Here is a 144,179-nt window from a genome sequence, read left to right as displayed (position 1 = left end):
TACATTGGTATAGGTGTTTTGATGCTTATTCAACAGTAACATTAGGATGGAGCTCTATAGATCTGTAACTCGATGCTAGAACATGATTTATCCAGCTATTCAAGTATTATTAGTTAATTGATGAAATAATACAAATTAAATTAAAACTAAAATTAAATTAAAATTGAATTATTGAAAAAAAATTTGTTTTGAAAAGACTAATGACTTTTCTCTTCTTATAAGATCTATCTGAAAAGAATTAGGACAAAAAAAAAATTACGAAAACAATGAAAACTAAAACTCAGCTCACTTGCCTTAGTTATATTTGCTTTATTATTAAAATAAATATAAACAAAAAAATATGTATTAAAAATCAAATACAGTTCCTTATGATACAATCTTAGTTAAACACACAAGTGCAAAAATAAAGAGTATGAAAAATCTAATAAATTAAACAAAAACCTAAGCGGCTCGAGCAAACATATGTAGCAAAACTCTTTCCACTGCCAGACTCTGCTAAGACCTCTCACTGGATAACATCAAATGAACTGCTGCAAATGTATAAACTTCCTGGAGAAAAATACAGAGACAATCTCTATTATCAAACGATATCTAAATAGTTTGTATAAATTTGCACAAGACTACAAAAGAATGCGATACTAAAGGAGAATGAAGACAAGCTGATTTGTCTCCTGTGGCAGCAGGAGCAGCAGGAGCAGGAACAGCAGCTGCACTCGCAGCAAATAGTTTATTATTTTAATTTGGTTGAGCGGGTTTTTTTGGTCAAAGACGCTTCTTCAATGGAGGACAAGCTCTTTAGTTGGCTCTTGGCAGCTTCTTAATTTTCGTGTATTTTGTTAGCATTTGAAAGGCATTTCCTTTTCCTTCTCTGGGCGCAATAAAACTTTTCGGGCCAAGAACTGCAATAAAAGAAAACTTATCTGTGTATCTCTGGCTTGTGGTTTTCCTAGCAACTCCCCACCCCCAAAATGAAATGGCAAAAGTGCAGTGTCGGAAAAGAAAGAAAACTTTATGCCAGCTGATAAATTTGCAGCAGCTTCGTGCGCTGATAAAGAGGCCAAGAAAGCGAGCCAGGCAGGAACTCGGTTTAAGACATTCAATTCGAATAATTTTCACAAGTTGCTTTGAGCAGAGGCGACGCCAACGGACTCTCAATTTGTTTTTGTGTGGGTGGCTGGGTGGCTTGGTTGGTTGTACTGTTGTGGCTTCTGGTGGTGGTGCGGTTGTGACCACCGCATAAATTGCATATAATTGCTTTGGCTCTCGTTCGTCGGTTCTTCCTTGTGGCATTCACTTGGCATCGACTCGCAACGCATCGCATCTTAAGATTTATGCGCACATGCTACGCTTCTCCTTTTGCTTCTCGCTATTTATGCGCAATGATAAAATTTTTATTAAAACAAAAGCCGCATAAATTTTTCCGCAAACCTTTTGTCCAGCTGCCCTTCCCACAGCCATCACCGCCCGCTGTGAAGTTTTACTATTGAGATGCTCTACGTCTTCTTCTTCTTCTAGTATATGGATGGCATAATTAGATTTGATGCCCCGCCGTGGTCGTGGTCGTGGGCCTGGTGGTCAGCATTTGCTGTGTTTGCCGTTCACACTTGGTAATCCGCTTTCGTATTGGCCATTTTATGACTTAATACGTTTTATTTCAACGCATTCCTTTGGCAGACGGACATAAATCTTGGCAACGACCCCGTGCATCATCACCAATTCAAATGTCCTGCTCCTTACGCTTGACCAGCTCCGGATCTTTCGTGACATTTGTTGCTCCATTGTCTACTTGCCATTGGCAGTCGCCACTGCCACTGCCACGGCTGCGGCTGCTGCTGCTGCTCGCTTTATTATTGACCAGTTTGCTTGCATTATTATTACTCGCACACAATGCTGACAGTTGGCCATTGATTTATTAGCCTCTCTCTGTCTTCGCGCTTGTGGTCTGTCATTGCCTCCCCGAAGATTAAGGCATTGCCGGCGTGTCAAGGGTGATTGTTAAAGCGGTTAAGCTCTTACTGCAAGTTCATTGCATTTAATACTCTGTGAATTTCAATAGATATTCCCCATCGATTTCTTCGTTTAATATTCTGGTTAGCAAACAAACTGAATTTGACTGCGAATTGAGCTCGTAAAATATGTGTTGACCTATGAGCAGAGGTTTTTTTTTTGTGGTATCAGTTTCTAGTTGCTTCTTTATGCAAAACTCAACAAAAGTTTCGAATATGAAAGGGCGAACAATAGAGAAATGTGATAATAGTAATTGAGTTTCAGTCTCAATTGATTAGCAAAAAATACAAAAAATATTTTGAATAAAGATGTTATTATTATTATTAAAATTTGGTTTGCCTTTTTGATCTACTATTATTTTATTATTACTGTAAAATAGAGACTAATATTTTACTATTTAATATTTAATGAAAACGAAACCAGATTTTTTAGATTTGACTTAATGAAAATTTTGTGTTCTCTATTTTAAACGAATATTTTTAAAATTTTCGTTTAAATATTTATGAATGTAGATGAATATTTTATATTTATAATTTATATCAATGATATTTTATATGAAAGTTTAGTTTAGTTTAGTTCTGTATTATCTATTTTTAGAATTTTTAAATATATAAATTTTTAAAATATAAAAAAAAAATATTGGAGTAACTAAAATTTATACTTATATATATTATTATATTTTATTTTATTATATTATTTTTTTTTATATCCAGATTTCTTCTCTTGAAATTTTTGTACGAAAAACTATATACATTTTTTATTATCTAGTGCTATGTATTTTAAGAATTCTGTAATGTTTAAAAATTAAGAAAATAATAATTATGTCATGATCGGAATTAAATTAAAATTAAATTTAAAAACAATAATTGTTTTTTTTTTATTTTTTTTTAATTTAATTTTTTTTATTTATAAATACTTTTTTATATATATTCGCTATATTTTATTGTATAAAATTTAGCTAAGCAGCTCCAAAGCTTTAATCTAATATAAATGTACACTAAATTCTTTATAATGTACATAGATGCAATTATAAACTTGCATTAGAAACCAAACTAAGAAAAACCACAGCAAAGCATAGAAATAATGTTCAGCTGACGGCAGAACTTAAATAAAAACCATAAATAAGTTGGAATTCAAATTAAGAGAGGAAGCAACCAGGGCAGCTCTCGGCGCACAGATGCCGTGCAAAAACGCTCGACCTTTTTGGGCAAAAATTGAGAAAAGTTGCAACAGCCGTTGAGGAGAAACAGACTGAAATGGAGACAACAGGCAACAGAAGCAGACGCCAGCGCAGTTAAAAGCGACAATAAAAACCGTTTGCAATGTTTGAGATAAAAATTAAAAGACGACGTCATTTAGCAACCGAAACGCTACCCCAAGCAGCCAAAGCAACCAGATCCCAGCTCCCAGTGGAGCTCGATGTAGTCGCGTGTGTGTCGTCTGTAAATAGACATTAAAAGCTGTTTCAGCCCGGCCAAATGATGTTGTCCAGAACACGTTGACTCTGAATTCGAGGTGTGTGTGTATGTGTGTGTGTGTGTGTGTGTGGGTGGGATGATCCAGCTTCGACTCCTGCTAGCATTACCTCTGCCAAATGCTACTCCAACTCCGATTCCAGCTGAGCAACTGATTTCGTTTAATTTTATTTGCACGGCAAATGTAACTTTTATTGTTTTCGGTTTTGGACTTTGGTTTTATTTGGCCTTTTCTCTGGTTAAGTTCATTGCGGCAAATGCCTGCGAGGGTTTGCCTGCCCGTCTGTCCTGGTGTCATAAATTCGATTTGTGTAGCATAATTTAAGGAGCTTGGCATTGATGTTGGACTGATTAGATTGAAGCACGGCAGAGCCAGGAGCAGGAGCAGGAACAGGAGCGGTAGCAGGACGCGAACGTTTTAATTGTTCCCTCAACATCAGCGTCACCTCATCAGCGGCATTTACACGTAATGGCCACCGTTAAAGTGACTTTTGGGCAAATGGCATCGACTCGTCTCATCTCGTCTCTCGACTCGACTGGCCGACCATTAACTTGCATTTAATTGTGCACACTTTTATGACGAGTGCCAGCCAGCCAGCTAGCCTTGCCAACACACTAAGCCGGGCGCTCATGTGGCAGCGCCTTATCTTATGACATTTAGCTGCAAGGCGGGAGGAGGCAGTGGCAGAAGGCAGCAGGCAGGAGACGGGGCAACTTTATGTGCGGCTGCAGCTGAAGCTGTAAAACGAAACGTTACAGAACACCTCGAATGGACCGCTTGATGGTGCTGATTGAGATAAGAAACGGCAGTAGAGAGTTTAAGAGTTGGCAAATCCACATGAGAAATGGGGAGAGAGTCTAGCTAAAACAGTTAATATTTGAACGCTCAAAGGGCGCTTGGAATAGAAGAGTATAAATTTGAAGAAGTTATCATCGAAAAAGATATTCAATTAGAAGTTCTTCTATGATATGAATTATGAAATGAAGAAACATAAAGTTGAGCTGAGTTTGTGAGAACATGTAGAATATTGGAATATTTACTATAATTTAAGCTGAGTTGAGTTGAAGCAGTCAATATTTGCAAACAAGTCTAAGAAAAGAGCATAGATTCAACTAGATTTATAATGAAATATATATACAGTCGAGTCATGATAAGTCGAAATGGGATCATTTTATTTTTCAATTTACACAGAAACTCGAATTATCGAGAACTTATTTTTTTCTGACTGATAGAATTGCTTTCGATTTATCGCGATTTTAGGTTTAGGGGGTAATAATTATCGAGACTCGACTGTAATTGCAGCAAACCTTATTTTGAATAAATATTTATAATAATTATACATATATAATAAACACTTATCTTAAGGATTTATTCTATAAAATATATCACATTTACAAAATTAGTTTCAATTCAGTGAAATTTATAAATTTCTTCCATTTTGTTGCCTGCTTACTCTCTTTCGTAAATACGCATTATTCTTAATATGTATCATAAAACAGAGCTTCCATATAATATTTAAAATCTAGTTGAGCCTCTGGGCAATAACTTGATAAGAACTGCAGTTAAATTGTAAGTCAGCCCAGCCCAGCCCCAGCCCCAGACCCACTCAGTTCAGTTCAACTTGATGCCTGATGCCAGCAAACCTGCCCAATGCCAGAGACTGGCCTCACCGAGCAACGTGACCAGCAAAGCAATGCACAGATTTTGTATTTATTTCCATGCGCTTGCTAACAAAAGGAATCGCGCACTTTTATGACGGCGACATGCAACAAAATTGAATTTTATGAATACCTCCATCTCCCTCAACCCCCCCTCTCTCGTTATGCCGCTCTATCTCTTTCCCTGTGGATATTTATGAATTGTATTCTTCGCAAGTTATAATAGCGCGATGGTGAAAAAAAAGGAGAAGCTCTTGGGGTGCCCAAACAACTGATGACAAGTAAAATGAAATTGAACATGACAACTGTAATGAAACTTGTTTCGAAAGCTGTGGGAAATCAAACCAGGCACAGTGGTGCGCAGGTTATGAAATTATTTAGTATACGAAAATACCTAATTACTAAATTATGTTAAGAATAACTCAAATATTTGTTGTTATATTTATTATAATATTTCAATTAAATTTAGTTGAATTTATAATATTGTATTACATTATTTAAATCAAAAATGTATTAAAAATTTTTATGAATAAATAATAAATACTATAAATAAATAATAGAAAAAAAAACTGAAATCAATTAATATTAATAAATAAAATTAATATTAAAATAATAATATAAAATATGCAAATCAAAAATCAAATTATTTCATGTGCTGTTAAAAAAAAAAATACTTTGACATACATACTATCTATAAGTATTGTTCTCTTATGTATATAACAAATATAATATTGAATATACATATTTGATCTATAATAATATATTTAAATTCTTACACTTTCCTCCGCTATGCATAAAAAACATTCAAATATATCTTTTAATACTAACATTTTATTTAACTTCTCTCTCTCTTTCTCTCCCTCTCTCTCTTCCATGCACTTGCTAAAATTTTCTTACCTAAATTACCTTTAATATTTGAATCGAATTCTCCCTCTACTTAGCCCCACTGTGCGAACCCCCTTTCATTTGGCGGCTATTAAAAACGCCAAATGCGACATCGTTTCAATTCATTTGAAAAGCTTCGCGTAGAGCTCAGCTCCGCTTAGTAGCGCTGGCTCTACGTAATTTTTGGGGCATTTAACTGCAAGGCAAACAATCGTAAGAAATGCTTTTATGTCCAATGCATAGAATATATAATCCATATAAAAAATGTTTAAGACCTTTTCGCCTAGCGTTCGTTCGGAAATTAATTTCGCTAACAATCGACGGCAACGACGAGGCCTGGGCATTAAAATTAAAATGTTTTTGGCTTAAAGCCCTGCCCAGGCGGACCGCACACGCACCACACACACACACATAGACACACACATACATACACAGCCACAACGACACCACTCCAAAGCTCAATGAAGCGCTTAACCATTAAAATCAATCAAAGCAAATTTATTAGGCAACATTGTCGAAAATTTTATATCGAGCAGCGAAGTAGCCATAAAAAGAAAGAAGAGTAGAGAGGCAATGAAAGAAATCAAATCAGCCAAAAACGATCCAAAAAATTATGACCGACTGTCAAAAGATAAACCCCTTGAAAGGAAAGCAACAAAAAAAAAACAAAGGAAATCAAGAGAGAGAATATTGTAATCGGGCGTTATCGACTGAAGAATACAGAATGACAGAACTATTTTCCCTTTCGTCATGCCTACAATTGATATATATTTGACTTTTGTGAATTTTTATAAAGGATCTCAAGAGTGTGTTAGTTGATAGATAGATATATACGTCATATATTATTGACTTTAGGCTGCCAACCCGAGTATACATTCCAAATTTCATTTCTTTAACACTTCAACTGGCATAGTTTCTGAGATACCGATACGAAAAATATATTATAATACTATGGCAAATATTCCAAAGTCAAAACGTACATTGCACTCAAACCAATATACTCACTTTGCTTTCCTGCATGAGCATAAGAACTGTACAATCGTTCGCTATTATGAATATTACTATAGAGAGACTGAAAAATGAAACCCGACTGCAAAAGCCATTCGGAATCGGTTGGTCATCTCGGATTTTTATGAACTTGGCTTCAATTGTTTGGCATGAGATCAGATGCTTCTTCTTGTTTCATGCTTTACTGCTGGTAATTAAAATTCATTTGTCATACTTTGTAGCTGGGCAGACAATGAGCTCGCTTTGTTGAGCATTAAAATCAATTTAGCATAAATTTTGATCAACTTTGTTGCCAAGAAATTGTCAAAGTATATGTGCTCATAGCTAGTTTTCAAATACGCCAGGGTTCACTGTAACAGTGGCGCTTGCCTGTCATTGGCATTGATTTTGCATACACAAGTATATCCTGGTTGATAAATTTCACGGAACACGCCCCGTTTTTTTGTAACCCTCGCGGCAAGCATGATTTTAATAATTTTAATGGCTTTGGCAATTTACAATTTTTGATAAATTCCTTTTTTTAAACTCCGTCTCCTTCTCTTTCACTCACTCTCTCTCTCTTTGTCAGCTTAAGCGTTCAAAGAGTTAATTTGATTGCGAAAATGTTTGCAACTGCGAGGTGCGTCAGGGCACAGGACGAGGGGCAAGGGAAGAGGAACGCAGGACGCAGGACGAGCAGCGACAGTTGACGGCTGCGTGCAATCAATCATTTTATCAATGTGCTGGCAAAAATGGCAATGGCAACAATTCCTTCATGTCCTTGCTCGTCCTCTTCCTCTTCCACTTCCACTTCCACTTCCTCGCCAGCCGTAATCAGCAAATTGTCTGCCCAGATCGTGACTTTGCCAAAAACAAATTTGCATATTTTTCTGATTTTTCTCGCAGTTGTGCGCAGTTGGCGCTAATGAATAGAATTTATATATGTATATAAATTCTTATATATATATAGCGTGTCAGTTGACAAAAATGTCATATTTTATATATATGTACATATGTAGGTACGTATATTAATAGCACTGTTGTTATGTGCTCAAAGTGTTTGGCAACATTTGGCAGACGAGTTTATATACAAATACTTAACTCGTATATCAATATATAGAGTTTTTATAGAATTTTGTTAAGTCAATTTATCTGCATGTGATAAGCAGGCAGCAAGTATTATTAAAGGCATTTTATATTGCTTTAAAAATATATTTAGTGTTTATAAAAGAATGAGAGTCGCTTAAAGAAAGATTTGTATGCGTCTAATATAGATTTGATCAATATTAGATAATCTTGTAGGGGATGATATGTGCATATGCATAATATTAATTAATTTGTTTTTCTCAAGTTATATATAATTCGTATGTATATACCATATACATACGGCTGTGCTCAAAGCTTCTGTCTACAGACATTCCCTAGATTAACTTTATTAAACGTTTTTGATGTGTGATAGTCGAATCAATAATTAATATAGGAAAGTCCATATTTGTTATACTTTTTAGAAACCCGCAAAGTAATCATTATAGGCTACTAATTTTTACTCATTTTTTGTAAATCTCTTAGTTTTCACTAAGAATTGAACTGAGTTTAAATTTACTTAGCAGCTGCTAAGCTGTTTGCTAAGCTTTTCTCTCTCTGTTTCTCTCGCTTGCTAAGCCTTACTCTCTCCTTGCTGAGCCTTTCTATCTTCTTCTCACTTTTACTAAGCCTTTTTCTCTCTCTCTCTCTCTCTCTCTCTCTCTCTCTCTCTCTCTCTTTTGCTTGCAAAGCCTTTCTCTCTCTCTCTCTCTCTATCTCTCTCTCTCTTTCGCTCTCGCTAAATAAGCATTTCGCTCTCCCACTCCCTCGCATGTAAAGTCTTTCTCTCTCTCTCTTTCTCTCATTTAGAAAGGCTTACTCTATATATCTCTCTCTCGCTACGATAAGCGTTTCTTTCCCTTTGTCTCTCTATTTCGCCCACTTGCCATTCAACTGGTTAATAACATAACCTTAATATCAATCCTTGCCACATTTCTATCCTCAAACTAAACAAACTTTTGTCTTTCAACAAAAGAATTTCTGTCAAATACTTTTGCTAATTTGCTTGCTTAGTAAACTCTACTAGCAAATAAATTGCCTGCTAATATTTGTCTATGTTATATTTGTATTTCTGTTTTTTTTTTATTTATTTTTTTGTTCGGTCTAGCTTGGCATTAATAATAGCTGACTCAATGTTGTAGCTCTGCTGTGCTGGCCAAAATGCAATGATTAATGAGTGAATTATGCGCGAATAAACAGCCAAAACAAGTTCAAAAAGGCAACTGCCAGCCAAACAGCCGAAGCTCCCACACTCCACCCCCCTTTGACTACCTATACAAAATGCTCTTTGTCCTCACTGAGTGGGTGTGTGGGTGAATGAGTGTGTGTGTGTGTGTATTTTGGTTGGCTGGTAACATGCCGGCAGCGTATTACCCAGCAACAGACGGCGGCCGCGTACGCAGTTCAAATGATTATGCACAGAAATGTGAGCAATTTTTTATGCACTGAGCGAGAGAGAGAGAGAGAAGGAAGTGTGGGAGCGTGAGAGCGGGAAGTAGCTGTGTAGACATAGAAAGGAAATTTCGCTATAACTACGATAGCAACAACCTTTTGACGTGCAACACGCGGCGTATGCGCAACGTTCGCCATAAATCTTGAATTGAACAAAGCCTGGAATGAGCTGAAGCGCTACACGAACAGCTGCTGTCATACGCTGGAGGCGAAATACAACAACAGCAACAACAACAACAAAAAGTTCTCATCTTTTATTTATTTTAGATTTTTAATAATCATTTCCTTTAGCTTTTGCAGGCAGCTGTAATTTTTTTTTTTTGCTATTTATTTATTTTTTTTTTGCAACTGCTGCTTTGCATTTTGTTTCATGTTTCAGCTGCGTCTGTCTGCTTCTTGTTAACAATATTCACGTTATTTTTTTCTTTTACCGTGCGCATTTTAATGAATTTGTTGTTAATATGTGTGTGAATATAGAGGGTATATTTATGTATGTATAGCTATATATCTATGTATGTATTTATGTTTTTAGCAGGCTCCACTGGCCACATGGCGCCAGTTCTCCACGCTCATCTGCATTGGGCACGCGCGACTCTTTTGTTGCTGACATTTGCCGTTGCTTTTCGAAATTTGCGCTTCGCTGCTAATTAAAAATTTTGTTTCTATTTGCATATTTGTAGCGCATGAACCCAACGTCTCCCCCTCCCGCTCGCACTCTCTCTCTCTCTCTTTGTCTCTGTCTCTAGTCGAACGCCTGCATTTGAGTTCGGACAACGCCCGTTTGTTTGTTGTCTGTTGCAAGGTCCTTAAAAATGTTGGCCCACCCCCTCGAAATTTGCTGCGCTTGTCCTTTGCCTTTACCGTTGCCACTCATGTCCGAGGGTAACTGTTTTTCAATGTCTGATTGAGCCCACAAGAACGAAATTTAATTAGCTTCGACCTTAATGAGAGTGCGTAACTCGTATTGCGACTAATTTAGCCAACTAACTAACTCGTGAGCCAAAACAACTGACCCTTGAACTGCTGCTGCCGGCAGGTCTAATGACCTCTCTGATTGCGTCTAGGCAGGTCCTGCGAGACGTTGTCAACGCCTCGCTTAATAGTCCCGTTAGTTGCGCCTGTCAATACTGATGATAATAATAATGAACACAGCTGCCATGTACTGCCCACCTGTGCGACACGCCCACCTCTCCCCTCTCGCCCACTGCACCTGTGTGGTTTGTAAAAGTTTTTGGCCCTGGAAACTGTCAGTTTGACAATTTACGTTTAATTTACAGCTGCGGTCAGTTTGACTGCGTTCGCCTTGCCCAAAGTCAAGTGGCTGGGGTCAGTTTTAGATTAGTTTTTCATATCAAAACAACTATTCAGTATATGTGTATGGGTGTGTGTGTGTGTGTGTGTGTTTGTGTGTAATTAGCGTGTTTTATGACTGCGTTCGGTTTTCAACTCCTTGGGGCGCAATTAGCTCTCAGCTGGAAAGTTTTTTATTTCAATTTTACCACGGGGAGTTTCGATCGTGCTGAAACTGTTATAAATGCAATTTAAAGAGTTTTTAAAGCAGTGAAATTGCGAGGATTTTACCTAGATCAAGTGGCAACTTTTTGCCAATATTTTTCACCTTTTTGAAGTGATTTTGATATGCAAATACTTTCAATTTCACATATTATGTAGAAAGCCTTTTACCCTAATTTAACTTTACGTTTTATCTATTTCTCTGCTTTGTTTTCGACTAGTCAATCTTTTATACAATTTAAATAGAATTTTATTGTATTTAGATATAGATTTAATATGAAAAAAGTTGTGGAAAAATTTTACATTTTATGTTAAGTTCTAATTCAAGCACTAAAGTTAATTTTTTTTATTATTTTTATTGATTTTTTTTTATTTTATATAATCCGAAGTTCTATATATAAAAAAAAAAAATATACTTAAAAATTAAATTAAATATTTAAAAAATGTAAATAGTAAATATATAAATAATACAGTATTATAAAAAAATTTAAATAAATAAATAAGTTAGCATAAAAATAATAACAATAAACTTTTAAGTGAAATAAAAAATAAATAAACTTTTATAAGCAACATAAATCAAAGATTTATATAAATTACTCATTTGGATATAAAATAATAATTTTGATGGTAAAGTATACTATTTAGATTTATATTGCATATTTAGATTTTAGCTTCTATGAAACATATATTATTTGATGATTAAATCTAATTTCATTTCTAGCGAAACCTGCCTGGCAAACTGATCTTACTCAGAGGCGGTATGTTATATGTCCAATACGTTATGGTAGCTAAAAGCTGGACCCAGATAATCATTTTATTAACATGTGCAGCTAAGCGGCTTATAAATAAACCAATACCCCTGAAAGCGTGATATATTCAAAATTGGTAAAGCGACAGACACGTATATATATGTATATATTTCAGAGAGCCATGACGTCGCAATATTTAAACACCAACATATTCAAATCCGACTTTATGGCCAATGCAAATAAACCAAAGAGACAGAGAGAGAGAGAGAGAGAGAGGGAGGAACAGAGTGAGTGGGTATAGAGTCAAGTGGAATCTGGGCAAAGACTATGGAGAACACCCGTCGCCCTGGGACCCATAATAATAATTAAGCCGATAACACTCACAGATTTTGCACTTGCCAGCACTGAGCATGGAATGGGGTGTACGTACATGGTATATGGCTTATAGACCGGGTGCGGTGTTAATGATAGTGCGGCGGACTGCCTGGCTGGCATACCTATAAAAAATGTCTGCAGCGAGTAAAATGTTTAATTGTTACACATATGCAAACAATAAGCCAAAGAGGCCAACAACCCCCAGACAGCCCTTAAATAAAGTTGGAAAAAATGAGAGAAACACGAAGTGAAAACAAAACCTAATGCGCTTATTGCGGGCTAAAAAAATTGCACGTGCTGTGTACCCAAAAAAAAACGAAAAACGAAAAGAGAGAAAAGCAAAAGGCAAAAGGAAAACCTTCTGACTTGGCATTTTTAGTTAATTTTATGAAAATAGTCAACAACTGCCGGGACTAGTCGGGGTTAGTTTTAGGTCTTTAAGCCTCACGGAAATTTCGACACTTTGGGTGGGTTCTCATTTTTTTATGACTAGCCATGGTTAAATGTAACAGATGTTAACATGAGGGATGCTAATCATCAAGGGCTGTGCTCGGCCTCTGCGTGCCTAGCTTCGAGTACAAAATAATGTTGTATCATGGCAATAAATAGTGTGATTAGGTTTTTCCAAACAGATCAGCGAGCTGCATGTAGTGCGAGTCTATTGTGTGTCGGAGGTCATTAATAATAATATTTGGAATAATGCATATAAGCCTATTTACAGTTGTCTGAAGCGTGGAGTATGTTCCGAAAAGCTAAAGTAGTCAATGAATTTCTTTTGGCATTTAGAATTATAAATATACATAGGTACAATATTATATTGTATATATAGTATGTAAATAATTACAATGTATATATGTATTAATAATTAAATGTATATAAAACTATGTGTTTCTATTGTACGAAATACGTTGATTTTTTTAATAATAATTTTTATTTAAATTATAATAAAATTTATAATACAAAGTATGCATAATATATAAAAGAATTTTTTTTTGTTTTGCTATTGATTACTTCTTCTTTTTCTTTTAAAATTAAATTTATTTATTTATTTTTAATTTTTTTTATCATTTAAAATATTGAAAAAATGTAGTTTTATTTATTTATTTTATTTTATTTTTTTTTTTCCTAATTTTATTAATCATACAAAATATAGAAAACTTTAAGAAATATAGAATAATCCTGTCAAAAGTTCTTAAAAATAAATATTTGTTACAGTCTTGTAGCGTGTCAATATTTTATTCTTAGCAGGAAACGCCTTTATCAATTGTGGTTTGATAGAAGTGTACAAAATACGGCAAAATAAATTAATAATTAAAGTCTCTCTGTTCTATTATTAATATAAAGAATATTAGTTTTCTCATAAATTTCATTTGGTATCTGGCTCAGACCCAAACAATTTAAGTTCAGCTGTTAAAGTTAATTATAAAATTTTATGTTAGCAAAATGTGTTTATCTTTCAATACTTGGTTCAATTTTTAATAATATTAAACCAAATAATAAATCATTAAAAATTTAATAATAATAGTCTTGTTGAAAAAATAATTTTAACTAAATCAATTTTATTTTGAAAATAAATCTAAATTGCTAAAGAGTTTCATTTGCCAGCTGTGAGTTATAGGCTTGAATACTAGATCTAAAGAAATGTCCTAGTCAAGTATATACATGACTATCCATAGCTAAATCTGAATAGACAAAGTTTTATAGAATAGTGAGCTATATGAGCATAAATTAGCATTAAGAAATAAAACTCTTATACAATAAATAATATAAGTAATACAAATCTACACAAACCAAACATACTGCCAGCTGGTTTAAACTCTCACGGCGAAAGCTGTTCCATTGTCTTATCAATTGTCTGGCGATCAAATGTTAGGCGCCATTAGCACATACTTCTAGCCCCAGCGCCAGCCGAAAGCCGAGGCTACTAACAATAGGCGCTAATGTTGGTCAATTAATAAGCAGAGCGACGGAAAGAGCCTATGGAACCAGGAACGAGTAAATGAGCGCCGGCACTTTGCGCTAATATTTCCTGCCTAGCGGCGCGATAAGGATCAGGCTAAAGGATTGCTGCTGGGGTAGCGGAAGCGCACATTAGTTTGGCTCGTACGAAATACATCATTGTGTCAGGAATGAATCCTTTTTTCTCACTCACGCGTCGCTGCACCTGTCTCTGTCGCTCTCTTTAGCTATATCTTTGTGTGGGTGCCACGCCCACGCCAATTTGCGGGGCGTTTTTTGTGCATTGTGTTCGCCGTTGGTGGAAAAGTCGGCCCAAACAAACGCTGACATGACATTCCATTAGCACACAATTTATCAAAGAAACCAGCGGTTGGCCAGCGATTGGAGGGTCTGCCACTTGTTACCTTCGCTGGGTGATCTTATCGAGGCGCGCTTCCTTGCGGGAAATGCCTCACTCTCTCTTTCTTTGTCCCCCTCTCTCTCTCTCGGACACTGGCCTGCATAAGGCAAGGCAATTAGTCAAACTCGCTGACATTAATGTGCGCACTTTTGTGCATTTTGTAACAGCCAAAAAATGAACAAGTGAGAAAACTATATGGGGTGTAAATGACTGCATAATACCTGTTCATGACATACGCATGGCTATACTCAACAAGGTAGAGAGTTTATGCGTTAATATATAAAGCAGCTAAATATTGAATGTTGATATTTTTCAGATATAGAATATATATTGGCTAAACAGAATGAATATCACCTGAGACATATTTATAAATAATCATTATTATCGTAAATTATATCCATTTTTTTTTTATTTATTTTTTTATATTTTTTTACTTATTTTATTTTTTTTTTTATTTATTTTTTATTTTCTTTTTTTTTTAATTATATAAATAATAATATATATATAATAATAAATAATAAACAATTTATATATTTTATTATATTATAAATTATATATTATATCATATTTTATTTTTTATATATATTTTATTTATTTGTTTTATTTTAAAATTTTGTTTTTCTTTATTTATTTATTTTATTTTATTTTACTTTAATATTTTGAAGAAGTACCAAAAACCTTTTCTTTATTTATACAACTCGTTCATTAAATAGCTCCTAAGGCTAGTCTCATTTGTAACTACATATATTCCAATCACATCTAAACAAAACCAATGTACTCTCTTGACCCTAAAAGCAAGTATTCAACAGAAATAAACAACCGAAAACTTTTTTACTTCACTCACGTCAGCTCACCTCAGCTCAGCTCAAAGCATTTTGCAGCTCAACGCCTTCACATAAACCTTCGTCAGCATAAATACATCTAAATATTCTTGAAAATTTATGCAACTGATCGCTGATAATTTTTAATTTGCTTCGCACCCTGGCTCAAGTCAGGTGCCAGCCAGGCTAGGGCCCAGTTAGTATGCTAATTTGAATGGCTCCGTTTTTCTACTCCCTTTTTATGTTTTTTTGTTTTTTTTTTTTATGGTCAGCCATGTGTCGAGCTGCGTTCCGGGCGTAATTAAGTGTTTAGGCTGCATCATTGGCCGGAACTGAGAAGTTTCGGGCGCTTAAATAGGCGTAAACTCCGACACTCCGACAGCTCAATTTGCATTTTATACAACTTTCAATTTTTGTGTCGGAAAATGAAAGGTTCGCCAGTTGTAAAAATTTTAAAGGTTTACGATTTTTTAATAGTTGGCTCCTTGGCGCGATTTTTACGAGTTGTCGCATGGTGTGTCAAGGTGTAGAGATACAGGTGCATTTGGCCAAGAGGATTACGACAGACGACTGACTGTTGATTTAATTAGTTCATTTATATGCTGCTGCTGCTGCTTTGGCATAGGGATAGCTATAAAACAACCTATAGGTGTTCTAATTTATGACCAACATTTTATATAATTATTGTCAATTTGGTTGTAAAAAATAGAAAGTTTTACGAGCGGAAGTAATATGTGAACTGTTTTACTAGTCCGAAGTCTTGAGCTACAACTTACTATAATTTAAGTTTGTAAAAGTTCTGAAATTTCCAATTCATTTATAGACATTTGAGACTCATAAGGAAATACTTTATTAAATGCAAGTAATTACTCTTTGTTAAATTTATGCTTAAAGAACTCCGAACGCATCATCAAAAATGGAAAATAATTAAACTCAGGTATTTATATAGGCTTTATCATAATGTTATTTGCTATCATTTATTGCATAATATTTATTGTTGTTATTATTTTAAATATTACATTTTTATAAATAAGCCTTGATTCCCAGTTCAAGCTGAAACTTGACTAATTGGGATATACAAAAATGTAAGGACTTCTGTAGTTTAAGTTTTATTATTAAATGAAAGTGTTCAGCTTCAGAAAATAGGTACATATATATATAGTTAGTTAATTTTTTATATTATTTTTATTTATATTATTATATTATATATATACAATAATTATTAATAATATAATCATGTGCTTAATTTTTCATATATGTATGTATGTATATATTTTACTCATTTCTTTATATATACCATAGCTCCACATTAACCGTTGACCCTATCTCACTGTCGCATAAATATGAAAAAAAAAACATACTCAGAGAGCTACCGATTATATTCGTAAGGAAACTGTTTCTATTATTTTTGTTTTCCACTCAGGTTTTTCATCGAATGTTCGACTGAGTAAAATGAAGCAAATTGGTATTTGTGTATGTATCGGTAGCTCTGCGAGAGTTGTACTCCTAAAACGCACCAAGAGTGACCGTGAGTTGAGTGTGTGAATGCGTGGACTGAGTTTTTGAGTCAATCGTAGAAGTTATATACTCGTAGCATTAGCTAAAAGTCATTTCAGCCTGAGGATTCAAGTAACTCGTACATCTTTTTTTAAATAAATTTCTCTCTTATATTAAATAAATTAAATTAAATATTAATCTAGAAAATAAATCCGATTTGAGCCTGTCAATGCCAATCTCTCCAGAGTTAAACATTCTGCTATGATACTGTTTGAGTAGCATCAGAATATTCATAATCATGCTACCGTATATAAATAGGTATTCGATTCAGAGGTTTATTAGAGACTGACGCTTATAACAGAGTAATGTTCATTAACATATGGTACTTATCGATATATCGCATTGTAACAGAAAGATTTTCTTTAACACCCTTCCTCAATGCGATTATGATTTCAAATTCATTTTACATAATCGACTTCAAATTAACTTAACATTAACATAATTCATTTCAAACTTAACGCTTCAGTAAATTTAACATGCTTGTTCTTACAAAGATTCTTGGTCATGATATCTGCAATCATATCTTTTGCACAAGCATACTTTAAGTTAATTTGACCCTCGTCAACTACTTGACGAACAAAATGATATCTTATATCAATATGCTTAGTCCAGGAATCCCGCATCCAATGGAGTTGCTACTGGCCTACAATTGTCCATACCATGAGTCTGCAATAATTCCTTGATGTATTGCGAATGGCCTATGGTGATAGGCCCAAGCTCATCTTCACGCATCACCTCCATGCTCAGTTCAGGCACGCCTTTGTCGACACATTCAAACGCATTCGAAATCGCCGACTTGATGCTAACCAGGTCCTCTTTGGATTGACATGCTATAAGTAAATCATCAACATATACCAGGATTAAAGACAACTTATCCTTTCCTATATGCTGGTAAAGACAGGGCTCGTTTTCGCAGGCCACGAAACCCAAACCAATCAGAACATCATTTAGCTTTGTGTTCCATTCCCTTCCTGATTGCTTCAATCCATATATAGCCTTCTTCAGCATCAACACCTTAGCTGGTTGAGCCCGATCAATGTACCCTTCTGGTTGCTTCATGTACACTGTATCGCTCAGGTCACTGTTGAGGTATGCCGTGCATACATCCATTTGGTGTATATGCAGTTTCAATTTCACTGCCAGTGCAAAGATGAATCGCACGCTCTCCAGTCTGCATACCGGAGAAAAAGTTTCTGCATAGTTTATGCCATACTGCTGGGAGCAACCTTTTGCCACCAATCGTGCCTTAAATCGTTCTACTTGTCCATCTTTGTCACGCTTTAGGCTGTATACCCATTTACATCCAACAGCTCGCTGTCCTTTCGGCAAATCTGTCAATTGCCATGTCTGGTTGGCCATTAGTGCGTCATACTCCCGCTTCATCGCATCACACCAATCTGATGCATGAGCACTCTTCAACGCCTCCTCATGGGATAATGGCACCTTCACGTTGCTGGCAACCAGAGCCCCAAGTACGTTGTGCTGCTTTCGAGGTCGGCCTGGCTTGCCGGTTCGAATCAGCCTTGGTCTCCCAGGACCAATGCGAGGAGCATTAACAGTTGCGTCCACGCTTACTTTCTCTTTGCGATCTCCATCGCTGCTGCGCCCATGGCTGCTGTCCCGATCGCTGCTGCGTTCATCAGGGTCGTGACTTTCATCATTTTGCTCGCAATCAAGTTTTTCCCCTGGCTCAAGGATTGGCACATCTGACTCACGTGATGATCCTTGGTCGTGCTCCAATCCTTTCCTGAACTTGTGCTCTAAAAACACAACATCTCGGGATAACGCAACGCTTCTCTTGACAGGGTTGTACAGACGATAAGCTTTGGCGGTTTCAGAGTAACCTACCAGTATATGCTGCTTGCCTTTTGCTGAAAACTTGTTTTTATGGTTTTTATTTAATACAATGGCTTCCATACCAAATACTCTTAGATGAGAAACGCTCGGTTTTTTCCCATACCAATCCTCATATGGAGTTTTGCCAATCAAAGCTGCGGTTTCAGCCCTATTGCGTAGATACGCAGCCGTCATTATCGCCTCGCCCCATAAAGATTCACCAACTCCAGCATGCACCATCATACTTCGCGCCATCTCCACCAGTGTTCTGTTGGCGCGTTCCGCCACACCATTTTGTTGTGGAGTGTGGGGAACAGTTAGTTGTCTCTTTATACCATGGCTCGATAAGAATTTTTCAAATGTACCGCTCAGGTACTCACGCCCGTTGTCGCTTCTTATAGCCTTTATGCGTTTTCCAGTTTGATTTTCAGCTAATCTTTTAAAGTCCTTAAATTTCTCAAACACATCACTTTTATTTTTTAGCATGTACACCGACATATAACGCGATTTATCGTCAATAAATGTTGCAAAATAACGCGCTCCACCTTGTGATGTCGTACGCATAGGACCACAAATGTCTGTATGAACTAAAGCTAGTAATTCTGTCGAGCGATTTTCTGACACTTTGGGAAACTTCTTCACGCAAATTTTGCTTTTTGCACACGTTTCGCACACAAAGTCATTTGTATTACACACACTAGCTGTAAGTCCATTAACCATGCCCTTTTTAATCATTTTGTTTAGGCTATCAAAGTTTAAATGACCGAACCGATCATGCCATTTCACCAATTGATTCATATTTGCATTCACATTAGCTGAAACTACATTTTTCATACTACTTTCAAATAAAAACAAATCGTTATGTTTTTCTGCAACTAGCCAAGTGTCATTGTTACCGTCTTTAATAAACACTTTGTTTTTCTCAAAAATTACTTTTAACCCTTTTTCAGTTGCTTTAGACACAGATATAAAATTGCATTGCAATTCTTTCACATATAAAACGTCGGCCAATTCGATCGTTTTCTTTTTCCACTTAATCAACACATTCCCGCAACCTTCAGTTTCTATGTAATTATCGCCTGCTAGTTTTATCTTCTCTTTGTGCTCACGCATATTAATAAACATTGATTTGTCCGCGCACAAATGAGCCGTAGCACCACTGTCCACACACCAGACATTTTTTGTCAATTGGATTTTTCCAAGAAAAGAGAACATCGAAAAAACCGTTTTACTGTTCTTTTCGGTCGTTTTTTCGCTTTCGTTGTATTTATCAACCTTTCTCTCTCTTAATCTGCACTTCGCCGCGAAATGCCCGTTTTGCCCGCACAGCCAACACTTCACGTCTTTCGGGTCTTTCTTTGTCTTGTTCCTTTTACCGTTTGTTGGACGCGACGAAAAAATTTTATTCTCGCCCTTTTCACCTACTTCGCCTATGTTGCGCCTCTCTCCTTCTTCCAACAATTTGATTTTTAGAGCGCTAAATGAAGGCAATGTGTCCCGTGTTTCGATAGCGACCACGAAATTGTCCAACTCTTCATGTAAACTTGCTAATAATATTATTACAAGCATTTCATCAGCCACCTTCACTTGTATTTCATATAATTTTTCTACGACATTAGAAAAATTATCCAAATGTTCACGTACACTGTCTGTAGCTGACATTTTCATATATAACAATTGCTTGAACAACTGTACTTTACGCGCGGGTCCCGAAGGCATGTGGATCTCGGACAATTTTATCCAAGCTTCTCTCGCGGTTCCACAATGCTTGATACAGTTTATCTGCGATGCTTTTACAGACAACAAAATGCTAGCTAGAGCCTTCTCATCTTTGCTATCAAACAACGCTTTCTGTTCCACTGTATCGTTCTCATTTTTCAATAACCGGCCACATGTAACCGACCACAAGTCAGAATGAATTAACAAACTTTTCATCTGCACTGACCACGCACTATAGTTTTCACTATCTAGTTTCTCAATTGCAAACATTGAACTCATTTTGCACAAATTAGTTTAACACACGCTTTAACTAATTAATCGAGTCTCATATATGTTTTTTCCAATCACCAGCACAGCTTTCACTTTTCGCTGCCTGGGCCCATAACCTATTCGATTCAGAGGTTTATTAGAGACTGACGCTTATAACAGAGTAATGTTCATTAACATATGGTACTTATCGATATATCGCATTGTAACAGAAAGATTTTCTTTAACAATAGGAAAAGGAATATCGAAGTGTATATCAAACTCGAATTCATTTTCTTCCACTTGCAACAATTGCCCGGGCCACACCTCTGCAATTGTATGGGTCCTTGCGGTGCTCAACAATAGATCAACAAATCTACGCCTTGACAATGACGACTACAAATCGGAAAACACGCCGCCAGGCGCGGGGACACGTGACCAACAACATCAGCCACAACTACAGCAACAACAACAACAACTTCTCTAGAGAAATGTGCGTAAGAGAAATGTCACTTCCGTCGGCTTAACACATTTAAACATGGTCGCTGCTTGGATGAGTGTCACCCTCGACGGACGGACGGACGGACGGACGGGCGGTCTTCCATATAGATGGGCTACTTTCTAATTTATGTGCTGTCAATTCTTTTGTCATTGCGGACGCTGGATGCTGGAAGGAGAGCGATGGGCGGGCGGGGCGTGGCATTCTCATCAAGTACGACGCCTGTTTGCCGGCCACACTTAATGAGACTTAAGAAAAATTATTTGCAATTAATAATTATGCTCATATTGTTTTCGGCCTAGCGGCTAGGCAGCATGCCACACCCACACTCAATTAGAGAGAGTGAGAGAGGCGATTGGGTTGAGTTTGTCCAAGGGAGAGGGAGGATTTCGATTTCGATTTGTATTGAGCTGATGTCGGGCTACTTGTTATTGCAGTTTATTTGATGTTTGTCGCTTAATCACTCTGAAGTAGACTTATTTGTTCTCATTTGAAGTGTGCTGAGAATGGGCATTGATTGTGGAAAATAATATCGGCCATGTCTATTGATTCCTAAGCGGGATGCTGAGAAGGCTAAGAAAAATGTGATTCCTTTCAAATGCAGCAGAGCATTCAAGCCAATTCTATGTCAAGCATATGTATATATATGTATATCTGTATCTTTATACATGTAAATGTGGATGTTTGTAGCATTTCAAGTAGCTTTATTTTAATGACTTTTATTATTTTATATATCTGTATATTTATTTATTTTTTATTATTTTTTAAAAATATTTTTATTATTATTATTTAATAATAATTAAGTATATTTATGATACTATATTTTTTATTATTTATATACGACATTTTTCAACATTTTTATAATAATAAAATATGATAATATTTATTGAATTTTTATATCATATTATATTATTTTCATATTATTATTATAATTATGTGGAGTTTTTGGGGAGAAGAAATACGAGTCAGGTGAACTGTGCATAAAATATAACGATGAGTCAGGTGATTGTAGAGCTTCTATGTCTATAACTAAACAGCTGAAACTAGCCTCATGAAGGAGCTACATGCGTATAAATTATGATAGAATATAAAGACAAATCTGACAAATGATAAAGAAGAGTTTTTTTTTTTTATAACAGAGGCAGCTAAACCAACAGAGAAAGGAAGTTTGAATAGATTTTCTAAACATCATAATCAGAATCTTTTTCATAAATAAATAATTCCTATCCACATTGCACAACTATATAATGTAGCTGTACGAAAAGAATCCAATTTGAAATAAAGTTTACTCAATGTATCATCCATCATAATCAACTCGAAGATACATGCTATGCAAACAATTATGCGATAAAGCTGAAGAGACCTTCTCTTTACAGTTAACTGACATCGGCCTTAATTAGCAATTCGGCACGAGTTAATGACGATGAGGAACAAAAGGAATTCGTCGAATGTTTCCGACTCGCAGGCATTTCAAGAGCTGCTGCAACACAATGTTGACTATGTAGGCTCTCCTGCTGCTGCTCCTACTCCTGCTGCTGCTGCTGCTGGTGCTGCTGCTCCTGCTGCCCTCGTGATAATGTTAAATCAACATTATTTGGCCAGCCATGCATGCGTAATGCGTCTCGAAATTGCAGCCAGAGTGCGTAAAGTGGGTGTGGTCGTGGTCGTAGGCGGCGGGTGGGGGCTGGCAAAGACAATTTTGCGCCTCAGTTTGCAAAGTTTGCATTTAAATTAAACGAAAAAGCCGGCCAAAGCCGTGATAAAACTTTAGCACTAGCCGTTGGCCCAGCACCGGCCACACATTGTCTCGCCTTTTATGCATTTCCCATAAGGACACGAGTCCTGCGAGAGGGAGACGGTGCAGCTATAACAACAATGGCCGAGCACTTGACTTGGGCTGTCATTCAAAGTGACAGGGACTCGGGCTCTAACCACCTGATAGGCCACAAAATGTGCAACGCTGAACGTGTCCTGCGTTCAATCGACACTCGAAAGTCTATTTTCACAAAATTTCCATGTTTATTCAGCCACGCACGAAGCCCCCACTGCATGTGTGTATGAGTGCCTCTGTGTGTGTGTGTGTTTACATAATTGTATATTGTATCTTGTAGTTTGCTTAGCGTCAAGTGCAAGGTAAATACGAGATATTTTACGCAAATTTAAGTGTTTACCCAGCGCTCGCTATAGGGCGGGGCTGTGGTTCGGCTCCACTGGGCAGGGCCGCCTGTGCAATTGGAATTTATTGTAATTTGCATTTTAACGCTCAAATGCGTTTTTTGCGTAATGCACGTGAATTAATCATGGCATTTACAATAGTTGAAGTTGCTGTTGTAGTAGTAGAGTGTGACCAGAGGTGATAGAACGGCCCTGAAGGACGTGAGAAGAAAGAGGAGAGTAGTTAGTATTAGTAGTAGTAGTTAGTATTAATAAACTAAAATTTATATATTCTATGTAATGGAGCCCACAATTTATAGACTAAAAACACTTTTAAATGAATGTAAAAATAAAATAAAATGTAAAATTAATAAAAATAATAATAAATAACTAAAAGAAAATATTTAAAAATAATTCTAAAATATTTAATCATTTAATTGTCTACATTTTTACCTAAAAGGTTATATTATATACATAAATATATAGTTAACTGTTGATGTACTATATATTTCTTTAATCTATAAGTGGGTATATAGATAGATAAAAATAACAATATCTTAAATTAGTATTAAGAAATATATAAATAAACTGCGCGTCATTGTTTACATTCTTTGGGCTATATTCAGAAATGTTTCTTTTTTTTATAATTCAACCGGCTTTTATTCTGCTTAAAAAAAGTAAAAAAGGAACTTTTCAAAATATATTTTATTTAATAATTTTTTTTTTTTTCATGAGCATATATTTTGTAATAGATTCTTATAATAATTTTTTAATAAGTAATAGTAAATAGTAATATTTATTTCATTTCATTTTTTAAATAATTATTTAATTAATATTTAATATTTTTTTCATGAGAAAATATTTTTTAATAGATTATTATAATAATTTTTTAATAAGAAATAGTAAATAGTAATATTTATTTCATTTTATTTTATTAATAATTAATTAATTAATAGTAAAAAAATAAAATTTTCATAAATTGAACATTTAAATATTTAATATATGTATATTAAAATAATAATTATAATGATAATTATATTTTTATATACGTATACTAAAATTGAGGAATATTACAATTCAGTCCAAGAATATATACCATGAATACTTTATTGAAAATTCTATTTGCACTTTAATCAAGTTCTAAATAGTGTATAATGAAGTCGTTCTCTCTGCTCACCTGTCCATACCTGCCTCACACCACGCACAGCTCGCCATTTGAATAGCTCACGTATTTATTTAATTTGCTTAGTTTATTCAGGCAAAGTGTTTGTAATTAAATGCGAGGAATGCGAACTGCATTGTTGACAACACAACACAAAGAAGTTGGCTGCAAATTGTCTCTAGAGTGAAACTTAAAGCTGGATGCATATGCTTGGAGAGATAAAGGATTTTAATTAAATTCATATACGGCGTGGTATATTGGCTGCGGCCGGGCCGGAGCTGTCCTGGCTTTGTCTCAATTTGCACGCAAATTGACCAAAGCATTTCAAAAATAAAATAAAAATACATATATAAATAAATTAATATATCAATATACAAAGTGTATTGAATGGATTTTCAATCAAATTGAACAGAGTGAGAGTGAAAGAGAGAGGGAGATCGAGAGAGAGAGTCAACCGCCCGCTGCGTCCTGCCAGACGCACATAAAATTGACATGTTTCGAGGCGCCGAACAGATTCTATATAATTTCGCATGTAAAAAGAAAATTCTCAAACGAAAATCAGTTAAAACGTGTATTGCATAATGGGCGTGGCATGTGAGGAGGCGGCTGCTGCTGCTGCCTTTTCAATGAACTCACGGCGCGACGAATTGTTGCTGCTGCTGTTATTGTTGTTGCTGTTGTCGCATGCAACAAATTGTTTCAATTAACTAAATTAAATTTACACTCCTGCAGCTTCGCAAGCGAACAACAATTGCACATATTGAATGCATTTTGCTGAACGTGACATGACACTGACAGATAGAAAATGAAACGAAGAACCAGCAGCAACAGCAGCGGCAGCAACAGCAGCAGTACAAAAAGTTACGCCCCCGCCTCCTGGCTGCCGCCCCTACTGATTGCCAGTTGACGAAAATGAAATCCGAGATACTCGGGAGGCAAATGAAAATGGCAAACATGTTGCATGCGGAAAATGCTACGGAAAACACATCCATGACATGGAAATTTATAAAAATTAACTGCCAAGTATACGGCGAGTGCAGTTTATAAGGGATGGCCAATGATGAGGCTGTGCACTGAGAGAAACAATTCATTTTATATACTGTAAACAGAGATTTAAATATGAAAAATAAAATTCATACATCAGTTATATATTTTCTTTAAATATTAATTTTTAAAATATTTTTAATTAATTTTCTTTATAACATAGTTTAAAATACATATTTATAAACAATAACAAATTTATACCGGACATGCCTAGATATATGGACTTTGGAATCAGTCAAAACTCGCGCATATTTGCATTTTCTATGTAATATAATATTTAATTATTTATTTTATTATGATTAATTATATATTTAAATATTTTAATTATATGTTTATTCAATTCAATATTTAAATATGTTGTCTTACATGAGAATACCGTGATTATTGAGCAGAATTTTGAATATTTGCAAGACGAGGTTTACAAAAATTAAAGTAAATCATAAATTAAATATGTAATGTATAAATTATTTAAATGTAGCATAATACATATTTAATATCTAATGTATTATTTAATTAAATACATAAATACATACATATACTTATAAATATCTTCATGCAAGCTTAGCTTTCTCCCAGTGCACTTGAAACATTGTAGCGACACGGCAACATTGTTCGTCAATATTAATTATGCGTTCAAATGAATATTGAAGTGTAGCCGCATGCCAGCCCAACTCAATGTCCGCCCACTCACAGCAACAACAACAGCAACAGCAACAACAGGCTTTCAGCCGAGAACAACACCACAAAAGCCACCGCTGGCCATCAACCAGGCAAACCCACCAGGCGACCCACCCACCCACACACACACACACTCAGGCCAGGCTCGGTTGTTGAGGATAGCTCATCAGCAGGCGCTGGCGAAAAATTGGCAATTGTACAAAAGTGTTAACACGGCGCCGCATCCTGCAGACTGACCACAGAACAGCCCGGCAGCCAGTCGGCCCGCTAGCCACGCAGCCGCCTTGGACACATCCATCAATGCCAACAGATTTAATCGCCATTTAAATTGTACGAACTCGAACTGGGAGCTGGGTGACGTCCACGACGACGGAGTGTGTGCGCTGCATTTACTTAAGCGTGTTATCAGCGTAAAATAAATCTCTATAGAATGGTCAGACAGCTGCTGTCTGGCCGCCCGCTCGACTAGCCTATCTGTTTAGTGTTTTCCAATCAGTGGCCCCGGGGCAAGCAGATTGGTCACGTGTCGGCGTCCTGGTCAATGGTCAGCAGTGAGTGTGACATGCGTCACATAATTGCAATAAATTAGAATTTGTTGAAGGCCTGCAACAATGTTGAATTGTATTGTTTGCTTAAATTCGCTGCCCGACTTAATTTACCTGGCTCGCATTATATGGATACAGTTACTCTTCGCTAGTTAAAGGCGACCATGGGATTTACTTCGAAATTAATGTAGCATCTCGAACGGAAGCGCAAACAATTAAGATGTAGCAAGATCTGCAGTATAAATACATAAATTAATACAATGCAAAGCAAGCGACGAAAGGAAGTTATAATAATCAAATTTTACGATTTTCCTGCAAGTGCACGCGGCTGGAAATTATGCGTATTGCAAGACAATGCGTAGAACTCTCTCTCTCTCTCTCTCTCTTTCGGCTTCAATACCATTCCAATTTGAGTTCCACGTTGCCACGCCTTTGTGCCCAACAAGGAAACAGGGCGCGGCAATAACAGTAAAAACCAATTGCCAATCATTAGTTTTTATAACACAAGACATTTTTCGTTGACTTTCGATCTGTGGGCCTTTTCTCCTTTTTTTTTTTTTGCGTATTCCGGAATGAAAATTCATTTTCACTTGTCCCAGTCGAACATAAAAGCGTAGCGCAAGTCAATCACAAGCTCTGAAATTTGGTCAAAACGGAAATGTGGCGCAGTCGCAACGTAATTGTGGGTGGACACTGCTTCAAATTGGATGTCGAAAAGCCGTGTTGCCCTAGGAGTTACGACTGTCTACGAGGACGATAGATACAACAATTTGGCTATTGCGTCACAAGTATTTAAGTTTTGCTTTGACTTTAATGTTATCAAATTGGAGCAATTGTAATTGCGATGGCACTTACATACAATAGTATCGATGGCAGCTTGAGTCCTTTATTGGAAAGGTTAAATGACAGCGATTACTCGTGAAGTGCTCGTGATTTAAATTGCAATCGTCTGTATCGATATTTAGATTCGTATTGGAAGTCGCCTTTCACGACTTGCAGTATCTTACTAGCTCTATCGATACTTATTGTCACTTTTACACGTGAGCGATCATGTCAAAATATTTATGTAAATAACCAAAAATCGAACAAAATTTAATGAAAATGGATATTTGCCGTGCTTGTATGAGCGAGTCTCATACCTTGGTGGATATATTTTGCGATCGGCCATTGGCTGATTATGAATTCAGTGTGGCGGAGATGCTCAACGAGCTGGTGGATTTTAAGATCGCTCGTGACGATAAGCTGCCTCAGAAGATTTGCGTCTCCTGTGGTTTAAATGCTCAAATCGCGTTTCGATTCAAGCGCAGACTACAGCAGAGCCATCAGTTGCTCTGCATGAAAGTAAGCGTGGAATATCCGGATGGTGTCACTGTGGCGGACACAGATACGGATGACGAAGTGAAGGACAATGAATCTGAATCTAAATGGAATTTGAAACAAAGCAAGCCATATAAAAGAAAAATGACCAGCTGCGAGAGGTTGATCATGGAAAACTTAGTCAATGAGTGCGATCGACCGGATTCCACTACGTTGGATATTGCTGACGCTGATTCAGGAACAACTCATCGATATCCCCTGCGCCGATGCACACGGATGTCAAACCTCAGCTATTGCGAGAATATTACCAATCCCATCACACTGCGCAGTAGGCTGCGTATGTTCAAGTGCGAGCAGTGCTCGACATCGTTTACTACAATTGATAACCTCATGAAACACCAAAAGTCTCATGTCGGAGAGCACCACTACAAATGTTTACATTGCCCGAAAGCCTATCGCAAGCAGTCAAAGCTGCAGAAACACATCAAGTGCCATAGCAACGAACATCGTCACCTGTGTGGCCAGTGCTCCAGAGCTTTCAAGTGCAAGGCGGATCTGGACACACACACTCTGGTCCACAGCGAGGAGCGTCCTCACATCTGTCCCTACTGCCAATTCACCTTCAAGACGTACTCTCACCTCAGTAGGCATGTACGCAATCATACGGGTCAACGCTCGTTCCAGTGCGAGGATTGCAACAAAACCTTCACCACCAAATGGAACTTGAAATGTCACATCAATACTCCCAATAGGTGTTCAGCCAGAAGGGGAAGCGATTATAATTTAAACATGCAGAATAAGTCGACTTGAAAAGCCTAGAATAATTATTACACTACTTGTTAAAGAAAGCAATTCAAGCTTAAGGCAAATGAAAGAATTGATTTACATTATTTTTGTTAATATTAACAAGGAGAGTCTATATATCTATTATCTAGTGAGTCATAACTCAGTCAAACTATTGATTGGGAATTATTGTTTTAAAAACGTTTTAAGTTTTCATTGTTGACTTTTTATAAGAAAAGAACATAAACTTAATTTTTGTTATCTTTGCAGAACAAATATGACTTTAACATTATAAATTAATAATAGAGCAAAATATGAATATGGACAATATTATCAAACATATTTACTTTAGATCAAGTTTCAGAAACACTATCTATCATTGTTTAATAATGTATTAAGTTTTAAATAGCAAATTGTTTGTTAAGTTTTGACAATTCTAACATTTAGTAAAAGTTCCCGGCAAAATATGATAAACAAGTTATCGAAATGGAAAAGCTGAGCTTGAAGCTCAAACTAATATTTACTTTGTTACAAAGATTTTATGCTTTAAAACTAAAAATATTCACAAAGAACAGAAACAAATTATCCAATAACTCTTACAGACTTCATATATTTTTTTTCTTTCAAAAAAGACCTATGGGAAATGAAATAATTAATTATGGCCTCTAAAGCCTTTTAGTAAAACATGTTAAATATAATTAAAACAAGTAAAATTTCAATAAATGTTTAGAGCAAATGTATGAAACTTTATATCTTAATTAGAATTGTCACTAAAATAAATATAATAAAGGATCTATAAACGATAATAGTTAAAGTTAAACTGTATGTGTGTATCCCATGCAAAATATACTGATATAGATCCGTTTATAATATAACTGATCCCTGTCCAGCCTATCCTTAACGAAAACTTCTAATAACCAAGCAAAACCACATTAAGTTACCAAAAACGATTTGATTATCGAAACATTCATCGACATCTGAATGCCAATCAATCAAATTCGTGGCGTATACAAACGAGATTTGCGGAGCCAAGGCCAGATATATATTCGTCATGCCAGGCTGGTTCTGCCTTGCACCCTTTGCCTGCTCGGGTGTCACACACTCACATGTCAATTTGTGGATTGGGGGGGCCTTGGGCGAGGAAGACAACTTTCTTCTTGACAGGCCCATGCGCCCAATGGCAATGAGCTGCAACGCCCAATGTGTTAAACCTATCCATTAATATTAATAGTCTATTGCCGGTTGGCGGTGCGTGTTGTACGTGACTTTTTCGTAACCCTTTCCAAAAACTTATCCCCATACGTTTGTATATCTATGTCTTTGGCAAGCTTCGGAGTCGCTGCTAACCTTATCGTTTGATTTGTAGACATTTTATTGCTTTATTGATGCATTCTTATGAAAAGCGCAGCGTTTTCTTTGATGGATTGTTTAAGTCTTCGGGTCGACCCGGAGCTCGGTCGTACCTGAGGCCTCGACCCTGGGGAAAATCCGTCAGCAATTTTATGCTGGTAGACCACCGCACACGCAATTTGCCTTGGGAAACTTTTTCCTTTTGTCAAAATTCTTATTTTGATTGGCACTTAGCAGATCCGAAAAGGGGTGAGAATACAAAACGAGATGTTGGTTATGGGAAAGTCTAATCAGCGTAGCGGTAAACTCCTCAAGACACGCAATGCACGCGTAGGCTTTAAAGAACATTTTAGCAGAGTGCTTCAGCTGGACGATACCCTGTAATGTGGGTCGAGTTATTAGAGATGAGTGGAACGATTGAACTTAGAAGTCTGCTTCTCAGAAACTGTGATAAACTGGACCTAGATCTGTGAGAATAGGAGATGTGTTTATTATCGACAGAGGGATATTCTAAGCTAAATCGACTTGCCTAAGACAAACCTCGGTACACACTTGAACGACGAGAAGTATTTTCAAAAAGAGAATACCCTATTCCATTCTTTAAAGTATGTATACCCAAGAAAAAAGTCTGATAAATTATGAAATTTACAATTTATTGAATTATGTAAATAGAGTATTGTTAAAAAAGAAAAGGAGAAAAAATAACAACTTCGAACAGTAGTTAAATTTTATGTTATTCTTTTCTAAAGTATCTCAAGTATCCCAAGGACCCAGGACAAATTATGCATAGCAAAGTCCAGGGCGTAAACTCCACAGCGCTCTCTAAGCCACTAATAAATTACTAATACTCACCTCCTCGGCAAAGTTTTGCGCAAAAATATTAAATTTTACGAGCTTAATTTGTGTGTGTTCGTGCCGGGCTTAAGGACGGCTGTTGTCCTGGACAACAGGAGCTACGAAAACAATGTCAATTACAGCCCGATTGAAAAGTGGGCTGGCAAAAAGTTGTTGTTGTTGTTGTTGTTGTTGCTGTGTTGTACTGGCAGATCGCATAAACCAATTTTATTGGTGGAGCAACCGAAAAAGCCGACAACGTGGAGTACGACGGCGCTGACGATGCCATTGAACTAATCTCCTTAGCATTAGATGGCGAGCTCCTTGTCTCTATGCCCAACCTGAGGGTCTATTCATATTTCAAAAGGCAACTTTGCGCGACTCGAAAATGGCGTCATTAAACTTTACGATTCTCTGCCTCTCTCTGTGTGGGTGTGTGTGTGTTGTGTTGGTGTTTCTGTGTGTGTGTGTGCGAGCCGTAAAGCATGCTCAGCTATTTTGTAATAAAGGGTATTTGGAGAGCATGCACTTTGAAATGCCCGTTATTGTTTGAATACCCTGTAAAAGTGAATGAAATAGAGAGTTTAGTGTTTCAAGTTTAGAAACAGGCGAAGCAAGCCTTATATGTAAGGGGGCTATGCATAGAACAAGTATTTTTTTGACCATTTGAGTGAGTGTAAAGCCAAATTGACTTTTATGTGAACTATTATATTTATTATATATATTTGAATTAGATATATACATATATAATTATTTATTATATTTGAAATTCTGCCTACTTCCGCCCTCTATCTATCTATTCATAAGATTGCTATTCCGTATGTCCGGCTCTTCGTCTGTTCCTATCTCTTTCACACTTCGCTCAAGCTTATTTTATAATCGCACGACTGGGAAAATTCGATCAATTTATGAGCATACCTAAACATGCTCCACTTCTTTGAGGATATTCCAAAAGTTTATAGAGTTAAATTGATCTAAAGTAGAAGCAATGAGTAACCCACTTTAATAAGACTTCCCTTGATAAATCTACATAGATAAATCTACATAGCCCTAAGGCAGTTGCGCACAGTAGGGTATCTCGTTAGTCAGTCAAAGACTTTGATATGCTATGCTCTTTAGAGGCCCAGACAAGTGCATCGTAGATCTATAGATCTTGTGTGTGTGCGTCTGTGTGCGGCTGTCGCTGTCGGTGCTAAAATCAACAAAAGTCAAGCCAAAAGATAAAGCGCGCATTTCGGGGGCTGCCGAAAACTTTGCATATTAAATGTCATTTGGTAAAGTGGAATTACGGACGCCCAGGCAAATGCTGTCACAGCAAATTATGCTCGAAATGCGTCTGTCAAGGATGCGGATGCGGATGCGGATGCGGATGCGTGTAGGTTGCATGCATTGAGCCATAAATGAAAACTAAACAAGATTTTGCTGCAAATTTTATGAGCTAATTTTAATGAAGTTGCACAAGAACCAGAACGAGAACCTGAAGAAGAAGCAGAAGAGCTGCAAATTTTTGATGAATGTCGACACGAAACAGACAAGCTTATAAATTATGCCACAGCAGTTAAGAGGGTGCATGAAATACGAGATAGATGTGTGTGTATCTATGAGAGACAGACAGTCAAGTTTTTTGATTACGAATTCTCTAATTATAGCAAGTAAGAGTGCAATGGTCGGGAGTGCTCGACTAGCAGAAACCCTGAGCCTTGTGCTACAGAATACTTTAATACAGACATATACAAGGGAATTTATAATGTATATAGTGCTCCTTCTCGATTCTTGTCGATAATAAACAGATGTAATAGGGTTTTCGAATAAATATATTTACTTTTATATGGCGTAGGTTTTATACACATGTACGTTTGGAATTTGATGTCTCTAGCTTTCGTAGTTTACGAGATCGCTTAGTTCATATTCATGGCCAAAGAGATGGACCAAGTTATATAGAATATAGAAAACTTGACGGCAATTTTCTATCTGCCCACATAAAAACTATATACCTTCGATAAGAATTTCTTCCGACTTCCAGGGTATAGACAAATTTTTACTTTCATTATGAATACGATTGATTTCACAGGACTCCGACCTTTGTCACGGTTGTTAGGACCACACAGCTTATAGTAACCAATTAGAGGCATCATTAGCGGTCGGTTTTCTATTTTTTGGTTGAATCAAATGTTCTAGATTTCATGCTCCATTAAAAGATCAAGTACAAATTCAATAGCTATTGAGAATCAGTTGGAGTCTAATTAAATTCGAAATCAAAAGAAACTTCACATGGAGCTCTCTACCCAAGTAGCACGATGAGCTGCCTACGCAGCCAAATGATGTGCCTAGGGACTGCCTGAATAGAATAGAGCTCTAGCAATTGCTTGGGCTGCTTAGAAGCGTGACGAAATCCATTTGATGTTGAGCCGTGGCGAGAGAGTGTCAAATCAACATCATTATTCATTATCAAATAAATTACGAGATCTGTGGCGAGCCGAGCCGTGCCGAGGTCTTCGCTTAGATATTCCTATAATCGTATTTCATTAAATTGAACTTCTCGTTGTTTGAGAAGGGGTTCATATAATATGTTTTAACAAAGCAATCAATATCGCAGCCATAATTAAATAAAACTAATGATGCCACTGACAGAGTGCAATGGGGCCTAATGATCGAAGCCTGCTTGTGAGCAGCTAAGGTTATGCTTTCTTATCACATTGGGCATTAGAAGATCTTTAGCAGTCAAATCATGAAAGTAGCTTTCATTAACTAAATTATTAGATTGGTTGAAAGAATCGGAATGATCTGTATGATAGAAAAATGAGATTATATCGAGAGTGAGGTTATATGTCAAGTTATAAACTTGATGAGATTTGTTAGAAATTGAGGTTATGGCTGATTTACAAATAGAAAGCGAGGGTGTATATATGGCTTATCTGAGGAATAAATATATGATAATATGATATGATAAACGTGATATATTTAATTTTAGCTAAATATATATGATTACTTTAATAACTAATCAGTCAGATTATATTCAGACATATGTTGTTAGAAATAATCATTAATTAATTAAGGTTATATATTCTAAATACCTAACAAGTGCAGATATAGAGCTAAACCTGAAATACAATTTCGTACAATAAGTAAGGTTATGTCTGATACTCCTTGACTTTAAAACGTGCAAGTAAAATTTACCAACACACATACACACACACACAACATACACACCCACACTTACACCGACTCATTCCCCTGGTTTCGGACAGGTTTTTATGTAGCGTAACTAAACGTTAATTTATAGCCAAAAACTGCTCAACTTTCTCTCTCTTTAGGCCTTCTGCTTGAGTCCGCCCAGTTTGGGAATTAAAAACAAATTAACACGCTACCAAAAAAATAGAAATAGAAGAAAAATTGTTGTAGAGAATTGGAGGAGTTTCTTGGTGGGTGCGTCGCTCGCTTTGCGTGTGTAGCCAAGTGAATTTTACAACTCCGTCGTCTTTTATCTAATTGAGTTTATACATTTCTGTTGGGCTTCGCATCGGCTGGTTTGTCTTATTGTTAATGCGCTCGTAAAACATGCGCAAAAATTGAAAGCAATAAAACGCCGTCGGGCAAACATTGAAAATTAAAATAAACACATTAAACGAGATGCCTTCCAGGCGATAACAAGTGTAGGCGGCCGAAATACACACATGCCACCCCCACTCCCACGTAAAGCGACACAATAAATCAAACGAAGCGTAAAGCGTATTTTATACTCGGTTTATAATTTACATGCCATATTACATATGCACAGGTCCTGTAGCTAAAAACAAATTTTAATGGCTTCTCGCGAGTAAATTGCATTCGAAAGTTTTAAGCTTTAATTAAACCTATCTATCGATGTCAGCTATGCGATATAAAGTATCGCTGAATCAATTTTTGACATTCACAACAAGCTTTCGTTAAGTTTGTTCACTTCTCAAATTTTTATTTAACAGAAACAAAAATCTTTATATGATAATAAATCCTCAGCTCTAATCATATTTTGAATAAGCTTTCCCATTCAAACTACACGATAGTTTTGGTAAATATATACATATATCGATAAGCTTGATCGCTGTCGATTCGACATTCGCATATATGCGGAAACTTTCTGACATTCCCTACAAAACGGCGACACGCGTCACAAAGTCTTATTGCGCATTATAAAATTAAAGTGAAAAATGCAAAGTTGCTTTTGTGAAATGTGCTTAAAGGAAGTGAATGTGTACATTAATATAAAACGCATATTACGCAATCATTTGCTATGCCCATCCAAGCCAATGCACGTGAGTCTTTATGCATTTGTACTCTGCCATCCAAACATACCAAACGCTTGACATTAAGAAAACAAACAGAACTACTCGAGCGTCAAGAGAAATATGTCATTACGAGAATTATGAAATAGCAGGGAAAAACACTTAGCAGTAAATGAAAAATTATACGTATGTTGACAACAGGACACGCCGCTAAACAAACACACACACACAGGCACACATATTGCGAGAAGGCCATAAATTAGCCCGCATGCAGGCATCAGGTGGGTACGCAATGATTGCAGGACAGCAGACAGATGGGCGCTTGAGGCAGCGAGTGGGTGGGAGCAGAGGGGCGTTGTCGTCCCCCATAGACAAGTAGTTTCCGTCCGGGTAGGTGGTAAAAAATGCGTACAGCGGTAGTTGCTGTCAAGTCATAAAACAAAGTGCTGTTGTGTGTCTACAAATGATTTGGCTTATTCGTGCAGAACAAATCGTACGTCATTTGTTGGGCCACTAAAAAGTTAAAGTTGGCCCTCTGGCTTTAGCTCCAGCTCCAGCTCCTGCTCCTGCTCCGGCCACTGCCCCTCCCATTGCTCAGCCTGTGCACATTTCTATCTGTGAACAATTGCGCAATTAATGTTCGAGAATTATGTGCGTGACAGCCACACACAGAGAGGCAGACAGACAGACAAGACGTCGTCGCCGGCGTCACTGATAGAGCCATAAAAGGTTGCCTTCAATATCGAATGCACTGGGCTTTTCGTGCCACATTTTACGGCTTTACACATGAGCCATATTGCTGCTGTTGTGCCCTCCTCCTCCTCCTGATAGTTTATGATCCGTGCAGACAGCGCCTAAGTCGCCGCTTTCCGCCCAATTCTCGCATGTGGCAATCGTCATTGGCATCGCTTTGCCAAAATGAAATCATAAATTTATAATTAATTTGCATATGCATGCATTTCTTCGCTCCATACGCACATCTATTGCCATGCCAAATTGGCATCATGGCTCAATTTTAATGGGCTTTTGGGGCTCGACATGTAGAAATTGAAATTAATTTACGAGCGCTCAAAACTAATGAGTTCCCCTTTTTATACCCTGGAATGTATTGAAAACGGGAGTGTTAAGTTTAGCTAAATATAATTATGACATGTATTTAATCAAGAATAGATTTAATCTATCTATCCGACTGTTGATCTGAGTTATAAAATGTTTAATTTGATTTTTTTATTTTAAAAATAATTATACTAATTCTTTATGGGTATCTGCTAGTCGTATATCCCTTTCTAAGCCACTCTTACTGGTTATCTCTAATATCATTAAAATTGTTGGCCTCAATTTCAAGCATTTATGTGCATTTCATAGGGATTTTAATTATGCACAAAAATAGTTCTATTAATGCCTTAAAAGGCAGTAAAACCTATATGTTTTCGGTATGTATATCATTTAATTATGCTATATAGTATTACCCATACTAACTTCAATAATTTCGTTGATGCAGAGATGCAGAGTTATCGGAGATATGAGGCGGATTTGACAGTTGTCAAAAGTCGGCAACAAAACACGTCAAGTGCAGCTCCAGAGCTGAGAGCACTTTTATTGTTGTTCATTAATTTTAATGTTTGCGCAACCTGCGTGCAGTGTCGAAGCCGAATTGAATTGAATTTGAAGTGGGCAACGGCGAGAGCTCGGGAACATCAGCTAAACAGCTACTAAAATGCTACGTCTGGGCCGCACGATAAAGCCAGAAGCCAATGAAGCTAAGTGCGGTTATGAACCCTTTTCGCATTTGGCTAAAACAACAAAGGGCCAAAACCAAATGGGTGGCAAATGGAATCGGAGCTGCGCAAGGCGCTGACAATGGAAGCTGGCTGGATGGCTGGATGGGTGTTTGCCTGGCATTTGCGTATAGAGCTGAAGCTGAACAGCTTTAAGACTTTAAGCGCTAGTTCAATAAACCCGCCGGCCGAAACAAAACAATGGACATGCATTTGCTCGAATTGATGTGCCGCACACATGCAACAAAAGCAACTGTCGCAATTAAAATGCAACGTTTATTTATTTGATTATTAGCATTAACGCTAAATAACGACAATTGTCGCTACAAATGCAACTGGCCACCCTCGAACGAGCGAGCGATGCTGCTGCCCGCATGTCGTTCCAGCAAATGTCATCAATACAGATCCCTAGCCCTAACCTCCCCGGTACAGTTGTGCCACCTGAATCAGCAGGCCTCAATAGCGCAATGTCTTGTCAGCGAGTACCTGTATCAATGTCAGCCCAGCAGCCCAACATATGTGCGTGTGCATTAGCAGGGGGAGCACGAGGAGGAGGAGAAGGAGGAGCTGGGGCGTTAAACTAATGTACGTTCGTCCATCTGTATGTCTAACTGTCTGGCTGCCCGTCCGTCTGTCCGGCGCGCAGCCATGTAATTTGTTATCCAACAATTTATAATTGCATCAAAATATACACGCACCACATGCCAGCCCTCAGCCTGGGCCTGGGTCTGGGTCTGGACTAAGCTAGCTGAGATGCCGCTCACTATTTGAAAAAAAAAAAAACAAATGTATTATGAAAGCAAACATACATGCTTCTGCTCGACACTCCACGCTCGACTCTCGCCCCTCGACTCTTGTGGCTGCCCCCTCTCTATCTTCCTCTCTCTCTCTCTCTCTTTGGAACTGTCCGATACAATTTGATGCTATGTTTAACATTTTGTACACTTTTCGGTTGTGGTTGCGCCGCCCTTGTTATTCCTGCTGGTTCTAATTTAATTTTGGACTTGACTTGCGTCGCTGTTGCTTGCGCTTCACTTTTAGTTGATTTATGAATTTTGAAATCAATTTGACAACTAACTCGAAAGCCGAAAAGTGCACATTAGTTATGCTAGTTGCTATATTTGACTGGACGTGAAAGTTCTTAGATTTTCAATAGTTGTAAATTGCTTAAAATTATATTATTGGAGAGGAGCTCTCGAGTTTGGCCAAGATTACCAGAAAATTGTATTTAAAAATGTTGCTAATATTTTAAATTGTTTAAATATTGAGTTCTTGAGTTTTCTCATGCATTTGCAACTTAGCTAAAATTGGGAATTAAAAAAAAAATTATGTTAACATTTTTAAAATTATATAATTGTAGCGTAGCTCACAAGTTTTCCCAGTAAATTGTAGTTAAAAATTTGCTGAAATTGCAACTGTTTCGGTGCGTTATGCTCTTTGACGTTTACACGTTTTGACAGGCATTTAAAATCTATTTAAAATGCAACCCCTAACTGTAAATTTTGATTATAAAAGAAATCCATCCACCCGCCATCAAAACAAACACAAAGCGCAATTCACTTAACTCCGGAACTTAGGCGCTACTTAAAAAATGCTCAAATCAAATCGAGATGTAAGCAGCAAATAATTTCAAGGCGTGACGAAACATGTTGAAATGCACAGCTCGGTAACCGCCTCTGATCGACAGCAACTTGTGCGGAAACCAGCGGCCGGGACGCGTGCAGCACACTCGGCTCGCATCTCTCTCTGGTTCTCCGGCTGGTCTGGTACACGTTTTTCTACTCGCTGCGCTGGTAGCGCTCCGCTCTGGTTTTTTCTCATTTCGTCTTTTTTGACAACTCAACTGACGCATTACCCAATGGGGGAGGTGGCCTGCTGTGGGTGTGGGTGTGGGTGCGCGTTGCGCCTTTGGCTATGCCTGCCACAACTAGCACAAATGCGGCGACTCACACGGCGACATCATCAATCTAAAAAATGTTGAAAAATCTCAGTGGCTGTGCAGGAGGAGGTGGAGAAGGAGGAGGTGGAGGGGACACGGGTCTCTGGTATTTGGTATTTTTAAAATGCATGTTAAATGTCCATGCCTTTCGCTTTTCAACTGGATATTTGATGGAGTGGCGGCGCTACGAAAGCATTTCATGGGAAAGTGTTATAATTCAAATGATTCGTTCAGTCATTGTAATTGATTTTGATAATCCGAGTGAAGGGTATGTTGTGGATTAGATATAATTTTACTTTATCGCTGGCGTGTTGACCTGAAAACTCGAGACGGATAATTAATAGGAGATTAAAACTCGTTGTCTCTGTGATTAATGTGTTTCTCATGACCTCGAACAAGCGGAAAATATTATTAACGTAGCTTATGAGAATCGCAAAGAAGGGCAGAGGGAGATCACGCAAGCAAAGGGTAAGCAATCATTATTTCTCACTGTATATAGCTTTAATACAATCTTTATTCGTGTAGCTTAGCAATGGAGCAGGGAACTATATAACCAGGATATGCATTCCAATTAATTAATTAATAAGTATAAATAATATTTCTCCTGCTTGACATTCCTTTAATAAAATATTCATACTTTTAGATGATCAATGGAACAAGCTGGACTGTATATAGAAGCTATATCCCCCACTCAATGATTCGCCCAGCAAAACTAATTACAAAGCTGAACCACAAAGCAAGAATTTGCCCAAAATGATTTTGGCACAACCGAAAAGCTGAAACCAGCAGCCGCAATCAACAGCGCAGGAGTAAACGCTGCATAAAAAGCAGGCAGCAACTACAACAACAACTGGTGGAAACCAACAAAACCACTCGACATGTCAACTGAAATAGAAATGGAGACGCCAGCGCACGGATCCGTAGACAAGGTCTAACTTTTTGGCTCTGGCTGCTGCTAGTGCTGCTGCTGCTGCTGCTGGCTGGAGTGACATGAAAAGGACATGTCACACCGTATGCGCACATTAAGTGTAGCCACAATTTATCAAGCCGCATAAATCTAAATAGAGTCTGGGAGAGTTGGCAGTCGCTTGCATGGGCGCATCAAAAAGTCAAAAAGCTAATTTGCATTTAAAAGGACAGCCACAAGAGCAGCAACGGAGCGGACCAACAATGATGCTGACGTAGCCGCCATCGCAGCCATCACAGCCATCGCCTGGCCATGCATGCAAAATATTTTAAGCAATATTTTCAATTTAATAAGCCAAGATAAATGAAGGGCAGAACCACTCCACAGGCGGCAAACGAGCCAAAATTTATATATATAAATATATATATTTTGCTATGTAGATTTGAGCACACTCAGAGAGTGAGTTGGCATATGTGTGGCCCGTGTCCATGTGCTTATTTGCATAGTTTGGTGTGCTTTGGCAATTTTTGTCAATATGCCATGCACTTCATCAAACTAGACGACTCTGGGGCTTCACTGCTCTGCTGTGCTGCGTCGATAAGACGTCTTTTGTGTGCCAACTCTTTGGTGGCTTACAGCTGAAATGAGATAAGTTAAATGACTTTGCATATTTAGTCACAATTCATGGGACACACTTTAAAATTGAATTTGGCTCTGATGCATAAATAAGCCGGCCGAGAATTCATAACATTATATTTTACAATTTATCAAGTAATTCGATTTGAGAGAGCAGAAATCGCTTGAATTGTTGCCTGATGCCGTATAGATAGCCAGCTCTGGCAAATTAGCCTGTAATCAAATAAGTTAACGAGCAGTAAACAACTGACAATTGATGCATATAATTGCACTTGCTGACAAAATTCAACAATTGGCAAAATTTTGCAAACCTAATTACGTTACGACGTCGAACAGTTGTATCAATGCCCTTCGCTTCCATTGTCGAATGACAATCTCAGAGTCGCCGGAGTCATCCAGTGCGAGTGTGAGCTTGAGGGCCAAGCTTGCGGTCGCAACTGAAATGCAATGGGGCGTGCCACGAATGGGTAGCCAATAGAGCAGAAAGCACAACTCAAGTGGCCACAGGACAGGACACAGTCCATAAGAAAATCGCTGAGGCGTAAAGTCATTTCGTAGGCGTCGACCAAGACAGGACACACAAACACACACGCACACATTTATACACATTAGTTGTAGAGGTCCTTGCAGTGTACGACGGCGGCAGGCAATTTGATTTTTCAATCGCTGCTAATTAGCATTGAGTACGAATGCCATTGACAATTTGTCAACCATGGCCAATATTATCGTTTCGCTGTACAGTTTGCGTAATAACTGTGATAATCACAGCGATGACAACGATAATTTGCACACTCTCGTGTGTAGTTACTGCAATTTGGTGTGCAAATTATTCATGAATCGTGAGTTCGGCCAACACGTGGCTTTAAAGGCTTTAAGACAACCCTTTCGGCCAACTTGGCAGTCGTCTGGAAGCCTATTAACAAGTTACTCAGCCAGCAACACATCGGCCACGGCACCTTCTGCTGTCAAACCTTCGTGTGTTTTTCTTTTTCTCGTTTCTTTTCTCTTTCGCCTGCCTTTCGCCTGTGCAAATGACAGCTGTCAGTGGCATTTCACGTTCAGCCGGCAGGAGTAGCTCCTGTCAGGCTGACGGCCTGCCTGTTGCTTAACGTGGCTTACGCCTGCAGCCTGCCTGCACGTCTGCCGTTTGGATTCTTGCACTTCTCAGCAATCGAACTATGCGGACATCTTGATCAAATCAGCGTGTGACATATATGTATGTATGTGTACACATATACATACATATATATGTATGTGTACACATATACATACATATATATAGTTAGTCATATAGCATCTCTCTATTCATATGCCTATGTGACTTGGTTTTCTTTTCTTCTCTCTTCTATTGGCGCAATGCCATGCAGTTGCAGCTCTAATTTCTGTCCCCACTTTTGTGTGGCGTCGCCCCCCTTTCGGAAACACAATGCCAAGTGCGAATGCAACAAATGTCATTAAAAACGTGACATAAAAAAATATTTTATACTTGCATCTGTGGCAGAACTTAGTTCTCTTCATGTGCATGCATTTACCTCTACCCTGTGGACATGCTGTGGGTGGAATGGGGTGGTTTGATGATGAGAATGGGATTAAAATGGGAAAATGGCATAGCAATATATGTTAACTGAAACTAAGACAAATATGTAGAGTATATTTGTATACTATATAGATATAACTATCCTTAGTTTATAGATATAGCTAGCCTTTAGGTTGAGAGATAAATTAATAGCTTAGATTTTCCTGCTAAACTTACTTTACTACATATGTAGATAAAGTTTTCTTTAACAAGTTTAAAACTAAACTTTATATACTATATAGAGAAAGATCTAATCTTATTATAACATATAGTTACCTTCTGCTATACATACCTTTATGTATCCCTATAAATCTCTTCTTAGAGTTCTTCTCCCTTGACCCCGCTGCTTCTAGGATATTTTACAGTCTTCCATTTGCTTATCTTGAGCATTTCTGTTGTAATGCATTTGGCTTCCTTGAGCAGCAGCTTCGCGAATATATATATACGTATATGTATGTATGAAATAAAAGCGCAAATGGCATTTCGCATGCGTTTTTAAGGTTGAGGTTTTGTTAGCTGAGGTTGAATGACCTAGGACAATAGATTTATGCTTGGGGTAGTTACACAGCTGCCCGCTGCGCTGATTAAGGGCGTTTGCTTCTTAAAGAAGGGTTATTACGACACAAGGCCCCTTTGTGCGTTCGCGCTTCTGTGGCCCATTTCGATTGCCTTCATTGCCAAGTATTGTGCTTCATTAAAGACGACGACGACGACGAAGAATGCGAGGACGACTTGGGCCTGACTGTACCGATAGCCAATGCCGATGCCAATTTCCGAGCAATTTTCAAGCAATTTGACATGCCAACCTGGACGCCCTAATGAGACCCGGTATTACTAGCAGCAAGTCCCTGCTATCATAACGAATTTCCCACGTAACAATGCCCCAAAGTGAAATACCGAGGCCAAATGATTGGCACAAGCCAAAGACGACGTCTGCTCATTGCCAGACGCCATCAACGGGCAGCGAACGTCTTCATCGTCTGTGGGTATTCCCGAATGCAAGAGCGGCACATTAAGTCGACTGGCAAACAGCTGCAATTTGACTTGGCTTCTGCTTGCCGCATGCAGTTGGCTTTTCTGGCTGCATATTAAATATAACACAAAATGCATATTAAATGGCATAAGCCACATGAACAGCCAGCGCAAAGACCCAAGCCGAGACTCAATTCCAGTAGCAGTTTCTGTTTCGGTTTTAGTCAGGTGCTGCTGCTGCTGCTCCTCCTCCTCCTCCTCCTCCTGCTGCTGTTGCTGCAAGGCAAACAAGTAGATATAGCTTCGTATATACCATGCTCTGCGAATGCCAATTCCCAGCAGCTTAGCTGTAAAACCTTTAAGACTTGACGGAAACGCTGCGTGTTGTAAAATTTTATAAGTTTAGCATTTTGGCTGGCGGACTAAAGAGTTCCTTGGAAAGGTTTCGCTGCTTCTTCTTTTCTTTGCTGTAATTGAGCTGCATTAGAATTTAATGGAATATACGTAAAGAGAACTGTAATAATTATATATGTATTTTTAGCTATATTCATTATCTTCAGGAAATTTACATATTTCTCCTTTTCGTACTTTCTTGAGCTATATGAGAATTTGATTAAATATACCAAATATGAGAGCTGTGATTATTCTAGCTTTATATAGGGTTATATACTTTAGCTATATTCAGGAAATTTACATGTGAAAGTTTCTCTTTTTCCTGCTGACATGAGAAATTAATGGAATAGACGAAAGGAGAGCTCTAATATTAATAGCCTTATATATGAATAAATATTTCATTAGCTATATTCATTACCTAATTGAGCTACATGAGAATTTAATGCAATAAAATGGAAACAGAACTGTAATATTTCTAGCCTTATATACATACATATCTATATTTCTTTAGCTATATTCATTATCTTCCACTTCCTGCTTAATCTTCAGCAAATTTACGTACCAGCTTCGCGATTAAACATAAACAACTTTTGCTTACTCCCAGCTGCGAAATTTCTCTGGCTCTTTTATTTGCTGGCTCAACTCCTTTGAAATAAAATCCACACCGTCTAATTAAACAAACTCGAAAAGTCGACGTGTAACCACCATAAATGAACATTAACTTGAAAATCATAAAAAGGAGTAAATGAAAAACTCTCGCCACGGCTTCTTCGTCGTCGTCGTCGTCGTCGTCTTTTATACATAAACAAAACTCAGACTCAAATTTCATAGCATAATAAATGGCGCGCACTACCGATGCAGAAGTTGTGCCCCACAGCCCACCGCCCCCACCTCCTGCACTCTCCAGCTCTCAGCCCGCTCTTGTCCTGGAGTGATGAAGTAATGAAAGTGTGCGCGCGTTGGCGAAAGAAAAATTACAATTCACGAGCGCAGCGCCAGTTATGAACTTTTTGACGTGCTAAATAATGCAGAGAAAAGTGCCCCAGGCTATGGCCAGGGGCCAAGAGCCAAGAGCCAAGGGGTTTTTAGGACTGCGGCAGCGTGTGGCACTTCTTCATTAACTCTGGCGGACGCCTGATGATGATGAATTTCATATAAAATGCTTAAATACCTGCAATTTAACTTTTGTCCATGCAACACCTTCCCTCCCTCTCACTCTCGCTCTCTCTCTCTCTCTCCCTCGACATTGGAAAACATTTCAATATGCAACAGCGCGTGTTTCTTTTAATTTAAATTGACTTCGCTCGGACTCCCAGCGGGCGCTTAAAGCGCTCCGAACTAATCAAAAAGCTATAAAAAAAACTTGTGTTTTCCCGAATACTTGTTTTAGTGGCTGGCAGAGAACAAAACTCCTAGGGGATTTACTATGGTTGCCTGTACTTACTCAACTCGTTATTATTATGGACGGGAATGTGTTTACTGAGCTGAGCTGAAACTTGACTTGAAAACGAACTATTGGACACATTTATTTAGTTACTTTTGATAAGTCTTTCTTTTACTAATGCAAGTTTTTTTTATATTCACAGCTCCGATTAGAGAGGGATTGGCTACCAGTACATCGTTAAAAGAATTAAATATTTTACAGCATTTATTTATATGCTGGAGAATATCAGGAATATCAGACAGAGTAAGTTGTCTGAGTGTCTTTTAAATTATTCTTTCATTTTAAATGGATGTATGTATGTGGATAAAATATAATTAATATTAATATTAACTAATTGTTTGTTTCCCGCAGTTCAAATTATAAAAGGAGTAACTGCAAGCGAATTCTTAAAAGGATTTAATAATCATCTTTTTATATGCTGAATAATATCATGATAATCCAGGTATGTTTTCTGTATGTATTATTGTTTTAAATATTTCAGCTGCATTCCGAATGGACATGCTGATATATCTATATAATATATCTTAATATAAACATATATGTATTTAATAATTAATTATTATATTAATATGTTAATATTTAAGTTTAATCAAGAATTCCATTACGCAGCTCCATTTATCAAAGGAGTAGCCACAAGTGCATCTTTAAAAGGACTAAAAAATGCTTTCGATCATCTATTGATATGCTAAAGAATATAAGGAATCTCTGAGTAAGTTGATAAGAATAGAAATGTACATAAATAATCAAGTTGATCAACTTTTCGTTTACTAATAGACATTCACCTTCACACAGCTTCAATCATAACAGGAATAACTTACAGTGCCTCGTAGAAAGGATTAATAAATGCTTTTCAGCAACTATTTTTATGCTGCAGAATATCAGGAATCTCTGAGTGAGTTGCTCAGGATATATGTAAATACATATATAAATATTTAAATTTGATTGAATTTTCTTATACTAATAAACGTTTCTTCTTCACACAGCTTCAATCATACAAGGGATAACTAACAGTGCATCGCTAAAAGGATTACACAAATTACAGCTGGACATTTATTTATACGCACATCAGGAACCGCTGAGTAAGTTGTCTCAATCTCATATTGCTCTTTGTTAATTACACTCTGTATGCATTCCAAATGGACGTCTATCTATATATGTATATGTATATGAATGCATCTGCTGTAACTGAGAATCAGTGGTTGGCCCTTTGGCAAAAGAAGCTCCGTGCACTTAGCCAGACTGTCATTCCGACTGCATCCACATAATTAATTAACGGCTGACAGCGCTACCAGCCAGATCCCATATCCAAATAAACCCCAACCCAGGCGCCTCATTTCTCGTGTTGCCCTTTAACTAACAGAAATGTCAAAAATGCAAGTGACAAGTGTGAAAAAAGGACGAGCACAAGCAGAAGAAGAAGAAGCAGCAGAACGACACACGGCCAGGCGAGAAAGAAAAACAAAAGCCAAGTCAGGACACACGCTCTCATATGAGAGACAGCTGGGCTTGGATTGCGTTTGGGTTTGGGTTTGTTTGGGTAGCTGGGCTTGCTTTTCCTGCCCGGGAGAGGTTGTCTGTGTGTGTGTGTGTGTGTGGGTGTGCGTTGTCTGCTTGAAGACGTCGCGCATTCGTGCGCAGCAAAATAAATTGAAATTTTAAAATGTATGAAATTAATTTTGGAGTCGCTCCAACGCCTCGTCATGCTGATGATATCACATGATTATTTATCTTTTACGCACACTTAGACAGAACAGTCGACATGCACACATACGCTCATATGCAAACGTGCTGCTTGGTCTGGTCCTCGTCGTCCTGGGCATGACACTTGCCAACACTTTGTCAAGTTTGTAGTATGTTGTCAGCTTTTTTTTGTCTTAGCCCTTTTAAGCCATTTGTCAAACACTTTGCATGACGTCATCTGCAGTCTTGCGACTGTTGCTAAGTGTGTCCTTAACAAGGATATAGATGAGGGTAGGATAAGGGATATGTCATGCGAGTTCATTTGCCGCCTTGGTCAGCCGAAATCCTAGACTTCAATCTCAATTTTAGGCAAAAATCATAGCAACCCACTGTAGAGCTGTTACAGGGTATTAACGATGCGATCTGTTGACAGGCCTCTGCCTTCGACTGTTGGTTTACACTTGTTATCTGGCCCCTAAGTATCTTGCTCTGTGCTGGGCAAAATTTACATATAGATTAGCAAAAGGATAGCAAGGCTCGAGTGGGACGAGAGACACTTGATGGGCCGGCCTGGATGCACTTTGGCAAATGGCTAACCATCATCGAATATGAGAGTCGAGTCGCAATCGAAGTTGGGATGGGTGTGGGTCATGATGTCTGCAATGTGCATAAGTGGAAATCATTAAGTGGCGAGCGCATCTTGTAAACTGATGCGTAATCCTCGACTCAACCTCCTGGTCAATTGTTTTCCATTCGGACAGGCTGGCGCGCATTGTTGCCATATCCGTTTGGCTCTCGGCCAGGTTCTGTTTCCTTCTCTCTCTCTGTCTCTCTCATGTCCATTCTCTTTCTACTTCTGTTGCGTTGGCCTCTTCATTGTGAGCGCGTAAATCCCCTGACAACACTTTGCCTTCCACGTTATACAAAGAAAATTTTTGCAAAAAGCAGTCGAACAATCCTTGAACAATGCATGAAATAATTGCACAGCACTGTGAGAGTGTGTATATGTATGTGTGTGTGTGTGTGTGTGTGTATCTGTTGTGGAAAGTTGTGGTCCTTATAGAGCAAGAGCTGGGCACACAATGAACTTGTTGTTGCTGCTGACTGTTAGCTGATGGGCATTAAAACGCGGATGATGAGGCTTAAGTAGTTACACACAGCGGCACAATTGGGACTCTTTAGGTCTCGAGCCGAGGGGCTCAAGTGCTGCCTGTAGCATATGTGTGGAGTAAGGGATATTATTGCCCTGCTAGAGCCAGAGCAGACCGAGAGCTAACGGTGTAACTGAAGGAAATTTCTTAATAACTGAAATTATAAAGCATGCAACAATATTGCGGAACAATAAATGAAAAGCCCCGATGAGAATAAGCTAATAGACATCTGTCTCAAATTCAAATTGCTAGGCAACCAAATAGATAGAGCAATATGAAATTGCTTCTAGATTGTGTGAATCATTATGGGAAGTTATTGTGGTAGAAGTTTTTGATATAATGATAGACCCAAACTTGATTAACTAAAAAAAAAATCATATAGTCATAGATTGTATGACTATTCCAGAAGCCTGGTATATGAATAATCTCTCTTATATTCGTTTCCTCTCTCAATCCCATTTAATCTTCCGCCCTTAATCTTTACTTCAACATCAACTTTCTTTAAAGCTCTCTTGAAAATTTTTGAAAGTGTCAATGAACAATAAACATTGAGAGCAAAGTTTCCACTTCTCACCTTATCAAGGAAGACCTCGCTCACTCCCACACCTGCGCACGCTGGCAAAGCACATTAAAAGCAACAAATGCAATATGAAACAGACAGAGCAATAACAAAAGCAACACCAGGAGCAGGAGTCGTCGGAGCAGGAGCAGCAGCAGTAGCAGCAGCAGAAGACAGGATCATTAACATAAAATTTTATGTTTATGGCAATGATGAAAAGTCTATACAACGGCTGTCCAAAATAAATAATTACCATTAACAGCAGTCAGCATATGAAAAGAGACAGAGACAGAGAGTAAGAGACAGAGAGTAAGAGAGAGAGGGAGAGAGTGGGGCTTGGTGTAAAGAATCCCTCTAGCAGCAGTTGGCATGGAGTTCATGTCAGCAGCCGCAACATTTTGTGTGACAATCAGGCTCGAGCCACGCCCCCTGATTGGGAGCCGAAAAGTATTGAAGCATTGAAGCTGGCAGCTGTGGGGCAGGCAGTGCCATTGGCATTTATCAAATGCCTGAGCCGCGCTGCTGCGATAGGAGTGCCTGAGTGGGTGGTTGGGTGGATTGTGTGGCTTGGCGTGGGTTGGTGTGGCGCGTGTTGTTTTAAACATTGGCATTCTTGTAATTACGTTTATACTCTTCACTCCGCTGTTAATTCAAATTTACGTTAATGGAAAATCATTACGCACAAATGTGTAAAGTGCACTTTTGCATTTCATTGCCGTCGACTGAGTGTGTGCGTGTGTGTGTGTGTGTTTGTGTGAGTGTGCATCAGCTTTTAATGCAACCTGCCAACTTGGCTGCTGCAAATTTTTAATGAGCTTCAAGTGCAGTTGTGCAGCTGCGGCAGCTGCTTATTGCTGATAAGCATGGCCAGAGCCAAGCTGAGCCAAGTTTTTGGATGCACGATGTCGATGGGATGCAAGTTGAGAGTAGAGCTGGAGTTGTAGGAGTGTAGGTGTAGGGTATTGCATGTATATATACTATATAGGAATGTGTTCTTTAAGTATACAAGAAATTCGTATCAAGTCGAAGAAGTCTATGAACTATTATCAAATGTCTAGATATCTCGGTCTCTTACTAATTTATATACATATGTTAAATAACATACTTTTTTAAAGTTTTTTGAAATCATTTGATAATTCCTAGTTAATTTTAGTTCAAGATTCTTGTTCTGTTATAATTTGTATGATTAAATTGAATGATATCTATTACGTCTATACAATCAACATTTTTGAGAGATTTAAGGCATTTTATCATTTCAATATCTCTTAAATTTCTAGTTGAAACTCAGATCATGTAAGAATATATTGTTGAGGCAAAACTCATGTCTCTTAAGTCCTTTCAGACATCTTTTCATTTATAAAGATTTCTGCTTAAAGCGTCAATCATATTTCTCTAGAAACTCTCATTCAAATTTCTAAAAAATTTCTGGTAAAATTTCTATTTGCATAAAAAATATTAGACGGCATATATATTTATAGACCCTTTCTCTCTTTCTTTCCCTTTATTTTTCCCTCTATCTATGCACACTTTATAAAAATTGACATTTGCCTTAAGTTCTTAAATTCCCTCAACGGCAAGCTAAAACTTTTCCTTAGTTTTTCTGTTGTTGTTGACATTTCACACGCACAATCGTCTGTAATCGATAGCCCGCGACCTTGAAAGCTTCTCATGATGGCCGCATAAAAAGCACGTGCTGTCAACTGTGTCAAATGCTTAGGAGCTTGCCGCCCACGCACAAAGGCAATAGGGAGCGCTCCCTAAACGATTTTCATTGTCAAGGTCGCACGCACAGGATGGGAAGGCAGCGACGCTTACAGCCGGCCGGCGTGTCCTTGAAACCCAATTCAGCACAGCTTTGGAGGAAGCAAATTTGTGTGGGAGTGTGAATGTGTGAGTGTGAGTGTGCGTTTGTGTGTGGCAAATGGCAGCTACTTGGCCTTGGCACCGACATTGAAACATGGAGCGCCCCTAGCAACAAGCGGCAAGAAAAAAAGCTCGGTTGGCATTTTAGATATATACTAACTTTTAGTGCGGCAGCTCTGATTTAGTAGTGAAGTTTGCGTACGTTGATAATGGAGGGCAGCAGAAGTAGCAGATGCAGTTTATGTGTTATAGAATCTAGTTTTAGGTTGGTTCATAGTAATAAAGGTCTGTCAGGCAGAAGGTTGGGATTACAAATTATACAAATTGTTGTTATATTCTTCAGGGAAAATAAATTGTATTAGGTTCTTGCCTATGATCTTTTAAAATGTAAATTTGATTATTTAATATTCTACAAAATTTCCAAATATGTATTACAATATATTTCTGTCAATATCATTAATATGAAAATATGTATTATAATAAAATTATATCCATTTCAAGATTTTATAACGTATTTAATAATACTTTTAGTTTTATTGATATTATATTATACTATATTATATTCTATTTACATTATTTAAATTTAAATTTTATTATTATTTATTATATTTTATAGAATTTTTTAAATTAATGTTTCCTTATTTTTTACAAAGTGTATCAAATCTTCGTCAATATTTTCATCTATTTGCTTGAAATTGTTGCAAGTCGAAATGCCATTTACTTAAGTGTGTGGACTGCAAAAACTAGCAGGAAGTGGTTTATCATAATGGATGAGCTAGCTCTCGCTCTTTCGCTGTGTTGCATAATGGGGGACTTCAAGGTCAGGCAGTTGGGGAATGTTTGCTATTGCTCTGGAGCCGGAACTGTTTGTTTCAAGGCTAAAGTTGGTGCTCCTGTTGGTTGTGCCGGACAAGTTGAAGGTTTGAGAAACAGAATCTTAAATTGGAAATAGAAAACTATTAAGCATCGATAAGAAAAGGGAGATGCGCTTTAATCAAAGTGCTCTAAAGAAAAAAATTCGTTTTAATAAATATATAGGAGATTATAAACAGTAAATTTTAATTTAAATACTGCCAAGGTCATTATTGATTAAACTTTTTATCTGAATTGGTAAAATGAAGTTTCTAAATATTTTTCAATATCCTCCTCCCGCGTCCTCAGCTTGTCGCCTTTAATAATGATATAGATCATTTGTGCATTCGTTTACTCGTTTTATAACAAAAACCTTATACCTATTGTAATCATTACATATAGAGTCTAACAAGGGATGTCAAGTTCACAAAGGTTGATTGTTTGCTTTCCAGCCTTCAAATGAGCAAAATGAATAGAATGAATGAACTGTTAAACGATATGATTAAATATATATAAATGTCTCTAGTTATATACATACATATATAGAAAGTCTAATTATACAATATAATATAATTATAATAACGCCACAAACTAATTGACTCTAAATTTCTCAAACGAGGGGAATTCGCTAGCTAGCACCAAACAATTGTTGATTCCCAGTCGAGCAAAGAGCTCGAACTGAATTCGAAGTTCGAAAAGATTCCCCTCGCAAACAAACCCATAGAGCACGCACTGTATGAAGGAATACCCCTAGTTCGAAAGTTGCATTAGCTACCCTCTCAGTCGCTTGCTTACGTTACTTTACGTCGTAACGTAACGCGCTCTGGTTTTTGTGTGAGCTCGTTCGCTCGTTCATTTGCGCTCTTGCTCTGCCTCTCGCTCTCTCTGTCTTTCTTTCTCAGTGCAGTTAACGCTCTCGCGGAAAGGTAACAAAGCCAAAGCCCAGCCGTGACTGTGACTTTTTTTCTGGGGTGGCAAATGGGAACTGCGCCCGCTGCTTACCGTCCACTGCTTGTGGTGTGAGTGGCTGTGGTTGGTGGTTCAATTGGTTGGTTGTTGGCATAAACAAAGCACACACACTCCATCCACTCCACCACGGCCACTACGAGTGTGTGAATGTCCGTGTATGTGTGTGTGTGTTTGCCAAGGGGGGTGACATTTCGTTGAGCGAGCGCCGTGTTGCTTCCTAGGAAGCACGAACGACGTCGTCGTCGTCGTCGCTGGCAGCGCAGCAATTTGATAAAAGTGACTGCGGCAAGGATATTTACAGTCAGTCCACGCAGAACCTTTGCAAAGGCAGCAACAGACGCTAGAGCAGCTCTATCTCTCTCGCAGGCGGAAATATTATATCACGTAAAAACCCAAATACTGAAAACGCAAAGTTTCCGTTTTGGCGCCAACGAAACACAAGTTCTTGGGCGCATAGAAAAGTGACAAACGCAAGTGACTAAGTGCAATAAGTGACATTTATTGAAAGTAATAAACTACAAGAAAAAAAAAAATTTATACAAAAAGCAATTTGAGCAATGGCAATCGCTTACTTTATACCCGATCAGGCGCAACTGTTGGCCAGAAGCAGGCAACAGCAGGCAAGTGCGCAACAAGCAGGAGGCGGCGTCGGCTCCAGTCCAACGAATACCAGCAGGCAAAACGAGACCCGACAACAGCAGCAACAACAACCACAAAGACAGCAGCAGCAACAACAACAACAACAACAGCGCACCGGCAGCTCACAGTTTCGCGCCAACATTTCAGTGCCACTGGGCCGCGAACAGGGCGCCATGTCCATGTCGGAGTTTGGCTGCTGGGAGCTGTTGGCCCAGATCTTCTGCTACGCCTTGCGGCTGTACAGCTACAATCCAGCACAGCGCCGGCCGACAGTCATACAGATCTCGTTCGAGATTAGCAGCAGCGGCGCAAGCGAGGCGGATGCGGACGGAGAAGCTACCGATGGGGCTGGAGATGTGACAGATGCGAAGCGGGAGTAGATTTGGCCAAGAGACACAAAGACTAAACACAAACTGACTATTATTGTACAGTTAATTTTTTGGTGGCAGCTCAATCAAAGCGCATTGTGATTTTTCTGAGGATGGAGACGAAGGAGTTGGATGGACTTGAGAGGAGTTTTATTTTTGATTTTCTTTTTGTAAAGTTGAAAGTGCTAAATGTAATTTATATTTTTTTAGTATTTAAACGATTTTTAAGAAAATTCAAAATTCGAAAATTGGAAATTTGTCATCAATTTGCTGAAAGTGATATAATATAATATTGGTAGTTTTTGGTGTCCAAATTTTGTTTGGGTAGTGTAGGAGCGAGTGGGTACGAAAGGTTGAGCATTTTGTATGCCTAAGTTTCAAAATGTCGCAAAGGTTTCGGGTTGTAATAGTTGGTTCAAATAGGCGTAGCAGCTGCAAAACATATTCATTTCAATATTTTCATTTAAAGGAACGAATAAAAAATATATATATTATATATGTATATCATTCAACTAATTAGAATCTGTGTCTACAACTAAACAGTCGTCAAAACACTAAGCACACACACACACACATACTAAATACTAAGTATATATACAACTAAATGTCAAATTTTAGCATTTCTACTAGAGTAAAAAAAATATAAATGTATTCCAGCCCCAACCCCCCAACCAAAACTACAAATTATAATACTCTTACCGAACCAACAAATGTAACAAATGAAATACAACAAAGACAACAACTACATTGTACAAAATAGTTTATAAGCAGACAATTTTATATATATACAAAAAATAAACATTTAATGTGTGTCAATAAAAAAAGTATTTAAACAAAAAAACACTACAGTAAAACCGCCGAACCAAAAAGCAAAAATACAAACTAAAATGAATTAAAAGAAATTTAAAATACAAATTTCATATTTTAAGCAGTTTTGATACACTTAAAAAACTAAAAGAAAAAATATATAAATATAAAAAATTTAAGAATATTTTATGATTATTATTGACTTTAGCAAAATTAAAAATATTTTTGTTTCTCTTTCGAGCATTTTGTGTACGCAGCAAAGAAAAAGAAAATTATTATAAATTAATCCAATGCTTACATGAAATATTGCAAGCCAATTACAACATTTTTATAAGACATTTGAAAATAAATACAATTTTATACAAAAACAATATTATCATAAAATGAAACTGTTTTCATAATTTATCTACAAATGATTGGGTTTTGAGATTGAGTATGACAATTAAAGGGAAATTTCATTTATTGATTCATTATTATATATTTTCCCATACAAATTATTATTATTTTTTAACTGAAGACTTTCTTATATTTATTTATATATATGTACATACTTAAAATTTTTATTTTATTTTATTTTTTAGATTATTTTATTTGATTTCAAAAAAATATTTTTGCCCTGCTTAAAAAGTGTCGCATATGCGAAAATAGAAGAAAATAATTGGGAATCTACCGACGGCGTTTCACGATTTGGTTTTTGTGTCTAGTAAATTTATTGGGGGAATATAAAGCTTGTCTTCAAATTTTTATTCAATAAAAAATATATACTTGAATGAAAACATTTTATTTTATTTTTTAACACTTGTGTAATTATTCATTTAATTTTTCTGTTATTTATCTTAGGTAAATATATTTTTATAAGCAAATATTTTTCTATGAATATATTGCATAATATATTTCTTGATTTATATAAACTTAAATATAAATGTTTAAAGGATTCTCTCATTTATTTGTTGGATTCATTTTGAAATTTACATACGCTCTGAATTATCTGAAATAAACCCTAGCAAATGATCGATTTTCAACTTTCACAAATATTCAAGTTCAACAATAATCTGTTTATCTGCAACTATTTCATTTGGCACTTTGTGTAGTCCGACACAGGCTGAGAGTTCATATGCATGTATGTGTAATTTTCTTGTCCCGGTAATAGTTCTTCACCTTCATAATAATCGGCTGGACATAATGAATTCTCATTGTAATACGAAAATGCTTCATTTGTGCCTCCAGGCAGGAATGTGTCCATAATCGTTCCATTTGGGAAGTGATTAAAATAATTTCCCTTGCCGTACGAGTGCTGATAATTGGAGATCAAATCTGTTTGACTTTGCATGGAATTCGTATTTTGATAATAGTCTTCATTTAATTGTTGGGGACTTATATGCCATTGATCTGCATTAATATTCATACTCTGATACCAGTTCTCATATGCCTGCTTCTCCATGTTTGAGGCACCATCTTGACTCTCTTGTGGGTCATAGGCATCCAAACCAGCAGTACCCATGTTAGTATAGTCTCCTATACTACCTAGATTTGAGTACTGATACCCGGCTTGATTCATGTATGATACACCATCTTGACTCTCTTGTGGATCGTATCCATCCATTGCAACAGTATTACGATCCATGTTGGTGTAGTTTACTCCATTTGAGTATTGATACTCGGTTTGATTGGCATCAACTGAGTAATTTTGATTCCCTGCCTCATGGCTGGTTGCTAGACAGTTGTTTTCATTCGATTCACAGCCATATATATTAAGAGCACCACAATTTTCATTGAACGCTTGGGATGGAGCATAGCTACAGTAGCCGAATGCGTCTTCGTAATTCTGTTTCTTACTCGAGTCTGGCGTTGAAACTATAGGAAATGTTAATTAATAAGGGAATGAAATAGAAACTATTCTAAAGTCTTCACTTACACACATTGCCACCAAACTGGGAACCTTCGTTACTATAAAAAGAAGTAAATAAAATATATTAGAATACGATATATGAAATCAAAAATATTATATACCTACCCCTCCACACATATGTCTGCTTGTACAGCCGATGCTGGAAACTGTTCTGTATATTCAGAGGCATTGGTATTATCTTCCACAGCGTCTTGTGTGCTGGAAAACATGGCAGGGCTTAGGTATTCTGTTTTCAAACTAGACTCCATCCCGTGGCTTTTTAGATCATGCTACAAATGGTGAAAGGGCTTAAAAATAGGAAATCTTTTCAGTTAAGAGTTATTTACCCAAGTGTACTTTGACTAAACTTGTTTAAGAGTATTTAAAATACTTTTTGTAGAAAGCTGAATAGAAGTAGAAGAGTTCCATTGGCAGATATTACAATTGAATATTAAGAGTCACGCTTGACTCAGATCTTCGATCTGCCATTACTGACTCGCTCAAACCCTTGCTGATCACCCATTACCTTAAAGAAACCTTTCTCTATTTAATAAAACAAATCTCACCTTTGTTTGCCAGCTGCCACTGTCTGCTATCTGTCTGTCCTGGGCGGGCTGTTAACCCTTTCGCTGGCCGGGCGCAACCCTTTCGCCCACATGCATTTACCGATGCTTATCGCAAAACCAATATGTCACCTTGAAGGGAAAACAGTTTTTGGCATGGCATATTTCTGTGGTGTCATGCCACAAGTTGCGGCAAGGGTTAAATTAAAAGGTTACGCTGCTTAAAAGCCACCGCAGTTCACACTCACTCACACTTGCGCATAAAAATTGTGAAAGGAAAAACAAAGTCAACTGGGGAAATGCTCGAGTCATCGGGCTGTCGCCCCTAGAGCATAATTGTGACCCAAAATGCAACATCTGTGACAAATGATCGACGCTCGCTGATAACTCGGACAGTCGAAAATGTTTGTAGATGTTGATAATTATGCAAACATTTCGGGTCGCTAATTTGCCGCATTATCTTAATTTAAATCGCGCAAAAGCGCATTGAACGTATTTAATTGTCGTGACATGACAACAAGCGACCTGGAAATTAGGGTCCTTCGGCGGCTGACCCGGCCTAGCTGGCTGCCTGACTGGCTCGGCCCATGCCATATTCATAGGGTTAAGTGTTTAGTTTTTTGTTTGGTTTTCGCGTGTGGCTTGATTTTTGGCAACGATAAGCGACTCGGAAATTGTAGGGTATGCAAATGCTAGCACTTTTAGTCGCGTGTCCTGCCCGTGCACAGGGATTGCCTGCCAGCAGAGAGGCCGCCAGGCAGCCAATTATGCTCGGAATTCGAGAGTCAATTAATGATAAAATATTTGCAGTTAATTGAGAAATGCTTAACTTAAATTTCATTTTGTAATTATAAATCAAACAATTAAAGGGAGATGAATGGATGGAAGGAATATGTATGTATTTGTATGTATATAAATTTATTTATTTATAATAAATAATAATTTAAATATTTATTTAAAATAAATAAATCATATTGTCTGTTGTGTTTATATATTTTTTTGTTTATATTAATTTATATATTTTTATTTATATATATTTTAATTTATATACTTTTTATTTATTTATTAATATTTATTTATTTTTTATTTATTTATAAATATATTTATTTATTTTTTATTTGTTCATTAATGTATTTATTTAGTTTTTTTTTATTTATTAAAATATTTGTTTATTTTTTTTATTTATTTAATTAACTATTTATTTTTTCATTTAGTTATTTTTTATTTATTTAGACAAAGAAAAATTTAGCTTTTATTTTCTAAGATTGATAGAGACATATTAATATAATTTATTTCTATTTAAAAAATGAAGTCATCTTCCATATATTGAAGAGATTTGTTCATTTTATCTTGATCAATTGTGTTATTATTAATTATAAATAATATGAATTATTACTTTTTCTAAACGGATATTATGCATTGGCATAAGTCTAAGCTCAAGTATTAAATTGATTGATTTTATAGCAATAAAATCTCTAAAATACCTGCTAGAATGCACCCTTTAAAGAGTGTATTAAATTCGCCTTAGACAAAGCGAATCCATTGCCCCAAGTCTAAGCCAAAACAATAGGTATTATAATAATGGGTTTCTCGTATGGCCAAATGAGTCACTTGACTTGACTGCGGCCAAGTTGAAGCGGAACTTCGCATGCAGTTTGAGGCAAAAGCTAATTACAAGCGGAGGGTCTATTGATTTTTATTTTCTAGATTTTTGTTTTTGTTGTTACTGCTGTTGTCGGGAAAGTACAGTAACCCAGGCACTTGTACGCCCCCGAGCCACAGCAGTGACCCAGTTTCTTGGCTTTAGCAAACAACGCCCCCAACGCAAATTGACGCAAAAACTGAAAGTGGAGCAAAAGTGAAACGCAATATGACCACAAACGAAGTTCTCTATATGGATACGGCACATACGCAAGTCGGAAAAGGCAAATCAAATATCAAAGGCGAAGAAAACTTAGCTGGGCAAATGGAACTGGGAGTTGGGAGCTGGGGATCTCAATAGGTGGAGCCGAGTTAATTGTTTGTGGTGCTTAAAGAGAGGCGGAGAGGGAACGAGAGAGCGATTCAGAGTGAGTGAAGGCTTCTTCAGATAGCTAGATTGACATTTAGTGCTCAAGCCCTATCGCTTCATTAATCTTGTGATTCATTGCCCAGTTTCCAGAGACTAGTTTCCCAGCGCTTAAACGTGTGTCAACACCCACAAACCGCAGGCGGTCCCCAAAGCAAAATCTAAAAAACAAAAACAAAATATGTAATAGAAATAGAGAAAAAAGGAACTTACATATGCGTTTGCCACAAAATGCATTTGTAAAAAGTCTCCAAGTGTTTGGCCAAAGAAAATTAATGATTTATTTACGTCTGGCATTGGGGGCAACACCTTAAATTAGTTGAAAATAAGCCAGGGTATACGGTCAATGGTTTATGAGTGGCCATAAAAGAAGTCATTGGTGGACCGGCCCCGGAATATGATTAATTGCCGCCGCCCCCTCCCCCCTCTCGCTGCAGTTGCACTTTGTATGCTGCTTCCCAAAAATTTGTTGCCACGTTCAACAATTGCGCTTCATTATCGGCGTTTGGCCAGCGACCTAAGCCAAAGCCAGGCCATCGACCATCAACTGCAACGGCAGTCAATTACTGACCAGTTGCCATAGACTCGCCGTCTGTCGTCTGTCCTCTCTGTCTCCATCTCTGCCTCTGCCTCTCTTTTGCCCATTTTCATGAGTTTTCCTCGGGCAGGCAGCTCTCGTTTCATCGGGTGTTGTTGTCAATGTCCTGCTGCGCTATTATTTGTCTTGTGTCAGTGAGCTGGGCTCAGCTCTGGGTTCCGCCTCCTTCTGGCCGTGTATAAATTGCTTTACGGCACTTTTGGGTCATTAACGAAATTGAAAATGCTTGACAAAGAGTTGAGTTGCGTTTGAGTAGATTCCAGTTTGAGTTGCTCTCTCTCTCACTCTCTATTTCGTTCTCTCTCTCTCTATTCAGTTGATTGCGGCTGTTAGCTGCCGGCTTTGGCATTATATCAATGCCGCCTACTTTGGTAGTTGGCTAATCATTAGACACCAACAGAGCTGAGCTGCGTGAGCCGCAATGCCTGATGTTTAATACTACTCTGATTCCCTTCGAGCCCTCATAGAAGATATTTTTAATTAAGAATCTATTATTTTATTGAAATTATTATGATTTATTTATCAAATATACAAATAATAACTGATCTATATATCAACACTAGGATAAATTATGTTATGTTACAGTTGTTTTTTTGTTATTATTACTTTTTGCATTATTTTAATATGGATTATATATTCTTGAGTATTTGTAAAGATGAATTCGATATTAATATTAATATATTTTTATTCATGAATATATTTTATATGTTTTATTTGACAAATGTTTATTTATTATATGTTGCTTCTACTTCTTTTATCAATAATTTGGTATTAATAATATTCTGAAATATTTGTAAAAGTGTAACCTGAACTAATATATTTATTTATCTGTTTTTATTAATATAATTTTTTGGATATGTTTGTAGGAGTTATGAAGGTAGTCTATTTTATTATAATTTTCCTTTTATTCGAATTTTGATAATATATCAATATATATAAATATAAATATCTAAAGAGAAATAGAAATACTCCCTAGAAATCTAAATAGAAAGAGAAATAGAAAGAGAAAAGAAAGAGAAAGAGAAAGATAAATCTAAAGAGAAATCTCCTTAAATCTAAATATAAGAGAAATCTAAATCTAAATCTAAGAGAAAGATAAAGATAAAATAAGAGAAACTAAGATAAATATAAATATAAATATAAATATAAATATAAATATAAATATAAATATAAATATAAATATAAATATAAATATAAATATAAATATAAATATAAATATAAATCTAAATATAATATAAATATAAATATAAATATAAATATAAATATATATATATATATAAATATAAATATAAATATAAATAATATTAATTATTCTATACAAATATCTGTTACTTTTGCTTAATTCTAAATTGTGCTCTCTATCTTTATCAAAATCGTTCCACCATCAATATAACTTTCTCTGCAAATTTTTATTAAAGTATAAATTTATTTGAGTTTTTCTCTTATATTCGCTTATCCCAAGACTTATTTCTCATATTTTCTCGCATATTCCATTTACGTTTGTCTCACAGATTTTTCTAAAATATTTTGTAAAATATTTACATATATTTACATCTATATATACCATTCCCTATTTTTTATTTATTTGCTCTAGTTATTATTTACCACTATTATTACTCATAATATATTCAAAATCCACTCGTTTATCCCTCAACTTATCATTTTTTCTCACATATTTATTCGCTTTAGTCCCGCTCGCTCATTGCCTTTCTGACAGCCATGCATCATGGCATTTAGTCAGATCTTCCCAGGCTTTGCGCTCTTGACATTGATTAAGTAGCACTCATTGACCTCTGTCCAAGCACATTTATTGACAGGCTGACTTCGATTTGCATAGTCGGCCGTACTTTTTCCGCACATCCCCCGCTCCGGCCGGATGTCGCGTTGATCAGCGCCGAGACGAGCGCGTGTCAGTAGCATGCAAATTGGCCACACCCCTCACATGTCAATAAGGTGGCCCAATGCATATTAATAGATATGGCTATCGATAACGACAAATCGATTTGCACGGCCAAAAAAAAAGAAATTAATAAATTCGCTCAAAGTGACATAATTAAGTAGTCCGACCAGCTGACCAGCTGACCATTGTCCTTTGGCAACATCATCATAATGCTCATAATGAAGTGTAAATACTCGTCTATATAATCGGCTTTCAATAGTCGAAGCGGACAAACAAAGGTTCCTTCGGTGCCGAGCGTTTCGCATTGGAAAAAAGTCACGTGCCTGCTAATCCGTGCAGTGAAAGTTGTTTGGCCCTCTCCTGCTATCGCTCCTGCCGCTCCTGCTGTTGCCTGTGCCCGCAATTTGTTACGCTTTGATTTCAGTTGTTTCGAGTGAAAGGCGAACGCGTAAATCTCACACATGAGCTGACTGCCGCTGCCTGACCTGACTGTGTCTGTGTCTGTGTCTGCCTGCTCGTCCTCATTCTCATGCCCATTCACATCCTCATCTCTTGCTCCCTTTCTTATTGTAGTACTATTGTGGACAGCATTACCTACTTGAAGTAGCGCTGATTAAATTATCTCTAGGGTTAAAAGTGAGCCACGCTCGTGACGTAATTGTTAATAATGCCTGTACAAGAGAGTTGTTGTGTGTGCGTGTGTGCGTGTGTGACTTACTTGGGTGGCTTACTGGGCGTGTGTGTGACTCGATTAAGTTATTAAATTTCCATGCATGATCAACAAAGGGTTATAAAAATCACTTAAGTCAACTGTGAGAAATTCAATAGAAAACAGAAAAATGATTGAAACTGAGGTAGAATTTGTTTTTGGTTTGATGAATATATGGGATGATGAATATATGGATATATGAACTGAATAATTGTAGGAAAATTGAATACATTCGAATTTATGTACTAATGTCTGAATATAGAAATAGTAATCTGAGCATAAATTACTTTCTTGTTCCTAGTTTGATTTAGAGATTATAAATGTTATATTTGGTTTGGATTTTCTCATATGTATATGCATAGGTTAATTTTTTGCTTGATATAAACAGAATATCTAGGTAGATATAGAAACATAGTTATATATAGTTTGATGTATAGAGATAGCTTACAGACTGAGAGATTAGTTCGCATACTCTATTAAGAAATAATAAAACCTCTATAGACTGAGCTGTTAATAATAATTAGCGCAACAGAATTACTCTAAGCACAGAAATCTCTTTCTCTAAACTTTTCCACACTACAGACAGAGCGACAATTCCTTCACCTTAAGCTCTTTTCCTTCTCAAATTTTCTGTTGTTCTTTTTCTTTATAAACTGCATTCTTAAGCTAAAACTCTCTCACGCTGTTCGCCTGGGCAATCCTTTATTTTTTTATTCCTACACACTTCCACTACATAAATTCGCTCAGTATTGCTTCTTATTAGTTTAGGGTCTCAAGTATTTACCCTTCGCAGAAATGACTGCTTTGGGCGTTGCAAATGATGGCAAATTACACAGACCAACTGTGCGCTTCGTGGAAGAAGGGTATTTACAGAAATTTGCAAACAATATTGATTTCAAAACGATCAAAATAAAAATTAATCAATGCACTTAAAAATGCTCGAGACATAAGTGCCAATTGTTACGCACAAAGCGAGAGGCAACAATTTAAAAATCAAAAGATCATAAAAAAAAACACAGCCAGGGGAAATTCAATGACGTGGAAATGTCATTGGGATAGAGCGAGACAGAGAGCGAGCGAGAGAGACGGAGAGTGAGAGGGTTTTTCCTTGGAGAACCCTAACCCCTTTGGCGACTTTAAAGCACTTGAAAAGTCGACTAATTTATAACTTATGACCGAGTTGGTGCGGCGTGCATAAAAAACAATTTTCCATGCCACTACAAAGCGGAGCAAAAGCCAAAATTTGACATGAGTAGCGGCCGTTTAGCCGTTCACCCTCTCGCAGCGCTAAGCCCCGTAACCCTTTACCCGTACACACATATGAATGTGTGTGTGCGCACTCTCCACATGTCAGCAAGCGAATTAATCGAAGAGAAATGATTTATTTAGCGCTTGGACGCAACGCTTCAGCGCGGTCCAGTCGCGCTTCACTTGAAAGGGTTGCGCCCAGCCCAGCCCTTACCCAAAAACAAGAAAAGGAGAAAACAGAGAAGGTAACTTCTGCACCCAAATCAAATTTAAACTGTTTTCAAAACTGCATTCAACGAAGGTTCGACTCTGCTCATTGATGGGCATTTATTGGCTCTGCCCACTTCATATGCCGTCAAACAAAACCCAAAGCCAAACCCAACCCCAAGTTGCAAAAACTTATATCAATTGCATTTTGGGTTGTTTTCAGCGCATTTTTTCTTTGACTGTGTGAATTTCTCACTGCATTTCAATTTTTTATTACTTTATTTTTTTCTGTGAATTTCACACTGCATTTTTATGGTTTTGCGTCTTTCAAAATATTTATGACGGCGCGTTTTTTATATGTTTTCTTATAGATTTCGTTTTTTTTATTTCACTTTTATTTTATTGTTTTGATATATTTTGGGATTTGATTTTGACGTGTGCATTTTGATTGATTCGAAAGAGGGCTGCGTTAAATTGCAGTAAATTTGCAGCAATTAATAAAACACGAAACCATAAACATCCAAATACAAAATATCGACTGAGAATTGTGAGAATATTTTCTTTATGTCATTTTATTTTGCAGCTGCGCAGAATTGAAGCAAGGGTTTGACTCAAGAGTATTTCGATGTGCGGAAGATTTATATGGGAATAGCTGTAGAGTGATTCATATTTTCAGATTGTTGAGTAAGTTGCGTGTATATTTATGAATTTTCTTTTCATATAGATAGATTCCTATATATGAATTCATTATTAGTTCCTATGATTTATAAAAACCTATTAAAACTAAAAAGTTGTGTTTGGTTGGGAATGACATAATTTAATAAATTGGGAAAAAATTAAAAAAAAAATTTTCTCATTTGTAAATGAGAATAATATGTCTACATTTCTTGAAGTAGGCATGCAAATAGATTATCTTAACCTTTTATTAAAACAAATTTAACAAATACAAATAGCAAGTCCATTTTGAAGTGAGTTTCTCGATGCATAATAAATTAATAGCATTAAAATAAAAATATAAACAGAAATAAAAATATATAAAAAAAAATAAAATAAATGCAAATAAATTAGTAAAACTTAAAATTGTTAAACAATGAAGTAAATATAAATTTACAATTAAAATAATAGATAAATTAAATAAAAATAATTATAAAATAAAAAAATTGATAAATTAAATAAAAATAATTATAAAATAAAATAAATTAAAAATTTAAATAAATAAATACCTTAAAAAATATAAAATAAAAACCAAAAAGCAAAAAACGCGCCATAAATATATAAATTTAAATTCTCAAGTCAAAGTGCTCAACTCTCTACATTAGCTTTCGGTTTGTCAGTCTGGTCTTTTAAGACCTTTAAGACCAAATTGCACCAAACAGCTAAATCTCTATAGAGAGTTGTAACAAGACAAATGCAAGCATGAATTGAGGAGTATAAAGTTATGTATGCCATATGTCCTACAAACGTATTGTATGTGAATCACAATTGAGATCACAGCGAACCTTCAGCTATATATTCCCCTGCACCTCTTTAAACTGTAAATGTGCCATACTTTCTGTAGCTGTGACGATTTAGCATTTGCTAACCCCTTTGCAACTTCATTCACCCAGTTTAAAGGTGCAACACCGAAGCGGAGCGTAACCAACGGCGGCAGCAGCTACTACAACTACGACACAGTGACACAGTGAGGTCCGAAAATGGCATTTTAAAGAATCAATTGAGCGGCACTAATTGAAAGCGAGTCGGGATCGAGTTTTATCGGCTGCGTCGGCGGCCCAAAAATTGATTTTGACATTTATTTAGGCGCTAGCCGCGCATTGTGACAAAATCTCTGACCCCGCCGAGGCAGAGGCGCAACGAATTGCAATTGGATTGTCAGTCTGGCTGATAAATTGGCTCCAGCATCGAGCGAGGGGTGGGGGTAGCAGTGGCAGGGATTGTGTTTACGATTTCCGCTGCCGTATATACTTTGTATAATTTGCCTGCGGCCAAAACTACTTTAAATAGGCCTAATGACATCCGTTCTAGTTGGCGCAGTAGCCAGAGGGAGAAAAGGAAGAGAGATAGAGAAAGAGAGAGTGTCTCAAATGTGGGTAGCCTTTTATTGTTTTCCACATCCTAATCAGAGATAGTTCATTGTCTGCGTAGCAAACAGGATGTGTGCGTATGTGTGTGGTTAAGGGTTGTCCGATATTGAGCACTGACCGAGGGGCTGCCCCACGCACACACACACACGCATACACATGCTATTTGTTTGATGTGTCCACGCTATCAGTTTTTATGGCAGCAGCGATCAGAATTTACGATAAATGCTTTAAATTTTATACACCTAAGCACAAAAAGTTGAGGCATTGTTTTGTTAAGTGAGCATAGCCAACTTGATTTGTTAGAGATCATAAATTAACAACTTCAAAATAAAATAGATGACATCTCATATGTGAGTGCGTGAGTGTGTGTGTGTGTGTGTGTGTGCGGGGGTTGCGCCAAGGGAAAATCTGCACCTGCAGGCATCGGGTAAGGGGTTTTCCTTTTACGTATATCAGTTGAACTAATGAGCAAAAGCCTTTTGATTGCCCCAGCCCCATGTGCATGACTCTATTTGTAAGCACTTATATGGGAGATGTTTTACGCAAACTTGGCCAATTTAAAAACAATCATCAATCTCTGTCTGCAACTGTTAAAAGCGCATGCATTTAAATTAGACATTTAAGCTACTGCCACTGAGGGCGAATTCAGGCAGCCAAACCAGAGGCGAAAGCTCTCTCCCAGCTCCCACTGTGCGCGCTATGGTGTGAAAAGCGGAGAAAACAGAGGGGGGAGAAGCGAAACTGTCGATACCTTCAGCAACAGACGTGCAACGCGCCCGGGAATCGCTTAATAGGATTTTCAACAATTTTTACTATTTTGCTGTGGCAGCTACTGGTTACCCGTCAAACTCTTTTCGCTCCTCTTTCTATTTTTTTTTTTTTTTTGTGAATTTTTCAAATAATTTTTTGCTGGCTTTTACAAGGGTTAGAAAAATACCAGCGCACCCTTTTGCTGGCTGTCGCATTGTGAATTCTTGTGCACTCTCTTCTTTTTTGTTGGCAGACAGGATATGGTTTATTTTTGTTGTATTCCTGTTTGGTTTCATGCACCGCATAACATTAAAATTCAGATTTTGATTGATCATCCAGTGTGTGTGTGTGTGTGGCGTGCTGAGCTGGGATGGAGACTGGCTGGCTGTCTTTAATGCGTTGTTTTACAACAGTGTTGAACAATTTGCAAACAGCGTCTGATGGATCGGATTAGAATATATATAAGGAGTGCTCGAAGGTCCAACAGTTTCTTCAAGTTCAGTTTATGCTAATGTCGGCGTCACGCTAGCTAGACTTTCCCAGGCACATTTACAAAAAACCAATATGCCAAAATACCTTTTCAACTGAAAAAAAAAAAAAAAAAATAGATAAACAGATAACCCTGTGGCATATTTAAATATTCATGAATTTTGGACGCGCCGCGCGGCGCACACAAATTCGATTAACGACAATGCATATTGATGGAATAATTGAGCAATTCTAATGAGCCGCAATAGCCGGAGCAACAAATTGTGAACTGCCACAGAACCACAATATTTGCATTTGATTGACAACAAAGTTAATTGAGTGTGGAGCTGGGAGAGAAATTTACAATTTGCATATTAGCCAAAAAAATCAAAATAAATAGAAATAAAAGAAACTGAAATAAACATTTATTATATTTAACTATGATAGGGATCTTCAGAGGGAGAGGGAGAGGGAGACGGGAGGGACAGAGCGTAGCTACCCTAAGCAGTGACTGATGAACTTTCGCCTAAATGTCATTTCAATGAATTTATAATTGGAAATTTCGTTATTTTTCTAGCTTTGCCTTAGAAAATTGAAATTTGCATACGGAATTTTTTTCTTTCTGCTTTTAATTAATGATTTGCTGTTGCTCTTTTATTTTGCGTATGTGTGAAGACAGCGCGAGTTTTTAGCTTAGATCATTAATCAGGACTTTAAGTAGCGCTTCCTTGCTGAACTCATTAACCCTTTTGTTCGCATTTGACATTCGGAAAGAGAAAAAAGTCGCAACAAAAAGTAACTTATATAAATATTTGCATTGCTACCGATTTTGACTTTTGTCTCATTGCACACACACACATTGAGACTCTTTGAGAACACGTGAGAACTTTGTTCTACGACGCAAAAGGCACGTCGCGAAATCCTTATTAATGATTCTGATCTGAGACCGAGCGAGAGAGAGAGAGAGAGAGAGACTTTTAATTAGCTGGCATTTGACTTGTGTGGCGCAGCTGCCTAACCCCGATTTACCCAGCCGACCCGCTGTGCACTTTCGCTGAAATCTTGAGCAAGCATCTCAGCTTACATGTATATAAGTTCTTATTGCCAACATTTGCTATCTAGATGCACATTAAGTCAATAAGTGGGCAATAATACAAGCCAACACGTTGAAGTAGTAAAAAAAAAAAAGCCTAGCCCATGCCCATGCCCTTGCCCCGTCGCGGCAGAATTATGCCATATTTTGTAAATTGCTAAAAAGTTGCACAAAAAATTGGCAACGATAAACAACATTGTGAGGTACATTATGTCAGGCAGAAGAATTATGGCTGATTGGCTGCGATAAGCTCTAAATTATGGGGGCAAAGTCAGCGGGCTGCAAACAACAGAAGAGGAAAAACTACGCAAAGCAGAGGGCTGAAACAAATAGAAAAGTCAAGGAAAGCATTTTCCTTTCATGCAATAGTGGCGTCGATATGAAAGTGATATATCAAATATTGAAGCGAAAAAGAAATATCAAGTATATTTAGATAAGCCTCAAAATTATTAGACAATTTCATGTGTTTTTTTAAGAAGTATGACTAAGCTAGACTAGAAATTACCCCAATTATGATCATACATAAGTTTGTCAAATTAAATTAGGACACCTATTTAATAAATCGTTTCATTTATGCTTTGTTCTCTAAAATGATTCTGCATAAAAAATTTGTTTTTATTAAAATTTGTATTCTTTCATTCAATTAGTTATTCTTACAGAATTTATTGAATGAAAATATATACATTATTTATATACTTATTAAATTTTTTATTACTGAGAATTTAGTGATTGAAAATTGTTAAACATTTATTTATTCAATTTTTTATTTTTACAGAATTTAAAGATTTTAAATTATTAAAAATCGATTGATAATTGAAGTGGAAAAGTAAGAGAAATTATTAAAAAGTAAGTAGATTTTTAAATACATTAAATATATATTTATGCAGCAATATTTATCAACAAACACGCACAAATTTCCTAAAATATTCCTTTATTATTTGTCTAAAATATATATATTTTAAATTTTTCTCTGAATTTGGGCTTAAATATTTAAATATATAATACAAAACTAGAATAGTTAAAAAATAAATAAGAAAACAAATTAATATTAAACATAAACTATCTGTATTATAGTGCAGTATATTTATTTAATCAATTAATAATAATTTAATTTATTAATAAACATATACATATATTATCTCTATTATGGTCTTAATTAAATACAGGAAAATAATCCAAATTGTCTTCACTTTAAAACAAATTTATATTCCAATTTCAATAAGAGATGACTCACCTTTTTTTCTGCATTTAATAATCATTCCCAATTATAATGAAATTGTTACACTTAAAAAAGAAATACAACTCGGTTGTCTTATGCGGGCACAACAATACCTATTTATTGGGGTTAAGCTTAACCCCATCAGAGCTCAACCCCATCCGCTGAGCAGGAGTCACGCAAAAGTCAAAGCCAATAAGAAAAGCATAATTAATTGTTGTTCCGTAATGCGGTTGTGTGTCCAAACATCATTAATATCTATAAGATTTGACAATGTGCAAAGGCGAGAGAGAATTTTTACCCCAATGCTGTGGCAGGACCCGCATAATACCCCTAGCAGGCCTCAAAGCCAATTTCAATTAAACGCGCGGATTAAAACATGGGCTAAACTCGAGCCGAGTTTCGCACTTTGTCTCGCAGACAAATTCGTTTATTTTTTTGGGTCATTCACGCTTTATGCATATGTAATAGCAATGCGGCATCATTAATAAAAATCATAATAAAGGCGTGGTGAATGACGTCACGTTTTTGTGATTAGCACGGAGACAGAGAGAATGGAAAGGATTGCCCAAGACTGACTCTTTGTGTGGGTTCTTGAAAATTCTTCTAATTAGTTTTCTCTTTTTTCTAATCTACTTAGCTGGTCTTCAAACCAGGCAGGTCTGTCTCATGCCTGACTGACTTTGCTGATGGTTCTGTGTCTTAGGGAAGTGTGACAAATTTTTATTAATTAAAGAGCTGCCACAAATGAGATATCATTTGCTTAAAAAAAAATTGTCATATTAAAGGAAAATATAATTGAAGTTTAGCTAATTTTGATGTGGCTTAAGAATGAGTTTCAATAAAGACTGGGAAACTCTTCCATGGCACTCATCACTAAAATATATTATTTAGATCTTTAAATTTCTAGATCATATTAAATCAATTTCTGCAGCTTTCTAAGTATTATTTTGTCTGAGAATTAAATGTATTTGTGAATCAAATTAATGTTAATCTCAATATATTTATTTTCTTAATTTCCTAACATTTTTCCCTTTATATTTACTTATATCATTCCCCAGTTTTTTTTATACAAACAAAATTTGATTTCTAAAATTGAGCCACACACTCAAAGTCAACAGATGTCGTTTGATATGACTCGGAAAGCCACAATATATTTTATTAAAATACATCCCTTTTCTGAATTTCAATTGCATAAATTAGTTTGGAAATGCGCGACATTTTTCCAACTCATTAAGTTCAACTTGAAAATACACTTGAGAGTCCTTTAAGCTTGTATTTTTTTTAACTTAATTAAGTCAAAACTCTAGAGCACAAAATTGTATTTAATGAACCAAAAATAATACCAGAAAAACCACAAAAACTGTACGAAGGTAATAAATTTTTGGAACTAAGCGCGAAATTCTCTTTCACCCTAACAAATAAATCTTAAGGCAACAACTGCAAAGACATGCTGGAAAAAAAGAAGTCGAGGAACTTGGGTACATTAAATTAAATTGCTCAACAGTTTGTAATGCGGCACATTAGTGTCAAGCGCTGACGAGAACGAGGACGAGGACGAGGACGAGGACGAGAACAAGCCGAAAGGACGATCCGAAAGGGTTAGACTGGGACATTAACACGTTGTTGGGACAGGCCGCTGACAATGGCAAGGCTACGGCGCTGGGCACTGGGAACTGGCTGAAAATAATTTGTGAAATTTATAGACAGGACACAGAGTGGTCCAGCAGCATCGGAACTAAATGGGCCAACCCCCAGCCCAGCCATGGCTCTATGAATTTTTGGAGATTTATGTCAACACTTCTGAATGAGCATAATTAGTGGCGAGTTTTTCCGACCGGGCAAAAATAGAAAGAGAGAGAGAGAGAAACAATTTACATGCAATTTGTTGCGTTTAAATGCTTTTTATATGCAAATCGTGGTCAGCCGCGGCCAGGATGTGCCAGCCGATGCTGGAAGCTGAAAGCTGAAAGCTGTAGTAGAAGTAACCAAATTCCTATTTATGATTTTTAATGAGCTTGTTCGAGGTTTCTGTTTCTTTTTTCTGCGATGATTGATGCCTGGGGATGCTGCTGAACTGCTGAGCTGTGAGAGTGTGAAATTTGAATATTTATGACCAACGGTCATATATGGTGCGGAAATGTTTATGATCCCGTTGCATAAAATTATCCATATATATATATTTTTTTTTATGGAATTTCTCTATGCGCTTTTCTCAGCTGGCGTTAAACTTGTTTCTTAAGGCGGAAAATGTGCTGAATTATGTGAATTTCAAAGAGACATTTCCTTTAAATTGAGCACTTATGCAAATATGCCTGGGAAAGGCTGCAATTATTGGACAATGGATATTAGAGGGGGGGAATATGAGGACAGTTTCGTTTTTTATTGCTGTTAGAAAATGTAAAAATCTTTTTATGATATTAAAATGAAGATTTAATAGAATGAAGGATAATAATTCCAATATTTATAGAAATTTAATAGAGAGTTTAGTTTAAAATTTATAATATATTTAATATTTTATTCATATTTATTTAATAATAGATAAATTTATTGAGCTACTCTATCGATTTATAGCAAAAAGAACAAAAATGAATATTACATATACCTCTAAATAATATATAATATATACCTCTTGGAGTGTTACAAATCGGAGGCGTAGTTTAAAAGTAGAGCACTTGAGAGCCATATATCAGACACAAGCTTTACCTGCCAAGCATATTCAAATAAGAACTTAATAGAGAGCACAATCAGGCTCCATTCAAATAAACCTTGAACAACTTAAAGCTCTAGTTGAACATTCCTAACTCCGAGTTCTTTTTAGCTGTTTCCGTTTTGAGGAAAGTTCAATAGACCTGGCTAATCGCTTTACCTCGACAATTTCCCTCTGTTTGTATATTTGGCTTAGCGCTCTGTCAATCACGTTTATGAGCTCTAATGACAATTCACATTTTTGGTTTTTATCGCGCGTCTGTCATCAATAAATTAACTCGATACAATGCAAAGAAACACGCGATTGAACCGCAACGCAGCGCAGCGCAGCGCAGCCGACACAAATCACAAAACGCTCAAACGAGCTGCGATTTTTTATGGCCATGGTTTAGTGGCACTGCCAATTGGCTATCGCCTTCGTCATCGTCAGCGTCAGCGTCAGCGTCAGCGTCATTTCACCTTTGTGCTTTGGTCGCGTCTTGTGCTGGAATCGAATCGAATGGAATCGAATGCCAATGCACAGACAGACAAATGTCGCCCGCCGCACACGAAAAGTCAAAGTTAATTTCATTTCATTTCATTTTATTTATTTATTTATCCAATGCATTGGCTGTCAAAGCGATTCCGCCAAGCGGTTCAATGCTTCGCATTTAACAACATTATTTAATATTGCCCGATCGACTGGCCATATTCTCCTGCCCACCCAATCCAAGCAACACATCCAAAAACTATCCCAGCTGCAGTCGCGCTCGAGACGGCGCTCCGTGACTTTTATGCGCAATTGCCAGCTAATGGCCCCAACAAACGTCAACGTCGCCGCTGCCGCTGCCTTCGCTTAACGTAACGTCATTCACATCATCATCATCAGCATCAGCAGTAGCAGCAGCAGCAGCATCATCATCTTACCATCTCCATCGTCATCGTCATCGTCTTGTCAATGGGCTGCCGGCGGGCGAGTTGCATTTTTCACTTGACTGTCAACAGCAGCGCATAAAAGAAACTGCAAGCCAGAAGCGGACCAGGGTTGGCTTGAGCAGTTTTGACGTCTTTAAGCATTACTAAGCTAAATTCTAATTTAATTTATTTAATAATTATTGAATTTATAAAAGCATTCTTCAGTTAATAATTATGCATTTAATGGAAAGGTGAATCAATCGGAATGAGTTTTGATTGAAGAAGTTTTTGGGATGAATTCTTTTTGATTTTCTATGTACATTAATCTGAATATTAATTAATTAATAATCTAAAATCTGGGCATAAATAAGTTATATATCTAAAATTTTATATATTTAGATCAGATATTCCCAAAATATTCTACACATATTTTGCATATATATATATTTTATATTAATATATGATCTTTATAAAGTCAGTTTAATAAAAAAATTTATGATATATAACTTTTTTAATAAAACAGAGATTTATATTTTAATTTAGTCGTTTTAAAAATTCTATTTTATCGTATAAAATTTAAAATATATATAGATTCTAACAATTTACAAGGTATAAATATCATCTTTAAATTCTTTTGTAGGATTTGTAAAATAAATCAATTTTGGTATACTCCAGCTCTTTCAAACAGAAGAAGAATATTGCCTTTATTTCCTTTAAGCTTTTATTTAATTGAAGAGCTGATAAAATAGATTTCTCTTGACGGAAATTTGAAGCTCTGTTGAAGCATATTTCTATAGGATTGCTGAAATATCTGTTCTCTTACATACTCAACTCTTCTTTTAACTAAATCTTACAATCCGAGAGTTGTTACTTCATTTACTTTTGCCTGGCAACTTCTTAAACTACCCCACTAATGCTAGCCAATGTCAGTGGCAATGAATGCTTTTGGCCAAGATCCAAGCGACCTCGGCATTCATCAACGAGTGGGTGGCTGGGCGAATGGCCTTTCGACTACCTGTGTGCTGATTGAATGGCATTCGAGGGGCGTGGCAATGATTTTTGTGGTAATACAAACACACACACATACATATAAATCTCTTTCTCTTTCTCTCTCTATATATATATATATATATATATATATATATATTAAGATATATAGAGTGACTTGATAACCCAGCTGCGCTAATCTAATTTACTACTTAGCCAACTCGGTGGGCCAACTGTATTTTAGTTTAACGAGCGAGCAGGAGCAGCAGCAGCAGCAGCAGCAGCAAAGTCATAAAATCTTAATATATGAAATTAAGCTGTCATAAATTTGCTTTAATGCGCTTTAATTTAATTGTCAGTGCGAGAATGCAATGAAAATAAAACTGCTTTAAGTAGCTGTGGCTGTGTGTGTGTGTGTGTGTGACAGCAAAAGTGCAGCAGGTGTTGCCATCTATGCGAGACGCTGCCAAAAGTGTCGCCAAGAAAAGCACTAAAACGAGCCAAATAGTTGGAAGTGCATTATCCGAGGCGCTGGGTGTGGGTAGATTATTAAAATATATTATACGAGTGGCAGTCGAGGCGGTGGCAGTGGCAGAAGTAGCACGTGCAGCTTTTCGAGAGACTCTGGCAGGCAAAATTCTAATTTGGTCGCATGAAAAATTGAATTTCTAATGTCAGACAGAAGCGCGCTCTAATTCTAATTAGAGCTGCACTCGAAACTTCATTAATAACCAAGTGCAAGTGGCATTAAATCAATTAATTTGAATAGTTGTGTCAACATTTCCAGCAATTTTTCAGTGGCAAAGAGGGGAAAACCCTTGACTGGAGCTCGCTCTTCCCTCCTCTCTTTCTCTGCAAGATTTATGGGGCCTAGCAAGTGGGGGGAGGGGCAGGGCAGTGAGTGCGCTGGCACGCTTCAGCGCTTGCAGCCTATAATTAAGTGTCAGCTATGGTCTTTGACTTTACAAATTCCAATCAGACATTGCCCGAAATTCCACTTGGATATTCTTGTCAGACCCGTGTTGCAGCCAATCGCATGATTTATGATGACGAGCCACAAATTGTGGGCGGATTAACGTAGATCTGTGGGTTATTAATAGAAAAGATGCATATAATGTATATAATATTAATTATATAAACATAACAGCAGCTAGTATATATATTAAATATTTATATATACCATTCTTTCCCTACTGAACTTTGTTAAATGTTTTTTATCATTATTATTTTTATTTTATTTTTTTTAGAAAATTAAGTTATGATATTTATACATTACTCATTTATTTTATTTTATTTTTTTATCTATTTATTTATTTATTTTTTTTTTTATTTATTTTATTATTTTACCTAAATTATTATTTTACCTAAATTTAATCATTACATAAACAAACACAATAAAAATATAAAATCTCTGCATACTCGTAAATCTACGATTAACTAGCCTGAACTGCAGCCATGCCTAACTTTCAATCACTTTCTCACGTTGCTCTTGCAGCGCAATGAATAATTTATTAATTAATCATAAAATAAACTTGACTCGAACTACAGAAACTTGTTGGGCTGTTTGCTGGGCAGCTTTGTTGATTTTCTTGTAGTTTTATTGAAATTTTTACAACGCATTTGCTGCGCTTTTTGCTTCTTTCGTTCCTCTAGCTGCTACAGCACATGGCTGTCGGGTCAAGCAGAGGTAGAATTCGGCAAGATTAATGAACTTTTATAAATCAAACAAATGGCCAACAAAAGCCAAGTCCAAGACATCCGTCAGTCAGTCACTCAGGCAGTCAGTTCGTCAAAGAGGATGCTCGACAACTTTACCTGGTCATCTTTCAAAACAACAATGGACCATTGGGTGGCTGCGTCTGCGGCTGCGGCTGCTGCGGCAGCGTGGCGTTAATAATTCATCTTTCAATTAATTGCCATTTTGTTGTCATCGTGATCGTGATGCGTGTACCTAGCTAAACCCCTTGAAGGTGCTCAGTCAACACCTTGACCAGCAGGGGCCAGCCAGACAGTTTGTCTGCAGTGTCGGCTGGACCAACTACAATTTTTTTTTTCTTTTTTGGACTTTGAAGTGCCAAGACGAATTTCAAGTTTTTTCTCTCTTCTATATTGTTTTTTGTTATGTGTTGTGCCTGTGCATGCACGCATTAGATGATTAATCCTTTTCGGAGGCTGTCAGGGAACTAACTCTCTTGCATTTCGGTGGCTTTTTCTGCGCAATTTGCTGTGATTAATTTTTGTGTGATTTTTATTATAATAGCTTCTCATTGTGCAACATTTGTGAGCTTAACAAATGGTCGAAGTTTACCAAAAGAAAATTGTTTCTTGAGCCAGGGTACACAAAGGGTTAGGCCAAAGGTTTGTACTGCAATGCTACGGTTGTAGAGGATTTGTTTCTATTCATTTTATTACAATGAGCAATTGAGGAGAACTGTGTAAAGTTCTATTTATTTAGTTTTAAAAGAAAGTTCATTTATGAGTAAAAATTATTTGGGATAAAGTTAAGAATTTGTCTAGATACGTCAGAGATTGATTGATCGATTGAAAAAGTCCTCTTCATGGAAATCTTGAATTCAGTCTTGTTTTGACTTGATCTTGACTTTTTGTAGAAGTTGATAAACTTTGGTTTTAGAGACACGATCTGGTTGATCTATCCTGCCTCTTGTAGAATTTGATGCACTTTCATAATGGGAAACATATTTTAGGGCAGCCAAGACTTAAAAAAGTAGCTGAAAGGTAAGAGCTTATGTATAATTGTATGACAAGGTATTTCAATGGTTAGATATTAATTACATTTAGAGCTATATGGAATATTTCATTCGATTTGAATTAAAAGATTGAACTTCAATCAATGAAAAAATCACTAGTAATATTGTCCTAAAAAATGCTTATATATAGAAAATGCCTACATATAGTCCAAAGTTCAACTGGAGTAGAGATTCTTCGAGCTGTAAAGCATTCTCTATCATAATTTGATATTATGTCAATTAATTGCTCACTTTCAAGAGCAATCAGAAGTGAGTTTTGCTTTTAAAATCAAGATGCTGTCATCGCGCATATGCTTGCCATCAATTGTGGCATTGACATTCTTTTCGCGGCTTAAATTGTCCAGTTTGTCATGAATCTCAAGTGTTATAAGCTTGTTACGCAATCAGATTCATAAATTCGTTGGCTGCTGAAGTACATAAAAAAGGCTTTAAAAGCCATGAGACAATGCGATGAGGCAGACGGACGAGCAGACGGGCAATTCATAAAAGACATTCGACAAAGCCAATCATACACTTGAACTTGATGCTGCCACATGGTCATATCAGAGATAGAGACAGCAACCGAGTGAGAGAGAGAGAGAGAGAGATTCTTTGGCAAATCGTGCGTGGCGTACTGTAGTAACTGCGTCGACAAGAAGAGACAATCTGCATATTGACAGGCGGCTGTCAAAGCTTATTGTGAGCAATTTTTCCTCCAGCAGGCGAGGACAAGGGACTTGTCTTTGTCAAAAGCAGCCACAGGAATGCTTTGACGAAATGCAATTTACAAAGCAGAGATCTGTGCAGCGAGCGAGATGCTCAGCTGCTCCGATTGCATCTGTCAATTGTCAGCGTTAACATATTTCGTAAGGTAATACCGTCCACCCCCGCTCGACGAGGGTGCTCCACCTGACTCTATGGCATTTCTCAGCAGAGCCAAATGTAATTTGTAGTGGCTCTAGTCTGCGGCTCATGCTACAGCCACAGCGGCAACAACATGTCGAAAAGTCAGACGAATGCAGTTTAACACTTGCCGCCCAATCTCAGTCCCAATGCCCGGGAATAGGACGACAACCCTTGCCCTGTCCCCCACCAGCAGCGGCTGCCTTCAATGTGGCGTGTAACTGAAACATGTAATCCAAACGCAATGGAACGCAGTGTGTAGCAGCCCGACAAACGGCAAACGGCAAACGACAAACGGCTGAGCACTCGCGACTTACGTATCCACAACACTCGAACGGAGCAGAGCAGCAAACACATCAAAGTGAAAACTTTTTCTATATAAAAACACGGCAGGGGGTCTCGATTATTCTCAATGCTCAGCTAACATGATTCTACACTAAAATTTTCCGTTGGGTCTAATCCAATTCGAATCGGCTTTGTGCTATGCTTGGCTAATTCTAGCTAATTCTATGTGTTATTGTTACTAATTGGTTAATGTGGATGAGTTGCTTTGAGAGATTTTATATGATAGTTATAAAGTTCTTTTAGATTAAAAATGTAATCAAAGTTTGGCTTTTAAATGAATCCAGCTTTGGATGATATGGGAAAGTAGGCAGCTAGAAATATAATTGAGACAAATAATGTGTATAACTAAATAGATAAATATATATGTTACTGACCGTAAAACATATTTGTACAATTCGTAATCTATCTATATGAAACTATAAAATAAATGCATAACAGAACAAGTGAATGCATGATTAGTATGTTCTCTGCTATTTTTATAAATATATAAATATATATATATATATATATATATATATATATATAAATAGCAGAGAACATACTAAAAAAAAAATATATATATATATATATATATATATCTTTAATACAAAAGCATTTTCTATTTATGGCTAACAATTTATTAGGGAATTTTATATCCGATTGTTAGGCTATTTGAAACTGATCATTGCTCTTAAGTATTTATTTTAGTAATGCATATTTAAATTTATTTGAGAGTAAAGAAAACCAAGAAAAATACTTCTGTATAAAATTTACTTAAAATAAAAAGGAATAGTATAGAAATGAAAATATATTTGATCACATCTTATATATATACATCATAATAAAAAAAAAAAATATAAAATAAAATAACGTATTTTATTGAACTTATTTTATTTTTATTATTATTAATTATATTAATTTTTATTTTTCCCCATAATATTAATAAAATAAAAGACTTTATTTTATTTATTAAAAAAAAATAATAATAAAATAAAAAATAAATTCAATAAAATTAGAACGTTATTGACCGTTTTATTGAATTTATTTAATTTTTTATTTATAAGTTACTATTAATTAAATTTATTTTTATTTTGTACAACATATGTCATAAAACAAAATATTGTTTATATTGTAGATCCGCTCATCAAATAAACAGACAACTCTTCGAATTTCTCGAAATAAACTTAAATGTGAAGTGTATTTCATGGTCGGTGTCACTCTGCTTAACACTTAAGTACTGGCTGCTGCCCTTTTCCTGTTTGCTGCTCATGTCAATGCGTGTGTCGCTCGCTTTCTTTCAATTGAATTTGGTTGGCTGCTGGGACCCCAACAACTATCAAGTGTGCTCAGTGCTTCGGCTGTGTTGTCTAGTGTTCTTCCTCTTTTTATTTTTCTTAGCTCTTCTGCTCCTATTTTGGGCCGCTTCAAACGCTCGCCGCCTGCTCTGCCGCCTTTAATTAGCAGCGCGATTTATTTATTTATTTGTTTGTTTGAGGTTGGTTATCTTTCAATGCTGGAAAGTGACTTGCTCATTGGCTGCCCCGAAATTCCTTTTGTATTGAATTACAAATCAGTTTTCTTCCTTTGTTGGTCCGTAGGTAACGCAAATTATTGGGAATTGTTTGTTCGATAAACACATTTCTAAAAGCAATTCAATGTCAGCCTCCGATCCCGGGATGTTTCCCATGTCTCTAACTCGGCCTCGTCCTCCTACTTCGCGTCCTGCAGCAACAGGAAGTTCCGGCACATAAAGCCCCACACTTTGCAACGCCTCGACAATGTGATTAAAATGTTGTTCGTTTTTGGGCAATAAATGTCCAATAAAAATATAATTATTACTCGCCGCCGCCTGACCTGGCCTGCACACACCTACGAACACCCAGCCCACACTCGAGGGCACATCGGGGTAGTCGGTTTTGGGTTCTCGGACACTTTATCTTTTTTATGTGCCCTCCGACTTATCTGTGTGGTTCATGTGTGTCCTGAGCCACTCCTGCACATAAATTTCATTAAGTGGATTTTTTGTGGCTCTCTCTCTGTCTCTCTCTCTATGTTTCATTCACATTGTTTTCCGACTATTTCTTGTGGCACTTCCTGTGTGCTCAACCAAATTGTAATTTTATGTGAAAATTTGTTTATTAAGTAGCTTTGATAGTTTCGCTAGCTCTGCTCGCTGGCCGTAGATCCATTTGATTTATTGTTTTAAGTGCATTTCAAGTGTTGTTTGGGTAATTAAATGGGTGTGGTTTGACCATTAAATTGCGGTGCCTTAAGCAACGTGAATATACATATGTATATAAATAAAGATATATATATGTATATTTATGGGCATTAGTCTTGATTTGTTTTCACTTGTAAATTTTCAAATATTCCTCATTTCCTTGTGTCAACGTCGTCGCCTAAGCTCCCTCAGGCTGAAAATGATGTGTAAATGTGTGAGCGTCATCAGCATAAAGAAAGAAAGGCAAGTGAAGAAGCGGAAAACACCCTCAACAAAAAATGAAATGAAAATCTAATTAATTATAAGCATATTTCATTGTTTTTAAGCGCCCAGATAGAAATCCTAATAAGTCATTCGAAGACAGCAGCAAATGCGGGCGAGCCTGCGGCAAGGGAAGGGAGGGGGAGCAGCAGCAGCAGCAACAGCAGCCCAACACACGCAACTAGATTTATTTTAAAATTTGTACACTGTTTGTCTTTGCTCGATTTAATGCTCATTCATAACGTGAAATGAGCATATTGGGTTTTGTGGAATGTGTTTATTGCTGTCTTCTCTGTATCTCTGGATCTATCTGTCCATTTCATCTCGTACATTAGAGACTTGAAATTTTGAATATATATTCAGGAATCTGTTGAAGTATTTGTATTTTCTCTATATTTCTATTAGAGGCGTGGCAAATCATATAATATTATGTCTGGTATTTCAGAAACTCTATTATTTGTAGTGCTATGTGAAATTTGTATGATCTATTCGTGTGTAACTCTCAATATCCTTCCAATATACACTCGAGAGACGTGTCAAATCAGGAAATACCGTTTTCAAACAATTTCGTATATATTTTCATGTTGACAACACAAGATTGAATAGATATGGTGATGATATAATATACATACATGCATGCCTATGGAAGGCGTGGCATATTAAATAAAACAAAATATTCCAATGTATTGGGATATTTCATTTAAATGTAAAGGCTTTTCTTATCCGCTGCTCAATTTAATTTACTCCATGAATGAGTATTAAGCAATCAATATCCCCTGCAGCAACAATTTTACTCCTGTTTTCTTTCTTTTTATTTCACTCTTTGTTTTTGGCGCTAAAAATAACAAGAATAGGCGTCACCTTGGCAAATGCTTTGCTGCCTCTCGAAAGGGGCGAACATTGAATGTGTGAAGCATTGGGATTTTGGGCAGGGGGCTGCACAGTTTTTCCAATTCAAACTCAAACTTCTGTTTGTATTATCTGTTTCCCCCAATGCTCCCCAGCAGCGTTTTAATGATCCACACAAAGGTAAATGACACGCTGGCTGGCAACTGTTGGGCATTAGTTCAGCTAATGCTTATCAAAATGTTGCAAATTGTATTTACTTTGGGCATAAATCAAAATAGCCGATGATGTATATAAAACCCATTTATTAGCCGCAGAGAAAGGCGACTGGTCAAGGCGAGGGTCAGAGTGAGGCAAGCTGCCAAACCACTTGGCCAAATGCGTATCAGGGCAAACCCTATCCTGATCTGAGCTGACCAAAACCGAAAAGGGTTACGCCATGGTCCAAGCTCATCCTCAAGTGTCAGTTTGCGGTCGTATTTCATTTCTTTTGGCAACTCGTTTTTGTTTCTGTTTCTCTTTCTCTTGTGATGCTTGTTTTTTGTGGTTCGGAGTGAAACTCGTCTTGAAGTGGCGTCCGATGGCATTTACATTTTTATTACAAACAAATTCGATGCGGTTACGAATGCGCCAATGCAAATATATTTAAAAAACAAGCAGAAGACAAAAAAAACACTCTCTACCCCCAAAAAAGGGCTGACCAGCCGAGCAGGGGTTGGCAACCCGACTGGTCATACCCTAACCCCTTTGCAGCCGTCCTGAAACTGTCAGTATGTCTGTATGTGTGTATGTATTTACAAATTACTTACGGTTAATAAATCATGCCGCATGTCAAAATAAATGCATAAATTTGCCAACTGTTTATCGAAATGGCCAAGAGTTACTCAATTGAATTGGTAAGCAGCAGTCCAGCAATTGGATTTGTTAAAGGCTTAAAAAGTTGGTCAAGTTCACAGAACAGAAGCACATTAGCTAAGCTATACGGTTTAAGCACAGGCTAATGCCCAAAACCTAAAGAGCATTTCAAGTTCGTTATCTGGAGAATCGCATCTTCCCTTTGCAGGGTGTCTTTCGGGCTGTCCTGGCGGTCAGTGCTAAGCGTTTATAATTTTTCGATTTATAGTCACATTTAGCTGCCGATAACTAACCCACTGGACCAAGCAGATTACAAAGAAAGTCAAGGCGAATGATTGATGACCAGGTTAAGAAGTGAAAGCATGTCACCCAAAGGAATAGCAGCCTGTAAAAGGATGCTGCGGAACTGCCAGCAAATTTGTAACAATAAAGCGCCTTTTGGGAGATTCGCAATGCCCAGCTGGCGGGAAAGACTGGGGGAGAAACTTGAAGTTCAGGCAACTCGTTCTCAGAAATGGGATAAGGAGCCGGGCTGAGCCGACCCAATGATTGATACCAAATAGTCAGAAATTACTCAATTAGTCGAGCATTAGCCGAGCCAAATCATCAAGTTCTGGTGGAGGGCTGGCTACCTACGGCTAGGAGAACTGCGGCCTAATTGACCGTGGCAGCGTAAATCCAGTGGCCGCTTGCAACAATTAAGTAAACTGAATTGAGCGTCGACCGCAGAACCTCATTATAAACAATTTTCTTGCTTATCGCCACAAAGCAGAGAAGTTCGAAATGCATTAGGCTCTGTGGTGTGCCGCATCTCTGGTCCCGGTCATAACATTAGAACCTCGCTAGACACTTTACCGAAATTGCCGCAAATCACGAACAAGAAATGGGTAAGAAAAATATAAGAGGAAAATACTCAACGTGAATTAGTCAAAGGCAAAGATGTTGAAGCCACAAATTGTTGGAAGAAAACTAAGTACCGCCGATAGAGTGGCTGTGGCAGGGGCATGGCCTGGCCGTCGCCTGGACGGAGTGCCATTAACATATGAGCAGCGCATCAACTGATCCCAGATGAGCGTCGCGAGTCGCGACTCGCCGGCCTCTGTCTATGCCAATGGCAATTAACTGGCGCTAGTCTATGGCATATGTCTGTGAGCTTGTGGAGTGGGGTTGTCCCTGTTGAATGCACTTTGGCTCAGCTAACAATAAACATGCCAAGTGCTTGGCCTGACCAGATCAATTTCCGTTGCATAAAACTCTTGCTGTGCTTCTGCTTCACACCTCTTTTTTCTGTTGTTGGCTAATTTTGAGCACATTTTGCACCCAATTATATGTAAATTCAGCAACAATCAATGCCCTCTCGTTTACAGCTCATTATCCGTGTGCTGGCTGCCTTTCACCTACTGACCAAACCCCAAACCCGAGCCCCAAAGGCGCCCATTGGCAATCAGCACGCAAAACCCCAAACTGAAGCCCAATCCGGGCCAACTGAATATCCACAAAAATTACCATTTTGACCGCAGACAAATTAGTGTTATTAACACTTTTTCCCTCTCCAGCTCTCAAGAGTCCCCTCTCTCTCTCTCTCTCTCTCTCTCTCTCTCTCTCTCTCTCTCTCTCTCTCTCGTTCGCCTCTGCTGTTGCTGCACTTATTTATGGCATTTTTGGCAATGTCTGTTGCATTTTTCACGCTTTAGCCACGCGCAGTCGTCGAGCAAATCCTCAGTCGTCATCACCTGGCCGAGAGTCGCCTCCGAGTGCCTTTTTAATGGCTGCGTGTAAAAATCTGCAACTGCAACACGCCCTGACCGCAGGTTTTAATATAAACAGAATAACAACAACAACAACAAACTCAACATGGAAATGTCGTTGCTGTTGTTGTTGTTGTTTGTTTGTTTGCTTGCCTGGTGTCAGGGCATTCTGTGAAAACAAACAACAATAATGCCGCATAATGCCAGCAATACCATGCCACACCCGCCCTCTCCCCCTCAAAAAAACAAAATACTCCACATCAACAGCCCAAGTCCCCCAACCCATCGAGAGGGAGCGAAAAAAAATCCATTAAAAATGCGTTGCGTTTCGGTTTTATTTTTTTCGTCTGCTTGATGATGGCTTTTTACAAATTTTTTGTTCGCTTTGTTTAAGAGGGCTAATTGATGAGTTTATTGCTAAAATGATGTATTTATTTGGTGTATAGAAATCAGTTTTTATAAATTTTAAATCGGTTGAAAAGAAAATATTTTCTTTATATTATCGTATAATAAAGCATTAAAAAATAACCCATTTAAATTTAACATTAATATAAATATAACACTTTAATAAAGAGAAATAAATAAAGAATTTAAAAATTAAACTATCAAAGGTAAAATAAGATAAATAAATAAATGTGAATAAACTCATAAAATACAAAAAAAAAAAAAAAAAAACAACAACAACAACAACAGCAACATAGAACTAAACTACAATTTAAAAAAAAAAAAGAAAATAATCCACAAAAATAGAAAAAAAAATATATATTTATATATATATAAATGAAATATAAAATCGAAAAAATAAATAAAATGTTGAAGCGAAAAATTTTTACAAATATATACAAAATTAAGTAAAAAATAAAAATTAAATAGAAAATAAAAGTTAAAATTAAATAAACAATTAAATAAAAGAAAACAATAAATTAAAAATTAGGCAACAAACAAACAAAAATTAAATATAAAAATAAAATGCATAAAATTAGTTTATTTTGCTGGAATAAATAAATGAATTTTCTTTTGCATTTACTATGTAATTCACAAACTTTTGTGTCTGCCCCCGCTCTGAGCTCTTTTGTGTCTTTTGCATAATGCGTTAATACTAACCGGTAGCTGTTGCAAATAATTTTTTATTTTATTTTTTCGATATTTTGCTGTTGCAATTTTCATAATAATGCCAAAGGCTGTTGTTTAAGCTGAGCAGGGTGCAGCAGTCCATGCAGCGTGGCATCTACCGAACACGCATCCAAATCGTAGCTAATTAACTTAATTAGTTTATTTTAAAGCGCCAACCACACGTCCACATAAATCAGAAGGGCTGCCATGGCAAGGCCGACCTACTTAGCCATCGTCTCGGCTCAATTTTCGGGAATCCATTCCACAAGCTCTAACCAATTGATGCTTGTTTACGCTGCTAATTGCAACTGTTGTCTGTCTGCTGTTTTCAGCTTCAGCAGTCTCAAGTGTTTTGCCTCGGATTTTGCATACTCTCTCCCCCCCTGAACTGAACTGAATTGAATTGAGAGTATTTGGCCTGGGCTGTCACTGACATAAAGCGAGACGCGAGAAGAGCTTCGCTAATTTGATGCCAAGTTCAAATTGAAATCAGGGCGAGCCACACTTGAGCGCCTTATCATGCTGCGTTTGACACAGCAGCGCCAAAAATGCTAAACAAAGGTCGCCTTGTGGCAGAGTGGCATTGACAGTGGCAACATTTTCAAGTGTTTCCATTGTTGTTCTTATGCTGCTGCTTCATCTGTCACTTGCCAATGTTGTTGTTGTTGCTGCTGTTGCTGCTGTTGTTTTTGTCACACTAATTGCCAGGGCTCAGTCAATGTTTGTTTTTTATCGAAATGTTTGCGCTGAAAAAGATGTAAGTGGAAATGAATTTTACTTTTAAATTGTCATTGCGCTCACAATGTTTGCCCAGAGCTGCCGAAATGAGTCATAAAGTGGAAGGAGTAAGATCTATTAGAACTTGTCCATGTACAGAAGCAGCTGTGCCTGAAATAATATATAAATAAACTAGCTCATTGTGAAATTAAAGTTAATAAAAATAAATAAATAAATATATAAATATAAATATAAATATAAATATAAATGTAAATACATAAAAAAATATAAATATATATATAAAAAAATATAAATATATATATAAAAAAAATATAAAAATTTTTAAAAAATATATATATAAATAAAAAAAAATTATTTATTTATAAAAATGTTCTCAATCCTATAATAATTTTCATATCTGTCTATTTTTTCAATATCACGCAATGTTCCTTATATTCATGATTCATTTACATCGTTTTTACTTATTTTATGTCTTAAAGCTATTATTTGATAGACTTAATAAATAAATTATTATAGAATTCTCATATAGTTTAAGAACTAGTTAAATTATATATAAAAGATATAACAAAATTATTGTAGTCCTAGTTCTAAGAAAAAATTAAACATGTTTGTGTAATTTAAAAGTAAAACAACAAATTTTATGCTCTCCGAATCAGAAAACATTGAGATTTAGGTAAATTTGTTATAGATGATGATTAATAAATATAAGACCAGCTGCAAACTACACATTAAACAAATATTTTATCCCAATCTTTGACAAATATGTTACAGGGAATAATAACAAAAAATTTATAATATTTCACCATACATTTTTTGTTATAATCTGTACAGTTTTTTATTATTATTAATTTTTTTTTATTGATTTTTTCTATTCATGAATTGTGTTTTTCCTGTAAAGTTTTAGTCATTGACATAGACAATTATTTGCAGCAATTCATATATATATTGTAATATATATATACCATGAAAAACCCGTTAAAAAAGTTAAATATGCATGGTGACATTACGTTGCAGTTCGTAGAACTATAGCTGTGAATGTCAAGGATAATTGCACTAGAGGGTGACTAAGCGCCAGGTGGAAGCAATTCGAAAGGAGTAGTAGAAGCCCGCAAAGCGCTTAAGCCAACTGCCAGCCCGAACTTAGAGTAAGCCAGCAATTCACTAAACTATTTACCTTAATTTCCATTTCAAAGCGTATGTTCATTAAGTCGCAAAAAGCTGAGGAAAATTCAATGCGGGTGCGGGCCATAACCGAACGGGTTGGCCCAGTCGTTAGAGTGTGTGTGTGTGTGCTCTTAGCCAAGTCAAGCTAAAGGTTATTATCATAGTTTGCCACTCGAAGTTGCGCCAATTTATTTAATTGGTTTGCCGGAGTGACATTGGTAGCGCGTGTTAAATTGAGCATAAATTTCGCCACTCTTGTAAAACTATTAGGATAAATGGCCAAAAAGGGGGCCAGCCACAGCCCGTTGCGGAATGCGCTTAATTGGTCCAGAGGTTGTGGTGGGACTTGCATTTGAGCATAAAACTCTTTTTAATTATGGCCATATTAAAAACCAAGAGGTATTTACAGTTAGCCGTGGGTGATTGGGTTTACAGGTTGCATATATTACGATGTGCCTTTAGTTTGGTTAGTTAACTTGATTTGCCTTAATGTGAGACTAAGAGATATCTTGATCGCTGATTGGTTATCCCTTGCTCATCTTCAATTCTCTTGACAGAGATGCACACAATTTGAGCTTCGCATTTATAATATTTGCAGTAAATACATAACTAAAATATATTCAATAAACTATTAGTTGAGATTAAATATGATTTGAATATGATCGTAGGTCCAGTTATGAAAAGTTACTGTTTTACATTTATGAATTAGAGAGAAGATTTTGTATTATTTATCTATTTACACTATGTCGACCTATATATGTATACTCGATGCGGTTCTTTACTTTCCCAATATTATCAAATAGAAATACAGAAAATTATTCACAAAACTTTTCTTTATATATTAGTTAAGAAATATGATGTTCAAATCCCAGTTAAGAATAATGACTCTATGATAATTTCGCTACTGTGATATATTCTGATTGGATATACATTATTTTGCTTAAGTTTATTATATTTATTTTATTATTATTTAATATTTATTTATTTATTTAGTAAAGATCAAACATTGTATGTGAGTACATTCAAGATAAGTTCAACTTGGGACTTTTTATACCCTGAACCCATTGAAAGGGAAATCAGAGTACGTTGTTTCTTTATAAGGAGAAAAGTGCGTAAGACAAGAGTAGATTGACATCACCGCTCTTATAAATTCTCACTCAAATTGCAAAACAAAGGTCTTAAGAAAGAATGATATTCTTATATAAATATATCAGATCATTTGATTGCTACACAGACATCTAGATTTAATTTGCCTTGCTCTTTCTTGAGTCACATGCCTATAGAACTTGCTTAATACAATCCAAAACCTAATTGGCATTCAAATGCACAAATGCAGCTCATTTATTTATAAACTCTCTTAAACTGTCGATTCTCGCTTTAAAGTTCTTAAATCCCGAACCACATGAGCGCTCATCACAATATGCATAAAACGCAGCCCGACTCAAGTTTTCCGGCAATCATCATCATCATCATCATCGCCGTCATCGACATCGTCCATAAATGCGAATGCACTCAAGCATATAGCGCAATAAACACAGCGAACTCGAGTCGCCGTTGCCGTTGCAAGAGATGACCACACAGTGCCCAGTGCCTGGCCAGGCTGCCCACAATGTGTCCAGCTTGCTGTGAATATATATGGAAAAAAAGAAGAGAAGAAGAAGAGAATGTATATATTTATATAGAGGAAGGAACGTTCCACGCACACTTCTTTGCTCAATCAAATGGAAATAATTGTGGTGGACGATGGGCCCATCGTTGCATTGTGCCCACACTTGAGGCCTAGTTCCAATTGGAGTAGAGATGTCGGTACGTCGCACTCGTTGAAGTGTTGATGCATCCAGGCAAAACCTGGAGCGCATTGATGTGGTCAACAGCTCCGACTGCCAATGATTTCTTTATGTGGGAGCTGTGAGCCATTGTAAGTAGCCTGGACTTGGCCAATTAATTGGCTGCCGTTCGAGAGTTGAACAAGAGCATTTTGTGGTTAGTTAGTGGCTGGGCTTAGACAAATGCCATATAGGTGGTCTTACTGGAATGGAGTTGGATGTAAACGTGGCTAAAGGTGAACTGCAACCCAAAAAAGCAGAAATCTTCCGTTTCTCTTCGTCTCCCTCTCCCTCTCTCTTTGTTTCTCTAAGCACATTCGTCTTAACTGAAGAAATCTTTCCAAACAATTAAGTTCAGCTTCAGTTTCTTTGGCGAACCTAAAACCCTTTTGTCAGCCGAAACCCTTAGGAACTTAGCGCTCCGAAATGCCGGCACACTCGACTCAAGATATATATATATACAAATGATACGAGGGGAGTTTCTAAAGGAATTCCTCAAGTGCTTAGCCGCGCGCTCTTTTACAAGTTATGCAAATTTCAGCTCAGAGAACAAGAAATGAACGAAAACAAAATTTGTTTAGCTACAACAGCAACAAGCACTTGGCAGTCTTTGGATAGTACACTTGCCGTGGGTACAGTTGTCACTCCAGTGCACGATTTGAATGTTCTAAACGGAACGGTAGGGCACCAATGCGCTGAAAAATATGCCGTACTTTTTTTTTTTTTTTTGTTGTATTTAACCGCTCTGTGCAGTTGTTACCCATGACAGATGGTCAGTTGGTAAGTCACATCAACCACCGCACTCATGTGTCGTTCCTCTGCACGTCCGTACGCCAGTCAGTCTCTCAGTCAGTCAGTCAGTCAGTCAGTTTGTCAGTCAAAGCAAATATGACAGTTCACTGTCGTCGTTCTCGTCGTCGTCGTCGTCGTCATCGTCATCATCGTCTCAAACTTTAACCCTCCATGGCATTTGGGGGTTGCTGGCTGAGTAGAGTTCCCCTGCTACCGTCTGGCCGGCCTGCCTGGGTACAGTTTGTGCATTGATACTGTTGTGGTCGCTGTGCCGGCACTTGGCTGATGCGGCTGACAACAAGGGGCTATGCACAAGGTAGTAGACCCATATATACATACATACATATAATACACATCCATAGGTAGTATGTAGTAGTCATGTAGTCGCTCGACAGATAACGCTGTGTGAGCGAGGCGGGGTAAGGGTAACCAAGGCCTACTACTACTACTACCCCTGATGAGGGTTGTGTTTTGTGTCTTGTCGTGTGTGGTGTGGTGCGGTGCGGGATTTAAGCGTTAAGTGGTTATATTGAAAATATTGTATTTACATCAGTAGGTGATTATGTCTGTGTGTGTGTGTTATGGATGCATCGGACTCATCGCCCTTGCTTTGGGCTGATGACTCAGACTCAGTGGACTCGAGCTGGATATTGATAATTTCATTAAACTATTGAGCCAGATATTTAGCCGAGTGGTGTTTGTGTCTACACGTAATTGCTGCTGAAATTTTGGGATAAGTGAAAGGTGTATAGCGAGAGGGAGGGCGAGGGTAAGAGAGTGGGTGTGTGAGCAGCTAAAGGGCAAGTGTTTTAGGCTTGATTCCCAAGTGGGGTTGGCTGCCTTGAAGTGTTTGCTCTATCAGCAAATCGCTGACTTTGATCGCTGCCAAGACTATGGACTAGAGATGCTCGACTTCTCTCTCATCCTTGGCCGATAAACAAAAAAGGTTTGTCCAAGTTCATTAAGTGACCCGAGGTGCTGGCAACAATGGGCCAAACATGTGGAAGCCTCATAAAAAAAGTGAAGTCGCGCGGGCAACCACAGTAAAAAATGCGAAAAGGGGCCGCATCGCTGGGGTTCGTTGAGGCCAAAGGATATTAATGATTTTGCGCTTGAATTGCAATTGCAACGGCAGCAACAATAGCGACAGCAATGTAATAACAATAACAATATATCCACACACAAGCACTGCGGTCAAGCTGTCAATTTTTCAGAATGTGAACTACATAAAAAACATAACAAAAAGTAAGTGAAGCCCTCGGCCCAGCCACAGGGGGGGTCCCTCTCTTATTCTCTTTTTTTATTTTTTTGTATGCCCACCCAAAGGCCCAGTGGAAGTTGCGTTGGCAACGCAATGACATGCAGTTTTTTGCATATCACTGCACTCGACGAGGTGCAGGGGATTTGGCTGAGAGGAAACCCTTGATATTTGATGTTGGGCCTTGGTCAGCTCTGGCTCGGTTCCTCTCTCTCTCCCTCTCTCTCTCTCACTGTGCACTTTTGCATCCCTCAATTTGTTGCATTGTTGTAATGTTATGCACATTTGTGTTTGTTTGCCGAATGATTTGCAAAAAACGAAATTTGTTTTTCGGATATATGTATACAGAGATAAATGTACATACATATATATGCTCTATAGTATTTCCTTCCTTTCTGTTGCATTTATGGGGGCGCTTGACGCGTTTTTTACGTCGAAATTAATTGAGTTTTTTCTAGTTGACTGCATTCTTAATGAAATCGTTAGTGGGCTGCATTTGCGTTTGCTTTGTCCAGCATCATCGAGTATTGCCGTGGAGATAATACCAAAGGGATTTAATGGCTGGTGATTTTTTGGGTTGAAATGTTGAATATTTGTCGTGCTATTTGTTCCACTGCTGACTGAGCTCTGAAGTGGCTTTTAGGCTGTGCCAAGAGCGCGGCCATTAGGCGAGAGCTTTGTTTGTTTCGTTTGGTACAAGCAAGGCCATAACTTGTCACTATAAAGCTGGAATAGCCAACCTGTCAAATCTAACAAAAGCCTGGAGATAATACTATCCAGGGCACTTTAAAGAAATCCGAAAGAAGAAAATAACTTCAAACAATTAAGAGGAGCAAAGAAATTTTGTAGTAATTATTTCGAGGAAATAAAAATCAAATGAACTACGACATTAAAGAGAGATCGTAAAGCGCGCCTTTTAGAGCCACATATGAGCACTTTATGCGGCTAAGCGACCCATTTATGAGGAATTGCCGGGGGAGACAAAGGCTGTCGTTACTAAAAAGCCATAAACATGAATTTTTAATAAACATTGTATATCGTCTTCTTCGTCTGCTTCTTCTTATTTTTAATGATTTATCTGTGAATTCGTTGGTGGTGTTTCGAAATTAGTGCAACATAATGAAACTGTTCCCAGGAAAGCTGTGGCGTCTATTCAATCAAAATGTGAGGAACGTGTTCTTTATTGCTGTGTTTAAAAACTTATAATTAATGTGAAAGGCCTTTTATCGCACCAACTTGATCTACATTTCTCAATTGCCATGATCCATGGCCGTTGGCTCTGGTTTGCCTGAAAAAGGTGCCATAAAACGGTGGACTATGGGCCTTACGGAATTTGAGTAATTTATTAGCTTTTTTCGAGCTCGGACTCTGCGTAGTTAATCTTGCTCAGTTTACTGATCGTCAAATCAAATTGTGATCTCTCTGCGTGTTGGCATTTTTCATTAAAGCCCGGCCTAATGTCTTCCCAGACTTCATTAGGCATAGAAAATTCCTTTGGCTTTGTAAGAACTTTTGTTGATAAAATTCCAATTATTGATTAGAGGAATTTTTGAAGATGTTCAGAGTGACGAATGCTTGAGCTCGGACAAGTTTGTGTCTCAACACCACGTGCCGTGGTTCAAGTACTATGTTAAATCAATCTCTAGATGCCAGCTCGTAGTGCTGCATCATGCGAAGACATTCACTTTAGTATCCTACGCGCTGCTGGCCCACGCAAAGTTCAGCCCAACACGTGGCTGGGTTCAGCGCATGCCACACTTCATTTGACACGAAACTCGAGTAAGATGGATGCTGGAGTGCCCCCAGCTACGCCATATAGAGATGAAGATCGCTTATCGCAGCCATTACAAAAAATGACCCACAAAATTTGTGTTAAAATGTTGTTTTGTTTTTCTCATTTTGTAGCTTCTAATATGTTTCTGGAAAACGCGGTGCTGGTGAGTGCCACCCAGCACCACTCCTGGCCGTGCCACTGAAAATCTTCAACTCGACGCGCAATTAAAACTTTTCATGCACATCAACTTTCACTCAAGCGAACCGTTTGCCCCGCGGCTCACACTGACTGACTGACTGACAGTGGCAGCGGCAGCGGCAGCGGTTGCCCTTTGTGCGGCAGCAGCACGCCCCAACTGCAACTACTCGTCTTTGCAATCAGCGTGGAAATAATATATAAAAACAAAGCATGAGGAAAATAATATTTTTCTAACACAACGACAGGCAATCAGCGGCGCGGCGCGCGTCCCCAGATGCAGCTCAAACAAATTTTCTGCTGAAAAAATGAAGAAGATGAAAATGAGAAGATCTTTGACAAAGATGATCTTGAAAGCAGCCAACAGAAGCAAAGGCAAAGGCAGCCTCTGCCGCTTGTCAAGACAGCAGCAGCGACTCATGCCACAAGTCGGTGGCAAGTGTCAAGTGCTTGCAGTGCGTGCGTGTGCGTATGTGTGTGTGTGTGTGCTGCTGCTGCATGCTCTGTGTGTTTTTGGGTTTCATGCCACTTGCCACTTGCCACTCGGGCCCAAAATCGCTTGTTGTAAATCGTTGCCTGTTGGTTATTCATGTGTGTGACAACACTCGAGGCGCTCGGCACTTGGGCCTGTCACACGCTCGCATATTAAATGTACCGCACCTAAATCGTTGTAGGCTACATCATTCGAATAGGTAGTGGGGTGGAGAGGAAGCGAATGGGGAGGGGGGAGAGAGCGAGCGCAGTGCATTGGATATCATTCAATAAGCAATTAAATGAATCAAATACATAGCTACGAGTTGTCTATAGCGGATCTACTACTACTAGTAATACAACTTTGCGTGGGTCAGGTGCTTAGCAAACATTTTAATATTAATATTTTAAAAAAATATAAAATATTTATTTAAATAAATTATGTTGTTCCTATAATAATTGTATATATGAGTTTAAATTTTTTATTTAGTTACTTTTCATATTTTTGGTTGTTTTTTGTTTATATAAATAGTTAATAATTGTTTAGACCCTAATTTAGGTATAAGATTATTCATTTATTTTTGTTTTTATTTTATGTATATAAAATAATTGTAAAAATTTTTATAAATCATTTTTTACATTATTAAAATTTGTTTTGGTCTATTTAATAGAAACACGTTAAATTTAGAAATGATTAAAAAAAAAGTTGGAGATAAGAAAACATATAAAATTAAATAAATTAGAGTAAATACAAATAATTTAATTTTTTAATTTGATATGATAAAAAAATAAAGCCTGTAATTAAGTTTAAAAATATATATATAATATATACTCTAATATTAGAAAAATTAATTCAAGTTGAAATAAATAGGTTTATACTATATAATTTTTTTTTATAAATAATATAAATAGTAATAAAATATACTTCACATCTTTAGAAATAATATTATTAATATTCTAAAAATAGTCCAATGCAAACTATTTAATTCATTATATGTCTAACTAATATAAAATAAAATAATATAATAATAGAAAATAATATTCATCAAATATATATTGTGCAGCAATCTCATAAAAAAATATTTATAGCTTGACAAGAAAAATATAACTGTATTTTCTAATAACTACCCAACCTAAAGGGTTCGCCCTCGCGTAGTCCCTCATGCAGTCAGTTTGAATAAAGAACTTCCAAAGAAATCTCGAAATATTATGAATGCTTAAATGCTTATTTAAATACATGCTAAGAATTCAAACAACACAAAATGATTATGGTAATATATGCATAATTCACACTGAATGCCCACCAAAAGCAAACTTCTAGCGGAAGAGCTTATTCTCTCACACACATATTAGCCGTGAATAGATTGAGCCAAAAGAATCGTGTTTATATTTTGTTTACAGTTTTCAAATGCAGCTGACAAAAACTGTGTTGGCTCAACAAATCATGAGCATTTAGCCATGAATAGCTCTATTTGCTGGCTCTTAAGCAGCAGTGCCATTGTCAATGGATACATGTGTATCTATTTTGTTGAGGCTTATTGTAATCTATAGCTGTTTAGCTAGCTGCCGTTTGTGCTCGTTCATTGTTAGCATATGCGGAGCGAGCGAGCGGTGCTGGTGCTCTTAAAAGCTGACTCTGACTCTGCAGCGACCCCATGCGGTCTATTAGCCTGCGCCAACACCATTTAGCCAAGCCAAGTCGAGGGGCCACAATAATATGCCCATGATTATGCCGGGTGCAAAGAGCAAGACAAGGCAAGACAAGACAATATGAGACAAGAGGCAGGCAGCAGGCAGCATCTAGAGCCAGCAGTTGGCTGGCCTGGTCCGATCGTTTGTTTGTCTGTTCTCGCCTAATACAACAGCGCCGCTAATGCTGATGACGATGAACACGTGCAGCGACAACAAACAGCACAACAATAATAAGAGCAACAGCAACAGCAACAACAACAGCAACAACAACCACATTGGAGCACAGATCGTTTCGCATAAAGTGCAACTTTGATGACTCTGAACGTTTTATGACAAGATCATTGTAAGTGCCACGGCTGCTTGCCACCGCTGCCTGCCCCATTTGGACACACTGTGACCGCTGCCTTTTGACATACGCTGTGGCGTGCGCTGGTCCCATAACCATTTCTAGAGCTAATAACAGCAGCCCAACAATCATAATAAACTTTTCTATATTTCTTCTGTTATTTCTTGGTTTTTTTTTTCATCTTTTTTTTATGTTAAATATGATGCGCGGCCCCAAATCAACTTGTGCCGCTCGCCGCTCGCTGCCACATCTGGAGACACTTTGTTAATGGCAGCCCATGTTGGGGCCATGTTTGTTGTTAATGCTACTAAAAACAGTTTTTAAATGCAAATTAATGTGGTCTCCTCATCCGCCTTTTTATTTGAAGTGTTGACTGACGGGCAACTGCAGGTTATTTCTTTTCTCCTCCATCTGCATCTCCATCTCTGTCTCCTTCTCTTTCTGCTGCTCCCTCTCTAGAGATAGATCTTGGTGCTATATATGTTTATTTCTTGTTCTTGTCGATTGTTATCTTTATGAAATTTTCACTCGACTTAATTGCATGCATAGTTTTTAATGGCTCTTGAAATTGAATGGTTTATACTACTCGCATACACGACTCTTCAGTTGCAGTTGCTGTTGCAGTTCCATCTGAGTTGAGCTGGTGGGGTGAACATTTCAGTTCCTAAAATAGCTCAAAAATAAGATGAGATTTTGTATGCATTTTAGTGCTTATTAAATGCTCTTTTTTAGTCCACAACACAATTGCCTATTCATTGCAGCACAGTCAGCTCATATCAAATATTTATAGTATTCCAAAAGACGTTCTTTATATCAAAAGCCATTCGAGTCAGAGTCAGTGAGTGCTCGCATTGCTATGTCTGTAAATTATTGCATATGCAAATAAAATATCCAAATAAATTGAAAACGAAATGGCATACATTTAAAAAACAAAATTCTGTTACCTAAATAAGATTTTCATGAAGAGTGAATTTTGAATACCCTTTAATAAAATTATTCATTGAAGAAGGGATTAGTTAACAGAACTCTGAGAGTACTATAAAAGTTACAGCTCTTATAGGATAATATTATAGTGAGTTCTTTAATACTCTAATATCATATAATGATTAGGATTAAATACGCAAAACAAATTTTCGTTCATCACTTTCTTTATAATACAAATTTAATCATACTTAATTTGTATACGTTCCTATTTATTTTCCATCAAATTAAAATTATTAATAATATCTAAAAATATTTGTTATGTATTCACTTTATAAAAGTTGCAAGTTTTAATATAAGACTTATATTAAAAAGATAAGAATGAAAAATTAAAAATAAAAAAAACTTGAATAATTTAAGATATGTATATACTTTAAAAATAACATTCAAAATAATATTAAAAAAATACATAAATTTGTATCCATATTTTAATTTTATTAATAATACAAATACCATTTCACATAATTTTTATAATTAAACAAAAAATAATATATAAATTATCAGAACTTAATATTCGTATATTATTCATTTAGTATATTAAAAAAGAAAATGAAACAAATAACAAAAATAAATTGAATGTCTATATTATTTTATATTTTATATTTATTTACCTTAAGCTTAAATCTTTAGTTTTGTGAAATTTTTATTTGCATGGCTTAGAAAAGAAATAGTTCTCAAAATTATAGATATCAATTAAACTATTATTTCATTTACATTTTATAGTTTTCCAGCTCAATTCGTTGCATTTCAATCACAGCAATATATATATAGCATATTTTGCCTCTGTTACAAAACCAAATCCAAAATCTAAATACTCTGACAGTGTTTGCAGCTGAAATCTTGGCAAAGACATGCAAATCAGTTTGCTGGCATTTCAGTTCATCTTTTCTTCCTCTCTCTCTCTCTTTTTTTTTTTTGGCAAAGCACATAAAAATCATTGAAGCGGCGCCAGGCTATAAAAGAATCACAATTTCCATTTGCCACCAAAGTACCAGAAGTACAGCCCAGAGGAAGGAAGATCTTTGGCTCGTTGGTTTGTGCTTAAGCATGTTTAAGGCGGTTGCAAATGGGAGTGTTAGTGTGTGTGTCGATGTGTGTGTGATTAGCATACGATGTTGTGCTCGACACCCTTTTTATATTTTTTGGGCAACAAGGGGTTGCATATTGGGCTTATCAAGTGACTTTTATTTGTTACACAAGTCAACTCGTTGTTATTGTAATTCCGATAAGGGGTATTCCCTTCGTTTTTGCTTGTAATTTATATGTGAATTCACGCAATGTGTATGTGTTTCTTTTTATTGATTGTGTAACGGGTAGCCGATTTTAAAATTGTTGACATTATGTCAGATAAGTGGAATTACGTGTTTTTATACGATTTGATCTGTATCGATGCTGGGTCTATTTATATAGAGCGCATAGATGAAGCCGAAATGTAATTATGTGCTTACAAATTCAAAGTTGAAATTATTATTTAAAGTAGTTTAAAGTTATTTGCTTGAAAGTAACTCCAGTTGCAACGCTGTGCCATCAATGTCAGCATTACCAGCCATCACGTGCCCATCTATGGAGCCAGAAGGGGGTGGAGGTGGAGTCTCGTAAAATCTGGCAAATGCCATTTTTTAATTGAATTTTCATTACATTTCCGTTTGGCCGGGCGTAACATGCCACAAGCCAGAGCAACAGCATAGGCATCGACATCGCCATCGCCATCGCCATCGACTGCTGCAGCCGCCAGAAACAATTTAATATACGGAATCAGAGAGTCGAAATCAGGAATATAGCCAGCAGCCGGTAAGCTGCAAAAAAAAGAGAAAGCATTTGCCAAAATATATATGTGTATAAATATTTATACAAAAAATCTGTTTCTTTTCTATTTTTTGTTTTTGTTTTTTCTTTTATGTGCAGTTGCGAATGGCGACACGAAAAGCCGCTTACGCTGCAGACCTTAAGCGGAAAAAGAGTTTAGGGTTTGGGTAAGAGAGTTTTTGGTTTTTTACGAAGGTTAAAAGTTATCTTAATGTCAGCGCAAGGTTTATGACAATGTTGTCCTGTTGTGCTTTTTGCCTGCAACGACAGAGAGGGGGGGAGAGAGAGGTGGAGAGAGAGGGAGAGTGCGAGTGACATTAACGTCATTTGGCTGGTAATGAAATGTTTATTTTGAATGCTTTTAATTGCGTCTAGCAATGGCATCTTTAATGTCTGATGAAATGGCAGTCTTTTTATGATAGCACTGTCAAAAGTGTGAACAAACGCAGTTGGCTGCAGCAGCAGCAGAAGCAGCAGCAGCAGGACTCGGAGGCAATGACAAATGCTTTGTGGAGTTGTCTCCCACATGAATATCGACTGCAATTGCAATCCATTTACATAACTTTAGCAATTTTAGCCAAGTCGTATTTGAAAATGCACTTAGAGCTGCACACAGAAAGAGAGAGAGAGATTGAGATTGAGCTGGGCTCTTATTGCCTGTCTAATATGCACAATCATGTCCTGCAATGCCCATACGCTCGTATCCTGCAACATGCTGCTGTAATCTGTCATACGTGTTGCCACATAGAGAGAGGGTGAGTAAGCGAGTGAGGCAGGCAGAGAATGCAAAGCCAATGAACGATAAACTTAATTATCCTGCTTAATTGTCGTCGTGAAGTAGTGTGTGTGCCTGTAGCACTCTGTCCGTGTCTCTGCCTCTCTTGGCTTTATGGATAGCCCTAATGCAGCATTATTAATTGCCTGCAAGTGTAAATTCAAAACCTGCAATGTAAATTACAAAATTACAAGAACAGCAACGAGGGACCGACTGCACGCACCCACAATACTTCGGCTTGGGCCTGGGATTTTCCAATTAACTCAATTAGACATTGTCATTGGCGCTGCACAATTTTCTTGTTTCATGCATTATTTAAAGAGCACGAGAAAATGTTCTCACAGTATCAGCCTCAGTTTCATCCTTTCAATTTGAGTTAATGCAAATCTGTCTGCTTTTCGCTATTTGTCTTTGTGTTTATCCTTTGCTGAGGCTAGTCGAGGCGAGGCAGCCGCATTTCAATTTCATTTGTTTGCATAACAAATTTTCCGCACGGTAAATTTTTATTGACAATTAAATTTTTGCCAAAGATAAAAAAAAAGTACTGAAAAGAAAGCCAGCTACACCCAACTACACACACATTGAGGCGGCAAATTGAAATGCAAATATGCAAATTTCTGGCAGTAGAAACAGTAGCCAAACAGGCAAATACACAAATTCTATATCCTTATGCCATGATATATGTATACTTGGTCTTCTTTTATTTAGATGTTTTTTTTTCGCCATCAACAAACGAGCTGTTGACATATGCATAAATTGAGCGAGCTCGACGACGCCTCGGAGCATTTCCGGAAATCGCATATAATAAATGTTGGGAAAACGTTGAAATTATGAAAAGTTCACTGCGAAAACATAAGCCGACGCATCACATCATTTGGCTGACTTAAAATAATAAGTTCGCCGCAGGGCAATCAAAACAAATCTGGATTTGAAATTCCTGCGGTCTAGTGCACCCTGCTTTTGGCTGCTACTCCTGCTGCTCCTGCTGCTGCTCTCTGCTGCCGCCGTTGTCCTTTCCACCTCCTGCCGCCCCATTGGCCCGAGGTTAAGTGTGACTGACATGTGTATGGATTTCGCATAGACTTGTCTGGCCGTCGTTTCGGCAATCCTTTTGAGCAAACTCAGCTAAGCGTAAAATATTAAAAATTTGTGGCCAAAAAGCGGCAAAAGCTGAGGTGAAGCGAAAAGCTTGTCGTATGTTTATAAGAATTCTCAGTGCGAATTCAAGTCGAATAGCAGTTAGGTCGTGATGTGTGTTGCAGTTGGTCTTGGTGTAAGACATGAATGAAATGATGAATGTACAAATATTAACTTCAATTATATTCTAGCTATATAAATAGTTTCTATATATTAACTTCATTTATATTCTAGCTATATAAATAGTTTCTATAGTATAGGTATTGAATAGTCTTTAAATTTAAAGCTTTATAAATAGAACTTTGTGTGCATCAGTTTTTATACTCCGCACTCATTGAAAATGATGAATCTGTTTATGATTAATTCTGATGGCTTTGCTACTGTTGGAGGTGTGGCGAGAAGGGTGAATGAACAACGAGCTGATCCGCTCTAGTCCTGTCTATCTACCTGTCCGTCTGTTAGTCTATTCATTTGTCCATCAGTCCGTACGTTTGTATATAGTTCTTATAAGAACTATAGACTATTTATATTGCTATGCAGCACTGCAGATCTTCAATGATAAGCAAAATGAAATCAAGTACGTCTTTGAATGAAAAATCGCCAAATTTTACATTATTATACATTTCTGATTTTAATTTTGTAGCTATATTTTATATTTTTGTTACTTGCTACAAATTCGATCAACATTTTCAAATTACAATTCTATGTCAAGTAGAGAATTTAAACATTTATTTATTTATTTATACATTTAATATAAAACTTCACTTTGAAATAGTAGGGAACCTATTAAATATAAAGCTTGGACTTTTATTTTAATTATAAATATTTAATAGACTAAAATAGAATCGGATATTTTATTGTAATCCCCAGAGAAGCTAATAAACAAAAAATTAAAGTTGAGATATGAATATAGACAATATTTGCAGGGGTCCCTACCTAAAAATATTTAAATAAATAAAAATCTTATAAAATACTAAATGTACTAAACATTAAATAATCATTAAAATCTGTTAAATAACAAAATAGTCAATACCTTCCATAGTTTGGTTTTTAAGGTATATTATTTATTTTCCAGAAGTTATTACTTCAAGTCTCTAGTAATATTATCTAGCTTTTATATGAAGAGCATACAATAAGCAGAGCTGAACTCATCTCTAGCACTTATTGCAGGCACAAAGTAAATCCAACAAATATTTCTCAACTCTAATAAGTCATCGCATGCAACTCTCTGTATTACACACACACACACACACCCACACAAGCAGACACCAGCCAAGTGCATTCGACTCTCAGTCCAGGTTTGGCACTCGACACATCGTTTGACTGTTTTTAAGTGCCTTGCCTGGGCTGGCTCAAAGGCAACGCATTAGAGACAGTAAATTATATTAGAGACAAAAACGTATTGATTGGAGATTGGGCTCAGCTGGGCGAGAGGGCGGCAGCAAATGCATTTGCAGTTGTTGCTGCAGGTTTGACACCTTTGAAGTTCGAGTTGCCACACACTTTGTTGCATGCGTGTGTCTACGGTGGGGCACGGGGGGGCCCGCAGTGAGCGGGGCGGCGCATAATGTGAAATAAATTGGATTATCCTTTGATTCATTCACAGTTTGTCGCCCAAACGACTGGGCACATAATTTATATGCTTTACATATTTCAAATGAGCCTCGCACCGGCAATCGACTTCGTTGCGTTGTTGCCTCATCGTGTTGCAAGCTGTACGGAGCTTGGCTTGGCTTGCTGCAACTGCCAAATGGCCGGGTGGTTGGGTGGTCATTAATTTTCTTGGTGTCGCTCAAAGGAGGCGATAACAAGTTTTTAGCTGATTTGATTGCCGCCGTCTATGAGCAATAAGCTGGTTAGATTTACGTATTCACGTATGTATGTGTCTGTGTGTGTGTGTGTTGCATCGATGGACATGGCTTAAATTGCTTTTGCATTGAGATTTTCAGCCTTGATGGAGTGTCTCCCTGCATGCAGATAATCATAAAAGCGATAATTTAGTTGACACACAATGTGTTACATATTCATTTACTTTAGGCATTGCAGATAGTTTGCATGGGCTTGAATGGGTTGAATATGCCAGTGATATGTCTAGCATTAATTACTAAATTTTAGTCGGTCTAACCACATAGTAGATATTTATATATATTATATGTTTAGATAAGATATGATTATACAATATATACGATTAGGCTACCGAGGCGTAATCTATTCAAAAGGCTCTCAATTTGATTTGACAACTAGTTTTTATTTTATTTTAAAGTTCAGCATTGTAATAAGTAATCAAAAATGTAGAAAAACTACTGTACATATAAAATACAGTTTTGCAGACGAATAAAGACTAATAGAATATATGTATGTATTAAAAATTATAATTATACGTATACCTCTTATATTCTTCTTTTTTGCTTTTTAATGCTCTGTAGCTACTAAATATGCTTTAAAAAGGACTATTGAGTCTGCTGTACTGCTGCTGTTGTACTTCAATAGAACTCCGATTCGCTGCGTCTTACCTTTCTTTCCTTTTTTCTGGCACCAACTAATAAAATGACCGAACTCGTCGAGTTTCAATTTACGAAGAGAGCCTTACGAGTGGGTGCTAACATAGATGTTCTCTGTACCACATTTTAAAACCGCTCTCTTTTTACTTTTCCCCACATACAATGCAGTAGTTCCACTGCCTCAACTCAGTGGATGTGCGAATGTTTGCAACAGGAACGAGTCGCCTCTTCCACATATATATTTTTTAGCAGAAGATCGAGTTGAGCTAAAATATTAGTAAATATCTGTGTGTATATCCGATGATTATGAGCTAAAGAACATATAGAACTGCTCTGGAAGCGCACCGACAAGAGAGCCCATAGAGTCCATAAAGTCTTTACTGTTCCTACCAAATGCCAATCCAGTCGCTATATCATTTACTTTTGACTCTCATCGAATTGAAACTGTTTATAAATATATATATAATGTATTTATAATAATACAAACTTTATAATATATATAGTAAATGTTTAATAATATTATAATATAATATAATAATATTTAATATACATATCTAGTATTACACGTACAAATTTAAATAAATAAATACAAACTTAAATAGGTATATCATATATACCCATCATATTTCCTTTATTTCGTTTTGTCCCTCTCCAAAGCGCCTTTTGCAGCTCAACTTTGCTTAAACGGTTTGTCAGCTCTTTAATATGACTGCAAAAAGAGCAGATTTTACAAATAGCCTAGCTTAACTTTTCATAGAGATATTCTTGCACACACACACACACTTACACACGCGTTGTCCACTAACACATGGTCATCGAGCCACAAGCCCGTTAATAGGGCTTAAAGCGCTTATCTCACTTTGTCTGTTTTTCTGCTGCTGCTGCTGCTTCTGTTGTTGTTGTTGTTTTTTCTTTCGCTTTGCTGGCCAAAGCTGAAAACATGGCACATAAAGCGACGTTTTTGTTGCCCTCTGTTGCTTTTGGCTGTTGTAGTTTTTATATTAAAATCTCGCAGACTGGACGAAGGTCTATTAAAAGCGTCTCCCACACACACACACAGACAGACAGACAAAAAAAAAAAAAGAAAAAGCCAACTGCTTTACCTTTTGCGTAAATCCCAGTAGGAAATTAAAAGCCAAAATGAAGTCAAAATACAAAAAGAAAAAAAAGAAAAAGAAGCAACCAAATTTCGCTACGAAATTTATCGTCATATTTATAAAAGAGCAACGTAATGCAGTTGCTGCTGTCGCATCACCTTATTGACGATATATATAAAGAGGGAGAGAAAGAGAGAGAGAGAGAGAGAGAGATCAACAGGACAACGACTGCCAACTGGACACTGATGACTGCATGACGCAGTCGCTGGTGTCATGTCCTCTGCCTCGTATTTGCTCAGCCCAACACAGCTGAGTCCAGTTCCGTGTTTCACTATAAAAGAAAGGAAGGAGCAGGGCGGGTGTGTGTGTGTGTGTGAGAGAGAGAGGGACAATTAAAACGGCGCTGCCGGCTAAAGTCGCGACTTTCTGGACACGCCAACAAATGTCGCGCACAATTAATGAGTCTTTAGCGTTTTTAGTCGCGCTGCTCGCAAAATATGTTGATTGCTTTGAGCGACACGCAGCAGAAGCCATCCACCTGTTCATATTTGTTTATGTGAATATATTTATATATGGAGGGCTATATATTGTATGAAGCCAGACAAAGTCTGCTTGAATAGCTCCTTATTTAATGTGCACAATTACTTTTATTTCTATATAGTATATTAGATCCAGACAAAGTCTGCACAAATAACAAATAACAAATAATTCCCGTTCACATTGTCGCTACTCGATTGCCTTTGGCTACACTTGCGCCGCAGCGAGGTCGTCTTGGCTTACTAATGAGGCTTGTCATGGATGATAAGATAATAAATTAAATGTTAATAATAATTAATCATTAACTATAATTAACATAGGAAATTATTTTTATTGTTATTATTATTTTCTTTGTTTTATTTATGTTTTTATTTTTTATTTTTTTTTTTATTTATCATTTAATTTTTTAGTATCAATATTTGTTATAGTTATTATTATTATGATTTATTTTATTTATTACGTACTTTATTTATTAATTTATTTTTTATTTTAATTTTTATTTACCTTTATATATTTTTATTTATTTTTTTTTTCATTTTTAGTTTTAATTTAATATTTACCTTTATTTATTTATTTTATTTATTATTTACCTTATATACTTAGTTATATATTATTTATTTACCTTTATTTATTTATTTTAAAAAAAATTTTTTTTTTTGTTTCATTATTATTATAATTATTATTATTATTTTTATTATTAAATTTTTTGTTCGTAATCTAAGGCTCAAGATATTTACATATTATCATACAGTTATTCAAATAGCTATGCCTTTATTTTTTTATATTCACATATTATTATAGGGCCACCGAAATTACAATACTCACACGTCATGCAATATATTTATAAAAAAAAAACAACTTACTTTACTCTAATATTAAACACGAATATACCATAAGCAGGCACTTAGAGTATCTACTATTTGACTTTACCGCAATGCCAACTTACATTCTCATACACATTCGCATTCTCTCTGTCAGCAAAATCCAACAAAACCCAACAACAACAACAACAAAAATGTCACATTTGGGGATGGCTAATCATAAAAAATATTAAGCGCTGATTTTGACGCGACATTTTTAACGTTCGAGCGTGCTAATGAGTTTTTGCCAAGTTGTGTCTGGTTCTTCTGCTTCTTCTGCATATTTTGTTTTTGTTTCTTTCTTGTTTTTTTTTTTCTGCTACTGCCTGACGATGACTGGTTGAGGTGAGCCTTCGGCTTACACTCCAATGTCTGCTGCCAATTCGTCCGCTTGTTAATTAGTTCTTCCGCTCAAAATGTATTTAATGCTTACGTGCCAAGTGCCACGCCCACACCCGCCTTGACATGCGATTAATAAATAAATTGGCCGCGGCGCTTGCGTGCGAATATTTTGTTGCCGTCCTTAAATGCCTTGCGCTTCGTAATTTGTTTATGGGTTCATTTCCCAGCGGTCAATTGTTGGCTAGTCTGAGATTTTTTTCATTTTATTATAGCGCCAGCTCTTTGTCTTGTATGGAAATTTAATTCATATATACATATATACATATTTTTTATATGGCATATGACTCTTGAATGGTGCTTCCTGTCGCGCCTTTTGTTGACTATTTAGTGGGAGAGAGACAGAGGGAGAGGGAGACCGTGAGCGTGAGCGTAAAAGACCTTTTCAATTAGCCAGCCGCACTTGAAATCCATTTCAGGCGTTAATTTTGGTTGGGCTGGCTGGAACAAAAACCGTTTACGCTTCAATCGCTTGGCAAGTGACACTTTGGCCAGCAACACCTTTGGCGACCCAAAAGGTATAGAGCTCGGCTCTAGGAACCCATTCAATTGCCCGCTTTTAATTGAGCGCGCAGACGTGCGGCATTAAAAAAAAAAACGCATATAAAAAAGAAACAGAGTGTTGCGCTCATAATAATAAAATGAAAATACCCACTAAACATATATATGTATATATAGGTATATATCCATATATATAAAATAATGTTAATTTCGAGTAAAGTGCTTCAAATTGATTTCGAGCATAAAAAAGGCGATAGAAAAAGAAAAAACGGGAACTTGATAAGCGAACATACCAGGAAATTAAGTTATAAACAAGTGAGAGGGAGGGCACCAGGAGAGACTGTTAGACTACGAGATACCCTGTGCCTTGCGTGAGAGTGCTTAGTATAATATCTTGAGCTCGCCTTGCTTAAAAGCTATGTTATTAATGGAAAGTAAACACTTTTTTATTTTTATGGATAATATTTTTCTCAACAATCGATTTCTATCTTTATTGCATTGCTATTGCATTAGTTATGTTTATATACCATAGAGGAGTACAGTAGCTAAATGCTTGTGAGGTTCTTCATACGGACGGACAGACACTCAGACGGGCGGAAAGACTGACGTATCCAGAGCCAGACTGAGCTAGATCGACTGAGCTTGTCGTCCAGATCAATTATGTATATGCTCTATAGGTTCTACCACGCTCCCTACAATTTGTTATATACATTTCGACAAAATCAACATGCTCTCATTTCTGCCTCTCAAAGGCTTCCAGGGTATAAAAACGGAAACCCAATGCCACCATGGTAGTAGCACTTGGACTTCGATATCAACATATTCTCACAGCCTACTTAAAAGTGAGCTACAAAAAGCAACGGTAAAGCTAAAGATAACTCCCAAATTCACATGCCTCTGAGTCAGCTTGGCCGACAGGCAGGCAAACAAATCAAACGAGAAGAAGAGGAAGAAGCAGAGGAAAAATCTCTGCCCAGAATTGTAACATGAAATTGATTAACAAAAATGACAAACATATCTTTTATATGTATCTCATTGTATGTGTTTTGTATCTTTTGCCTTGTAGCTGCCTGCGTATCTTTGTATCTGAATCTCGAACTATATCATCTGGCTGCATCTGCTGCACGTCGCATTGCCATTAACTGCCTTTCACTCGCTCTGTGTCATCATAATTGACATTTGTTAATTGTATTTTCATCTGCTGCTGGAACAGACCAAAACTGAAAATTCCTCTATACAAATATGCTTATTGTTCTTGTTGTTGTTGTTGTTGTTGGGGTCATAAAAGGCGTTTGTTCATGAAATTGTCAGTAATTCTCTTCTCTATGTTGTTTTTTTATTACTCGCTCGGGCCCGTTGACTAATCATTTTCAGTTGATCGTTTTGTTATTGGGCCTCGTCTGAGGCCCATTGCCCGATGCCTATCTCTAAATTGCCCAAAAAGCAAGACAAGAGAAGAAAAATCTGAAAACGTCAACGAGGAGCGACGATCGATCAGTGGACCCAAAGAAATGACTAAAACAGAAAACTCGTCCTAATAATTGCTTACAATTTTGGGATTGTGAATGCAAATGGCATAATTGACTCGATTGAAGGGAATATCATTAATCAAAGTGTCTGTCGTTCCATTCGCTTTGGTCAGTTGCATTTATTGTCTGAACAGGAAGAAACATGATTTCTATGATAATTGCCAAACAGTAGCTGCAACTGTCACTGAAAACATTTAAAGACTTTACTTGAGCTGGGATTTTAAAGCCAGCACCCACACTCGGCCAGGGGCAATTAATCAAACGACATTGTTTGAAAATTAACATAAAATACGCCAAGCGCTAGACCAGAAATAAAATGCATTATGATAATAGGCGACGAAAGAGCTAAGGCAGCCATATATATATGTATATGTATATAAATAATTATGTAGAGCACACAAAAGGCAAAAGTGTTAAAGCAAAAATCAACTCAAACCAGCTGCTGCTGCTGCCTCTGGAGTAATCCATCAAAAGAGGCGACAAAACTTTACGCATTGTTAGCCAGCCAAAGGGTTAAAAAGTGCGCCAAGTGAGTCGGCCAGCCACTTCAGCTGACTTAAAAACAAGCATAAGTCATATATATATATATATACATAAATATTATATATATATGTATTCCTCTTAAGCACTTTTATTCAAAATGCGTAGCTTGTGGGTGGGCCAGTTCGGCGAAGGCACAGTTATTGACAGAGTGCCGTGTTTGGCGAATCCAAGCAGCAAACAGCGAAGAGCGAGGAGCGAAGAGCGCTGAGCGCAGAGCGTACTCAGAACAGTTGAGTCTAATTCTTGCCATTTAGCTGGCCGGGCACGTTTTGCATTTAGCGCGTAAAATAAATTTGCACAATTTGTGACAAGTGTTCGAGCAGACCACAAGCAGAAATAAACGAGTGTGAGCGAAAGAAAGAGAGAGAGAGACAGTGAGAGAGTCACTAAGAGCTTGACCACAATTGAATACGCTTACTCTTACTATTTGATTAGTGGATGTATGAGAGATTTTTTAGCTGTTAAGTCAGTTATTTTTGTAGTATTTGTAAAGATTTTATACTATTCAAAATTAATTATTATTTAATCAATTAAAATTTAAAATTTCCTTTTAAATTTTCTCTTGGAATTTTTCTTGTTTATGATTTTGCTTCGACTAAACTCAAACTAACATCTGTTTTGGTTTTAATATATTTTCATAATGTATTGTGTGTAAACCCTACTTCAAATTATTTCTTGATTTATTCTTTTTTAAGAGAAATAATAAAATATATTTATTTACAGCTTAGCGCACCGCTATCTTATTGATAAATCAAACAAAGGAATTTTCAAATCCTTTTCTAATATCTTTTTGATTTAATATGTAGCTACACCAGTTTTGAGTTTTATCTTCTAATTTTCTTTTGATTATGTCTAGTACAATAATAAAATATTAAATTGTTTTGTAGGGATATTTCATGTTAACATATTATTTTAATATATACCTATATATTATATTACACATTAACCATATCTTTTCACGCTCGTTACACATGAATTCACATAGTTAAAATACCTCTGTAGAGGTCTTTAAAGAAAAAGACACCCAAACAAGAAAAACTGCAAGCAGAGACAGCAAATTGACAACTTGTCGCAGAGGCGAGGCGGTGCCAAAGGCGAGGGCTAAAGCTAAAGACAAACAGTTAGTGGGCGTGGCAGACGGGGGGCATTGGGCATGTGGTGGGCGGCAGCGAGGCACCGCACAGAGGCAGACAAGCAGGCCCTCTCGCTGCTTGTCTCTTTTGTTTCGGAGGCGTCACTCAGGGCAGCCCGCCGTCTAATTGTCATGCCAGCCAGCAACGCACTTCGACTTGGACACAACAGCAAAACGTGCGTGTGTAAATACACACACACACACACACACACATACAGAAGATATATATATGTATATTCTTTTTTTTGCTACTGATTTTTCTTATTTTTCTACTCTCTGTCCATCAATTGACTTTATCTATTTGAACTCACATGTTAAAAATATCAATTTGTTGTCGACTTGGCTGCGGGCTTTGTTGCCATCTGACAGACACTTGGCTGGCACTTTGCCGTTGTTGTTGTTGCCTCGCTTTACGAGTCGAGCCTAGCTCGAAGTGCAGCTGCTGCCAGATCTGCGCGAACTGCAGCTTTTGCCTCCTGGTGTGATTTATGGCCACTTTGTGGCATAAATGTAGGTGCGGCCGCACATAAATCATCGTCCAGGCGCGTTGCAGTAACTCGATATGCAGTCAATGCAATGTCTTAGGGGGGCAGCAAGGGGCAAGGGGAAAGCAATCGCTAATTTGCTTGACTGAGAAGTGCAAGAGGAAAACATTTTGGGTCTCTTTTGGTTTTGTTTTTTGACTATAATTAGGAAGTAGACCTAAAGTGATTCATCATGCACTTCCTCTTTGGCAGAAATCCAGGCCCAACACCTGTTATCCTTTGGCCAATTCCGTGTCCAGTCATCTAAGCCACTCATTGAAATCACTTAATTTTTTCCATTAGACACTCGAGCCGAATTATGCCCGGCCCGGTATAAGTGTGCCACTTGAGGGTTAGTGAATTGAAAGGGCAGTCAGCTGGCAGAGCGCTGGCCACGCCCTTACACCCACCAACACACACACACACACAGACACATGAATAATTCATGCTGCTACAAATCTGTTGTTGCATTAATGAGCTACGCTTCTTATTTACCATGATGCTGCAGAAAACCAAAAAATATCAACGGAAGGAGTGGAAAATGGGCGACAGAGACAGGTTTAATTAGAAGCAAAGTAAAGTAAAGTAAAGTGAAGTCAAGTCAAGTCAAGTCAAATTGTCTTATCATAATTTCCCCAAACGATTTTACCCATTTTCCGATTTTTGCACTCTGCCAAATGCTTGGGAAATTGTTTAGTCATTCCATTGCCCAGCTCAGCTCAGCTCAGCTCGGCTCGGCTTAGACATCAATCATAGCGCGTCGGACAGCAGCTGAGTTAATGGTCAGACGGCATAATGTGTTGGGTGTTTGCGTGTCCTTTCACGAGCTCGCTGTGGGTGTGTCTGTGTGTGTGTGTGTGTCTATGTGTGTGTTGGCTTGCTGTATGAACAGTTGGACAAGTGCATGATTAATTATATGATTATCTATAAATTGGTTTTTGTGGCAAATGCCAGACAGGATTATACGTTCCCCTCATATAAAACTCATGCCTTGCATGAGTTTTGTTATTATTTTCGTTGCATACCTTAGGGCGTTTATCAGTCTTCAATGTTTGCTAAAAGTTGTTATAGGCAGAGTAAAAAGTTAGCTCTATTATATTTCACTAAACTTGTTATGATAATAAATTTAAATGGCATAGATTGAACAGTTTATACAAATAATGAAATAATGATATAGAAAAACTTGAATAAAAACTTAAAAAAAAATGTTTATAAATATAAATAAAAACTTAATACAATAAAAAAAAATTTTTTTTGATTTAATACAAAAAATAATACAAAATAAAAATAAAGAACATAACAAAGATGACATTATAAAAAAAAATTAAAATAAAAATATACCACAATAGAAAAAAAAAAAACATATAAAATTTATAAATAAAAAAAAGTGTTATTTAAATTAAAATGTATGTAAATTTTTGAAATACAAAAAATTATTGCATTGTATTTGTTTATATTTATATATGTACATATATATAAAATATATATGTGATATATAAATAAAATTTTTTTTTATTTATAAAATAAAAAAAAAAAATCTTTTTTAATCAACAAAAGCTAATAAAACAAAATTCAAAATTTTAAAAATAATAAAGTTATAAAATTGATTAAAAAAAAAAAACAGTTTTAGTCAGGCTATTTTCATATTCTAATCAATTTTTAGATCTTTGCACATTCAGGTCAGCTCTTCATGTGAAATATTCAATAAAAATGACTTTCGCAATTTTATGGCTGGCCCTGTCGCCATAAATCGCTGGCAGTTCATAAGATTTGCTCCCGATTTAAGCTGATTCGACCTATTTGAGAGTTGAGGTCACATTTTAATAGTCTCGGCAGCACAGCTTGCATTCAATTAGCAAAGTTTTTATGGCTCGCTTAGGCAATGCGCTAAATTTATCTAGAGAGAGATTTGTGTTGACATCTCCAATAAGCGGCTGTGATATTGATGGATGCATGGCAAGAGCTTGGCGTGGGAAAGCTAATTGTAGGCATCTCTCATCTAGCATCTCTCAAAAATCATGATATCAAAAGCAGAACGGCAGTTAGATCGGCTCATTACCGCCATGGGGAGTCAACCGATGGCTGCTTGAATTGCAGCTAGACACGGAAGCCAATTAGAGTTGCCATCGAGAGTTGGTCCAATTGAATACACATACATAAGCAAGCTAGTCCAATTAGCGCTTGGATCATAAAATCCATAACACCAAACCCAAGTCGAAGCGGAGCCAACAACAACAACAACAACTAACTCAATCATTATGCAATTAGGCAACAGCCCAAAGGGCAACAGATCCCAATTTCATATCAATGGCTCCCTTACAGACAGTTGGAGAGCTGGAGATAGATAGAGAGATATGAGGGCGCACATTAAATCACGCGACCCATTAATAAAATTGTTAAAGTTCTACGCAATGTGCCGCCTCGACGTTTTAATGGCCAAACAGAAGTTTCAGAAAAATATTTAATCATTGTCGCTTGGCATCGTTGCCGGCCATAGATATGCCATAATTCGTTTGAAAACAATTTGTATGCTTTGATTTGATTTGTGGCAGCTCGCCACTTGCAGCTGCAGCTGCCTCTATCTCCCTGTCTCTGTCTCGCTCTCTGTATCTGTGAGTGGATGCCAGCAGACATCAGTTTTATCACCCTGTTTGTGGGCCCATTAAACGATTGTGTAAATTCCGAAAACAAATCAAATTTTAACAAAATTTTTGAAGAAGACATTAAAAATTAGAGATACGCAATTGAGTATTAAAGTTGATTTTTGTTGCTCCCCCTAGATTTTCTTGGCGCTGAGGTCAAGTGAATTGACTAACTAAGTTGACCTATTGAATGTGAAAAATAAAGGAGTAAAGTGTTTTTCTTTTAAGCTTTCGTTAGTTAAAGCAGAGCTAAAAGGGAATGCTAAAGTTTAGCGGATTTAACTCCAAAGAGTTTAGATCGTGTGAAGTCAAAAATTACAAAATTTTTAGTACATAATATATACATTTATTATAATTATTATATTTTACATATAGTAATAATCCTGGCAGAGCATATGTCGAACGTTTTTCTTCCTTTATTTGTTTTTTATTTAAAAAAAAAAAGGTTTTTTTTTTTTTTTTCAATTCAATTTCAATGAAAATTAGGCAACTGGCAACTGAGACCTTCTCCTTCCTTATATATATTTCGGCTGTATTACATATATTTTTCCGCATTTTATATGCTTGTGAATTAGATATATTTCCATTCAGCATTTCAACAAATTTATCATAGTTCAAATCGCGCCCTCAACATTTTGGTCCATCATAAATTTAAAGAAGTTCTTCAACCTTTTAGCATATTTTGTTGCAACTGTACCAAGCTGCAGTTGGAGTTGTCGCAGCTCTGGCGCAACATCTTTGATTGACAATTGTGCAACAGAGTGTGCCATACGCCTGCCAAGGGGGACGCATGTGCTTTTTGAATTGCAGGACTTATCGGGGCAGAGCATCATCTAATGTCATGCCTGACATGAGCTGGCAGCAGAGCCACAGAGCCGCATAGCCGCAGAGGCCCCCAAACTGTCACTTGCTGTTAGCTGCCTTTGACAGAGCATTATTTTTCATTCGTATGCATAGAAATCTGTTGAAACGGGGCGCACGCGCATTGTCCTACCCCAAGTTTGGGGCGGCAGCCAACATGTGTTGCATATTACTTGGAAAATGCCTCAAATAGTTGCAGTCACTCGCACAGATGTTTTGGCAGCAGGCGACCGAGCGAGCGAACGAGCGACCTGGGTGAAAACTAATGCCCGGCTAAAGTGACGTTTTCATTTTTTCGGAAAATCCCCCAGTCGACTTAGTGCGCTGTCGACGGCTCGACATTGGCTATTTTTAACCACGTGGCAGGCGCGTGTGGCAGGCGGCCGACCCCCGAAACCGATCCGATCCGATCCGAACCGAGCCGAACCAAAGTGCTGGGCGGGCCCCCCATTTGCCGCCCTCGTGAATGAATTTATAAATAAAATCAGAGATCACGGGCCGCCACTTCTGGGGAAATCCATCTGTGAATAAGTCAAATATATGTAAATGTCTCCTGCTGAGTTTTTCTTTGCGCACTTTTTTTTGTTGTTTTGTTTTCCTCTAACATTTCGTGACTTTTCTCACTTTTTTTCCTTCTCGGTTGTTTGTAAATTTGTTGAATAAATGCTTTATTATCAGCGCCCAAAAATTGTGGGGGTGTCTTGATAGGGCGCTGAAGCCTGTCTAGCTGTCATCGACACGAAACTGATTTATTTTAGTTATAGCAGAAGAAGCAGGAGCAGCAGGAGGAGGAGGAGCAGTTTGTAATCTGAGCTCTGCGCGAGTTCAGTGCCAAGTTCAGGCTGTTCGCTTTCAAAGACCTTTATTGCTAGTTAAAATAAAATATTAGATAAATGTATGCAAATTCCCAGCACCTAACTCTGACGATCCTCGATCTTCACAAGCATTATAAAGCCACCCACATTCTTGCCGCCGGTAAAGAACGTTATGATGGCCTTGACCATGCCACGTGGCACCTGCTCGGGCCAGTCCTGGGTGTTGAACAGCACGCTTTTGATATAGTACTCGCCCTTGGGTATGGGGCAGGTGTCCTCGCCGACGAGTGGAAAATTCGTGGTCTCACCGTCGCTGACCGACGGCTGCACGAACTGCACATAGAACTTCTTGAAGCACTCGCAAATGCTGGTCTGCGGCACATCGAAGACCATGCGCTTGAAGTCGCCATCGTTGTTGGGACTGGAGTAGAGCTCCACCGAGACCTTGAAGTCATCGTTGTCCATGTCGCCCAGGAACGAGAAGGAGCCGTTGATCGCACGCTCCCGTCCAATCGTTTTCAGATTGTCGAAAATGACAAGCGTCTCCGAGTCGCCCTCGAAGGGCTCCAGCTGCTCATTGCTGACCACATAGGCTTGCTCGCCCTGCTCGAAAGGACATCCCAATGGAGATCAGACAACTCACTCTGTACCACAATCAATTCACACTTACCGCAATGTGATGCACCACCTGGGCAACTATCAGAACGATTGCCCACTTCATTTCGAGCTCGGATCGCACAGTAGCCAATCGTGACAATTGGCCGCTCTATTTATCCACTGGCCCCGGGGCCTATTTACGGCACGCGATATTCATGTCTATCTCTATCCCATGCTGTTTCCACCAATCAGTTTCGTGTTTGTCGATCTTGTCGCAGCATGTTGACTTTGCTACAAAGTTGTTAATTATATTTTATTTTAATATTTACATCAAAGGTTGTAAAGCCTTTGGCTGGTATTTTAATAAGTCATAAATTGTTGGCATAATATCTGTGATTACATTTTTGTTGTCCCTGGCAGCTGACTTCACAGCGCGATCGATTCATGTTGATGGGAAAAGGGCGAAGGCTTGAATTAGTTGATATACTTGACCTTTGTAGATATATTAGCTAAAAATAAGTCACGTTGACACTTCAAATCTATTTTAGGCAGCTAATATTGTGTATTTTATGATAATGGAAACTATGCTTGAATTATTATATTTTAGTATTAAATTTTTATATTATATTATATTATATATATATATTTTGGTAAATGACGCGGTTTCAGTTGTATTTTAATAAGATTAATTTAAATAAATAAATCATTTAATTGAAATATATTTTTAGTATATGCTTTTAGTGCTAATAATATTTCTGAATATATTTAATGGCAACGATACAAAAACATCATTGTCATTTCTTTTTTTATTGTTCTTATTCCCTTTATTCATGCCAGCTCCATATGCTTCATAAGGCATGCTTCACATATTCCATTTTCCATATTTCCATATTTTAATTCAAATAAATGTATAAATAATTTAATTAAAATATATATTTTAGTGCCAATAATATTTCTGAATATATTTTATGTATGAGAGCACTGCTCACAGTTTATTAGACAGACAAATGACAACGATACAAAAAACATCATTGGCATTTCTCTTTCTATTTTACTTATTCCCTGCATCTATGCCAGTTCCATATGGCATGTTTCGCATATTCCATTCCGTTCAAAATCTCTGCCACGTTCCATAAATTCCACTTTACAAGAATCGCACACCATTCAAATGTCCGCCTCGTAAGGGCTGAGAGCACTTCAAGCATAAGGTTCGATAAGGTCACCTAGTTGGACGCAGAGTCGACTTTTCTAGTTCTACTTTAATACCAGTTGCTATGCTATGCTCATATGCTCTTCACTTCATAGCGATTTCTCTCTGATTTTAGATTGAGTTTAGATTCCAAAGAGCCTGCGCTCTTTAGCCAGCATGACTGCAGAGATTCTACGTAGTTTTACCCTAATTTTTTCAGTTCCTTCCACTTTCAGTTTTCATACGTTCAGTTGAATCAACTGTCAAATATACAAAATAAAAATAAATAAACTTTAACGAATTTCCTAAGTTTTTATATAATTGATTTATAAATTTAATAGCAAATTTAATCGCACTTCATTAAATATCATTTACACATACCTTTTTTTCAAACTACGCTTTCATATTATCTCAACTAATCAGGTCCACATAATCGACTTTCAATTCAGTCGGCCCACAAGATTTCGTTTATGTAAATCTCTTATGCAAATACACAGCCCAATTAACGCCTTAGAACGTGCCAGAGTTTATTGCGCAAAGAGGCAGCCAATTGATTTATGCAAAATGAGTTGGAAGTAACGGCACAATCTGGTTGGTAGCCGCAGTGTCTAAGCCAAATAGGCCCGAGCAGCGAATTGAACCTCACGTCGAGAACACCCACAGAGCCAGATTCGACAAGACCTCGAAAATCAATCAACCTCGATTTTTATAGTTATTCATTGTGTGGTTTGGCCCCTTTTCCCCACTGCCTCCCTCTTCCTCTCTTCAAAAGCATAGCAGAAAATAAAAAAGAAACTCGAAAAATCTTAATAATAAATTGCTGTGATTTAATCAATTGTAGCAGGTGTTTTTACAACTGCACGCAGTGCCCCAAAACAAAAAACAACAAAAGCAAAATCCAAGAAAAAACTGGTTGAGTCTTTGGCTCTTTCGTTGCTCTCGTGGGCTGTTGTTTGATTTGCGCAAATTAGCGCGCGCAAAGACATAAAAAAAGAGCGAAACCCAAACAAAACACACGAGACAAACCTGCTGCACAGACAGCCCACAATGAGCCAGGGCAGCAGCAGCAGTAGCAACAGCAACAGCAACAGCAGCAGCAAGTTGCACAAACACACACTCACACACACACAGGCAAAGTTCACACGCTTTGTGTGCAATTGAATTTGAAATGTGCAGCACTAAAAATCAACATTTAATGCACTAACCCAACGATGACAATCTTCGATCTGGCGACGCAGGCTCAACTGCGTTTGCCATAAACTAGAACCCACACACAATCATCGTGGGGCAGAGGCATTAGCTGGTGTGAAGAGTTGAGAGAGGGTGTTGGGCTGAGTAGCTGCCCGCCTGCTGTTAGTTCAAAGTTGCAAATCGATCTAAATGGACGAAAATACGATTTATAATGCTACCTAGTTGGGGCTCTGCCAAACCTCATATAACCTGTGAGATGATGGTTGGCTTATAATTGGAACTTATTGCTTTTGGTTGGCTCATTTATTTTATTTTATTTTTTTCGTTCTAAACATTTGCAGCCTATGAAAAAATATGTAAAAATTACCTCTTAAATTAAAATTAATTTTAATTGATTTTATAATTATATAATATATATTTGCAATATATTAATATATTTTTATTTTTATTACTTTTGTTTGTTCCTTAATTCAATTTTGATTTAATCAATTTAATTAATTTAATTTCATTTTTATTGTATATTGTATACTGAATTTAGTTTTATTTTTATATTTTAATTTAATAAATTGTATTTTAAGTTCAGTTATTTTTTTTTTATATATAATCATTAAATGTATCAATATATTTGCATATATTTTTTTAAACTTTCTATTTAAATTATTAATTTTTATTTATTATATTCATTTTTATTACAATATACATATTGTATATTGAATTTAGTTTTATTTTTATATTTTAATTTAGTAAATTGTATATTAATTTACTTTTTTTTTTATAGAATCATTAAATGTATCAATATATTTGCATACGGTTTTTTTAAATTTTGTATTTAATTTATTTATATTTATTAATTTACATTTAAATAAATTGTAAATAAGTTTATATTTTTATTTTGATGTATGCTTGATATTAAAAATGTCACTTTGAATTAGATTTTGATTAAAATAATATTGTATTCATTTTAGTGTGTTGTTTATATAATTATTAAATACATCAATATAGTTAACTTTAATTTTATATTTATCAAAACAACTTGATTACTTAAACCGCTAATTAATGTAAGTGACAATTTTGTGCGACTCATTTAAAGGAAAATATATCTATTTTATCATAGCTTTATTATATTTATTTATGAACTGAAGTTCTCTAAAATGTTAAGCAACTTCGCTTGATAATCTTAGGCTCAGTCAAATTGCAGTTTCCGCCTTTATAAACATCTTGTTCGACTAATGTTGCAATGCTTTAATTTTTGATTGATATTATTATATTATATATTAGCATTTATCAATCAAATGAACGCAGGTAGGCAACAAATCGTGTACCCAAATGTCTCATATCTCACGTACAACGCCTCAGGTGCATATGCTTAAAGCACACATACATACATACATACTTATTTAAGCTATGCTCTCTCGGTTGGCATCGTCGACTGGGTCGCAGCCAGAAACCGCACTGGGGCAGCCAATTATGCCGTTTGCCCCAAAAATAAAGAAAAGAAACATATATAGAAATATACATACATGTATGGTATATATATTTACGTGTGTGTGTGATTATGTATGTAAATGTGCAATGGCACTGTTGGTGGATCAGGTCGGCAGGTCCGTTGCGCATGCGCACCGCATGACGTCCAATAAAATTAAGCGCGTGTTGCATGTTGTCGTTGTTGCAGTTGCTGCTAGAGTTGTTGTTGCTGTTGTTGTTGTTGTTGTTGTTGTTGTTGCCCACTTGACCAACAAACGAAACAACACGTACAAAGTTTGACGCGTGACGTGCTTGCTTAGCTCATTAGTTACACTAGACAACAAAGGACAAAAGTTACATTGAGCATTCAAATTGGCTTATTAAATAACAAAAACAAATATAAATAAATATGAATATAATTTCATAATACATTTAGAATTTTATGTACATTAAATTATTCATTGTTCGCTTTATCTAATTATTATTGATATTTACTTGTGTAATTAATGAAAACAATTTTATGTTTACTTATAATAATTTTTATATATTTAATTTACTGATGGTTGGCCTAAAATAAATAAAACAAAAATGTTATCTGCCTAAAAAAATGATGTTCAGTATTTTTATTAAAATTTTTTATATGTTTACTTTAATTTTCGATATATTGATATTTTGTATATTATATTTGATATTTTGTAAATTAGAAGGAAATCATTGAATTTTAATTTTATTTATTTTTTATAAATGCACAGTAACTTTAAATATTTATAGGATTTTTGTTTTTTATTTAATTTTTACCAATATACTTATTTAATTTATAATATTCAAGTACTCGATGGCACTTTAGTAATATATTTATAAATACTAAATATTTATATATTATTTATTTATATATTTTATATTTATATATTTAAATATGTATCGATATTAATCAAATCGTTATATCTTTATTGTTCCATCTAACGCACAATTGTGTTGCCTTGTGTACTTTGTGGCTGCCACTTGTGGCACGAACACACCGCCTCGTACACCACCAACACAAGGGCAACAACTTTCGTATTAGGCCAATGCGCCAACAACAACAACAGCAAAATTAATTTTTTTTTTTGTGCGAGCCACAGTCAAAGTTGGAGTCGAAGTTGCCGTTGGAAGCCGCGGAAGCCGCTTGCGCCTGTATAGGAAGCTTTTTTTTGTGTGTGTGTGTGTGTGTGTGTGGCGAGCCTTTTAACATTTATGCCAAGTGGCAATAGCACCACCCCGCCGCCAGTGCCCCCCAACACCCCCTGCGTGTGTGCGGCCTCCCTCTTGGAGTGCGCTCCATTGCAGTTAATTTTCGCAACGACGCAATAGACGCTCGCTGCGCAGCTCCCACGCGGCGCAGCTGGTTTAACAACCTGCCGACGCGTCGCGGCAGCCGCCTTATCACCTGCCCCAGCAGCACCAGCCGCTGCATCGCCAGCCAGCCAGCTGTTTTTATTTATCTTTATATACATATATATATGTGTGTATATATATTTATTAATATATTTATTTCTGCGAAGCTTGTTTTGGTTTTTGGCGCGCAAAATTTCTGGTTTCGTAATGTTTATCGTTTTCATTTTGTATTTTCTTATTTATTTGGGCTGTGGCTAGGCGTGGGCCAGCCTCAGTTCGTTCGCAAGCGCGCGCTCAATCAAAATTGCTTTTAATTAATTGAAATACGTTACCTTAATTGCATAGTAATTAAATGTTTGATTTATTTTACTAGCCGAGCTGTTGCTTTTCCAGGCTGGCTGCTCGCACGACCTGTTATCCAGCCTCTCTGCATAGGTCTGGCTGGCTTAGAGCCAATGATGATTATGCTAATGTCTGTTATTTAAGATCGGGGAATTGCTAATATGATTTCGTAATATGCATTCTTATTAGCTGAAACCATTCGCTTGAGTGGACAACTCAAGTGTTATTTTATGGCTTGAGGGAACTATAAAGCCGTGGAGCTTTATGGAGTACTTTACATATATTATAATAAGAGGGTGCTCTAGAGTCGAGAGTGGTCGACTGGGCTTGAATTGCTCGAATAAGAGAACACTGTGTTCATATCAAGGTACAGACAAACGGTTAGATGAAGACGTTTCTTCTTTCGGATAATGAATAACATATACATACGTATATGGTTCTTTGGTTTCCAAAGTTTTCGGTGTTTGCAGATCGAAAATATGATATCATATAAGTAGACACACAGGCGGAAAAGGAAAATATAAATATTTTTAAAAATGTATGCATTATATGTATTATATTTATTTTTTTAATGTTAATTTTTTTTATAAAAGAGAAGTGTATATATTTTTGAAAATAGGTTATTGTTTTTAAATCTATCAATATTTAATTTTATAAATTTAATTGTTTTTTTTACGATTTTCATGTTTTGCCGTTAAACAAAATCGAGAATTGCTTTTACACTTTTTATAAATTTATATTTATTATTGGAATAGAAAATACAATAAACATTATTTTGTATTTTAACATTGATTTCTGTTTTAGCTGTTAGATAAAATTGTCGAAGAAGACTTTTAACATTGCTCTTATATTTATACTTGTATAAGTTATTTATTATATATTAAGTATTCCTTAAGAATAGATTTATATATCCCAGAATGCCAGCTTAGCATCCCCATATTCCCGTACATTTCCCATACCATAATCGTAGTCTATAATAGATCGATCCCAAAAGTATGCTTCTCGAAATTTCCGATGAGCCCTTGTCTATTTGGTTCTGAGAAGATTTGGTAAATAATTAATGCACCTGTGTCACGTCATGATCGGCAGAGCTTTTGATAAACATATTTTCGCGCAATCACTTGTTAATAAATTGCATTTCATATATTTTGCTGCCCATTGATTGCGGCCTTTGTGCCGTTCCTGCGAAACCGCCTTGAGTTGGATGGGACAGTGTCCATATCGCCTTTATATGCATTTATGGCGGCCTCCGTCTATATTTAGTTATCGCAGTGGCTACAATAAAAAATCAACTAATTGCCATGTGTACATCGTTTATCCTTGATCTTCAATGGTTCATTAACTCCAATGGCGACGATAGCAGCGATCAACAAAACCAACCGGCTGGACGGCAGCAGCAACAATGCTGTGGAGCGTATTTAATACAATTAACTCGGTACGTTTATAAGATTAACCTCGGACAGAGAAGGACTGAGAGAGAGAGAGAGAGAGAGAGAGTGAGAGAGAGGTTCCAAGATCATGCTGAGCCTGCGCGGCGCAGATTAACAATCAATTAAAATTGACAACCAAGCAACAACAGGCAAGTGCAGTGCAGTGCTGTGCAGAGCACTCTGGAGTGCCTGTCTGATGGTAAAGGAAACTAATTATAAAGGCTGCATAAAAGGCGCCATTTAGACCCCGACGACACGCAATAATTACGCCCAATTAATAGCAATAACTTTGCAAATTAGATAATTTGGGGTCCGAGGCATTAAAAAGAGAGAAGAAGATAAATAAAAAGCAATGCAGCATCTGCATGCGCTGCACGCGAGGCAACAACATCATGTGGGTAATCAGACGGCGTGGCAGTTGTCGCTCCCTGCAAGAGCAGGTTGCCCAGAGCTGAGTAAACCAGTTACGACTCCTCACTCCAATCCACTCCACTCCACTCCAGTGTGCAAACAATAGATGTAACTAAAGTGCAACTATTAGATACTATATAATTTTCAATTATGTGCCCAGAGTTTTTCCTCATGAATTTACATGGCAATATAACCTTTCGACTTTGACATATGCACATATATCTTTGCCTTGGCTCAACAGATGGCAGCAGTTCCATAGTTAACCACTTGACTAACCATAACCCCTGCAGGCAGCCAACTCCACTTCTGAACTTGGGCAATTTATCAAAAGCAACACGCCAAGCCAAGCCAAGGCAGAGCAAAGGCAAATGCAAGGCAGCCAAGCAGTCGCTCATCCCGTCAGCTCAAGAAGCAGCAGAAACCATAGCCGGCAGCTGAGTGGAGTCTAGTATTACATAAGCAAAGTCAACAGCAGCGGGCTTATCTAGCGGCCCAGCTGCAAAGATCAACTGCAGCCGCGGCAAACGAAATGGCACAAGATCAGAGTCAGACTCAGAGTCAGAGTCAGCAAGAGAGTCTCAGCTGGGCTGGACTGGGGCGCAGCAGCTGGCAAAAGGTGGCGGCACTGTACCAAGAGGACAGCAAGTGGGCCGCACTGGGCCAACCTTGCAACAGCAACAGCTGCAACTGCAACTGCAAGAGCAACTTCTTGGGGCTGGCACGCGCTTAGCACAAGTCCAGCTCGCAATGTTTGTTTGAGTGAATGACCAGAGCCGAAGCTGGAGCAGCAGGCAAACAGTAGCTCATTGTGTCTGTCTCCCGCCCTCTTCGGTTGGGGAGCGAGTTTTATCGGGCATGGCAATTGATTTGTTTGTGGCCATTGGGCAAGTGACAGGCTCATTCCAATCAGGCTCATGCCAGAGCAGCTCGGGCGCGCACACGCCTCCAATTAGAGTCTAAACGACAATTGTACTTTTAACCCAATTTACTATGCGCATTGCTTTGTTTTCTCACTGCCTTTAACAATAAATCTGAATTTGTGTAAAGTTTTTGAAAGTCGCCTCTGTACGCTCTATGCCCATGCCCATGCTCATGCTCATGCCCATACTCATTGCTCTGTGTCCCGCTACCCCATCTGGGCAACTGTTTGTATGTCTATCTGTCTGTCAGTCCTCCTCTCCGAAACTCAGCTCAATTCAAGTCGCGAGCCTCCAGAGTTTCCGTCGCCTTGCAGCTAACTGCTGGCAGTGTCTTCTGCATACTCTAACAGAAAATGAAAGCAAATTATAAATTATGGATATTTAGGAATAATATTTATTTATTCGATCAATCTTAAAAAACTTGAATTTTTGGCACAATTCTGCACAATATAGATAATTAAATAATTATTATATATATCTTAGATATATTTCGATTCCTGTTTAAGAACTGTAATTCTTGGAAATGCAATCTGAAATCATGAAGAAAATCCAATGATTCCCGAGCTTAAAAATTGATTTCTTTCTTAACTTCTGTTCTTGTAAATTAATTATTAGGTCTTCCTATACATATTAAAATTGTATTCGATATATAGTTTACATACATATATCAGATCTTTAATAATTACAAAAGGAATTATAGTAGTCGTAAGACAGTTTGAAGGAATCTATTCTACATCATTCATCCTAAAGCTCTACATATTTCTAGCAGCCGTATCGAGCTCTTTCGATCTTGCAAAGAGCATCTATAGTTCGTCTAATATGTCATTTATTTCTTCGTTCTTGTTTATGTATTTGATTATTTGCTTAAATCTTTATCGCTGGGGCTGCTCGCATCGCCTCCCTCATTCGTATGCAGGCAACGTACGCTGTCGTTTGCATCCACATGCGAGCAACACAAAGGGAGAGGGAGAGAGAAAGATCGAGGAACCAAGAAAAGGAGCGTAAGAGTGAGAGGGAGACAGAGACAGAGAGAGAGAGAGGGAGATACTCGATGCCAGTTGAGTCGAAGTCGGAGCCAGTGGGGCGTTGTGTTCAGATCCATTAAGGCAATGACCTGTTTTCATATCATTTTTTTTTCATATATGCATACATGCATACAGGCATACATACATATATATGTGTATGTTTCTTGCTACATATGTGTTGCTGCTTTGTTGTTGTTTTGTCTCGCTCCCTCGCATTTGGCACCGTGTGGCGTAGGCGTGTGCAGGCAGGCGACTGCGACGTCCGAGCTCTCTGCCGGCAGAGGGTTAGGCACACGCAATCGGATCGGTCGGTCGGACGGTCGGTCGCCCGATCCGTCAGTCTGTCCTCCTCGACATCGACGTCGTCGTCGCATGTGTCCATGTTGCAAGTTGATAGTAAAAATTATGATGATTCTTGCCCCAACCAGCAACTGCCTTCAACTGGTCAAACGAGTTTTTTTTTTCGTTATTGTTGTTGTTTTTATTTTTTTTTTTCTTATACTCTGTGGCCTGTGCATATTTATCTTTGCGTTGTCGTTGCCTCCACTTCATTAGGTCTTTAATTTTGTATCGACTGGAAGCGCCTATCAAAACACAGAAAAGGCAGCCTGGTTTCTTTTTTTTTTCCTACATCTTCTCTCTTTTTTTACTTTTTTTTTTTTGCAGTTGTACGAGTCTCGATACTCGGAACGTGAAAAAAGCCTTTGGCGCGTAAAATCTTTTGGGTTCATTAGAACGTTGAACGTTCAGCGTTGTTGTCGTTGGATAAGCTGGCCTGTGCTCCACAGCACGGAGCGAGCCTGTGCCTCAGTCTCAGCTTGTGCCTGTGCCTGTGCCTGACCATGGGCATGGGCTCATGCGCAATCAAGTCGTTTCTCTGGCGCTGTCAGTTTGACAGAACATCTGCGGTTTAATCTGGTTTCGGATGTGCCGGCCGGATTGCGCTCGTCTCTATCTCTAGCCAGCTACAGTTGGGTACAGTACGAGCGTAGGTGCCTTGCGTTGCCTCTGCTCCAGCCATTGCAAAAGTTCTTGTGGTTTTTGTATAGCTTGTCTTGCCATGTCTAGTTAATCAGCGTGACAATTGTAACAACCAGAAATGAGCTAAGTAAAAGCTGTACTTCTTGCCAGCGAACTCCTTCTATATTCATCAACGGCAAAAGCCACTATCAATTTTTATTGGGCATAGCTGGCGATACTCGAATACCCTTGTAGAGATAGTTAGTTTGGAAGCTAGATATGTGTACTCAGGGATTTTTAAATGATGAAGCTTGAATGTGTTGATATTTTTGTTAATATCCTTAAAAGAAAACTGGATAAGTCTTTATGAAAATGATCTCATAGATCAGGCAATAATAAATCTTGAGGCGGGCTGTTTCAATGACTGTCTTATTATTATATTATATTATTAATATTATAGTACGTGTAGCCCTTTTCTAGTTTGCGTTAGATATTATATTATAATATTTGAAATTGTTTTTTATTTATTTTTCTTATAGATAAAAAATGTATTTTTTAATATTTATTGAACAAGTTTTCTGCCATTTATGTCAACTTAATCTAGTTTACATTTTACATTGCTTTATTGTATATATTAAATATTATGAAATCTTAATAAACAATTTTAAATTTATTAAAAAATTTTTATTACTTATAGTATAATTTTTATTAATTATTTAAGATTTAATGATAAATATCTGAAGCACAAAATTAAAATGTATTCTGATTTAAATATAAATTTCTTTTTCCTTAGCTCTTGATTTCTGTAAAGTATAAAAAATACAACGATATTTCATTACTCATATATTATTTTAGTTTTGAGCAAGAAAGAGTTTGCAAAATTTTGCTATTATTTATCAATTTAAATAAATCTAGCTAATATCATTCAAAACTGTGATGTTAATATATATATAATATTAATAATATTTTTTATTTAAATTAATTTAACTAGGACAAATTTTAATAAATTATGTGGAGTTGATTTGCGCCTTTGAATAATATTCTTATGCATTTTCAGATCAGTTTCTGGCCACCTGATGGTTTATCTGCCGTTGGCTGTGTGCGCAAGGTAAAAGTCTTTCTATTTGCCCAGCTATCCACAATCTACGGCTCTGGCTGTGTGCCTGGCCATTATTCGTATCTCTTATTTGTGCTGAGCATTTCTTTGCTTTGGCTGCCGTTGACTTTGTCGTTTGTTTGGCTACTTAGATTTCCCAGAGTCAATATTGATCTGTTACTTAGCTGTGCTCATATCGCGCTTGCTTATGCACAACCTTGACCATATAATTGCTGCACTCAGGGTCAGCTGAGAATTCTAATTATTTAGCAAACGATCCGCGATCGCGGATCGGCGATCCACGAGTGGCTGCATCGCTTTGCCATCCTTGAAAAACAAATTGAAATCTGTTTATGGAGAACTCGTGCATAGCTTCAAATCAAAGTTGGCTCTAATGGGCCACACCCCCGGCGGGCATTACCACTTCATCAGCTCTGGCCCAGAGACGTTAATAATAATAAATGCAAGCCAAAGTTTAAACGCTGACCACAATGCAAATATTGGCGATCATTTTAATCACCATTCATTTTACATAAATTGATCTGGCTGTTGTGGGTGCAACTCTTTGAACGAGACATGGAGAGAGGGACGGGGGGGCAGAAGGGGTGCATCCACTTGGCCTGTACCTTTTGGGCAATCATATTTCCATAACGGTGCGACCGCATCCAAGCTATATATACGAAACGTCAATATCTACTACTCTCTGGCCCCCAGAGCACAAACATATAGCATGCGGGTCGACTCCACAGCACAGCACGACAAATGAATCACGCAGCGAATTGGGTTGAGGCAGCGAATGTGGGCTAGAAGAGGGGAGGCGGGTGAGAGGGGCTCATCCAGCAGAAACTGAGCTCAAATAGCAAACAGCGACATTGACAATGAGCCAAATGCGATCCCAAAAGCGATTCCAATAGCGAACCAAACGGTAGCCAAACCAAAGCACACTAAACAGCAGCTACAACAACAACAACAACAACAACCACAACAACAACAACAGCAGCAAGAAAACACGAAACGTGCGAGCTTTTTGGCTTAAGTTTTTTTCAGTCTTTTTTCTCCATTTTGAAGCATGATCGGGCATGATCGTTAAGCAATGCACAGTAGCTGCTCGAGCGTCATAATAACAGCAACAACAAGATGTAGTAGAGGTAGTCCCTGCTTGCCAACTCTGCTGCCCTACCCCCGCCCGCCCACAATAGACCTATGTCTTTATGGATGTGTGTGTGTGTGTGGGGCACAGCTGCAGCGCTGCAGGGTGTACACTGTACAGTGAGTACCAGTCGCAGCGAATCGAGTCGGCGCAAGTCGCGCGCATGCGCAACAAATCAACACAGCCAAAGTCAAATACCCAAGTTTTTACCGGCAGACCCCAGTGTGTTGGGAGTCTTTGGAGCCTAAGAGCAAATGGCAAAACCGGTTTGTCTCTTGTTCTTGTTGTTGTTGTTGTTGTTCTTACTATTGCTGTTGTTGTTGTTGTTGTTGTAGAGCTATACGAAACAGCGACAACGATGCATAAAGCTTTTAAGAACCTTCTTTGTTGTAGCTTGCAGTTGCAGCTGCACTGAGCGAAATGCATGTTGAGTTGATTCTTGCAAAGTTTGACACGGGAATACAATTTTTCAATTACAAAATTACAAGTTGCTTCTTTTTATAAAAAATATTATGATTAAATTTATTTAAAATACACCAAATATTTATGCTCACTATATTATTATTATTATTATTATTATTGAAAAATAATATGATCTGTTAAATTTTGGATAACATTATTATAATTAATTTATTATTTATATTTAAATATATCAAATTTAAATTCATTGTATAAAATATGTAATTAAAAATTAAAAAACTAAAAATCTGCCATATATTATTATTTGAAATGTAATATTATTTATAATATATTACATTATATATACATTATATATTATTTATTTATATCTTATATAAATTAATTTTCATTAATTCACAATAATGTTTAATACATAAATATTTACATTTTTTATCAATAATTTATTTGAACTTTCTTCGATTGACTTAAATAATATGCTTAAATATTAAAATTAATAATATTAAAATTGAATTATAGTATAATTGAATCTTAATTTGGAATAATTTGCATTTAATATACAAATATCTATTCTACTTTTTTCTGAATTAGATTTGAAATAATTTTACATATATGTACATATATAGAGAATAAAATCTAATAGTGATAATAATACTATTCTTACATCTTACAAATAAGTAATTAGTAAATTAGAAGACGAAAAACATTCACAGATTTTTGGCATAGTAGAACTATCACAGCTGCATAAGCAATACTGCAGGCTAACATAATTACTGTCATAAGAGGGACTACCCCTGCTAATTTAACAAATTTTTGTTATTTTCGCCAGCCTATCCTTTGTCATATGCTTGAAACTTCTGCCTTAAGCCAGTGCCCGATCTAATTGAATTTCTCTTTTTTCCCATTTCATTGCCTTTATAATTACCCAGATTGATAAATAGATGCCTTGGCTAGTTCGACACCCCTTCTATACATATGTATATGCATATCGATTTATATACATACATACATATATATATATATATATCGAAATTATGGACTGAACCTTTTGCCTCCAATTTCGTTGCGTGTAATTGCCACTTGGAGCACAAAAGCTTTTATTTTATATATATATGTATTTTTTTTTGCTCTTACTGCTGCTGGTGCTCTGCGGCTGCTGCTTTTCGTTTTCCATGCGGTTCTTTTCCTTCCTCTATGTTTAAGGCGGCTGCGCTCCCGTCTTAAGCTGCATTACAACTTTTTACTGCGTCTTAAACTGAAATCGAGTTTTGTTTGTACTATGTAGTTTTCTATCTGTGCAACTCCGCCTGAAACATCAACGCCCAGCTCATGGGTCTCTCTCTCTAGTTATAAATACGCACACACATATCTATATATGTGTGTATATATATGTGTATGTATGTTTATATGTGTGTGCGTTTGTCTCTGACAATCTGCTGTTTGATGGTTACAACAACGTTGCCATCGTCATCATCATTGTCCTCATCATTATCATCGTCAGCGTCATTATCATCGTCAGCGGGTTGAAGTCGTCCAGTAGCTGCGCTTAATTGCATTTTGACTTGCGGCGTGAAGTTGCATTGTGTGCGTGTGTGTGTGTATACACATTGACTCCCTATCCCCAGCACCGCCCCCTGGTACCGCCTCTACTGCCGCCCCGTATGTAGAACTCTCTATGCTTGTCTTTGGTCTATTTGCTTAGCGCTACGAGGCGTCGCGTCGCCTCTTTTTGGCGTATGCCCAGTAGCTGCCTCGGCCAATGTTGGAAATTGTTTCTTCTTCTTTTTATTTATTTATTATTATTTTTTTTATTTTTTGTAAGTTTTTGCCCCTACTCAACTCTCAGCTCTATAGTATTTGTATTTGTATTTTTGTTGTAGTTTTTTTATGACTTGCAACTGTTGTGTTGCGCTGTTTTGTTTGTGCTATGCTGATTGAATGCGCTTTGTTAGCTAGTCAGTCCAACTGTCCCGATAGTAGCAGGTCCCCGTTGCTGCTTAGCAAAGGGTATGGTGCTGGGCATGGAGACGGTTTTGGGGCTCTTTTGTTAGCTTTGGCAGCAGCCATAAATGTAATTTGGCTATTGTTCGTTTGACGTGATTAGTTACAGTCGCGTTATTAATAATTTTATTGCATTTTGCCTATTGTTCGAAATTAGTTGATTACTCATACGCCATGTACAACAGAACATAACAGAACAATTGAATCGAATCCAATCTGAATTGCATAGCTAACATAGAAGTTAAATTAGAAATATTATTTAATATGGCAAACTTAGAAAATGAAATAAATAATCTGATTTGCATAAAGTATTTTGCTCAAATCTGTATGTATTTTATTATTTATTTACCAAAAAATTTTTAATTAAGATTTTATTCTAGCTAAGTTTATTTCGATGGCTGTAAAGTATTTAAATTTTCTTTGGTTTATTTTATAATTATTTAATTATTTAAAAAAAAATATATTTTAAATAAATTTTATTATTCATTATTATTTATTAAATTAGCATAGATTTTAATATTACTTTATTTTATTCTTAAATCTGATATGTTTTTGTTTGCTTAAACTATATTCTCAATTTTTATACCCTCAACCCATTAAAAATGGGAAATCAATTTTTTAGTTTAAATAGTTTTTATATGCTTAAAATTGTCAATAATTTAATTTTATAATTATTTTAAAGTTTTTATATTTATTTTAGATTTAATATATGATATCCCAGTAAGTCTATATTAAAATGCTTTTTCATTCCTTGAATTTAAAAAATTTCTTAGATTTCAGACTAGATAATGTCATTTGCCTATATTACCATATATTTTCATATTCTTTACATATCAAAGCGTTTCTTTTCGTTATCAGGAAGGTGTTAGTTTATTGTGTGCCATAACTTCAGCTTAGGGCATGATTGCTATTCTCCTTTTCAGTTGTCGCAATTACCTAGATGATTTTCATAGGCTAAGCCTTAACTGTGCTTTAATAGTCCCATAAATTGAGCCACATTATGGCCCCCGCCTCTCGCCAGTTTATGGCCAAAACAGATTTCATTATAAATAGGTTAAGACGCTAAATTTACTAGGCATAAAAGATCGAGCAGCAGCAGCAGCACACAAACATAAACCTTTAAACCTAAACACGCACTTAAGTAATAAAAAATAAAGAAGAAGAAAAAAAAAAAACAAATAAACCAACAGCAACTAAGACGAAAAACATGACATTAAATTGCATGAGGTTAAAAAAAAAAAAAAAACAGAAAAATAATAATATTGTCTATAGTCGCTGAGGGGAGCGCATAAGAACACAGGTGTTCAGCTGGCGTACGTAAAAAAAAGCAACAACAACAACAACAACGAACTTAAAATCAAGTTTTAAAGATTCAACGACGACGACGACGACGGCAACGGCACTTAAACAGCTCCAGCAGAAGACAGCCGAAGCTGACAGTGCTGGAGTAGGAGGAGGAGAAGGTGGTGGAGGACGCGCTCAGAACTGGAGACCTTTAAATGCGCACGACGACGACGATGATGCGGGCCGAGCTGCAACAACAGCAGCAGCATCCAAACGAGTCGCCTCAAAACACTTTGTGCAGCCCCCGAGCAGAGGCAGCTGAGGGGCCAAGCCAAACCAAACCCAAACCCAAAGACACGAGTCCCAAGCAGCGCTCTTCACGTCGATCGTGCATGCATCAACTTGTCGATTTCGAGCTCGAGTCGGAGTCGCAGTCGGAGTTGGAGTTGGAGTTCGCCTCCCTCTACCCTTGGCCTGGCCTGAAGAGCCTGGCCCCTGTCTGATTATGATCAGAGCGAGAGCTATATGAGCTGTTGTGAGCTGCCACTGCCACTGCCGCTGCGGCTGCTGCTGCTGCTGCTGCTGCTGGTTGCAAGTACTCATATAATAAACATAATGATAATGCCTGACGCTGCCTGATTGTCCAAGTGCTTCAGCTGCAGCTTCAGCCTGTGCACTGTCTCCGCCTCTGGTGTCTCGTTGCTACTGTGTGTGAGTTTGATTGTGTGTGAGTTTGATTGTGTGTGTGTGTGTGTGTGTGTATAATTTTTATATAATTTCTTCGCGAACGTCGCACACTGTTGACACTTGGATAATAGAGAAGCCAACAAAATGCATTGAGTGCATATTGGCAGACTTGAAATTTGCATTTGCATATGTATTAGGTGAGAAGCTGTTCTTTATAGAGTACTCTTTCGATTTGATATTCATATGCATACAATATTTTTGTTAGTATGTGTGGCAATTTATAAATATGATGAGTATTGAATGTTGAGCTCAATAGTTTTTATATTATTAAGAACTCTTAGTGGTAGATTTTCTAAATATTTAGAAACATTCTATATATATTTATATGTTCTCTCTAGTTCTTAAAACAAATGTGAGCAGAACATTTTATATAAGCATAGTCTTAATTAAAGTTCAATTCGATATTTGCATATTAATGTATATTAAGTGCAATATATGTATTTAATATATTTATTATAATATTTTTTATCAAATTGTTCCCATTATTATATTGCCTGCCGAAAAGAAAATAGGGTGTTCTAGATTAGAATAAATAGAAGAAATATGGAATATATATTTATATGTATTTAAATAATAATGTTAATATTTTTTGGAAGTACTTCCTTACTAATACAAATAAATAAATATAAATATTTTCTAATTGATTTATATATTAATGTCTAAATATCTCTTAGATGAAATAGCTTTAATTCTTTAATATTTTCTCTAAATTCATATATTTTATTTAAATATATTTATTTTAAAATATTCAACTGTCATTCTTTATAAATTTCTAACATCATATTTTCCTCATAGAAAATTTCCATGCCCTGATTTGATTTATATTCTATTCCATACATTTCCATAAACTGCTTGTAGTTATTAATATTTTGTGTAACTTAATTTGGTTCAGCTTAATCCTAAAACCGACTTTAGCCTTGGTACCCTTTGGGTATACACACACACACAAAGACACACTTACGCAGTGTGGAAGTGTGTTTGTAATGAGTTCAAACAAGCGCGAACCGAAAACCAGCAGCAGCTGAACCCCTCGGGCCGCAGTTAATCAACAAGTTTATGCAAAACTTAAAAACCAGAACAGGAAAATGAAAAGCGAGCAATAACCCAGGCAGTTGGCAGTTGGCAGTTCGCAGTTGGCAGCAGGCAGCAGGCAGCAGGCAGTACACAAAACGCACACCTCAAGCCAGCTCAAAAAACAAGTCAATATGATCGATCGTTTGCTTGATTAAACCTAATTGAAAACGAAAATGCCCAATACACACACACACTCACACACAGAGATCGAACGACACACACACGAGCACAGCTCGCTGTCATGATCACTTGTCCAAGCTGCTTGTGTGTGTGTGTGTGTGTGTGTAGTCCGGTCCGGCAAGTTGCCAGCGAACAGGCCTGCCTGGCTGGGCTCGACTACTACGGCCAACGACGAGAATGTTGAAATCAAAACAAAAACGTAAAAGATCAACGCACAAAGAGGCAAACGGCGAGCGCCACTAAATTTTGGCGGGAGACTACTGTACCCCCATAACGAACGAACGACCGAACGAAGCAGCGAAGAACGAACGGCCAGCAGAATAAGACGAACAAAACAAACTACAACCGGAGTGCAGCAGCGGACTCGCGCTCTCTATGAGCTGTGAGTGTGTGTGTGAGTGTGTGTGTATAGAAAATTGAGAGCAGAAGCAACATAAACTGAGAGCGAATGCTGTCCAAGAGAAATAACAGTCTTAAGAGCAAGTGCTCCATGGAAGAGCATGAGTGACCGGTTAGCTCAGAGAGGGAGAGAGAGAGATCATGTCTTGAAGAGTGAGAGCTGCAGCGAGAGTTGAGAGAGAGAGAGAGAGAGTGAGTGCATCGGACAGTGTTGCCGTGCTGCAGTTGTGCAGAGATTTCAATGCAGCATGAAATATAATAATTGCAAGGAACTGAACGAGCTGAACTGACTTGATCTTGGCATATATTTATAGAGGGGGGAGGTATCAAAAAAAGATTACTACTTTAATGTTTATCTAATTTGTCTTGATATAAGTATATGAAATGTAATAACAAAGAACTGATCGAGCTAAATAGAGATGATCTTGGCATATGTCAATACAGCGTGGTATAAATTAAGGAATAGCAATCGACTGTTCAGGCCTGTTTGATTTTTTATAAGTTAATATAAGATATTATTGCAAAGTACAAGTTAATCGAGTTGATCAAGCTAACTGAACTGTATAAAGAATAGCTAACTGAGCTAATCTTGGCTTTTACGTATATAGAAAGTAGATATACAGAATTGAAGCAGAAGAAATGATGAGAATGATCGATTTGAAGTGACTTAATGAAGAGATTAAAAGGTTAGATGAATCGAACCGATCTAGCTGATCAAGCAGATGGATGACTTGATCTTAGCAAATATTAGTAGATTGAATATAAATAATAGAAATAAATCTAACTTGTTATGGAATATAACAAACGATTTTCATTTGAGCAGTGGAAATTGATCAATTCTTGTTTCTTTTAAATCACACTACAAAAATCAAAGCTAGAAAGTTTTTAAATCTCGCCAAAGCTAGCCACATTTATAGTCCTTGTTGGCCACAGAGCCTGGGATATTAGCCTGTGAAACAGTGAGAGGGGGGCAGAGGTAGAGAGAGTGTAATAACCTCAAACAGACCCACAGATGCGGTCACCCCAAGCAAACATCGAACCAACCAGGCAACTCTCTACCAACCAAGCCAAACCAAACCAGACAACGAACCAACCGCCAGAATAAATTTCAGAACTGAGCAAAAGCGAACGCAAAAAAAAAAAGAAGTAAAAAAGAGCGAAATGGAGGGATACAGAACGTTACTTGTTTCTTGAAGGGTCCACACGATCGTCGTCGCACTACGACTCCCATCCCATACGATCCCCACGACGAAGCGTCGTCAATTTGCAAGTTTTTCCTTGGCCAGAGAAACCAACTGATCCACACTTAACGGGCGCGCGCATTTGCCGCGCTGTTGTTGTATACGTTCGTATCCCTCTGTGTTTTGATTTTACGGCACAGATGTTTTATTTGCCACAGCACACATACAGAGAGATCAACAAACACACGCATATATATATACACACACACACACACACACACAGTTGCGATCGTATGTTTACCCTGCTCGTTCTCCTTGCTGTGTTTGTGCCTTCGTTTCATGTCTTTTAATACCTTTAATCCTAGCAAATAATACAAAGAGCTGCCATAGGACAAGTGTAGTGAAGGAAAATAAAAAGCAGTTGTTGAGTCGCGGTCTCAGTCTCGGTCTCTCCCTGGTTTCGGGCCTGGACGTGTCTCTGACTCGGCAATAGGTATAAAACAGAAAGTGTGCAACACACGCTCCGAAGCCAAGCAAAAGACAAACACTGTGAGAGATCCATGGGCTCTGTTGTTGCTACGACTTCAACTGCAATGAACTTCTAGATGCAAGTCAATGAACTTATCCTGACTGCCTATGCCTGCTCAGCTCTGCTCTGCTCTGGGCTGGCCTGCCTATCCCTGCCTGTCTGCCTGCCTGCCTGCCTGCCCGGCCTGGCCTGGCCTGGCTTGTCTTGGCTTGGCTTGGTCTGCCTGCTGTTGCATGATATCAACTGCATGATCATCATGATCGTTCGCTGGGCACAGTGAGCTAGCTTTGTGCCAGCTCGCTCGCCTCTCTCTCTCTCTCTCGCTCTCACTCTGTGGGTCGACGACGACGTTGTCGACTCCTCCTTGGACATAATGAACTCGGTTTTGGCGATACGTACGCAATTTTCAAATCGTGTTGCCTCATGATCGTGTAGCCCCTCTCTCACTCTCTCCATCTATCTCTCTCGCTCTGACTGTCTATACCATAAAAAAACGTTTTTAGAACTTTTATTTGATTTTAGCAACACGCCTCGCTGTTGTTGTTGCTGCTGTTGTAATAGCAGCGCCATGAAGCTTTGCTCCATTGTCGTAGCTACGAGTCGTCGTTCTATGTATGATAATGATGTTGGTGATCGTGCCACTTTAGCAATGGTTAACTACGAAGAGCGCACAGGGAAGACGCAGCCGCAGCCGCAGTCGCAGTCACAGTCAGAGTTGCAGTTGTAGCTGGCTAAACATCCCAACTGGCGGGTTGAAGAACCTTTTGATTGGTTAGCTAAGCACGACTCGAGTGCTGGGCTCCATGGGCAATCCTGAAGTTGGTGCGGTCTGCGGCATTAAACTGTGCCATGTTTACAGCGCTTGTCTATGGGCACGCTGCTCCGACTCCTGCTAAACCTCCTCCACCTCTGGGCCCGCCTCCTGCTTGGCTAACATTTGCATGCATAATATTGCCAAGATTTATGCAAAAAATTGATGGCAATTAGTCGTCGACTCGTCGTCGTCTTCGTTTGCTTTGGCTGCTGTCTCTTGTCTTTCTCTCTCTCTCTCTCTATATATATTTGTTTGTTTGTGCATAATGATTTTCGGTATCAAATTACATTGGTTAGGGGTTTTTAGTATGTATTTTATTTGCTGTTTGCTGTTTGCCGTTGTCGACGCTGCTGTCTTCTTCCTGCTTAATTTGATGCGCTCGTGCCGTCTGCAGTCTACTACAGTCTGCACTCTGGGTTCTGGGTTCTGGTTCTGGTTCTTTGACTAATGTGCTGTGCGCACATCTTGCACAGCCTCCTTTCGCCTGCTGCTGCTGCTGCTGTTGCTGTTGCTCTGCTTCGAATTTAATAGCTGCTGACCGTAACGAAATTATTTACTAGCCAAAATAAGATAATGAGCGATAATTTCTTGAGTTATATATTGAGCACTCAAGCAGCGTGCACGGCACATTTCAGCATTAACGATCGTGTGGATGGGTAGGCGGAAGAGAAGAAGAGGGAGCAAGAGCAGAGAGAGAGACAGAGAGAGAGAGCTGCTGACTGGATTAGGCATAAGATTATCATTATAAACATAATCTTTAGCTTCACCAATAGAGGAATCATGACAAGTTCTACTTAGCGGACAGAAGTGAAGAGTTTAAGCACAGGTGTTCAATAAGGGCATATTATTCAAACACACACAGACACACTCACACACACACACACACACACAGACACACATGCGGCATGCAAAGTCAAACTCTGCTGTAGCTGGGCTTTGGTCTGCATAATTAGAATCCCATAAAACAAAATACGCATATATATACATTTATATACACATACATGAATACACTCATGAATACAGACAAACGCACCACTACATGCACAAATTGAATAAATCTGGCTGCACGCGGAGCGCGCCTCGTATAATTTTCAAGCAGGAATCGTCGTCCTCGTCTCGGTCTTGATGGCTTGAGCCCTTGTTGTGATTTAATAATTCGGTTTATCAACTTCATTTTTACCCTTTTGCCAGACAGGCAAAGTGTTTTCATCTTATAAACGTATATACCCTGTGTTTAACCATATCTTACGAACGGGGAATGTGATGAAAGAAGAAGTTGTTTAAAGAAGAAGAACTGTAAGAGTTTTTTAATTTATGATTTTTTATTTTTTAAATATTTATTTATGTTTTATTATAATTGTCGTTTATATTTTATTTTCTATTTTTCATAAGATCTGATGTTCTTCTATTGCCCAAGAATTTTAGTAGAGATAATTTAACGAAAAATTAAATAGTTGGCAGGGTATTTTCTGAGCAATCAAACACCAACTATTTCGCCTATATGCGATCTACCAAAGTGTGTGATCGCTTAATGCATTTAACTCTAAAGTCATCATCAGCTGACCCATCATCTTTGGGTTATATAAAGATTATATAGGAGCAACTTGAGTTTGGGTTAAATATGAGACAAACGAGTTCCAAGAAAATTGAGAGTTAAGGAGAGAATTCAGAGCTAAGAATATATGAAATCCTAAGTAAACTTTTATAAACATTTTTTTTTTATTTTTATTTATATTGTATTATTATATATATATTTTGTATAAATCACATTAAATTTAATATACATTTGGTGTGTCATAATACATTCTTTTTACATTAATTATTTTTAGTGTTTTCTGATTTGATAGGTGAAAAACATCATTTAATATATATATTGTTTTAAAAACATATATTCTCAATCATTTATTATGGTATAATACGTACATACCATACTCTATTTACTGACGGACTGTTGAGAGTAATATAGAGAAATGAAAGTAAATAATATAAAAGATCCTGTGATCCTAAGCCTAACTACAAATTTACTTCCTTAATTACAATTGAATATCAAAATAAATATCAATTGTATATACATACATACTGCTTTGAGTAGAACTGCAGTACATTTCGCATAGTATACGTATGTATATATACATATATACAACTATCATAATTCATTCAATTCAACCCTCACTGCATTTACCTTTAAGAAAATATATGTATATCTATATATATATAATTTTTTTTGCTTTGTATTTTAAAAACAATTCACGCACCCTTACACCTGCACACACTTTGCTTGATTTCTCCCTCGCCTCGGGCTGTCTCCCTCCTTGGAGAGAGAGGCAGCAATTGCTGCCGTTGTCAGCATTATGCACGAGAATTGTGAAGGCTTCTCAACTCTCGGCAAACTTCGGCCAGCTGTTGACGCGCCATCCGGACATGTTCCTTGCCATATAGTAGAGTGGAAGACAACTTCGTCGTCTTCGATCTGCGATCCTCGGTCGAGCTCGTCGCGTGTATGACATGTGAGTTGCACGTTTTGTCGATTTTCAAATTGAGGCGAGCGTCTCTCGGCACTCGACGTCGGCGTCGACGTCAACGTCGACTCGTGCAATCAAACTGAGCAGTTTCAGCTGTGCCCTGTGCACAGGGTCGGGTCTGTCTGTCCTAAGACCTATGGGTACCTGTCAGTCAAAATGCGTTTTACAACAGTTTTTTTTTTACTTTCCTCCTTCTCTTTTCGATTTTGATTTTGTTGTGTTCTTCGTTTTCGTTTGGTTGCCCATTTGGTTAGCCATATCGCCGTTGTTGTAGACTGTGTTGCATTGTTGTAGTCCGTCTGGCAGCAGTGTAACACGATTTGATGCGTTAGGGTTCCATTGGTGCCCGCTGCCCCTAAGATCTATGAGCAATCTATCTTTTTGAGTGCAAAAGCAACAACAAATAGACAATCAATTCTTTTTGTTATAGTCCGTTCGTCTTTTCATTCTATTTTGGGTCTAATATGGCCAGCATCGACAGCTACTACTGTATGGTAATGTATGACAGCTACAAAGATCTTTATGGTGATCAATTTTTTGTTTTTTTTTTTTAATTTTTAGTGTGAACTGTTTACATGTATGCATAATATTTATACTAAATATATGATTTAATTTGTCTCAGTCGATATAGTCCCCACTAAACGATCGTTTACCCCTGCCAACAGCAATTGTCTGATACTCGGCCACATTTGCATTTGCCACACAATAAAATGTCATAAATTATACGCTCAGAGGCAAGACAGAAAATAAAAGAAAATAAAGCACAACGCATTGCCATCATAAAATACAATAATAAAGATCAAATACAACAACAACAACAACAACGGCAATGGGCAGACGACTGATCATTAATTAATGAACATGATCAACAGAGGCTCCAACTCGGTTACAACTTCTGGGGCAGGCCATTAGAATGCAACATGTCGTCTTCTCTCGGTGTTTGTTGTTGTCGATTGTGTTGAACAACCCGATATTGCCATGTACATACACATAGACCAACACCAGCACACACGCACACACATTATTTCTCTTTGTTTACAAAACAAAATGTAAACAAAAAAAGTTTTCTTTAGCCGCAGCGATTGAAAGCATTTGCTATATGCTCTATGTGCTTCGACGAAATAAAATAAAAGGGCAGCGGCTGAGGCTGCGACTGCGACTGCGACTGAGGCTGAGGCACAGAATCTGGGGCAACCAAGCTGGGGGCATTTTTCCGAGTGTTCACCAGCTTGCATAAGCAGGCCGAGGATGGGGATAGAGGCATCGGCAGCCGCGTTACGCACCGAAAAGTTTCATAGAAAACAAATACGTTGAGAAAACCAAAATCCCCAAAAAAAAGAAGAATCAAAATGAAGAGTTCTAGCTGAACGACTTAAGGTTACTGCTTGAAGAGCTTATAAACTGTTAATGAGTTCTCTGGAAACAGTTGTTAAATTTAAGATATAATATAGGAAGCATTTAGATTTTACAATATTTTAATTCTATATTGAAAAATAACACTAGTAAAATTTATTTTTAACTTTTTACATTTGAGAAAAAAAAATACAAAATTAAAGAGTATTTAGATTTTACAATATTTAATTTTTTTGAGAAAAATAAATATAAAAAATACAAAATTTATTCTTAACTATTTTAATTTGAGAAAAAAATTAAATTAAAAATAAAAATACAAAATGAAATATACAGATAAAGATACAAAAAAGTGAAATACATTTTAGAAAAACTTTAATATAAATTTGAATATATTTAATTATTTCTTTTCTTCAAAAATTATACAATTTTATTTAATAGAACGATTTTATATATATTTTTTTTAAATGTTTAAAAAATTTATAAAAATATTTCTTAAGTATATAAAAATTCTTTATATATTATTATTTACATATTATTAAAAATATATAATATATTTGTTAAATTTTATATACTAAATCTTACATTTATTTAATCCTATTCACAGACGATGCAAAGGTTTCTCATCAATTCCGGGGCATCTGTAGGGTATGTACCAGCCCAACTATATTACTTCTTTGTTTTCTGTTAGCTGCTGCACTTTGATTGACAGCTGCTGCAGCTTGGGCAGCTCGCTTGGGCTCGGTTTGTGGCAGCTCTTTACCCATTTTGTTGTTGTTTTATTTTTTGTTTTTATGCTTTATCTGCGACTGCTTCGACAAAGTTTCTTCTAATGACATTCACTTTTGGCTGCTTTGGGCGCTTTTTTTATGATGTTTGTATTTTTTGGGTCAATCATTATCGTCAGGCCAAGTTGGCCTGCACGCAGTTTGCACGTTCTCGCTGTGAGCGTGGATGATATCGCTAAGCTCTGTCCGCTATGGATTGTCATGTGCCTTTGGTGGGGATTTCACTTTCAATGCCTGGGTTGGACGATTGGGGTTTTTGGAGCTGCATGCATTGCGCGTGTGTGTGACTGTGTGAGTGTGTGTGTGTGTGTGCATATCAGTTTACCATCTAGCCACATAGACATATTAATTTCAGTGCTGACCCTATTGGGCAAAGGGTCGAGCGAGCGCTGGCTTGATGCTGGCACACCTAGCGCATGTAAAACCCTATTAAATTACCATACCACGGACAAGCGCACTGTTTGCCCCATTATCTACTCAAACAAATGCTCCTCGGCAAATCTACAGTGCAGCAATAGAAACGTCAACCCTGCCAGAGAGCAGGATAGAGACAGAGAGAGATAGAGAGAGAGTGCAGTTCTCTAAGACTGTCATGATAGATCACCCCATAGACAAATACAGACAGGTGAAACTTGTCAGTCAGGGCAGCAGGCAGACCAAGACTAGTGGAGCCTCAGTGCACAGAAAAAAGGGTCGCTGCGTCCTACGCCAACAGCAAACAAATAAACAAACAAACTGAAAGACCTGATAGATGCGACAGGCGAACAAGAAAAGGGCCAGGAAAATTGTCGACGGTCGACGGTGGACGGTCGATAGTCTAGGCTCTCCCTCTACGCTCTCTGGCTGAGGGCGCTTCGTCCATGGCCCGGGCACATTTAGTGATCGTCTCTTATCGCACTATAAAAACAAAGACGTTGCAAAGGGATCGAGTGGCTTAGCTCAGCTCAGTGAACCTGAACCCGAACTGCTTGCCGTACCGTACCCGTACCCGTACCCGAATCCGAATCCCAGTCTTCGCAGCTGAGCCCGAGTCTGATTCCGTAAAATAAAGCCACGACACGCTTGCAGAGTGTGCTGGGCACAAGTATGAGTGCCCTGGCCTCGGCGACTCGGATGTGCCCTCGCGCCTCGTAGCAATTATATGTCGCAGGGTGTTGCCCCTATGGCTGATCATCTTGTCTTACAATTTTATGTTAATTTCTGTCTTCATTTATGCATTTATTACGCGGTCTTCAGCAGTTTTTTACGACCGATCGTCCAACTCCTCAGACATTGTCACTGTCTGCGTAGCTGTCGCTGTCTCTGTCACTATCTCTGTCTCTGCTCTTGATTGTCACCTATTTAGTTTTCGCAGCTCCCTCAGCTGATCATTATCTGGATTGTGGCTTTTATGGAAATGTTTTAATATCTTTATAAATCCATTTTAGTTGCCTTGTATAGATTTTATGAGCTGCCTGTGCCGACATGCTACCATACAAAGCATTCTCAGGCTATAAACATTTTCGGTCTCTTGTCATGATTCATAATGGGGATGAAATAAAAACAGTGTATAGATACATATATATAAAACACCTGCAAACTGTAGCCAAATCGGCTGTCCCCATGCAGACAGGTAACTCAGTCAACTATGACTAATTGCCAGTTGAACCAAAAAGGTTCAAGAACTGACCTTCGAGAAATCTTCTAAATGCAGAGGCTCTACATTGAAAGCTCTGACCGTCCTTTTCTCTCCCCTAAAGATCTTTACTTCTCTTGCAATTTATTCAGATTTCCAGTGGAATCGTAACTAAATCCACGTCGATGCTCCACAAATTACAATTAGCCATTTAAGGCTGTAAAAGAGCCAATATCTTAGCCTGGCCCGGGACAGCAGCTAATTGCTAAAAGAGCAGCTGTCCACTCTTGATTTTACTGTTTGGCTGTAAAAATACGAATAAAAAACAAAATTGCGCAGACATGATTTAAGCATTAAGCAGTTCGCTGTAAGCCATTAACAACGAGGTGTCAATTGCATAAGCCAACAACAAAAGGCCAACAGCGACCGCGACGGCGACGGCGACGGCGACGGCGTCATCATATTGGCGCGGACAATTTGTCGACCTGGCCGAAGCGATTGGCAGCCAACTTGTCACATTAACACAAAGCCCAAACTGGGCAATCGCCAGTCGGAGCGGGTTTAAAAGTAAAAGTGATGCGACTGACTCCCGTGCCTCTCTCGCATATTTACATTTCAAGCCACTTGACTTACTAACTGACTGATCGACTGGCCGTCGACAATGGCAACAGCAGCAGCAATAGCCAAAGACAACGACAATGCTTGGCATCTGGTTAGTTATAATTTGTTGCTGCTGCTTCTACTGCTGCTACTGCTGTTGGCCACGTTGGCAACTAGTTCCATCCGACTGCTTCCAATTATGGCGAGGATCTCTGCTTGCAACATGCGCCAAAAAGTCAACTGCTATTGGGCTGCTCTCGGTGCGGTCTGGGCCTTTGCCAGTTGGCCTACAAAGTGTGTCTTAGACAGCAAGGCGGCAACAACTTCCACCTGTGTAAAGTGCATGCTGGAGCTGTAGAGAATGCTCGATGAGCAGATACTCTATGAGAAGATGGGGTATCTGTATCTGTATCTGTATCTGTATCTGTATCTGTATCTGTATCTGTATCTGTATCTGTATCTGTATCTGTATCTGTATCTGTATCTGTATCTGTATCTGTATCTGTATCTGTATCTGTATCTGTATCTGTATCTGTATCTGTATCTGTATCTGTATCTGTATCTGTATCTGTATCTGTATCTGTAGCTGTAGCTGTATCTGTATCTGTATCTGTGTCTGTGTCTGTATCTGTATCTGTATCTTTTATTTGTATCTGTGTCTGTATTTGTATCTCTTTATCTCTGTTTCTTTTTATTTCCATATACCCCTTTTCTACCCATTACAGGGTATAACAATGCGTATCCGACTTTGCCAACTAGTCAGCTATAATTTCAACACTCGAAAAAAAAATAATATAAACGAGCCCCAACTCTAATCACGGCTTATGTGTTCGCTGATTTTTTATTTTGACCACTTCATACATATGTATTTATATGTATGTATATTCACATTGTGGTTAATTATAGTGTATTTATTTAATAAGGCAACTTTTTGCCATCTAGATATATGTGTCTATGCCTCTCCATGATTTTGTTTTGAGTCTGCGCTTTAGATTTCGCAGCTCCTTCGGCCCGAACTTGGCCAGCAGATTGGAGTTCGACTTGGCTTGTAGCTTTTGTTTGCTGTTTTTGTGCACTTTAATTAAATTGTTATGTAAATTCCACTTGTCGTTGTAATAACAGCAGCCCGTTGCAGTTGCCGTAGTTGTTGGCTGTGTATTCGGGCATATAATTTTCATCTTTATTAGAGCAGCAAGTGCGCTTTATTGGCATTGTCTTGGCTTTGGCTGCTTTGGGGTGGAGCAAACGGCTTCAACTTGGCTTAAGCCGCATGCAGCATGGGCAGGCTGTGGATTTGCCCAAAGCCAACTGGATGTCGAGCGATTTAACAGTGTGTCTGCTGATTGTGACAGCCGCAAAGACGCAAAACACTTTTTGGCAACGGCACTCTGCTGTCTGGCCAATCGGCCATTTGAGTCCGTAAGCGACAACTAATGGCCGTAGTCTATCCACTGAGCTGAGTACATAATTAAAATATCATACAGCACACAAATGGGGAGTCAACTGTTGTGCATATCAATCAGGCGGAAGCTTTTGACAGCCACAATTCAAATTCAACAGAACAGTCTTACATTTCATCTTATCGAATTGAGGTCAAGCGTTTCTGGTACTTTCATTTTCATCTCGAACTTTGCCTCAATTATCTAATTTTCAAATTAACAGCTACAGCTGCAACTGCAGCCCGAGGCACTGGAAACCTCAGCCAGACACTTGAGACAGCCGAACCGAACCCCAGCTCTCACTCACACACGCACACTTGTTGACTTTCGTTGCCCCCAGCTGAAATTTGAAATTTAGTTGCCCTTAGAAGTCGCTGATAACATTTAATTGGATTTTGATTGTAATGCGAGGAGGAACTGCCACGCTTATCAGTTGCCCTCCGAATATGCCACAAATAATCCGAAATTACTGTAAGCATTTCTCGTTACGAGTCATGTTACGGCTGAAGTGTAGCGCAATAAAACCGTTGACAATTTGCGTTTGTTCCTGGCGACAGCGCAGCAGCTGCTGTAGGCAAATACTTTTGGCCAGCTTCGCCTCACCTGTGTTTTACATATTTCCTCTTTTTTTTTTCGTATTTTTCACCTCTTACGTGTGAATCATGCAAATGGGCAGAGAGCGAGCAAAAAATGCCAGTTGCCTTGTCTAAAAAGCCGCAAGTGAATTAGTCATCATTAGTGAAAAATTGCACTAGAAACAAAATGTCGAGAACTTGTAGAAATTCCTGAAGCATAAGTGTGCACGCAGCTGACAAGGCACTAAAAAATTATATATGTATATGAAAAAGTAGAGAAAACTAGCTGATGAGAATATATATTAAATGATAGTACGACTATGCAATGCTCTATGC

At 37.3% G+C, this 144,179-nt stretch overlaps 4 protein-coding genes and 3 long non-coding RNA genes across 7 annotated transcripts; 4 read left to right on the top strand and 3 right to left on the bottom strand.

The window, feature by feature from the left end:
- Positions 1-26,112: 26,112 nt before the first annotated feature.
- Positions 26,113-27,651, bottom strand: LOC108652560 (uncharacterized). Its single transcript, XR_001925631.3, has 3 exons — positions 27,110-27,651; positions 26,919-27,036; positions 26,113-26,862 (listed from the first exon to the last, which is right to left on the bottom strand). It is a non-coding gene; the product is annotated as an uncharacterized LOC108652560 (long non-coding RNA).
- A 169-nt stretch (positions 27,652-27,820) lies between these two features.
- LOC108652558 (uncharacterized) lies at positions 27,821-29,167 on the top strand. The gene has a single exon (XM_018102771.3). It carries the CDS (start codon positions 27,900-27,902, stop codon positions 28,929-28,931), a length of 1,032 nt encoding a protein of 343 aa, XP_017958260.1. The 5' UTR covers positions 27,821-27,899; the 3' UTR covers positions 28,932-29,167.
- A 16,186-nt stretch (positions 29,168-45,353) lies between these two features.
- LOC149091465 (uncharacterized) lies at positions 45,354-45,879 on the top strand. Its single transcript, XR_016196686.1, has 3 exons — positions 45,354-45,437; positions 45,605-45,704; positions 45,788-45,879. It is a non-coding gene; the product is annotated as an uncharacterized LOC149091465 (long non-coding RNA).
- Positions 45,880-52,351: 6,472 nt separating this feature from the next.
- Positions 52,352-54,155, top strand: grim (cell death protein Grim). Its single transcript, XM_018102823.3, has one exon. The coding sequence runs from the start codon at positions 52,627-52,629 to the stop codon at positions 53,086-53,088; it is 462 nt and encodes a 153-aa protein (XP_017958312.1). The 5' UTR covers positions 52,352-52,626; the 3' UTR covers positions 53,089-54,155.
- A 670-nt stretch (positions 54,156-54,825) lies between these two features.
- On the bottom strand, positions 54,826-56,133 carry LOC149091464 (uncharacterized). Its single transcript, XM_089260194.1, has 3 exons — positions 55,898-56,133; positions 55,799-55,830; positions 54,826-55,737 (listed from the first exon to the last, which is right to left on the bottom strand). The coding sequence occupies exons 1-3, from the start codon at positions 56,038-56,040 to the stop codon at positions 54,950-54,952; spliced, it is 963 nt and encodes a 320-aa protein (XP_089116320.1). The 5' UTR covers positions 56,041-56,133; the 3' UTR covers positions 54,826-54,949.
- Positions 56,134-68,234: 12,101 nt separating this feature from the next.
- On the top strand, positions 68,235-140,180 carry LOC149091463 (uncharacterized). The gene is made up of 3 exons (XR_016196642.1): positions 68,235-68,305; positions 125,140-125,190; positions 139,434-140,180. It is a non-coding gene; the product is annotated as an uncharacterized LOC149091463 (long non-coding RNA).
- On the bottom strand, positions 113,210-113,958 carry CheA75a (Chemosensory protein A 75a). Its single transcript, XM_018102832.3, has 2 exons — positions 113,850-113,958; positions 113,210-113,782 (listed from the first exon to the last, which is right to left on the bottom strand). The coding sequence occupies exons 1-2, from the start codon at positions 113,898-113,900 to the stop codon at positions 113,279-113,281; spliced, it is 555 nt and encodes a 184-aa protein (XP_017958321.1). The 5' UTR covers positions 113,901-113,958; the 3' UTR covers positions 113,210-113,278.
- Positions 140,181-144,179: the final 3,999 nt, after the last annotated feature.

This window comes from Drosophila navojoa, chromosome 4, assembly GCF_054131105.1.
Source record: "Drosophila navojoa isolate 15081-1374.11 chromosome 4, UAZ_NAV_1.0, whole genome shotgun sequence".
NCBI lineage: Eukaryota > Metazoa > Arthropoda > Insecta > Diptera > Drosophilidae > Drosophila > Drosophila navojoa.
Note: the sequence above shows the minus strand (reverse complement) of the source record. Positions and strands in the feature narration are given on the sequence as shown.

Excerpts from the sequence above, each read along its gene's own strand:
- LOC108652558 (XM_018102771.3), top strand. The coding sequence starts at position 27,900 with ATGAAAATGGATATTTGCCGTGCTTGTATGAGCGAGTCTCATACCTTG.
- grim (XM_018102823.3), top strand. The coding sequence starts at position 52,627 with ATGGCAATCGCTTACTTTATACCCGATCAGGCGCAACTGTTGGCCAGA.
- CheA75a (XM_018102832.3), bottom strand. The coding sequence starts at position 113,900 with ATGAAGTGGGCAATCGTTCTGATAGTTGCCCAGGTGGTGCATCACATT. Across the intron at positions 113,783-113,849 it reads AGGTGGTGCATCACATTGCG|GGCGAGCAAGCCTATGTGGT; the intron begins GTAAGTGTGAAT and ends CCTTTCGAGCAG.
- LOC149091464 (XM_089260194.1), bottom strand. The coding sequence starts at position 56,040 with ATGGAGTCTAGTTTGAAAACAGAATACCTAAGCCCTGCCATGTTTTCC. Across the intron at positions 55,831-55,897 it reads GCAGACATATGTGTGGAGGG|TAACGAAGGTTCCCAGTTTG; the intron begins GTAGGTATATAA and ends TTCTTTTTATAG. Across the intron at positions 55,738-55,798 it reads CCAGTTTGGTGGCAATGTGT|TTTCAACGCCAGACTCGAGT; the intron begins GTAAGTGAAGAC and ends CATTTCCTATAG.